At 50.4% G+C, this 142,104-nt stretch overlaps 1 protein-coding gene and 1 long non-coding RNA gene across 4 annotated transcripts; one reads left to right on the top strand and one right to left on the bottom strand.

Annotated features, from left to right (window-relative positions):
• Positions 1 to 22,012: 22,012 nt before the first annotated feature.
• CACNG2 (calcium voltage-gated channel auxiliary subunit gamma 2) lies at positions 22,013 to 131,634 on the bottom strand. The gene is made up of 4 exons (XM_044226765.1): positions 130,896 to 131,634; positions 36,331 to 36,414; positions 23,765 to 23,905; positions 22,013 to 22,743 (listed from the first exon to the last, which is right to left on the bottom strand). The coding sequence occupies exons 1-4, from the start codon at positions 131,104 to 131,106 to the stop codon at positions 22,208 to 22,210; spliced, it is 972 nt and encodes a 323-aa protein (XP_044082700.1). The 5' UTR covers positions 131,107 to 131,634; the 3' UTR covers positions 22,013 to 22,207.
• Positions 131,635 to 132,360: 726 nt separating this feature from the next.
• On the top strand, positions 132,361 to 140,486 carry LOC122891579. 3 transcript variants are annotated; one of them, XR_006381293.1, is made up of 5 exons: positions 132,361 to 132,502; positions 133,438 to 133,539; positions 135,309 to 135,418; positions 136,881 to 137,033; positions 140,397 to 140,486. It is a non-coding gene; the product is annotated as an uncharacterized LOC122891579 (long non-coding RNA). The 3 variants fall into 3 exon arrangements; XR_006381294.1 differs by lacking the exon at positions 140,397 to 140,486 and adding an exon at positions 138,840 to 139,092; XR_006381295.1 differs by lacking the exon at positions 136,881 to 137,033.
• The last annotated feature ends 1,618 nt before the right edge of the window (positions 140,487 to 142,104 follow it).

The following is a 142,104-nucleotide window of genomic DNA, read 5'->3' as shown; positions in this document are numbered from 1 at the left end:
CACCTCTGACCTCTCTGGCACTATCCGGGCACCCTCATCTCCTTGGAGTCTGCTCAGTGCCCGGGTAGATGAGCTCCTTCCCAGCGGCTGGCTCGGGCATCTTCACTGAGCTTGACTGGCCCACATTCTTTCCAGTGCCCAGATTCCTCCATTCCTTCTTCCCCGGGGTCTCCCCCAAAGCTGTTGCCTCTGCTTGGAAGGCATCTCTGTTCTTTGACGAGTTTTCAGCTCCTGGCCAAATGTCACTTCTTTGGGAACACCTTCCTTCCTGCTCCCTGTGCTTTCCCTTCTGAACACTTAGGGCAGTGGTAATTAAATGATTATGTGTGTACGTATTTGATCCATGTGTCTCTTCATTCACATGGAGCACTTTGAAAAGGTGGGGATAGGGCTTGTATTCCCAGTGGCTAGAACAGTGCTTGACATCAAATAAGGTGCCCAATTAGTATTGGTTGACTAAGTCAATGGATTAAAGGGTCAGACCTGGTCTGTGATCATTCCTTCAATGGGTATCACTGAAAGGCATCCCTTTGCAGCAGGATTCTGTGTATATAATGATTGGTTGTGAGATTCTTGTCTTCAAATAGCTTCCGGTCCCGCTGAGTTAGTGACTGGCAAAGCAATTCCTAAACTGGAAAAGGGAGAGCTGTAGGTGACCGGCAGACCCCCCCCCAGACACCCCCTCATGTCATGTATAGAAGGGGGAGGCACCCTTATTCCTTTTTTCGGACCAGCCTCTTGTGCTAGTCTGTCCTGGCCTGTCCCTGCCAGGTAAGGCAAAGTCATTTGCTAATAGAAACCTCCAATACCTTCAAAAGGGAAGTAGCATTTTTGAGTGCTTACTATGTACCAGGCAATGGGTTCGTGCTTTGTATCATTAATCATCTCTTTGATTCCCCCTGGGAGCTTTCTGAGACAGGCATCCACCCTGGCATTGATGTGGGTGGGGAGAAGCAAGCTCGGGCCCGTTGGGTCGTTGGCCCAGTGAGAATCAGCCGAGCCAGGATTTGAGAACACTTTTGTGGACTCAAAAGCTTCCATTCCTTACAGGGTGGTGGGGAAGGCCTTTCCTGAGGCTTGGAAGCTTCTCTTTCTCACTCCCCCCCTCTGTCTCTTGCCTCTGCCATCTCCAGTTTACTCAGACCCTTCCTATTTTGAATCTTGGTGGTAGCTCTGGAATTTTCCCATGGGAGGGGCTCAGTGACAGGAATCTGGAGGAAAGGGGGGAGCCCTGGGCTTGTCTTGAAGCTGCGTTTGCTAGCAGATCCCCTCTTTTCCATGAAGCCCATTTATTGGGCGGGGGAAGGCACTCTGGAGCTTGTAGGGGGCTGTTCCTGAAGACATCCCTTGGCCAAGCCTTCAGATAGAACAAAGCGGGGACAAGGGGAAGGGTCAAGAAAGCAAGCATCAATTTCTCGAGGGCTGCCTACACATGAGGCGTCTCTCGTATTTGGATTATTCTAGACTGTGAGGTGAAGAGTTGTCAGGATCTGTGGTATGCTTGAGAGCTTGACCAGACCATATCATTTGGTGTCCATATGGGGGCTCTTTTGAGAGACAAAGGGGTCCCGATCAAAAACTATACCAGACAAAAGGTATGCATTGGGACAGTTCCAGGCAAACCGGGAGTTTGGTGACCCTAGGCAGGAGGGAAGTAAAATGGCCCCGTGTTCTGGTTGTCTGCTGCTGTGACACACAACACGCAGCTTAAAACAACAGTAGTCCTTTCGTTATCTCTGTTGGTTTCTGCGAGTCAGGAGTTTGGGAGGGGGTTGGCTGGTTCTAGCCTGGGGTCTCCTAGGCTGTGTTAGTTGGATGCATGTGGAGCTGGAGTCACTGGGGGGTGATTAGAACCTTCTCTTTCTCTCCATCTCTGCTTAGTGTTGGGGTCTCCCATGTGGCAAGTCCATGCAGAGAGCTGGGCTTTCTTTCTTTCTTTCTTTCTTTTTTTTTTTTTTAAAGATTTTATTTATTTATTTTACAGAGAGAGAGAGAGAGAGAGAGAGAGATCGATCACAAATAGGCAGAGAGCATTGGTGGTTCAGTGGTAGAATTCTCGCCTGCCACAAATAGGCAGAGAGGCAGACAGGGAGAGAAGGCGAAGCAGGCTCCTCGCCGAGCAAAGAGCCCGTTGTGGGGCTCGATCCCAGGACCCTGAGATCATGACCTAAGCTGAAGGCAGAGGCTTAACCCACTGAGCCACCCAGGCGCCCCGAGAGCTGGGCTTTTTCACGAAGTGACAGCCTCAGGGCAGTCAGCCCAGGTACACGGGGCTGAAGATTTCTAGAGCAAGAGCCCTGGCTAATGAGCCCAGTCTCAGATGTCAGGCAGCATCGGTCCTGTTGGTTACCAGCGAGTCACAGGCCTGCCCAGAGCCAAGGCATAAGGTTCTGGACGAACGTGTGGAATGATACCATCGGCACCATCTGAGGAACTTAAAATCCACCACTGATGTAAACTGGCCTTTTCTTTTTGTAAGATTTATGTATTTATTTATTTATTTAGAGAGAGAGAGAGAGAGAGAGAGAGACAGCGCTCAGTGAGGAGGGGCAGGGGGAGAGGGCGAGACAGAGTCCCAAGCAGATTCCACGTGGAATGCGGAGCCCAACATGGGGCTCGATCCCATGACCCTGAGATCATCACCGGAGCGAAAGCCGAGAGTCGGATGCTCAACCAAGTGTGCCTCCCAGGCGGCCCAAACTGGCCTTTTCTGAGTCGCCGGTTGGTCTTCAGCAAACGTGTGACTAGAGAGTTTCTGATGAAATCTGGCTGGGAGGAGGCACAGAAATGGAGAGTCACAGAGCCGGGGGCTGGCCTTGTCTGGGGAGGGGGTTCTTGGCCGCACCGGCTGGGACAGCACCCCCGTTTCCCGGGCCGGGCTGTCCCCTCAAGCTGCCTCTGCTGAGAAACGTTTCTTCAGAATAATGCTATTCCTTGTTCTGCCTCCCTCCTGCCCCGAGGCCCCCGGGAGATGTGAATCCTCCCAGAGCTTTTACTGGGGGTGGCAGGGGGATGCTGGGCAGCCTAACAAAAGCGCCCTGTCCTGCTAGTGGTTGCATTTCTTGAGCTCTCTGTTAATAGATGGATCCTCTGTTTACCCGGCGGCCTCAAGAGATTGGTGAAAGGGAGTCGGCCCCTGCCTTGTGTGCAAAGAGACCCCAAACTATTCTGTTGGATCCCCCCAGGTCTCCTGGTGGTGATCCGCCAGCATGGCCGGCGACCTGCCCCTCCTTGTGTGTCTTGCATGAACCTCCACAGGGATTACTGCCCCATTTTCTAGGTGAGAAAATAGAGACTCAGTGACGAGGCAGTCAGCTGGGAGAGTTGTAATTGGAATGAGAATCCAGCTGGGCCTGAAACCAAAGCGGGCACTCAAACACAATCCCCAAACCCCCACAAGCTCGGAAAACCAGAATCTTTCTCATGAGGTTGGGGCAGGCCCTGGTTGGCCGACCGGACGTGAACTGGACAGGATGTCACTTACAACCTCTATCTTATCCCACCCAGTATGACCATTTTTACATTTTTGCTGCATAAAAGTGAAAGAGTTTATGGAGTACCCATGGTCCCTTAAAACGTCCCGGAGCTCACTGGGCATATTCCATAATAGAGACTCACCATATGCATTTTTGAATGCAAAGAGTATTTTTGCAAAATGCATTTTTGAATGCAAACACCAAGGGTTTCAGATGAGAAATTGGGGACTCACACTAACCTTTTCTGTCTCAGTGAGAATATAGAGACCACTGCCCCATCTTACAGATGAGAAAGACGGAGGGTGGGGACCATGGTGCCCTAGGCCGTCTCCATAGAACCACAGCATTTTACCATCTGTCGGAGCGGGTGCCGGGAGGAAGGGAAGCCTTTGAGTCACCATCTCACCCCGGCCTCCGAAGAGCCTTGTTGCCCCAGCAAATTTTTAAAAATAGAAAACCTGGAGGGATGAAAGCCCCAAAGGACGCTTCAAGTCCCCCCCCCCCCACCGCAGGAAGAAAGGGAGGCTTACTGCATGTCCAATGGTCTGCATTCAAATTTATTTTTTATCTCAGCGGGGGATACACTCTCGCATCACAGCATCAGCTGTCAGAACGGAGAACTACCTGTTGAACCAGCCACCCCACTTCCTGCCTCGTGCGGGCATCTCTCCAAGTGCTGAGCCATCCGCTTCTCCGCCGGGGCCTGAGATATATCAGGATTTGCTGCTCTGGTGACAGGAGACAAAATAGACTCCCATTTCCTTCGGAACCATTTAGCTGGTTTCGGGACGGCTTGATCGTTTCACTGGGGTGAGCAATAACCAGGCCTCTCCCTGGCTCCTTCTCTCTGCCCTATACTTGTTCTTCAAATGGAAGCTGGGATGCGGTGTCCTGGGGACAAAGGCAAACACCGATTTTGGGCTCAGTGTGGCTGTTGAGCTAATAGGTACCCCTCTCTGAACCACAGGCCCACTTTCCACGGCACAGACGTTGCTCTCTTCCTCTGTTTGTGCTACCTGCCCTGGCTACCTGCAGCTTTAGGACTAGAAACCGTGCCTGGTGGGTGCCTGGAGAGACTTGTTGGGGCCAAGTGACTGCAGGGGGTTACCTGAAGGAGGTCTCCTAGGGCGATACAGTATCATGGCAATGAAAACAGGCATCCGTGGAGACAGACTGTCTGCATCTGAACCCAGGTTACCACTAGCTGCGTGGCCGTGGGCAGGTCATGTAGCCCTTTGAGTCTCAGCTTCCTCATCTGTAAGATGGGTGGGATTATAGTAAGTAGTTAGTGAGAATTAAGTCAGATGAGGTGGAAAGTGCTTAAAGCAGTGCCTAGTATGCAAATAAACTCTTAATCCATGCCAGTCCAATTAGCATGGTTACCAGAAGCCTGTGGCGGCTTTGATGGAGGCAAGATCTTGCAGCATTCCAAAAGCAATCTTTGGTCACTTGTAGGGGATCCACGCCCCAAGCTGGCCACTCAGAGTTCAGAGAAAGAACCAGTATGCTCCGAAGCAGCTCAAAGTCTAGTGGGAAAGCGGGTGTGGCCGTTTCAGGGAGTACAATACCTATAAAGTGCTTAATGAAATATTTTCAGTCTACATTTCAAAAGCAGATTTCACATAAACACCCAGATTTGGGGCTTCTTTTATGATCTAGCAACAGCAGGTTGGCTTTCGTGCGTGATGGTAAGAAGCTGGAGCAGCACAGGTACTGCTGTCCAGGCTGGGGTCTCTCTACGTTGCCTCACTCCTCACTCTTCCCTATTGCGTTCTACCTGCCCATCTTCATGTTCATGTTCAAGCCTGCAGCCTGGCCTTTTGGGAATTTGCAGGTAAATTACAACGCGATGCTGTGAGTACATTGGGAGTACAACAAGGGGTAATAACTCAGCTGTGAGCGGCCAGGAAAAGCTTCCCAGGGGAGGCCACGTCCCAGCTGCTTCTCTACTTGTGAATGCTGCTGAACACCCTTGTCTTTATGGCTCAAGGATATGAACAGAGGACACCAAGTCCTCTGAGCTGATGGGGATCTCTGCCATAAAGCAACCAAGGCTCAGTGGCTTGTGTGATGACACAGCCAGCTGATGGCACACCCAGCTTAGAACCAGGACCAGAAATTTCCACCAGAAATAGCCATGGGTCTTGGGAGTGTGCAGTTTGTACTCGGGAATCTTGATCCTGTCTCTGCCACTTACCTGCAGTGTGGGTTTCCTTAAGCTGGGTTTCCTTGCCTGTGGAGTAGGGCTAAGGATTCTGACCTCAAGGGAGTGTTCTGGGGGCGAGATAATGAGAAAATGGATAGGGGGACACTCATAAGTTCAGAAGGACTCTAGACCTGTGAGGGGCATCGGGACTGTTAAGATATAGCCACTTTCCTCCAACAGATTTGGCACATCTGTTCAGCAGACAACTTGAAGGGTCCCCCTTCAGACACCTGTCCCCCTAGCCCCTTCCTTTGCCACGCCCATGCCCACTCCTTTGCATGTGGGAACATGAAAGGGTTTTTCCAGGCATGGACCCGGGAGGAATGTTTAGGGATTCTCTGACCTTGACTGTGAATGGGATCCCAGGTGCAGAGCCTAAGGGTTCCCCTCTTTCAGGAGGCTCCAAGGTCAAAGGAGATGCTGAGATTGGGATGAGAATGAAGCCAAATTCCCTGGGGAAAAGAGAAATGTCAATAAGTATTTTCTTTAAGACATCTACCATTGCATATCGGGGGCCACTGTTATTTTGTTTGTTTGTTTGTTTATGAGGGAACAAGCATGAGCAGGGGTGAAGGGTAGAGGGAGAGGGAAAGGAAAAGAATCTCAAGCAGACATCCCCCCTGCTGCGGGGCTTGATCTCATGACCCTGAGATCATGATCTGAGCAGAAATTAAGAGTTGGACACTTACTTGACCAAGCCACCCAGGCACCCCTATTTATTTTTTATCTTTTATTTTTTAAAATAAGCTCAGTGCCCAGTGTGGGGCTTGGATTCATTGCTCTACCAGACTGAGCCAGCCAAGCGCCCCCAGGGGCTATCTTTAAATCCCTGTTCAGTGGCTTAAACTATTGACACAACATAGCATTGTGGTTGAATACCTTGATCTGGGGGTTCCACTGTCCTGAGTTCAAATATTGACTTTCCTCCTTGTTAGCTGAGTGTGCTTTTGAACACAATTTTAAACTTCTCTAAACCTCAGTGCCTTCATCTGCAAAATGGGCTTCCTCAAAGTACCTCTTTTGTAGGGCTTTGTGGGAAGTAAGTGAAATTATATGGTGAAGGGCTTGGCATAGTGAGTGGCTCCATAAGTGCCAAATATTATTATTGAAATAGTCATAAAAACCACACATCGTGTTTGTGCAGCATTTAAGCATTTATGAACTGGTTGTGCCTTTCTTATCCCATTCGACCCTCACAACTCTTTGTACAGGGATTATGACCTCGTTGCACAGATGAGAACACTGGAGCCCAGAGAGGGTAGCAGTCTGCTCCTGGTCACACAGCGCGTGAATGGGAGAGCCAGTTCAAGTCTTCTCAGATGAAGGGTGTGCAGTGTCATCTACAAGGCTAGGCCAGACCACCTTCTTGTGTATTTGGGCAGCTCCTTGGCCACTCTGGTTCTTCTAAAGACCCCTTTATGGAAAAATAATCTGGAGCATTGCTTCAAATCCTTATTATACCTATATTTATACTCTGAGCCTATGCCACCTCTGGGTGTGTGTGTTTGTGTGTGTGTGTGTGTGTGTGTGTGTAGAAACTTCTCCTTGTGCTGTAGTGTCAGACTGACTTTTCCTGGCCTGTGTCCTAGAACCACCTGGGGAGGGGTCCCAGCAGCCCCCTCCCAGCCTGATCCCGTTTACCAGAAGGTGCATGTGTTTCGAGTTCTGGCCACAGGGTGGCGCTGCTCCCCAAGCCATGAAAAGTCCAGCCCCTCACCAGGACGGCATTTCAAAGGCTCAGATATCAGTTAAGCACCTACTGGGTGCCAAGTCATCGCGGTCGCTGAGAAGACGGCTTCTGTTAGTCACTATTGTCTTATTAAGATACACGAACAACAACAACAACAACAACAAAACCAGTGCTGCCGGAACACAGATTACCTGGTTCCATTCGCTAAATAACCCTGATATATCGGCTGTGGAGAGTCTTTCCAACCACGTCCGAGGAGGAAACTGAGGCTCAGAGAGGTGCCAGGGCTTGCGTAAAGGCTTAGAGTAAAGAGACACGCTGGGGACTCAATGAGTCATAGGTGGTAGCCTGAACGGGGGAGACCAAACACGTCTCCCTTGCCAGTCTAGGTCTGTGAGGACGGGGCTGCCGTATTGGGCTCTCTGTCCGCATCCATCCCTGTTCCGCTTGCCGAGGGCATCAGCAGGCGTCTGTAGCAGGGAGAGGAGAGGCAGGCGGGCTCCCTCAGGCCACTCGGGCTCCCTGAAGCTGCAGAGCCCAACAGCGCGCCAGCTGCAGCTTCCAGGCCAGGCCTGGAAGGCTCTCCGGATGCTCAGGCTGAGAGGTACAGCGTCTGGGTTGGAGCCTGTGAGGAGATCGCAAGGAGAGGTCACCGCTTTCACCACGAGGCATGGGCAGCGTGTGAGTGACTCACCATAATTTGGCCCCCGAAGGCTGCCAGGTGACCGAGTGGTGGGGAATGATTCATTCATTTGTTCACACATTTATTCATTCAACAAACCCTCCCTAAGAGCCCATTATGTGCCCACCACGAGGGACACAGAGATGCAAAACACAGCCCCTGTCCTCCTGGGACTTTCAGAGCAGTGGGGCAGAGGGAGGGCAAATAGTGAACAATAGAGTTTGGCTGGTGTGGCTTGGAGGTCTGTTCTAAGTTCATGCGGGGGTCTAGGACCAGGCTGGGAACAGGCTACCCAGGGGATGGAGCCTTTCAAGGGATCTCGAAGGATGAGACACGTTTGCATATTAAACCTGCCAAAGGAGCCTGCAGGCAGAGGGAAGGGAGGATCAGGGACGATGCTGTGCATAGTACAGAAGCAAGAGTTGTCAAAGTCATCGTGTATTTGGGGACGAGGAGGAGATGCAGCCAGAAAGACTGGGGCAGCCACAGAGGGGCCTCAAAGCCATCCCAAGGGCAGCGGGTTGCCCTCTCATCGACGAAAGAAAACATTTCAAGACTTTTAACCATCACGTCAGGAGCCGTGCTGGACTTGAGACCCAGAGTTGAGCACTGTGGTTCTTGCCATCAGGAGCTCAGAACATCCTGGAGAACATGGACAAAGAGAAGACCCTGGCTCACCTTTACGGAGCGCCGCTGGTTTGCCGTGCGCGAAGCTAACTCCTTCCCGAGCGCTGGCTTGTTATTGACCTCACAAGGCGGGTGCTGTTATCCTTCCCATTTTTCAGATGAGTAATCGGAGGCTGGATACGCTTCAGCGACTTGTCTGAGGTCACAGAACTAGAGCCAGGACTTGCCTTTTTTTTTTTTTGCTTTTCAACGGTCACTTTTACGAAAGCTAAGTAGTTAATTTTATATAGATTTTTCATGCGTATGTACAAAATTTAGAAGGTGCCCAGTGAAGGTGCTCTTGCTTACAACCCCTTCTAGCCTGCCCTCCCCAGAGAGGGACCACTCTTAATAGTTACTGGTGTTTTCTTTTAGAGATGTTCTACCCAGGCTGAAGCCCGAAGGGTAAGAAAAGCCAAGTGCATGCTATTCACACACCTGGGCTCTGGGAGCAGCCCATGGGGGATTGAATCCTGACTTTTTCAGGTGATTGTGAAGAGTCTTATCCCTAAATTAGGGTTTGAGCAAGGGGCAGGAGGGCTTGGAGGGAGAGGGGCAGGTGGCAAGATGTATCTGTGTGTGTGTGTGTGTGTGTGTGAGAGAGAGAGAGAGAGAGAGGTCAGAGGGCGGGCTTGGGGGGAAGGGACGACACAGTGACAGGACGGAGGAGAGGGAATGAGGACCAGCGGGGCCCAAAGAGGGACTGCGGAGGGGGGCAGATTGTGGCGGGGTGCCACAAAAGGCAGCTGGCTAGCAGGGCTGGAGGGGCGCTTCAAGGGAGACCGGTGACCCATGGGGGGCGGGGACAGTCCCTCATCATGACTCTGGAGCAGTTTCAGCTCATCTGACACACACCAGAGCTGAGCTGCTGGCCCTGGGCTGATGGCAAGGCCATGGACTCAGGAGTTCGAGAGGTCCAGCCCGAGTGGCTTGCAGGGAATTCTGTACAAGCTGCTTCCCTCCCCGAGCTTCAGGGCTGGTTAGCGCTTCCCAGAGGTTCATTACCTGGTCATTCTTCACCGTGGTGGGGAGCGGAAGGGCTCGAGAGAGACCCTGGGCTTGAAGGGGCTGAGGGCACGGGACCCTTCTCTGGACCTTTCCAGGCTGCCTCTGAGCAAGTGTTCCCAGCTGCAGGGCTCTCCTAGGGAGGGTGGGAGCCTCTGTGTCGACACACTATTCCACATTACATCTAATATGTGCATAATGCAGGAATCATATGTACCATATACATTATTTTGTTGGACTGTCTCCTCCTCCTGGGATGAAACCAGTTTTCAAAATAACATGCTGGTCTCTCTGGTGTCCTCCCCTTCTCCATGCTGAGATGGTCTCCTCTGTGGCTCCTGGGAGCCCCTTCAAGCTGACGCTGAGGCTTGTGACCCAGCCTGCGTCATCTTTGATAACTTCCTGGCTTTCTGGAAAAACATCTTGTGCCTTCCCTTCCCAAGTCCTGGAATCGGCCATCACTCTCAGGAGCCCTGGGTCCCTTCCATGAGAAACGCCAGTCGGAGGCCACACTCTGGGCTGGGGAGACGGAGAGAAGCAGCAAGTTCTGGGCGAGGAGCCCACAGTCTGGCAGCCCCTTCCACCTCCCCTGGGGGTGGGGGACTGGAGGTCTGGTTAGGGCCTTTCCAGACTCATCTGAAGTCGAGGACAAAGACATGGGGAATATTCCAACTATGTACCCCTGGGCTGCCATGGACCTGGATTCCCCAGCAGCTCTGCTGCTGTGTGTCTGAGTGTCTCCGGGCATGTGACTTACCCTCTCTGAGCCTCAGGATCCTCATCTGTGAGATGGGCATAATAGCACTTACCTCTTGTTAGCATGAAAATGACAGGAGACAATGCGCTTCGATTTCTGACCCATCTCGCTTAGAGCAGGTGCTCAGTGAGTGTGAATTCCCTTCTCATCCCTCCTCGACCACGGGACTTCAACATCCTAGGAGGCCAGGACCCGATTACTGGATGGTTTGGGACAGGGGAAGGGAGGTGACTAGGGAAGAGGAAGAAACTGGGAAATAGATGTTTGTGGACAAATAAATGGGGGGGCAGGTAGTTCAAAATTGGGAAGATGATTTTAACAGTCAGATCTGTCCAACAAAGGAAAGTTCTGTTTGCTTAGGAAAGGTGGAGAGCCTCCTGTGGCTGGAAGTATGTAAGTAGAGGCAGAGGGACCATTGGTACAGATAGGTTTCTGTGAGGCCGGGAGGTTGATTTATTCACTCAGCAAACTTTTGAAATCCTCCTGGTCCTTTTGCCCAAACCGAGGATGAGAGAGGGGATGCCAAGGTGAATGGGATGCCGTTCCTAGCCCAGGGAGCACCCAGGGAATGAACTGATCTCCGAGGTCCCTTCTGCAGTTCTGTGCTTTCAAGTGTCCAGGCCCTGGAGGGAGTCGGCGGAGGATTTTCAGTGTGCCTTTTGGTATCGATCCACTGGAGCCGGACTGGCTGGGCAGCGGCAGGAGGAGGACGCCGCAGTGTTATTAGTGCGGAGGACACGCTGTAATCTGTCAGTGTCACCGTGGTCACCGGTGGTGGGGGAGCCATCCTGCTGTTAACTCCTCCCTTCCCAGCAGCCACGGAGCAGGTGACTTGTATATCACACCCTCCCCAGAACCTCTGTCTGTTCCTATAGGAGGGAGAATTTCTTTTTCTATTTCTCCCTGGCATGAGCTCTCTGCCCCTGCCATGCTGATTTATTCAGTGTTTCCAACCTCAGTACCATATTTTCCTACCTGCTACAGTCACTAAACCCACATCCATCTATCCATCCATCCATCATGTTAGCATCTAAAAATTCACCTGTTTTCCCATGTATCCAACCAACCGTTCATCTAAACACCATCCAATCATCCATCTGTCTGCCCTTCCGTCCAACCAACGACTGTCCACCTATCCATCTGTCCATCTCTGTACCCACTCACCCTCCATCCAGTCAGCCTTACAGTTCAGATGAGGCCAATCCAGTCCAACCCAACTAAGTTCACTTCAATCCCGTTCACCTTTATTCACTTCCTAAAATGATGAGGTCTTGCCGTGGGCCAAGCCGGAGACAAGTGAGTCGCGCGTCTGTGGTCAAGGAGCCCGTGAGAATCCTCTTCATCTTTCATGGTGAGCTTTGAGCCTTCCCTCTGTTAGCCCCTTGCCAGTGTGTTAGGCAGAAGCAATGGACTCTAAAGGACTGTCCTACGGAAACAAAAAAATGTAGTCTGGTTTTCAAGACTTCCATCGGGGAGAGTTAAGACAAGGAGAGAGGCAGAGCAACTCTGGGAGATGGGAGAGAGGGAGGTGAGTGTGAGGTGAGCCAATGGGCCAGGGGTTTTGTTTCTATCAAAAGTCAGCGGTTGAGGGGCGCCTGGGTGGCTCAGTGGGTTAAGCCGCTGCCTTCGGCTCAGGTCATGATCTCAGGGTCCTGGGATCGAGTCCCGCATCGGGCTCTCTGCTCAGCAGGGAGCCTGCTTCCCTCTCTCTCTCTGCCTGCCTCTCTGCCTACTTGTAATCTCTCTCTGTCAAATAAATAAATAAATAAAATCTTTAAAAAAAAAAAAAAGTCAGCGGTTGGGATGCCTGGGTGGGTCAGTGGGTAAGCCGCTGCCTTCAGCTCAGGTTATGATCTCAGGGTCCTGGGATCGAGTCCCGAATCGGGCACCTTGCTCGGCAGGGAGCCTGCTTCTCTCTCTGCCTCTGCCTGCCTCTCTACCTGCTTGTATGCTCTCTCCCTCTCCTTCTCTCTGACAAATAAGTAAAATCTTAAAAAAAAAAAAAAAGAAAAGTCAGCAGTAGGGAGTCTAGCAAGACTGAATGGGTATGTACTAGGGGATGAAGATAAAAAGGGGAACAAGTTAGAGACCCCTGTTAGAGAAGTGGGGTAGAATGGGAGTTAGAAGGGGGAGCCAATAGACTGCCTGGCTTACTGTCCCAGCTCCACCATATTCCTGCTGTGTGACTTTGGTCCTGTGTCCTAACCTCTGCCATGCTCATTTCCTCATTTGTGAAATGGGGCTAATAAGTAGGAACTATCTCACAGTTTTGCTGTTGGCATTAAAATGTAAAGTGTTTAAATTAATGCCCCGCACAAAGGGAAAGCCGGCTAGCTTCTGCCATGTTATTATGACACTTCATTGAGCCCCATCTAACATCTAGGCACTGTGCTAGGAGCTTTCACATTCAAGGTCTCCTGGGGGCATCCTGGCTGCTGATCCTATGGAGGGATTATAAAACCCATTCTGCGGAGGAGAAGATAAAGGCTCTGGGAGGCCGTCTCCTGCTTGCATCACAAAGGTGGTGAAGGGGCAAGCTGGGCCGCAAATACAGGCCTTTCTAACTCTCCTCCACATGCTTTCCCAGGTGCCCTTCCCTGCTGTTTTCAGACACCAAGGACGCTGAGATTTCCATCTTGGTTCTGCCTGAGCTGCTCTTCTGGCCTTTTTAACTTTTAGCTCCAAGTTGTTAATTGTCACTTCATGTGTGTTTCCTCTCTTCTTCAGAGAGCTCAAGGTCGAGAAACAATCTTTCTTCTCTGTAGCAACCAAAGTGTTGACTTTGACAATGAACGCTATGGAACTTGTGACGTTTCCCTTCTTGCTTTGCTTGCTGGGAAGCTTGTACTTTTTGTCCTATTGCTTCTTTTTCCTTTCCAGGGTGCATGGATTTAGGAAAGGGATGTACCTTCCTTCTCTCTGCCTCCTTACATTGTCTAGCCCTGGCTTGGTGAATTTCACGTAGAAAGCTCAGTGGTGATTTTCCCCATCATGCCTGGGTCAGGAGCTCTCCTTGTGCTTAGAATAAAATCCAAAGTCCTGTCCTGTGAGGACTGATCCCTGCCCACCTCTTTCTATTCATCCCATGTCACTTGTCCCTTGTTCATCAGGATAATCACCTGGGTCATCTTTTACGTCTACCCACAGGCCAGATTCTTTCTGCCTTAGGAAAAGGAGCTTTGCCCATGCTGTTCCCTCCTCTCCCATCTCCCGTTTTTGCCTGGCTCACCCTCCTTACCCTGCCAATTGCAGCTGAAAGTATCCTCAAGAGGCTTTACTGACTGTTCTATCTATAGGGGTCCCAGTGTCTAACCTTCGGAGGTGGAGCCTGATGGCTCGGTTTCTCCTCCCCCCCCCTCCCCACCCTGAATTGGCCTGGAGACTTGCTTTGACTGACAGAATGTAGCAGAGGTGACTTGCTGAGATTTCTGAGGCTGGGCCCTTGGATGACCATAGCCCCCCCTCCACCCCCGTCGTCATCCTGGGGCACAGAAGAACCATGGGATTGTGAGGAATAAAAAAATGGCTATTGCGGTTTTAAGCCACTAAGTTTCAGGTGACCAAAGGCGAGGTCAACCCCTGCTATTTTTTTAGATCATTTCCTCAGTGCACGTACTATGTAGCCCTCATGAAAATTTGTGATTCTACGATTATTTGATTCTTAACTTGCTAATTTTCCTGCTTCCCTCTGGAATGGGACTTACAGGAGGCTGGGACCCGGTCTGTCTTCATGGTCATGATGGGAGGTGATGGGAGCTGAATGAATGAATGAATAAACGAACAAATGAATGAAAAGCATCAGAGCAGTCCTGTTCTGTCTCTGAGAATCAGGCCAGGGCAGCACCAGGAAGGGGGTGCACAGATGAGTCTGTGGGCACCTGCTCTGGTCACCCATGCCCTGGAGGAGTTCCCACACCCCTCCCCGCCCTGGTGTGGCTTGATCCCACTTCTTTTCTTTTTTTTAAAGATTTTATTTTTATTTATTTGACAGAAAAATCACAAGTAGGCAGAGAGGCAGGCAGAGAGAAAGGAGGAAGCAGGCTCCCCGCCGAGTGGAGAGCCTGATGCGGGGCTCGATCCCAGGACTCTGGGATCATGACCTGAGCCAAAGGCAGAGGCTTTAACCCACTGAGCCAACCAGGCACCCCAGCTTGATCCCACTTCTCAGCAATCCTCTGTTTCCCTGTTCATGGCCCCGGTTCCTGCAGGACAGCTCATATCTTTGTCATGTCTGTACACTTGGGACCAAGATCAAGGCCTAGGAAGAGGGGATGTGGTCAGTAAAGATGATGGACTGAAGGAATATGTTTGTGTCAGGGGGTCAAACTCCAGAAGTGCATGCGCGCGTGTGTGTAAGTGTGAACACGCATAAAAATATGTAAGTGAGCACACACACAGGCACACACACCGTGGCGGGGGTATGGATATATCTGGAAGGTGTGTCCAAGGGAACCTATATGCACGCACTGTATCTACGGTTTTATGTAATGGCGTGCAGGTAAATGTTTGATAATCTGCTCTTTATTTAAAGAAAGGTCCCTGGTTTATAGCATTTGCCCCTTTCTGTGGTGCAAATACTCTGTTTGTAGCTGTTTATGAGGTTCCACCACGTGGCATCTTGGACACAGAGTTGGGGGGAACGCAGGGTTGGCTCCCCTGAGCCTGTAGGAGGCAGTCCCACCACACGGTTGGATGGACGCTGGAGCCAGCCCGTGGTCAAATTCCTCCGACCCCCAGAGAAGCAAGCTGGCCAGAGGCACATCTTCCCAGAGCCTGTGCCCCAGGGGAGCAGGCGGCTGTTGGCTACCAGCCAGTGTTCGCAGCGATTGGAGCAGCCAGTCCAAACTGATGCTGCTTGGTAGACAGGTCTACACACTCTGCGAGACAGCCGCCTTCCCTGCCTGGGCCTCCACCCCTCCTGCAGATGCTCCCAGTGCCTTCGGAGTTTGGGGAGGTTGGCACTACTGCGAGGAGGGATCTCTAAGCCTGGAGCACGAGTGCAGGAGAAGGAAAGGGATTCTTTAAACCTCTGTCCGAAGGGGTGGCTGGGGACAGCGGGGGTAGGGAGGCTGGGGCCTGAAGCCCTGCTGGGAGCCGGTTCACTGTGCCGGTGTGGACGTGTTGCTTGCCCTCTCTGGACTCCAGCGTGCGTTTTTGCCGAAGAGATAGGTCTTCTGAGCTCGGTGGCCTCTTGTCCTCAGGTCGTCAGAACCTTTGGGTGGGAGAGGCTGTGCTGACCCCAGACGTGGGCAAGAGGGACCCCTGCTTCGGGTATTGGGCTTTGGGGAATTTTGCTCAGGCCCTCCTTGGGCCACGCCCCTCTCCATGGGGGTGTGCTCACCCTGAGCTTCTCAGACTTCTCTCTGGTGCCTGCTCCTCGAGAACTTCTGCCCAGAGGATCGTGAGCCGGCCTCCAGGGTTGGCTACCACCTGTCCTCAGGCTGGGGCGGCTGGAGGTGTGGCCAAGCAGTGCTTGTTTGGGGCGGCTGGAGCTGGAGCGCAGATGAGCAGTGGGGGCGGGGCAGCCCCCTTGTGGGAGGGGCCTTGCTCCGGCTGGGTGGAGCTGGGGGTGGGAGGGGCAGGGGAACGGGCTGGGGGCTAGGAGCCGGGGTGGGTTTGCCCCACACGGCTTTTTGGGCACAGGATTCCGACGAGGTTGAGATTTCCGAATTCGCACGGAGCGTTTTAGGTCATCGTGAAGAAATGTTTGTCAGGAGGGAAGGATTAAACATTTGAATGTTTTGTTTGTTTGCTTTGTAGCTGTTAAATATTCAGATTTATGCTATGTGGGATCCGTTTGTGTTCCTACCCTGGGGCCTGCAAATATTAGGGGGGGAGTGTGGAGGAAGAGATGCTTGAGACTGTAGAGGGGCTTGGCGGTGTGGCCCGAGGCGGCTTGCGCGAAGAAGGGACTTCTGAATGTTGGCGGGTTCCAGAGCAGAATTTTCTGGAGTCTCCCGGTGTGGGATAGTCTTCTCTCCCACCTGTGTCACTTGGGTCTCCATTCTCTTGGGCCCCAAGGAGATGTGTACAATGACTTGTTGGGCTGGCGGAAAGGGCTACTTAAGATGGCGAAAGTTCCCGCTGCAAGACCTGAGCTCGGACAGGAGAACAAAGGCCCAAGCAGGAATCTGAGACCCCCACCCGGGCTCCAGTGGACCAATGGGACCCCAACAAGCAGGCGTGATATCCGAATAAGCGAAACTTGCCAAAAGACCCCTGAGCTCCCCTCCAGACCCTTAAAAGCCCCCTCCTCCCTGTCTTGGGCGGGACTTCAGCCACTCAGCTTTGCAGAGCCGAGGAACCTCACCCGAGGGTGCCCACCTCCTCCCGGCGCAACTTTCCTGGCTCCCCTTCTCCTGAGCCCTGAAACTTCGCCGGAGAGTGTTTTTAATAAATCTTGCCTTGCACCCACTTTGCCTGGTATTGTCTTTATCTCTCCGGAAAAACTTTACATGACTAAGCTTCCTCCCCACATTGTACACAGTGTCCCCCTCCCCCCAGGGACCCCCACCTTCCATAGCTCAAGAAGAAACCCGGGTCCATGTCAGGACAGGAGTTGTGACATCTGGGACCCTCCCCAGTGCCCATCACTGTGTGTTACCATGGCTGTTTCTAAGATCACACACAGGTTACTCTTCTGGCTTTCCAAATGAAAATACAAAAATAACCAGGCCAAAGAAGCCCAGCTATCATCATGAATGAGACCTCCAAGGTTTTTTGTTTTTTTTTTTTCGGTCCGTGATCGTGGATGTCAGTAGGACAGATGAAGCTCTTTTCTCTTTTCGGAACAACGTGTTTTCCTTTTAAACAAGCTTTGGTTAGCTTTCCATTTTTCTGTTTGTCACTTGCTCTGCACCTGACCTTCCTAGTTAATGATAATAAATTCGGGAAGGTGGTGATGGAAAGGTGGGCCCCAGGAAGCAATAGAAGAAGGAGGAAGGAAGCATTTTACAATTTGCCAACAGAGGAGTTCTTTTCTGTTTGCTTTTTAAATTTTGATTTGATTTTGAAATACCTTCTTTCCTCCCCTCCTCTCCAATGTGGCATTTTTTTTTTTTAAGTTAAAAGGAACTAGATTAAATGTATCTGATGGGTTTTCAGAGGAGTTCATAGCCATCTTTCAGAGAGCTGATGCTGGCAGTTGGAGCAGACCAGGGCAGGACATCAGCGGGCTGGCTGATGCAAATGGGGCCTTTCGACAGTGTCAATGTCAAGGGTCAGATTCTACTGTTGGCCTCCTGTGATGGGCTGAACGTTTGCAGCCCCCTGAAATACATATATTGAAGTTCTAGCCTCCAGTGTGAGGATATTTGGAGGTGGGGGTCTTTGGGAGATCATGGGTCAGATGAGGTCAGGAGGGTGGGGCTTCCACAATGGCATCAGTGACCCTATATGAAGAGGAAGAGAGCCCAGAGCTTGGTGCCCCATGAGCACAGGAGAGAAGGTGGCCATCTGTAAGTCAGGAAGAGAGTTCTTACCAGGAACTGAATCTGTCGGCTCCTTGATCCCGGACCTCCAGCTTCCAGAACTGTGAGAAGAAAATGTCAGCTGTTTCAGCCCCCCAGACTAGGGCGTGTTTGTTGTTATGGCAACCTGAGCAGACTAGGACACTGTCCCATTTTGCCTTTCCTAGCTCTCCAAGTTAGGAGAATCCCCAGGACTCTCTATTATGCCCTCCCCCATTTGTCTCCCAATCCACAGTCCTCTCCAGGGAGGAGCCCTGTGCAGGGAGCCCTCTGAGTACACCTGCAGGGTCATGTTCATTCCAGGCTGCACACTTTCATGGGAAAAACTGAAACCCTGGAGAGTTGCTGGGCTGTGGAGTGGAGCTGGTTTATTCTAAAACAGGAAACTCAAGGACGTCATGCTGGCGATCTTCAAATATCCGAAGGATGATTGTTTTGGAAAGGGAAGGCATTCGTTCAGTGTTGCTGGATTCAAAGGAGGACGTGGATTGAAATTCATCTTGTGGAGGAGACTCTGTTGAATAAACACTGCCCAGCCCAGGCAGGGCTGCTTATTGTGGGGGGTGAGCTCCCTGTCACTGGAGGTGTGCAAACATCCCTAAGGGATATTATCTCCTAAGAGGAGATTCGTGATCGGGGGAGTGGGGACACTCGACTGCATGGCTTCTAAGCCTCCCATCCCCCAGCTCTCAGAATCTGCGGCTTTAGGATTGTGTTAAATGGGGATGCCAGGATTGGGAAAGCAATGAAAGAAATCCACTGACGTGAGGACCAAGCTATAAAAAAAATCTTTATTTCATGTACCAGGATTTTTTTTCTTTTTTTTTTTCTTTTTTAAGTTTTCTGCTTTTTAAAATTTTTTTTTTTTCTGTTAACAGTCTGAAAAAAAAAAAGGACCCACCAAGAAAATAAAACGGAGGTTGGTTTCTTGAACTGGTTTGAGCTGGACGTGAGCAATCGTCCCCCGGCAAGCAGCGCCCTTTGCATCCCGCTACCCGCTCCTTCCCTCGGTGGGGGGGCCCCCTAGCCCTTTCTTAGCAGTGCTGGCTGCACTCCACACCCAGATGGCCTTCTTCAGGCAGCCCCGGGACCCCGGGCTTCAGCCTGGAAAGAAGCCCCGCTCGCCATCCCAAACCCTCTGCCACAACTGGGGCCAATTTTGCTCTTGGAACGGCACCCGCTTGTTTACTGTCTCCTCGGGGGCCTCTCCATCCCTCTAGTCCTTCATCTTTTCCGGTTTGGGTTTGGGAGCTGGTGGGGCAAGGGAGGGAGAGACTGAGATTTCTGCCCAGAGTGACCGGTGCTGGGTCGCCACCGCACCAGCCTTGGCCGCCAGTGCTCTGTCTGGAGCCTGTGTGGCCTTCGGTGCACTTGGGGGCTGGGCGGGCAGATGCTCTGCCTTGTGGCTCAGGCTGAGTTTGGGGTTCCCGCTGCAGCTGAATTGAAAACAGAGCTCTCGTTTCCCCCACAAAACATGGGAAGGGGGGCTAGGAGTGTGCCAGCGCCCACAAAGCCTCCAGAACCACTCCCTGCTTTAGAACTTCAGGCCGGGCCAGGGTCAGGGAAGAGGCAAAGGGCGAGACCTGCCGATGGGTCTGGTGGGGGGGCCCCCTCCTGCGGCAGAGTAGCCGGCAGGCCGGGCTGAAAGCTGTTGGGTTTCTCTGTCTGAACTGGGCCTTGTTGGTCTGGGAAGAATGGGGAGCAACACGGGGTGCCCCAGACTTTGTCTGAGGCATCAACTTTATTTTGGGGGTTGGTCCTCAACCGGCGACCAGACTCTGTAAAGCCATCTCCTCCATCCCCTTGACCTTAACCCCTCCCAGCCAACCCCAGAGGATCCTCTTTTTCTCTGACGCCCAGAGAGAGCGGGGAAGGCCTGGCAGCTGATCTCTTCTCTCGAAGAAGCCCCCTTCACTCTCTGTGACTGGGTTATGGCACTAAAGAAAGCGGACACAAAATGAAGAGTGACTTTGGGGACCTCTGGTGGCTTTCCCCTTCTCTGAATGGCAGGATACGTTTGCTCATACGTATGTATTTTTGCTCTGACATCTGATGTGGGGGCAGGGGTTTGGGAGCACAGTGAGGAGGCATATGGGGTGTGTGTGTGTGTGTTTGTGTGTGTGTGTGGCTGAGAGGCTGACTGATGATTTGGGAATGTTCTCGATGTCTGGGGGCTGGATGGCTGCTATTTCGGTCATCCCTGGCATCTTCCTCTGGGCAGGTGGCAGATTTTAAAGTCCTCAACACCAAGAATAAGAATAGGCCTTTGGAGCTCATCTAGGTCAATCCATATGCTTACATATGGGGGAAACTGAGGCCCAGAGAGGCCACCGCAGCAAGGGATTCCAGAATCCAGAGCTGGGTTTTTGATTGGGGTCCTTTCCATGCACGCCAGTGAGGTGTGTATGTGTGCGTGTGTGTGTGTGCACACACGCACGCGTGTGTGTCAGTGGTGTTACTGTTGTCAATGGCTTTGGAGGGCAGGAGTCAGTGTTCTCTGAACACTACTTCTGACTGTGTTATGGGGAGGGAAAGGTTTAGACTGTGTATCCCGGTGGACTGGATGAGCGTGGGGCCTGGAGGACTGTGAGTGTGTGTGTGTGTGTGTGTGTGTGAGTGGGTGTGCGATCTCCTTCTTATAGACCTGGTTCTCCGTCGTGATTCTCTCTCTCTTCTGTATTAGCAGCACCTTCCTGGTATAAGGAAGAGATCTCTGTCTTATGACTTCCCTGCCACTCCCCCGGGGGCCTTCCTCCTGGGCCTCCCCCTTGAGCCCAGCCCTGATCTCTCCCAGCAGGTGTTTTTTTTTTTTTCTTTTTTTAATGGAATTGTATATTTGTTTTCTGTTTTCTCTTTACAAGTTCCCTGCTAAATTTTAAGTCCCCCACCCCACCCCATTGTTTTGTTTCACAGTTTAAAGCTGGAAAAGAATTAAAAGAAAAATACTATCTGATTTTCTTGCAAGTAAATCCACTTATTATATATTTACATTTATTTATAGTCTGTGGTTTTTTTATTAAAAAAATCACCACTTGTTTTTCCTTTTTCTTTTGTAAAAAGAAACCTTTTTGCAGTGTCGTTGTTGGACCCGCTGGGCCCCAGGGGGGCTTCAGTGAGTCCAAGGACCCCCAAAGGGTCAATAAGCCCCCTTCCCAGGGAGGCCGGGGTGGGGGGACCTATGAGTCTGGGGGTCCACCATCGCCCCAGGGTCATCAGGTGGCCCTGAGGTGAGAGGTGAGGAGGGAGAGCTGCTTTATATCCCCCCCGGGGAGTGAGCATCTTCTGCTTAAGGGCAGGAGCTTGGGGTGGTGACCCCAAGAAGCTCACCCTGAGGATTCCAGGGTTCCGGCATCTCGCAAGCCTACGGCAGCCATCCCCTCTCCTTCCCCTCCCTCAAGGCCTAGGAAGTCATCACAGTGGGTTAAGGACCATTAAGGACTGGGAACTTGGGGGCTGGACAGGCCCCAAGTGCACCCCCCTCCAGGCACCTTTCGGACAGGAGGGACCAAGGACTCTGGGGTCACCTGGAGGCCTACAATTGCCCCAACGATGCTGGGTGGAGTCGGCTTGCAAGCCTCGGAGCTTGCCCAGCGTTCCTGGGGCACCCATCCAGAGGCTCCAGGGACCTGGCAGTGACCGAGGGGCTCACCTGGCCCCGGGGCCCCTGAGTCTCCACCCCCCACTCGCCCAGGGAGGCAGAGCCCGCTTGGGGTTAAAGAGAACAGAAAAGTAACTCACCCGCATTAAAACAAAAAGGAACATAAACCCCTGATAAGTGCAGAGAACATTCCCCCTTCCTTTCTGCTCTTCATTTTTTGCTTTAATGTTATCTTGGTTCCCTTTTATTTTTTTCATTTAAATTGGTTTTTATTAAATGTTAAAATAATGGTACATGGGAATTCATGCATTTTCTTTTAGATTTATTTTCTATTTTTAATTTTTTAAACCTCTCTCGCTTTTTTTTTTTTAAAGTTTGTTTTTCTTTCCCTCGGTTAATATTTTTTTTTTCACATTTCCTGTCGTTTTGCTTCTTTGTTCCTCTTATAGTTTGTTCTTTTTTTTTTTTTTAATTTACTTGTTATGTTTTTCTCTTTTTTTGTTTTTTTGTTTTTTTTGCTTTTGGAAGGTTCCCCCCCCAATGGATGGTTGGGTTCCCGACCCCCTACCCCTGCCCCCCGCCCAACCTTGGGGGGCCCACGCGAGAGGGGAGGGCCACGCGCCCCTCCTGCAGGCGCGCTCCAGGCCCCCCGCGGGCTTCATACGGGGGTGGTCCGGCGGTTGGCTGTGTTGGAGTGGAGAGAGTCTTTGTTCTCCTTCTGGATACAGTTGTGGACTTGGAGGAAGCTGTTATCCCTGTCGGAGTTGTAGGTGGCGGTGGGCGTGGTGGCGGCCTTCAGGGGGTCCCTGCTGAGGGTGTACATGGAGATCTCCGTGGACGGCAGGGTGTTGAAGCCCTTGATGCCCACGGGGGAGGCGTCCCTGGAGTGTGAGGGCTCGGTGGAGCGGGAGCTGGAGCGGCTGCGGCGCTGGTAGCGGTAGCGGTAGCTGGGGATGCGGGTGATGGCGGAGGCCTGGAGGTAGTCCGTGGCGCGGGCCGTGGCCCGCAGCTGTTTGTGCCGGTCGATGAACATGTGCACGGCCAGCACCCCGACCATCTCGGCGATGATGAAGGACAGGGCCCCGAAGTAGAAGGACCAGCCGTACGAGTAACTATTCTTTTTGGAGTCGCTCTTGGAGGGGTCCCCGGCATTGGCGGATATGTACACTATGATGCCAATGATGTTACTTAGACCTGCGGGGCACACACGGAGTGAGCGGGCGGGGACGGGGGCGGGGTGGGGGGGATCGGAGAGAGGGTTGGTTAGTTCCCGGCACGTGTCAGACCAGGGGCAGCCACAGGGGCCTTACTGGCTCTAGGGATTTTGTGGCCAGTGTCGGAGAGGGCTAGTGGCAAGCGTGGCCTTAATATTGGATCGTGCCATTGGAGAGAGCCATGGAGGGGAGGGCTGATGGAAACGAAGCTAGGGGAGGGCTGAGGCGTTCTACCACCACAGTGCGGAGTAACCAGGAGAGCTGCTGTTTATTGAGTGTCTGCTATCTGACTTCGCTGTGCTCTGCGTGTCTGGGAGGTTGCGAATGAGGAAATGGATCGGAGAGAGGTTAAGTAACTTGCTCTAAAGACTGCCCAGAGGTTTGACTGGTAGAGCAGGGGCTTGGGACTGGCTCCTGGAGCCAGTTACCTGGATTCAAAGCCTTTGGCAAAGTGACCTGAGTCAGAATTTGCAGATGTGTAAAGTTGGGGGCGGGGAGGTGATAGGACTCCCTGGGCCATGTAGAAGATTAAGCGAATTAGCACATGTGAAGCTGTTTGGGGCTAGGGTATAGTAAGTAGGGCCACGGACTTTTTCTGGCATCTGAAGCAATGTGACTTGTCCTGTAACAGGGCTGAGGCCAGTGGTTTTAGGTATTTGCCTGCTCCCCGGGGGGCGGGACAGTGAGGGGACAGGGCAGTGAGGATAGGCCCAGTATTCTGAGAAGGACCTGGGGTTTGGGCGTTTTTCTAAAAACTGGAAGGGAGATGGGCCATGGAGCTGAGAGACAGGGTCTGGGGGTGCTCCTAGGGGACTCCACAGGGGGCTTGGTCATTCCTGTGGGGCAGGAACCCCAGCACGGCCTATGACAGGACCCGTTGCAAGACCTCCCTCCCCTCCCCCCGTCTCTGTAAAGTCCTCCCAGCCGCCAAGCACCCACACCTCAGCCTGCTCCCCACAGGCCTGCCCGGGCTTTGGCCTGCCCAGCTCAGAGGCCATTACCTGCAGACACGAAGAAGATGCCAGCACTCAGGATGATGTTGTGTCGAGTCTTGTAGAACTCGCTGGCTGCAATGCAGAGCCCACCCATGAAGAGCAGAATCACACTCAGGATCGGGAAAATGCTCGAGGCCCTCACAGCCCCTATGGAACACGGTCAAGGAGAGAGAGAACCGCACAGCTGTGAGCCAGAGGGACGCATGGGGAAGAGAGTGGCCCATGGGGTGGGGGTTTTGTGGACTCGGGGCCACAGTCAAGTTTGCTTAGGGAGGGAGGGAGGAGGAACAATCCAGTGCCTACCTTACAGCCCTTCTGGCGCTCCCGTCTACCTACAGGACCAAACACCAGGGCCTCACGAGGCCCACGGGGCCCTCTGTGACATGGCCTTGGCCCTTCTCCAGCCTCATGCCTCCTGGTCCCCACTCTTAGTCCCCATGTCCTCTCTGGTCTAGACACAACAAACTTCCCATGTCTTGTCATTGCATGCTTTTGACTTTTGACATATTGACCTTTCTTACTAGAATGATTTTCCTGCTCTTTCTGACTCAGCAGATTCCAATCCACCCATCAAAACTCAACTCAAACTCACCTCCTCTGTCAAGCCTTCCCTGACTTCTTTAAGCAAAATGATCCATCCCTTTCTCTGTGCTGGGGCCCCTGGGGCAGTGTGTTATCGTGGTGAAGGAGCCACACGGCCTGGATCTGAATCTGGCTTTAACATACATTAGCTGTGTAGGGTGGGACGAATTGTCTCCCTGTGCCTCAGTTTTCTTATCTGTAAAATGGGATGGTCTTAGTGCTGAGCCTCCTCAGATTGCCATGAGGATTAAATAAACTGATGCTGATAAGGCACTTGGATAAGTCTCTGGGGACATGTAGTAAACGCCGGGTAAAGGATAGTTAGTATAGGAAAAACTTGTTTCTATATATGCTTCCATAAGCCGTGGGGTCCCATGAAGGCTAGAACTCTTTCTTTCTTTCTTTCTTTTTTTCCCCCCTAGTTCTCTCTTTTTAATCTCTCTGGCCCCGCAACCCCGGGTGGATGCTGGAGACAACTGTAGGTCCCCAGTGCAGGCTCACTGAGTGCATATTTGTGGGGAGGAAGTCCAGACAGAGAAAGAAGCAGACGTATTGCGGAGAAAAGGACAAGGGAAAAACAAAAAGAAAAAAAAAAAAAAACGCCTTCAGGATAAGGTGAGAAGGAAGGACCGACAAACAGGCACAAGAAAAGAACACCCTCGGGAACATTTTACTTCTGCGTGTGGGAGGACCGGGAGGGCAGAGGGACGCAGATGGCCGAGGGTGGAAGGGGGTGGGGCAGGCCAGGCCAGCAGGGGGCGGATGTGGGGCGCAGTGTCCCTATGGGGACTCAGAGGCTCCAGGTCTCCCACAAAGTGTCTCGGGAGAGTACAATAGTCTTTCTCTCCAGATTCAAATAAGGCGGCGCTGACCCCAGGACCTTGAGTCCCTTTCCTGTGAGCTGTGGGCCAGGCAGGAGGCAGTTGCTGGGAGGGAAAGGAAGTTTTCTTTATATGTTTGGGTTGTTTAAGTGGCTTCTGAGGAGGTTTAGGGCCCCTTGGCTCAACCCCCCTGGGGAGGGTGTTGGGGTTGGTTCGCTGGGGATGTGTTTTGGAGAGGAAGGGGAAGAGAGCCTCCCCTCGCTCCCCGCCCCCTTTGGTGGCATTGTGGCCCCAGAAATCTGTGGAGACCAGAGTTTTTCTGGTCTATATAGAGTTCTATATAGAATTTAAGGAATTTTTCCAAGAGAATTTTAGGCAGTTCGCTTTGATGTGTCATGTAAAACTCCTCCTCTCTCTTCCCCTGGCATCTTCAGGAAGTCTACACCGCTTTCTGATGCGGGGTGAATGGGTTATTTTAGGGGGCTTGAAGAAAGGTGAGCTTGAACTAGGGACTGAAGAATGAAGCGTGCAGGGGACGCAGCTGGGTTACTGGGCCATCCGGCTCCCCTCTCCTTCAGGCAGGGTTGGGCCGCCTCCCCCCAGATCTGCTTGGCCGTTCTCCACCTGCAACCCACTTTAAGACAACGGTTGTGTCCCCATCGTGATCCTCCTATACGCATACATGGTGCCTGGACGTGCACACTCCGTACTGTTCGAGTCTTCATCTTCATAAGCACATGGGGTTAGGAGAGTTTACTGAAGACTCAAGAGAGAAGAGAGAATCTTTGACAAGCACCTACTCTGTGTCGAGTCCTGAATGAGTACGTAACGTACATTCTCTAATTTAATCCTCATACCAGCCCTGGGGGGCTGTGGTTTTTTTTAGTCCTAGTTTACAGACAAGAAAGCCTAAGATCAGAGAGGCAAAGTTACTTGCCCAAGGCAGCCCAGCTCATGAATTCAAGCTCAGCTCAGTCCCAATTTTGGACCACCCTGTACTCTCCCTATGGGGTTTTCGAGGAGCCTGGGAAGGGTGCTACAGAGTCCAGAGATCTGGCTTTGGGGTCCCAGCTGTGCCACTCACTTGCTGTGTGGCTGAGGCAGGTACCTCGCCCTCTCTGGTTTCCCCATGTGTAAAAGTGGGTGTGGACCTTTAGATGATTTCTCATGCTTCTGCCCTCTCCGTGTGCCTGTGATTTCTGGCCAGCTGGGAATGGAGGGTGACGGCAGAAAGGAGGGAAGATGGGTTGGTGTGACTTCCGAGGGGCAGCAGCGGTGGTTCAGAGGAGCAGAGCGGAGGAGGAAGCTCTCCAGTCTTTCCCCTCTGAGAAAGCAGGCGCTTCCTGCCCACCGTATGCCCACATTTGGCAAACCCAGGCTGCACCCTCGGAGCCAATGCCTCCCAGGCAGCAGGGGCCTGATGGTGTTAGCTCAGCCTGCCGGCAGAGCCCGGATATCCCAACTTAGCCTTGCAGACGGCAGAAAGAGGGAGCGCCAGCTGTGGAGGGAGCTGGGACGCTGTGTGCGCAGCCGTGTGTATGGCGCATGCGCATGCACACGTGTGCAAAGACAAGATAAGAGGCTGGAGTGGGAGGTCCCCTGTGTTGTAACCAGTAGAGAGCAATGGGACCACTTCAGAAGGTCCCGGGCAGTTTACGATGTGTTCTAGGACAGGGTAGCCAGTGGGCCATATGGACAGTAGCCTCTCTGGCCCAGCAGGGCCACCCCGAACACCAGCCTCTCTTGGACGAGGTTTGCCCAGGATGAAGGTGACAGGGGACAGCCGGTAAATTGTGCCATGCCTAGGGAGACTATGTTTTCAGGACCCAGATTCAGGCTGGGCATGGAGGGACTTCAGAGCAAGCCGGGACTCCCACGTTAGAGAAGTTTCTCGAAGGTGGTCTTTCTGGCTGGGCAGCGTCCTAGGCAGAGTGAGGATGGGGGGTTAGTTACACGGGAGTTCTTGCCCTGGCTTTGTCACTGCCTCACAGCATGGCTGTAGGCAAGGGTCTTTACCTCTCTGGGTCTGTTTGTGCACACTGCAGAATGGGAAAAGGAACCCACCCATCCAGCAAAGGGGGATGTAAGGCCCCTTTGCTGCTTGAGGGGCAGTTGGAGGGCCAGCATCATGGGAAGCTTGTTAGAACTACAGAGTCTCAGGCCTCACTTAGCAGTCTAACAGCTGCTAACATTTAAGTCTAACATTTTAAGATCTTTATTTATTTATTTGAGAGAGAGAGATCACAAGTAGGCAGAGAGGCAGGCAGAGAGAGAGGGGGAAGCAGGCTCCCCGCTGAGCAGAGAGCCCGATTCGGGGCTCGAACCCAAGACCCTGGGATCATGACCGGAGTCGAAGGCAGAGGCTTAACCCACTGAGCCACCCAGGTGCTCCAGAATCTACATTTTAACAAAAGTGTGTAACCCAAGTCATATGCACATGAAAGTTTGACAAGCGCTGTTGTCAAGATCAAATTGGATCTTACCAGTCCTAGTTCTGTCCTGGAAAGTGTACAGTCAAAGGTGTGATATTCCTGACTTCTGTTGTTTCCCCCTCCTTCCTCCAGACCCTACTTCCCCATGAATCGTCTTGATTCCCACTGAAGCTGGTGTGGTTTTAGTGCTGAAATCTCTCATGAGGAGCAGAAGGTATCAGATTTATCTCATGAATAAATATTTATTGATCTCCTACGACTAAGCATATGGGACTACGCAGTACCTACCAACATTTACGGAGCTCTTCCTGTGTGCCAGACCCCATCCTGGCATGCGGACAAACCCACTGAAACCTCAGACAAAACCCACGAAGCCATGGCCTTGGCCTCATGGAGATGGCAAATACCTGAAGCAGGTATTGGCAAACTTTTTCTGGAAAAGGGCGGATGGTAGATATTTCTGGCTTTGCTGGCCATATGCTCTCTATTACAGCTACCCAACTCAGCTGTTGCAGCATGAAAACAGCCTTAGGCAATCTGTAAACAAATGAGTGCGGTTCTTTTCCAATAAAACTTTATTTGCAAAAACAGTTGGTGGGCCAGATTTGGCCTACTAGCTGCAGTGTGGCCCTTCCTGGCTGAAAATGTAGTATGGTGTCCCGGGGAAAGGCCGTGTGGTCCAGCGTGGGGAAGGTTTTGGCCTTTGACTAGCTGCGAGTTGCGTGAATCAATACAGACTGAGTGTCTACCATGGAACCGGGTTCCAGGCTGGGCGTGGGAGACCTAGGGGTTCACAGACAGGCCTGGTTCTTGTCCTTATGGGGGTTAGGTTCTTGTGAAGGAGATATATGTATGTCACCCGATAATAATCCAGTCTTTAATGTACATCAGGACTATTTTAGGCACTGTATATATATATATATATATATATATTTTTTTTTTTTTTTTTTTTTTTTTTTTTTACAGATTTTATTTATTTAGTTGACAGACAGAGATCACCAGTAGGCAGAGAGGCAGGCAGAGAGAGAGAGAGGGAAGCGGGCTCCCTCTGAGCAGAGAGCCCGATGCAGGGCTCGATCCCAGGACCCTGGGATCAAGACCTGAGCTGAAGGCAGCGGCTTTAACCCACTGAGCCACCCAGGCGCCCCAATATATTAATTCATCAGTTCTCATTACAGCTCTGCCAAGTAAGTATTGGAAATCCCCCCTCCTACAGCCGCTAAAACCGAGGCACAGAGAGGTTAAGCCAATCATCTAAGTCCACCCAGCGAGGAAGTGGGGAAGCTGCTTTGTGAACCCACACAGTCTGCCTCCAGGGTCTGGGTGTCTGACCACTGCACTCCCCTGCTCTCAGGCCTGTGCCTCCTGCCCTTTGGACCCTATTCTGAGCTCACAAGATCAAGGAGGGCTTCCTGGAGGGAGTGATGTTGGAGTTGGCATCTGATAGACAAGGAGAAGCTGACAGGGCAGAAGAGAGCCAGGGAAAGGAAACGGTGTGAGCAGGGCTGGAGGAAGGATCCTTGCTCAGGGAACTGGAAGGCACTGGGTCACAGAGAGTCCCTGGAGGGTTTGGGGAGCTCTAAAGGAAATGAGGCGGGCCAAGGCCAGGCCGGCGGGGGTTTGCGGGGGAGGTTGTGGTTCATGGGTGGACATGTGGGCTTGGGGCACAGAGGCACGGTCTGGGCTGAAGCTGCAAATGAAGGATCATAGACACAGAGGTGAGCACGGGAGACCCTGGCCATGGACGAGTGAGAGGGCTAGCTTTGGGGCTTGGGGGACTGCAGGGTTTAGAGACAGCTCAGGAAGAGCTTGTGCAAATCACGTGGGGGTGACTGGCTTCCACTTCCTTGTCTGGATTAGATGATTTCTAGGTGATGTCTGTTTCTGAGGGTCCTCTGCTCCCCAGACGTCCCCTCAGGGGCAACTTAGCCAGGCCAGGGCACTGTCTTATGTAGTCCCTGTGTCACTTGTGGCCTTTGATCAGAATGGTTGTCATTCCCAGGTGCATGGAGGGCGGGCTCCCTAGTTCCGGGGGCTAGTGCTCAACTCTTGAAGTTTGTTATTCCCCTGGGATTTGGATCACCCAGGAGTGGCCCAGGAGAACCTTCTACGCTCTTGGGCATCTCTCTGTCGTCGCTCCCCTCCGTGCTGTGCTGGAGGAGGTGGCCAGGACCGCAGATGTATGTGCGAGCATGCACATATGAATGTGTGAGAGGGGGAAGAGGGGGAGAGCGAGTGTTCCTGGCGGAGACCCTCCTTGGGGAAGGAGGGAGAGGAAGGACAAGACAGCGATTGAGGGAAGAGAGAGGAGTCGAGAGCGGTGGTTAAGGGTCTGGGCTCCACCTGTGGCCTCCTTGGGGCCCCATCCCCGTCCCCCCATGCCTCCCACTGGCAGTGTGGCCTCTGTGTCTTCCTTTTCTTGTCTGCGCAACGGAGACCCCAAGCAGACCTAGCTCCCAGGGTGTCGTGAAGGGGAACGCACACAATGTCTAAAGTAGTCAAGTGTGCTGTAGAGAATGACATTAGAAAAGAATTCTGGAAGCTCCGGGAGCTTCCCTCTATGCAGGCTCCAGAGGCTGCCACGTTCGCTATTGTCCCCAAGGTGGCTGATCAGCGGCACCAGCTCAGGATGGAGGCGGCCTGCGTGCCTCCCTTGACTATGCTGTCTGCCCTCTGAGCCTCGGTTGTCCCCCTGCTGTAGGGAGATCGTGAGCACACCCAGCTCATAGCTCACGATCAGGAATCAGGAATCAACACACTTTAAGCAATTATAACAGTGGTCTGTCTGGCCGAGTGCCAGCAAACGCTAGTTTTCATGATGGCAGAAGGGACCGGTGTAATTTCTTGAGGGGCACGGGGTTCTCTGGGCTGGTGGTTATCCCAGTGCAGGTTGTGAGTCAGGACGAGGTGCTGAAGTCAGCCCACCAGGTGTAACCGGCACTTAATGAAGTAAACCAGGACCGAATTGAGGGTGTCACCGTGTGTGGCATGTAGGAGGTCAGCCCTGTTTGGAGACCCGTTTGCTCTGGTTCTGTGGATGTGAGTGAGTGTGGGTGGCGGCTTCAGATGTTTCCAAATCACACTGTGACCGCGGAGAAATACACACACACACACACTCACACACACACACACCCTGCAGCGACCCACAGACACACTAGCAGACACAAGGACATAGGCACTTAGTTCAGACAGACGCTCACATGTGTGGACACACAGGTACCAGAAGACACAGAACACAGCAGACTCACCCCCTCATGCACAAAAACAGACACACAAGGGAAGTCACACCTGGGTCACCACAGCCTCTGTCTTCACCCACACTCCAGCTTTGGTAAGGAGGGATAAGGACGGGGAACACCAGCGAGGACACATCGGTGGCCCCCCAAAGCTTGCTGGGGAAAACAGGTCTGGTCATTTGTCTTGGGTAAACTAGTGACGGGTGGGTGAGGGGTGCACTGGCCCCACCTTTGTGGGGCCCAGATATCAGGAGGCCCATGCTGTGCTAGAAAGCCCCCAGACTCCGTGGTTCAGGACAAGCCGTGGAACTCCTCAAATACCTATAGGGGCATATGGAGGGGGTAAGAGCATTCATTCATTCATTCATTCATTCTATCAGATATTGATTAGGTGCCTTACTTCTGCCAGGTCTCTCAGGAGGCACCGGACAATATCCAAAGCCTGGCCTGATGGCTTGAGAGCAAGTGGGCCCCGCTTTCTTTGCCACCCCAGGAGATGAGCTCTGCATTCCTGACCAGCCATGTCCTTCTGGCATTCTCTCCTTCCCGCTCTGCTCTAGATCTTCAGTCCAGCCGGTGGAATGAGGATGGTAGGGATGACCCGGACCACCTGCTTGCCTCCTCCCTCAGCCTCCCTCCTCAGCCTCCTTCCCTGGGCCTTTCCCAGCTTTCTGGTCTCTGATCCTCGGCTTCCTGAGGCTCAGACCCTGCCCTCTTCTCTGCACCCCTGCCTTCGTCCATTCATCAAGTCTCCTGGCTTTAGATCTCATCCACCTGCTGACAACTGTGCACTCCCGTCGGGGCCAGACCTGTCCCCAGAGTCCCAGACTCTAGGGCATCTCCCCAGAGAGTCCCACAGGCCTCTCGGACTTAAGGCGGTCGACACTCAGCTTCCCAGTCTCCCCAAACCCAGCCTTGGGCTCAAACCCTGACTCCTTCTTCCCTGGTAAATACATACAGCCTTTCTGGAAATCCTCTCTGCAGGTCCTTGGGAATAGTTTACAGCTCTGACCCCTTCCCTCCTCCTTTCACTGCTTCTACCTTGGTTCAGGACACCTTTGCTTGTCTAAATTATCACCAGCAGGCTCCTAACTGTTCTGCCTGCTTCTGCCCTTGCCCTGTTTTAGTCTCCTGTGAGCGTAACAACCAGAGGGTCCTGTAGAACGTGAGATGGTGTTCACTGCTCTGCCTAGACCCTCCGATGGCTTTCTGCAATACCCAAGCCCTTTCCATGATTCCCAGGGGCCCCTGGGCCTCTCTGCATGGGCTTTTTCTTGGCCGCCCCTTGCTCACTCTGTTCTTGTCTTTCTGGCTTCAGACCCCTTCCTCAAACATTCTGGACATGCTTCCGTCTCAGGACCTTTGCACTTGCTCTTCCCTTTGCCTGGAACATTCTTCCCTTGGCTTTCTACATGGCTCCCTCTCACCTCCTTCAGATCTTTACTCAAACTTCACAAGAAGGATTTTATTAGCCCCCACCCCTACCCCAGAATTTCTTAACCCCCTTTCTTGCTGGATTTTCTCCATATCACTCCTCATGGTTTAACAGACTATATAATTAACTTGCTCCTTTCATTTATCATCGATTGCAAGTGCCACGAGGGCCAGGTCTTTATTTTGTCTGCAGCCAAAAAGGACCCACGGCCGCCGGGTGGCTCAGATCTTTTCTGGCATCTGGAGTACCAACCCCAGAGAGCTGAGCAGAAGACACTCAGAGGGTTTTTTGGGAACTGGCTCTGCCAGGCAAGGCCACAATCCCACATAGTCAGGCCTCTGTCCATTCTAGAAGGGGGCTGGCCCTGTGTCAGACTCTGAACAGATCCTGCCCTTTGGTTGAGCAGGGTCCGGAAGACTGTGTCCCTGACCTCCGTAGGAGCGGGAGCTCCAGCCGTCTTTCCGGAGTCCCCACTGCGTGCCCCACTGGCCCTCTGAGTCTGAAGCAGGCTGGGTGTGAACGGTCAAAGCCAGAGGGTCTCTCTTTGTTGAGCCCCTTTCCACCCTCTTAGGTCATCTGCCCCTACCCTATCCCTCCTCATGGTCCTCTGCTGTCCTTTGGAAACCCAGTAGGGTCCTGTCCGGGGCCCACCCCACGTGGCATGGCCACCCCACTCCTCTCAGCTTTGTCTTCCAAGCAGCCCCTCACTTTTCACCATCCCCACAGCTAAAAGTCTGGTCCAACAGCCATAGCTTCTCATCAGGATGTCCAGGATGTTTGCAAGAGCCCCCTGCTGGCCTCCTTGGCTCCCCAGCCAGCAGCCAGAATTAACTTTCCCAGATCAGTGTCCCCTCCTCATGGTTCCCATCACACTTAGAATGAGATCCGATTTTTCCCGACGTGACTGGGCTCTTCTTCTACCTGTCTGACCTCATGCTGTGGGATGCCCTCCATTCTTGCACGGTGCTCAGCCAGGCCAGCCGCCCTCCCAACCCCCACACACCCCTCCTCCGCCCTGCCTTCATAAGGCCTTTGCTCTTGCCAGTCTCTACTCAGGAGTGTGCTCCCCCCCCCCCCACCGGCCAATTCTCTTAGCTCCTTCCTTTTCTTCATTTAGAGAAGCTGTCCTACATCTAAGGAACACCCCCCTCCCACCCCGCTGCCCTCCACCGGCCCCCTCCCAGCTCTGAAACTGTCTCAGGGGGTTGGTTGTTTGTGCCTCTGCTCACTGCTTGCTTCCTCCCCCTGGAACATTCAGGCTCACAGAGGTGCCAACTTTGTTTTGTTTCATCCTTAAATCCCCTGTACCAAGACAACAGTGCCCTGGATGGAGTGAGTGCTTAGTGAATGTCTCATTAGTAAATGAGCCAATGCTGCTAGAGGCCAAGTCTCATGCCTTCTGGAATGATCTCTGGCTTGGGTTAGGAGCCAGGTTCCCTCAGCACCACATACTTCCCTCTAACCCTGTCTGTCATGGCATACATGCTACCTTCCTGGGCCAGTTTCTAGGCAGTGAGCCCCTCTTCTGCCCTCCCACGTGGCAGGCTGGCAATGAGCATGGGTGTAACAGACCCGAAGTGGCAGTGGGCTCAGGCCCCGCCCACCGGCGTCAGCCCCGCCCACCTCCAGGCACAGCCCCGCCCACCTCCCTAAGGGAGAAGCACTCCCACCTCTGGGAGAAATTCCATATACCTCCCTGGGCCTTAGCTCCTGCCACTTCAGTGGGGCTGCGGAGCCTTCTAGCTTCTCTAGGCAACCAGGTTAGAGCTTAGTAAAAATGAGAGTCTCTAGTTAGGATTAGAATCTGCTAGAGAATGATAGGAACTCACGTCTTGCAACTTTCAAAAATGACGTTTGTTGCTTGGCCTGAGATTAGCATATTATAGATCAGGGTCAGCAAACCATGCTAAATGCAGCCTGCTGTCTGTTTTTGTAAATACAGTTAGGTTTCCTTGGAGCATCTGTCTATACTCAAGGGCAGCCTTGAGTAGTTGGGACAGAGGCTTAAACGTACGTCCCACAAAGCCTAATATATTTACTGTCTGGCCCTTTATAGAAAAACTTTGCCAACTCTTCTTACAAATACTCAAAAAATATTGTTGGATTAAGTAGGCTTAAGTCAGAGCCTTGGAATCCTGCCTTGTTAACACCACCAGTTCCAGTCTTTTGTCCAGGGATGTCAAGTGAACCAAACACTCTGAGCTCTTCTCTCTTTAATAATAAAGAGATGGGGGCGCCTGGGTGGCTCAGTGGGTTAAGGACTTTGCCTTGGGCTCAGGTCGTGATCCCAGGGTCCTGGGATCTAGCCCTGCATCGGGCTCTCAGCTCGGCAGGGAGCCTGCTTCCTCCTCTCTCTCTGTCTGCTTCTCTGCCTACTTGTGATCTCTGTCAAATAAATAAATGAAATCTTTAAAAAAAATAATAATAAAGAGATGGAGGTATAGAATAGGTAGAAATAGTCACTGAGGAATCCTATATATGCCGGTTAGTTAACAGACAACATTTATGGAGTACCTGTTCTATTCTAGAAGCTCTTCGAGGCAGCCACGGAAGAGACAAAGTTCCCACCCCCAGCCCTTTGTGTCTAGCTGATTCAGTATTACATCCTCACAGTGGTCAACCATGAGGGCTTCCGGCGTGAGACTCAGCTCTGGCCCCCCACTTGAACCTGCATCAGCTGGCTACATCTGTGCCATGGCCTGTCTCCCAAGGCCAGCTGTTTCCCTGCCTGGGGCCCTGGACGGTGCGCCATTCTTTCCCCTCGATGTCCCCAGCCCTGAGCACGGGCTCTGGCCCAGAGTCAGTCTCAGGCTGTCTTTATGTCACCGTCCCCTGCCGCCCCCCTCCCCCGCCCCCGGCTCCTTCAAGAACCCCAGCACAGTAAGGGGGAAGGATGATCAAACGGTCTTTTAGGAATTCCATTTAAGAGCAGTGTCTCTTGGGAACTCATAAAAGGAAATGATGAGCATTGTAAGATATTTTTCTCCCTTTAAAAAGAAATCTATAAATTACATCGTGTTCCCTTCCTTTCTCCTCCTTGCTGCCCGGCTGACTTCATGTTCCGGGCGCTTTTCAATGAAACCAGGTTGATTCCAGGCTGACCCGGGAGTTGGCTTTGATGTGAGGAGTAGTTATTGAAAGAGACAGGGTGATCCATGTAATGAAATGCCTCCTACACTTTCCATAAAAGTGATTGGAGAGTGATGCTAGCCATTCTGCTGTGGGGGATGGGAGGGAGGCAGTAGTGGGCTCTGAGCTGCTGGGAAGGGCACTGGGGGCCGAAGGTGGGCACGCTCCTGGGAAGAGAGCAAACCTCTTCTAGAAGAGCCTCCTGAGAGCCCGGAGCCGAGCTTTCAACCACTTCTGCTCAGGTGGCTTTGCTGTCCCAGGCGTCAAGGACCATCAGCCCCTCTCCTGGAAATCCCTTTCTCAGGGAGCATTTTACCGTGTTAGTTTTTGCTGATTCTTGAGAAATTCTCTTTGGGACTCAATATGCCTCAGGTAGATTTAAGGTCACAGCTATTACTTCAGGATTTTGACTTGGTTGTTGGGGGAAAAAATAAATCTCACTTATTGTCTCAGAAGTTCCAATCAGACACTGGAAGACGAGTTTCTTCCTTCAGTTATTCAAGAAATATTTACTGAGCGCTCATTATGTGTGGGGCCCAAGATAAGGAGGGGGGGCGCATGGCCTCACAGAATCAGCAGGACTGCCAGGGAGATGTTTACACAAATAGACAAGGACCCCACAGCATGACAAAGGTGCTGTGCTCTGGGAACCCATTCAAGGGCACGGAGGGCTTCCTGTAGGAGGTGGTGTTTCAGCCTGTGACCTGGAGGGTGGGTAGTTGTTTTTCAGACAAAGGGGGTGGGACTAGTGTTGTAGGCAGAGGAAACAGCATACATGAAGTTTTGGTCTCTGGACAGGAGGAAAGGAGGGAGGCTCAGCTTTTTCCTGCCTTCTGCTGAGACAGGGATCTCTAGATAATCCTGGCCTTCAGTGCTCCTGGAAGTTGGGATGGACAGGACCCACCCCCAGAAGGGAGAAAAAATTGCGTGCACTCACGAAGGAAATATTCTGCTGTGTCAGCTTCGTAATCTGCATCCTCTGGGAAGTGATCGATTTGCTTGCAGAGACCTTTGAAGTTCCCTGGAAAACAAGAGGAGAGAGGACACTTGAAACATCAGAGTTTCCAGGGGCTCAGCGCCCACTGGCCTCGTGCTGACTTCTCGCTCTTCTGAAGCTGGCTCAGCCCTCTCCCAGGCCCCTGAAGGAAGGTATCGCTTTGTCTGTTTGGACATCTGCCTGGTGAATCAAAACACACACACCCGCGGTGCTGTGGAGAGGATCTAAGGCCTAAGACTTCAAAACCCAGCCTTCCATCGCTGCACTGAGGCTTCTGAAGATTAGCGGAAGCTTGACGGGCAGCAGAGGTTTGGCTCGGGGCTGGGGACTGCCGCCGAGGAGGCTGATGAACGGGTCAGTCCACCCACCTCTGTGCCCCTGCTCGGCTGGGAGTCACCTTGCATTTTGCATGCCAGACAGCAGATCGCTCTGCAAAGAAGGCAGACCCCACATGGAGGATGGCAAACGTTCCCACGGCCCTTCAGTGAGTTTGCAGAAGCGCCTTCCCATCAGCAGTGACTGGGATGCTCTGTGCCCAGCCCCCAGGTGCGCTGAAATGCTCCAGGGGTGGGGGCAGGGAGGAGGTGGAGCCGCCCTGGGGGCTGGGACCTCAGCCAGGCCCTTGAACTATATAACTCAGCTGGGATCTGCTGCAGGCCTGTGAGTGGGGTATTCTCTCCTGCATTGTACAGATGAAGAAACTGAGGCTCATGGAGGCTCCTTGGTGGGAGTAAGTGCTTGTGGCCAGGAAATGATGGAAGCAGGGCTCAAATGATGCTCAGAGGAAGGCCTGTGGACTCTAAATCTTTCCTGGGGTGCCGGCTGAGAAGGTGAACAGCGGCCAGGTAAAAACACAAGGTCACAGCTACCCACCCCCCCCCACTGCCTCCCACCAGCGACCAAAAGTCAGCGAGCCAACCATTGAATGCAATGCCATCTTCTTAAGGACAGATGCGTGGAATAGAGCTTGCGAACGAGAGGGTCCGTTTAGGGACAGCAGAAACTTCCATCTGTTTCACACACCGTTGTACCCCGGTACCAGCCCAGCTACAGCCCATGTCGGCGAACTTTCTTGCAAATAACCGACCTGTGGCAGCAACCGCAGCTGGGCTGCCTGGGTCTAGCTCGGCATCACAGATACCCCTGTTCCCTCATCTGAAAGGTGGAGATCAGAGTTCTCCCTTCGCCTGTCATGGGGATTAAAGAGTGAACGTCGGGAAAGCGCTCAGTGCAGTGGCTGGCACGTCGGGAAAAGTGCTTGGGGGCATCCTTGTGAGGGACACTTGGACACCGACTATATTTAGCCACTGACATTTGGGATTGTTCTGTGACAGGAGCTAATATAACCTAATTAATACAGTCCTCGGTATGTGTTAGCAATTTAATTTCCCGTAGAGTCCTAAGCCTTCAGATCCTGTAAAGTAGGTTTCCTTGTGTCCTAAAGATCTTATTTAGGAATTTTAAGGCATTCTTATATATATGCACCTGCTTATATAGGATACAGGTGTACTCATAAAGATAGGCGTTTGAGACATTTCTAGCTATTACATGTTACAGAGAAGTTGGTTGACTCCCCATTCACTGTCTCTGCACCAAATTCACCTCCTTTCCTGACTTCTGCAAGAGAAAACCAGTCCTCAGAGCTCATGGGGACTTTCTGAAGCTTCGTGGGTCTCAGGAGCCTAGGGGTTCACTTGAAACGCTCCCCTGGGGCTTGCCTCCTGTCCAAGAGTTCTGGGGGAATCCTCAGGAATTCACAAGAGGTCGGGGCTCCCTCTAGGACTTCTTCCCTAGGTACCCACCACACACCCTTCTCTCCTGAGAAGTCTTTGTATCCGCTGCTAAGAGGATCAAATATCCTCCCTATTGTTCAAATTACAAATCGGTGTATTTGCGAAGCACTTTTATTTTCTCGCAATTCAATCTGACAAATATTTCATCAGTGCCCACCCAGTGCCGGGCATCTTTCGAGATTGCGGTGCTCAGGTGCCCCGAGGCTCCTCACTAGTCAGGGATGGGGGGGCTCGTGAATAGTCCCTCCACTCCTCTCCACTTCTCTCTCCCACACCCATACCCACTCCCCTGCACCCTGCCTGCTTATTTGTGTGAACGATGCCCCATCATTCTTAGACACTGGGCTTTCAGTGGGGGGCCCAAGACAGAGGAAGGACCCAAGACACGCTATGGGGAGGCTGTGCAAAGTCACCAGCAGCCTTGGTATCCACCTGCCTCTCTGATGCGTCCTGGTAGATGTGTTACAGGTACTGTATATTCAGCACGTCTAGATCTGAACTCGGGATCTTTCTCCCTCAAGCCTGGCCTTCTGGAGGCACCAACCAGCTCAGGGAATGCCTCTCCTTTGCTGCCTGTGCCAGCCTGAGCCCAGTTGTCACCACCGACATCTCTTCCTCCTCACTACAGGCTCCATCCCTCAGGACGGCTTGTCTGCATTAGCGCTCAGTAGCTCTCAAAACAGTCAGTTCAGTTTCTCTCCCTTGGCAGCAACACCCACGGCCGGGCCACCGTCCTGGCTTCCCTACATGACGGCTATGGCCTCCCCACTGGTCATTTTACACCCACTCCTATCCATCCTTACAGAGTAATCATAGTGATCCTTTGAAAATGCAAATCTGATCAAGCCATTTCTAGCTTGAAACACTCAGCAATTTCCTAGGGCTCCAGGGAAAGCTCTGTGTCTTTAAGAGACCTGACCCTGACCTCTCTCTGGCCTTATTTCCCACCTACCTCCCTGTCGGCACACATGCCATCTCGGTGGGCCTGCATGGATGCTCCCACCTGCCACAGGACCTTTGCACATGCTGGTCCGGCTGCCTGAGCTTCCACCACATCCTTCATCATCTCCTTTCCTCAACCTTCCTCTGCCCCCCTTGCACTGTGCTAGTGGGGCTGTTCTGCTGTCCTTTCTGTGTTGGGGGGAAATGTTAAGGTGGGTGATGCTGGTGGGAATGTTCTAGTAGAGAGGCAAGATGTGATGGCCTGAGAGAGGAGGGAGTGATGCAGGAGCAATGAGAGAGGGGATGAGGTCCAGGACACAGGGGCAAGGATGGCATCATATGGGGTAGATGGTGGTGTGTCTGCTGTAGCAGAAGGGAAGGCGCCACCTGTGGGAGCATCTGCTGGGATGAGTAGACGTGAGAACCCTGACACTTCTCTTCTGGTTGTTTCCATTTTCCATTTCCCATCCATGAGATGGGAAGCAGGATCATTACTGGAGCACAAGGAAGGGAAGTCAGGGTTGGAGATTTGAGAATGGAGGAAAGGAGTGCGTTTTTTCCCCATGAGACGGGGAGAGAGAATGGACCACGCCCAAGGCATGAAGCATGTGTGTCTGGCCTTGAAGGTCCCTTTCAGATTCTGTGGTTTTTTCAGGCTACATTTAGGGTGTGGCTGAGTCTGGCTGGAGGGTGGCCTTTAACCAGCGTGGGGGTCTGTGGGATGAGCACGAGAGCAGGGGTGGGGGGAGGTAGCGGTTATGAAGATGGGCCAGGCTCTAAGGTGGGGAAGGGGACAGGGGAGAGTGCTGGGGTCAATGCATTAGAAGCCTGGGTGGGAGGTCAAGGAACTGTGGAAGCGGGAGGCTCATGGGAATGAGTTGGAAGGCTGGGGCGTGGGAGTCGGAAAGTGGATGCTGAGGACTGAGACTGTAGAGGGGTGTGGTGATTGGTCATGTCAGGGTCAAGGATAAGTCCATGAACTAACTGGGTTGGCTCAGGAGGTAGGGATGACAGTCAAAGGATCTAGCAACTGGGAAGTTCATCCCCGTTAACACAGAAGAGAAAACTTAACATTCACCTTTACTTTCTATATGCAGTCAAGTACGTATTAGGAACCTGCTTACCCTGTTAAAGTTGATATGCGAAGGATTCATCACATTATTCTGATAGCCCCCAAATCATTAGTTGGTTTTTAGAAACTATTGGTGTGAGGCTCCTTCAAGCTGAATGATGGTCTTGTCCGGATCATGATTTGACACAGGGAACCATGCCAGAAGCTTCCCTTCCAGCACTTCTCTGTTAGAGTAAGACTTGCTTCATGTCAGTGAGTACAGAATTCTCTTCTATCCTGTCCCATGCCGTACGCTTCTCCCAGAAGGTAGCCCTCCATCCTGGGCAACCCTGGAGGTGGGGAGGGATTCTCCTGGGGGTGGCAGAGTGGGGACGGGGAGGAGAAGAGCGGGGACCACAAAGGTAGTTCTCTCATGGGTGCTGGTGTGCGCCCAGCCTGGCCCGGCTGCTCTGGCTGCAGGAAGGTTCTGTGCTCCTGGGGCCCTGACTCACCTCCGCAGAGGCAGGTGTGGCTGGGCTGGGCCTACAGCTTGGAGAGCTGCAGGGCCTGGGGCTCAGAGGAGATGGGGTCGCAATGCCGCCCCTCCCTGCTCTGTCTGCCCCAGCCGGGAGCCACCCCTCAAGGGACAGCTGGCTTTCTGTCAGAGTGAGCAGAAAAGAGGAGAGGGCACCTGGGTGACTCAGGTGATTGGGCGACTATGTTCTGCTTAGGTCATGATGCTGGAGTCCCAGAAACGAGTCCTGCATCGGGCTCCCTGCTCAGTGGGGAGCCTGCTTCTCTCTCTGACCCTCCTTCCTCTCGTGTTCTCTCTTCTCATTCTCTCTCTCAAAGAAATAAATAAAATCTTAAAAAAAGAAAAGAAAAGAGGTTAGGAACATGGGGAGTTTGCTGACATCCAGACAAAATGCCGGGGAGCCCAGGGCCAGGGTTTGGAAGGTTGGGGGAGTTGGAGATTGGGTCAGACGGGGAGGTGAGCAGAGCCCCGAAGGACAGATGACTGGTAGGGAGGAATAACGGAGGTAAACCGGGGTCATGATGGGATTGGTCCCATAGTCCCTGCGGCTGATGGTGGTAGTGTGGTGGGAAGGATGGGCTGGAGACATAAGGGGTCTCCAGGAGCCCTTGGATCTCTGTGGCCATGGGCTCATGGTCCAATTAAAGTGGTGCCGAGGTTCATGAAGGGGAGGTGGTTCCAGCAGCATTTAATCACTTTTCCTGGAGTTTAAATTTGGTAGAACATCTGTGGGACACCCCATTAGTCGGTGAAGAGTGTGTAATCTTGCTTTCCTGATGCTAGCCTAGAGATCTGTTGTGTTTCTACATGGTTGGTGGTCATCAAGCCCAGCGGCTCATATGGCTTCAGGTACAGATGGATCTAGGTGCTCAAAAATCTGGTATCTCTCGGGGCACCTGGGTGGCTCAGTGGGTTAAAGCCTCTGCCTTCAGCTCAGGTCATGATCCCAGGGTCCTGAGATCAAGCCCCGCATCGGGCTTTCTGCTCAGCAGGAAGCCTGCTTCCCTTCCTCTCTCTCTGCCTGCCTCTCTGCCTACTTGTGATCTCTGTCTGTCAAATAAATAAATAAAAATCTTTAAAAAAAATCTGTTATTTCTCTCCATCTCTGGTTTTCCTCTCCATTGGCTTCATCCTTAGGCAGGCTTCCTTCCCCCAGGTAGGGACTAAGGGTTGCCCAAGTGCCTGGCACTGGGGTGGGTGGAGGGAAATCTAACCTGATCCCTGTCCTTCGGGGGCTCACAGTCTGGGGGAGGGGGAGAAGACAACACAGAATTTACTAGAATGTAATCACACTATCTTAGAGAATCCACAAGGCCTTATGGGAGCCGAGTTGTTCAGCTAACATTTGTGTGGCACCAACTGTATGCCATGTTCTGTGCAACCTGCTAAGGACACAGAGGAAAAAATATACCTTCTGTCCCCAAGGGCCTAGCAGTGTGTGGTGGGAGATGGATGACACGTGCTGTGGCGAAGCAGAGCATGTCTGGGAGCACGCAGGAGGGGTGCACGTCCAGGTGTGTGAGTGCTTGTGCGCGCGTGTGCATGTGAGTGCATACGTGCGTGTGTGTGTATGTGTGTGCGCGTGTGTGTCTCAGGGCATGATGAGGAGGTAGTGGGTGGTGAGAAGAGATTTCTAGGAATGGGATCAGCAAAAGGAAAGGCAGGGAAGTGCTGGGCACACGAGAGGGAACAGACTATCTCAGGGGCTCAGGGAAGGGCCCCCAGAGCAGAGTTGGGATACAAGGAAGCCAGCAGGCTTGCTCCAGCTCCCGGGATCTGCTTGTTAGCGCCTCTTCGTAACTCACAGGAGCAGCTGGAAACCAGCCACAGTGGGAGGATGTGCACTGCGAGAACTGGCATGTACTGTAAATCGATGTCCCCTTTCCCTGCTCAGAGAGCCAGTTGTTAAATATTTGTGAGCACACCACTGCAAGAAGGGCCACCTGCGAGAGGGGCTGGCTGGTGCAGATCCACAAATTCCAAGTGGGACTGGAGAGTTCCAAGAAGATGGGTCCTGTGTAGAGGCTCCCTGGGCAAGGGTGAGGGAGGGAGATGGCTGGCCAGGTCCCCAGGGGCTTGGGGGCCAGGCTGAATGGAAGAGGGGGCGTCTCACCCCCCATTCCCCAGAAAGACATTGGCTTTGAGCTATTAAGGATGAGGCTGTAGGGGGGACTCTCCCACCCTTGAACTGTAAAGCATTATTCCACCAAGGGGATCATGAAATCTCTACTGCACTCCACCCCAAAGGACAGCAGTGCTCCGCCGACCCCAAAGCCAAAGGACTGAAGGCCAAGTCGAGACAGAAAAGCCAAGGGCTGTGCCTCGGGCTGCTGCAGCTCTGCCTCCAGGAATTTGCCCTCAGACTGGAAATTTCAGCTTGCAGGTATTAAGTAGTTTAAAGGAGGTTTCATCAGCTTTGTAAAAAACGCATTAATATCTCACAACACCAACTGCTGTCTCATTTCTTTGAGATACAATAAGCTCTTCATAAACCTGGTCATTAGGGGCTGAACAGACGCTGTTTTATTTCCCACATATTCATGAGAAGCTGAGGGAGCTGAGCAGAGCTGGGCGGGTGCACAGAGGGAGGGGGTGAGGCAGCGGCAGGAGGCTGGCTGGCTAAGTAATTTTTTAAGTGAAGCAAATGAAGGGTTTGGTGGGAGCTGCTTTCTCTGTTTTAAACCTTTGCTGCTCCTGGCTTTTTGCTTTGCTGGCAGGGCCCTCCCTGCCGGCGGGGATTTGGGAGACCTCAGGGTGGGTGGGCAGTGCCGGGCTCCTCCCCGGCTGGAACCCCAGCCCCCTGGCACAGCGCCGGTGACAGCTGGTGCTGGAGGGTTTGAAGCCGCCTGTGTGGTTGTCCGTGAGTTTGCTCATGCGTCCATGTGTTCATTGGATTGTTTGTTATGCCTACTATGTGCTAGCTCCCGTGTAGTCACCGGGGAGGGTGAGTGTGTGGGGTAAAGTGTCTGGCTGCCCGCTGTCCTTCCCCGACTCTGCCCTTTCTGTTTGGTCTAAGTGCTCATCTCCCAGAGGTGCTGAGCCCAGCGAGAGTAGTTTTTCCTACAACCTCCAGGTGTGTCCTGTACTGATGCTTTCCCACAGCTACTTTGTAAGTTCTTTCCATCTGACGCAGGAGAAGCGGCTGGATTCCAGACTGAAAGATCTGCCTTCTAAGCCCGGTTCTGCTACCATTAGCAGCTAATTACGTGACTTCTCTGTGCCTGTTTCCTTAGCTGCAAAATACAGATATTCACCCCCGCCGCATGGGGTGATTCTAAGAATGCAATGAAATACTATAAGTGAAGTTCCCTAGTGTGGTTCCCAACCCAGAGCAGGCACTCACTGAATGTTTTTTTACTTTTTCAAATGACGTCTCCTTCAGGAAGCCTTTCTTGATTGCCCTTGACTCCTTCCCTTTCTGATGGGTCTTTGCTTGTTTCTCAGATTTTTTAAAAAAGATTTTATTTATTTATTTGACACACAGTGATCACAAGTAGGCAGAGGGGCAGTCAGAGAGAGCAGGGGAAGCAGGCTCCCTGCTGAGCAGGGAGCCTAATGCGGGGCTGCATCCCAGGACTCCAGGATCATGACCTGAGCCAAAGACAGAGGCTTTCACCTGCTGAGCCACCTGGACATCCCTGTTTCTCAGATTTTAATGGGTATGGGAATCATCTGGGGTTCGTGTTAAGCCAGATGCTAACTCAGTGGTCTGGGGTGGGGCCGGAGACTCCATTGCCCACAGCGTCCAGGTGGTACTGATGCTGCGGCATCCCCTGTGGACCACACTTGGGATTGGTAGCGAGACTTTCAAGCACTTTGAATCTGTTTTGATCAGAGTCAGTGTTCTGGTATCCTTGGGAATAAGTAGGCGCAAGTCTGTAAGATCCTAGGGGCAAAGTTTTGAGAGCTCCTTGAATATACCCTATTTCCCTTGGTTCTCAGATGCTCACATGCACATTCCAGTGTTTCTGAAATTGGAATGTGCCTTATAGTTCAGGGGTTCATTTACAGCAGTGTGTTTCTTTTCTCCTGAAGAATCATTATTACATTGATGGAGTGTCTTAAAATTAATGATAAGGGCTGCATGACAAATGTTTATTGAACAAATGGACAGATAAATCTGTGTGTATGTGTGTGTACGTGTGAACACACATGCCTGTGGGCAGGGAATGTACTCCACATTTCCATCCTCCTAAATGGGAGGAACACTATCCCAACTACTAGAACCCCTGGGGCACCCGCAGCTTTTGCACCTGTCTTATTAAAAGCCATACGGAAATTTGTGTGTATCCCACGACCCAGCGATTTCTCTTAGAAATTTGCCTTGGAGAAACCCTTGCATGTAGGCTCTGGGGAGGGGTGTGTGAGAATCTTCCCAACAGCCCAGCGGTAATAGCGAAACGCCGGCAGCAACCCACATTTCTACCGTCAGAAGAAGGATAACACCCTGGTATTGATCAGACGGGATATTACACAGCAGTGAGAATGAGTGGCTCACGGCCACTCAGCGAAACGCTGTAACAGCGAAACGCCGGCAGCAACCTACATTTCTACCGTCGAAAGAATGATTACACCTTGGAGTATATTGATCAGACGGGATATTATACAGCAGTGAAAATGAGTGGCTCACGGCTCTCCATGTCAACACTGGCGAATCCCACCCGCATCACCCTGAATGGAAAATCAAGCTGCAGAAGGGTATATAAAGTAGGATTCTATTTTCAAGAAGGTAAAAACTCGTCGAACCAGGCTGTATAGATTGTTGAGAAATATGCGTTTAGTGAAACCCAGGCAGGCAACGACATACGCAATTCAAGAGAGTGTGGACCCGAGGTGGAGGGTGTGGGGGCGGCCACAGGGAGGGCCCAGGATGGCCTCAGTGCCCGGAATGCTTTAGCTCCTGACCTAGAGCAGAGAATGCGGGCAGGGTGGGAGGGGGTTCATTTTATAGTTATTTTCTACGCCCGGCACCGACCACCGGTGCCAACTGTAAGTCTGGCCACGTTTTACCCCGGCAGACGGCTTCCTGGAACTTGCACGGTTCACGCGGAAGCAGGTGGCCACGTGACGGAGTTCTAACCAATGGGGTGTAAGCGGAAGTGGTGGGTGCGGCTTCCGGGAAAAGGGAAGCTGCGTGTGGGAAGGGCTCTTTGGTGGGAAACGTTCTTGGTGGGCTTGTGGGCTGGTAGCCGCCTTGCACCGTGAGACCACCTAGGGCATGGAGAGCTGCACACGGTGGAAGAAGCACGAGGCGCCTGGGTCACGCCGCCATGGAGCCGCACCAGCCCCGGGCATCTTACCTCCAGAGCTGAGTGATGAAGGAGAAGTAAACAACTCTTTATAATTTTAGTTTATCAAAGAAGCCCTGGGAGCCAAGCCTACTCCTAATGAACATAATGATACATGTTAAAATCGTCTTTTCTATGGCTTTGATACGAGACACAGTTTTAGAAGGCAGCTCGTTGAACAACCTCAGTGCTCGCATCCAGCAAGTGCTCACTACGTATCTATAGAGTAACTGAACGGATGAATGAGTGAAGAGGTGTCTCAGTGCTCCTCCCTGCGTCCTTGGTTGGTATGACCTTCGCTCGCGACAGTGCCAGCTGTGGTGGTGGGTGAGGGAAGGCATGGCATGGCTGTAAGCAGGCCTTGGACAAAGGGAGGGGGTAGTGGGGGGTGTGTTGCCCTTTGGCAGGAAGAATGTAACAGAGTCTGGTGAAGACCAGCAGGTCGGCTTAGAGACTGGGTTGGCGGATGATGCTGGAGGTGGTGGTCGTCAGGGCTACCCTGTGGACTGATACGGGCCTGACTTCACTAAGACAGGATGGGGGAGGATCTGGGTCCTAAACTTAAGCGCCCTCATCCCAACTTTGTCTCCCCCCCAACCCCATCTCTCCTTCCCACAGCGTTGACACTGGAGCAGGCCTTGGAGACAGGAAGACCTCGGAAATGCTGCACAATGTGATGGAGCCTGTTCTAGATGAGCTTAAGGACTCTGCTCACACGTAAGGAAACAACCTAAGCCATACTCTTTGAAGTAATAGACCTGTAGGCTTGGGTGTTGTCATAGGCCATGAAGGAATTTTCCCAAAATACAGTTCCATTAGTTCATTTCCTACTATTAGGGAGGCAGCGATGAAGGTCAGCGGTTAGCCTCAGAGTCTGGAGACGGGCTGGGTTTGTATCCCAGTTATGCCACTGGACCTCTTTGAACCTCAGTCTTATCTGTGAAATGAGGAGGCTGTGGGATCTGCCTGGTAGTGTTGTGAGAATTGCCCAAAGCACAGTATTGAGAGGGCTTAGCGCAGTGCCTCGTACCTAGTAGATGCTAGGTAAGTGGTAGGTGCGAGTGCCTTCGCTGGGCTCCATGCTGGGGGACACAGATGGATCACACGACAGTCCCTGCTCTCAGGAAGCTCGCAGTCTAGCCAGAGAGAGTGGTGATTACACCACCAAGATGTTAGGAGAGCTCCCTGGTGGAGGCATGTCCAGGCCGTATGGGAACCCAGTATGCATGGGTCCTATGAAACAGGGTTGTTCAGATGATTCTGTCAACCCCAGAGCCCCAGAGGCAGGTGAGTAATGAATAAATATTGTCATGTGTCAGTAGCTCTGCATTCGTCTTGAGAGGCCTTGTGGTGTGGTGGAAAGGTGGCCTTGCCACTTAGGGCAAGGCGGTTGGCTCCCTTTCTGTCATTTGTTAGTCATGTGAGGGCACTGGAGTTGGCTCTCTTTCTTGTCATTTGTTAGTCACGTGAGCTTGGGCAAGCTGTACATGTTTTGACTCAGTCCGTATGTCAACCAGTTCTCGAACTTTCACTGAGTGCCTGCCAGGTATGGTAGTTGAACTGGGCACACGATAGAGAGGAGATTGGTACAGCGGGATTCCCTATTCCCAACATCTGAGTCCAGGAGGCACCGGGACAAATAATTAACTTGCATGACTTGTTAAAGTTAGCACTTTACATTTAGTCCTCAAGAAACCCTTTTGTTTCCAATTTAAAGCTTATGGGAATGGAGGCATGGAGTTGGAGGAATGCATCTGAAGCTTCACTGCCAGTGTGAGCGAAGGAGCTGAGATCAGACTCCAGGCAGTGGGTTTCTAGGTGATTCCTGCGTGATATTGCTATAGCAGAGCGTGGGACGCTGGAGGGTGGGCAGAAGGGTGCGTGGCTCAGTCTGGGTGGTGATGGGTTGTCAGGAGGGCTTCCTGGAAGAAGCCCCATCTCAGATGAGCCATGAAGGATAAGTAGAAATTGGCAGATAAAAGGCAGAGCAGACAGATGCTAGGGAGAAGAGGAAGGGTTAAATAGAGACAGAGGATGGGATCCTGAGGCCAAGAGCCTTCGTCTTTCTGAAGGACAGATGGTTGCGCTGGATATAATCATGTGTGTGTGTATGTGTGTGTAACCAGTTGGGAGAGATAGTGGCTGCAGTCACATTACTCCAGGCCTAATAAGCCATTCAAAGTATGAGTTTTGGAGCCATGGGGTGCCATGGAAGGGTCTGAAGCCGGGAGTTCATGTGACTAGACTTGTGCATTAGGATGTTGGTGCTGGTGGCCAAGTGGGGACCAGGCAGGAGGGGTGAGACTGGAAACCACCAGCCCTGTCGGAGTCACCAGGGCCTCTTGCCTGGGTCACTGTGGCAGGTGTGCAGGGGAGAAAGGGAGGTGGCCCAGGCAGGGTGGGGACGGTGGGGCTGGGGAGAGGGATGAAGTCAGCTGAGATCTGTGTTTATCTGTCAAATGGGGACATGGCCCCGTCCTGCTTCCCTGATGGTGTAAGGGAATAAACGAAGTGAGAACTAATGAACCCACTTGGTAAATTGTAAACCCGGTGCCGAAATGCAGGCTGAGCTGCAGGGCATCCTGCAGTGAATGAAACGGCTCGACACGCACCTCTCCCCTCACAGACGCTCCCACTCCCTGGACACAGCGTTGTGCTGGAGCTCACTAGTTGTGCGACCTTGGGCAAACCAGCCACGCCTCTGCCTCCTCTGACACACGGGCTAAGGTTATTGTGAACACAAACGAGATCATGCCGGAAAGTGCTGGATGCCATGCCTGACGTGTAATAAATGCTGGAGAAGTACAGATCCCTGCAGGGAGAGCGTCTCTTCTGCTCCCCCATACACCAAGACCCTGGGGCCCGGCTGCCCGGACATGTCCCTCAGACATTTAGGTAGCTTTCCTGAAGGTCTCCAATATGTTGTCCAGATTCCTCCATGGAGTGAAAAATGTCAGAGTCCTCTCCTGCTTTGTATAATCCACCTTAAATTTCTGACAACAGTTTCCCCCAAGCCCCCTTCGGGTCGTTTTCACTGCTCAGGCACATTCAATTCCGTGACAGAGATCCAGGCCAGAGTGGTCAAACAGCATCTAAACCATTGACCCACGAGGATGTAAACGTTTTATGTGATGAAGAGCCGTAAGACTGGGGATACCCATCCACGCATGCTCTTGTTTCCGAGCCAAACACACTCCCTTACTTGGAAATCTGCAAGACTCCGGACGCCTGTGGCACAAAGGGCAGACATCTGGAGAACCAGACATTCCCAGCTATGTTCAGTGGGACCCAAAGCTTTTCACCTTCTCTGCTCACATACTCCTCTCCTAGCTACTCCCGTTTTGGGAACTCATTGGCCCTTGTCCCTTTGCTCACCTTTGCTTACAGCTTCTCTCCCAGCAGAATCAAGCTCTTTCCTCTTCTTCACCTAAAGCAATACCTGCTTTATTGCAGAGGGACGGCCAGGAGCCATGGGTGGGCATGCACAGGTAAGGTTCAAATCTAAGAGGCACTCACTTTTGGGGCTGAGGGGGTGCAGTGAGCACCTCCTTTAGTTTTGCACCTCAACCTTGCCTGGTCTTGTGTAGGGCAGGAGATGTCAGGTCAGTACCTGGTCGAGTGTGGTGGTTTTCAGAACTGCCTCCCAAGGTAGTGAGCTGCCTGTCACTGGAGGCACTCAAGCCAAAGGTAGCAGCTGCCTTTTAGGGATGCTGAAGAGGGCATTTCTTTAATAGCTGGGAGGTGGAATAGATGATTCTGAGTGGGGGTCTTCTACTCCCTGGAAGCTAGGATTTAAGGAGCCTTTCCTGATGGCACATCTCAGAGCTGCCTCTTTCCTTCCAACTCTGCTTTTACCTCCAAGACCACTCATGTGGCTGTCGGCCACAGGCTGCCTCCTGACAGCTCCTGTACAGCTGGCCTGTCTTGTTATTTCGGATTTCACAAGTTTGTGTGTCATTTTCCTAATAGCGTTCTGCACGCATCAAGGACAGGGATTGAACTGCACACTTTCCATTCTCCCGGTGGGTATAGGAGACTTTCTGCTATTCGCCGAGTGCCAATACTGCATGTCTCACCTGATTCAGTTTTATCAGCTGGTCGGGTAGGTTCTATTCACGAGCCCATGCTACAGGTGAGGACCTGGAGGCTTGCACAGCTTGGTAAGTGTGAGCTAGTGCATGAGTATTACCTAGTTTCATAGAAACTCAGGACTGATGCTGTCAGAATGGCTGGGTGTATAGCCTTGGGCAAGTTGCTTAACCACCTTGGGCCTCAGTTTCCTTTCCATAAAATGGGATAATAGACATTACCTATTCCAGAATTTCTTGTGTGGGCTAAATGCATTTATTGCACAGGTAAAGCTCTTAGGACAGTGTACGTTGTGAGCTGTAAGAACACGTGATCTATTACTACTGTTGTCAGAGGAGTGGTGGGTCTTGTCATGTCTGGAATGAGAACGGTCAGAACTCGAGCCTTAGTTTGGTAAGGTCACCCAGGTGGGAGCTTCTGATTCCTCAGAACTGTCTGCTCCCTATAAGAGAGAGAATTCTGCCCATGGGGGACATTTGTAGAAGAGGGAAGGTGGGTCTCCCAGGAGTCTACCCGGCAGGACTCAGTTCCCTAGAACTTGATCGCCTTTGGGAGAAGTGCGAAGAGAGCTCTCAAAACTACAAAGCTAAAGATGAGACTTGGTCTTTATTGAGCCGTTCATCAATTAAACGCATCGGCAGCCTTCTCCGTGCTAGGATGGCACTCGGCTAGGGAAGCAGGGAAGGATGAAAACACTGGAATCTGCTCCGAAGCCTTCAGAATCTGGGGGCGGGAGTGGGGATGGGGGGAGGACAAGGAGTAGACCCCGTGAGCCCCAGGCCCCTAGAGCCAGCCTGTGCACAGAGCGGGGGCAGCCAAGGCAGTGAGGGCCGCCTCCAGCCTCTCCACCGCAATCCCCGGGAGGAAAAGATTCTGGGGAGGGTGAGGAAAATTACCGAGAGGAGTTGCAGCTGATCCCGACAGCTCAGTGAGGCCTCGGGAGATCAGGAGGAAGGCAGGTGTGTCCAAGAGCCCGGGGCAAGCTAGGGGCAGGGGGACCACCAAGCCACTCCTCCTCCCCCCCTGCCAACCGCCAAGGCGGAGGGAGAGCAGGTTGCTGGTTGACTGCTAAGAGTAGGACTTCAGTTGCTGTGGGGGAGGCGCACGCTGTTTGCATTTCTGTCACTTAAAACAATGTGGTGTTGTGACACTCCAGAATCTGAAGATAAATGTTTAATAAAAGGATTCAATTTGAGATGATGTCAGAACTTAATTAGATCCACAATGCACAGAGGGCTTTGCAGGCCTTTTGGTTAGGAGCTCCTTCGGGGCCTGGTGTGTGTGGCACAGGCAAGGGGTTGTGTGGGCTGCGTGGGCTGTGTGGGCTGCACCGGCTGGCCCCTCCCTTGAGGCCTGTGGTCTGCAGGTCCCGGCGCAGAGTCCCTGCTTTTGGCTTCTCTGGGAGAGGGGCTGCAAGGTCCCGCCTCTTCTGGGCCGGGGAATCTGCATTTGTGGGATTGGGGCTATGGCTTGTGATCCGAGAAAGGGGTAGATGAACTTGACCTACCTCAGGCTCAAGGCCACGACCCTGGCTCAGGGGAGGACTCCTCAGAGGAGGCCAAACTTGCACGGGGGAACTGACTTGGAGCCCACACGGCCTTGAGTCCAGGGACATTGAAGGTCAAGGCTGCAGGAAACTGGTAACCAATCAGGTTTTTGGTCCCAGGCAGGGCTCACAGTCTTCACGTGTGTACTGATAACCCTACGCTGGATGTCAGATATCGGTCAGGAAAATGACTGCTGTCCAAGCACCCCCAAATTCCCCTTCTCCCTCTGCCCCGTGGCCATGCTGACCCCTCTTCCAGGACCTCCTGGACAACCCCGCTCCCAGCCCCCAGCAAATCAAGGGTTGGAGCCTGATGCATGGGTGTTTCCAGGATGCTGTCCTCCCATCAGATTTAGTGTCCGTATTCTGGCTGGTCCGGCTGCCAGACCTCCCTATGCTATCACCTCAGTTCCAGCCTGTAAAAATGACAGCAGTCTGGACAGCAAGATGTTAGAGTCCTAGTAGTCTGAGCTTTGGAGTCAGACCCTGGTCCCCCCGCCCCCCCATCAATTCAGGAGCCGCTAGGAGCTGGGCTAATAGTCCGAGCCTCCTCTGTAAATGGAGTTTATCACACGTACGTCAAAATGTCGTGAAGATTAAAGAACATAAACAATGTGGGTGTTTCCAGAGTATTGCGGTGGGCACTTTAGATCCACACTCCAGCGATCCAAGTTCAAGCATCAGTGGAATGTTTTTAAAGGGTCTAGAATGCAGAATTGCGAGAGTGAAATATCTGGAGTGGACTGTCTAGGTTCAAATCTCTGCTCTGACCCTGCTGGTCATGGCCTTGGGTGGGTGAGGAGTGTCGCCTCTGACCATCTCCTTTGATCTGTCTGGTCCATAAGCTAATAAATATTTCCTGGGTTGTTGGAAGGAGAAGTAAACTGACAGACTTAGGAAAGTATCTGGTGCAAAGAAGGAATTGAGTAAATGTTAGCCGTTGTTACGTCATTATTGTGTAGAGTTCCTGGCATATAGAAGGTGCTTAGTAAATGGTAGCAGGTGCAACCACTTGGAGTCTAGTCCTTATTGGGGTTCTTCCTGGCCTTCATCACCATGTTTCCCTTACTGTTTTTAGTTCCCCAGATCTCATAACTTCTTGGAGGAGAGAAGGCCACCCCATGGCAGTGTTTCTTCCTTATACTGCTACATGGTTTGGCATCTGCCTGGTTATTTGACTGGTCGTATTCTCTACAGGAGCACGCACATCCAAAGAACACCCTTCTTGTCCCCCAAATGTGCTACATCTGCCACCCTCTAGCTATGACGCTACCAAGTAGACATCTATGCATTCTAAATCAATGCATGAATGGGGTGGGGGAACCCAGCCCAAGGACTCTTTCTGTCACAAACTTGGGACAGGCTGCTTTTCACCAGTGGTTTACCAGCTGCAGAAATTTCATCAGTTACATGTGCCTTTTTCCATTAACACTGAAGTTTCCAAAGTGCGTTTTGCCAATGCCCACCCGAGAGACGCTCGGGGGGGATACACCATACTGGGGTTCTGTTGTCAAATAGGTTTGGGAAATGTTGGATGAAATGAGGTTAAACAGGTGTTTTTACCATTGGGCTTTTCAGAGCCTTGGCTCTGCAAATTGCATCGTCAAGCCCTGATGGGAGAATATAGTGCGTGGCCCTTCTAAGCCTGCATTCGCTACATACTGCGTGTGCGCATGTGCGGCTTCTGTCTCGCGGTGCTGGGTTCCTTGCATCATCTTTTGGGCAACACTGCACTGAATGAATCTTGGAATTTCTAGCTATGCTTTCATGGAGAGCAGAGGGTCGTGAAAAAGTAAGGGACAGACACTTCCAACACCTTTTAATCCTTTGCGTGCTAGCGTGGAAGGCTTTTTACACATTTTTGTGCCTCTGCTGAGTCCTGTTGGCATCATTTGACCCAGCCTAGCACTCTGGCCTCCCGATGTGCCCTTTTCCCAGGGCGCCTGAGATAGCCCTGTTGCTGTGTTTTTTCCTGCTAATTTCCATAGTCTTTCACAAACTCCCCTTCCTCTGATTATCTTTTAAATTTTGGTGTCCTTGGGACTCTCCCCTTGGCCCGTTCATGGCTCCCTCTATAAAAGTTCCTTGGAGCCCCTCATCTTGTGGCTTCAGTTTCCCTCTGCGCAGTGATGACCCGAGACTCTGTCTCCCTCCCAGACCTGTCTCTTAGCCCTGATTTCACGATGCACTGGTGTCCCCCCAGAAATACCCACAGTTACATGAGCCTTAGCCTTAACTCACTCCTTTCCCCATAGACCCCCTTCCCAGAGGCTCTTTCTTCATCCAGCTGGTTTCCCAAGCTGCAAATCTGGGAGTCATCCTTGATTTTGACCTCTCCATCTCCACTCTGGTCTAACCTCTAATCCTCTAATTCTTTAACAGGTCCCAGAATCACCCACGCCTTAGTCCAGCCCACCAGTGACTTTCCTTGCATTATTAGGGCAGCTCCACACCCCAGCTGACTTCTCTGCCTCGCTCATGCCCACTCCATTCCCCACCACACATCGGGCACACTCCTATCTCAGACTTTCTCGTTAGCCTTCCGCCTGGACTCCCTCACCTCTCCCTCCTCTGCACCCATTCCCTCCTTGCCTCCAGTTCAAGCTTCCGGTCTCAGTTGACACACAATTTCCTCTAGGAAGGCTTCCTTCAGGTTTGCTTTTCCCTCATGTTCCCAGAGAGCTGCCAGCCCCTCTTCTGTTTCGTGCAGCCCCTCACTGCACCCTGTGCTAGCCCATTCTGTAAAAGCCCCTGGTTGGCCAGTGTCCTTGCCAAGCCCCTCCGCGGGAGTGCAGCCTTTTCAAAATCTGTTGTGTTTACCATCACATCTAAGGGCAAAAGGTAGCCCGCCCACCTTCTGTGTCTCCAAACTTGCCTGTGCACCGTGTGACCCTTGCCAGAGAGCACGGAGGGCGGGAGCAGCAGGTAGTGGGGACGGGCGCATCGCAGTCAGTTTTGCTGGGCTCTCCTGAGTGCGGGCGGAGGGAAGAAGGTACAACTACTGACTCAGTGAAATTTGGGGCTTTTCTGTGGTTTTCGGAGATCCATTTGTCCCTCACCAGCTGTGCTGTGAAATTGGGAACATGGACATAAGGCCTGGACCTACTGCACAGGAAAGGGCGGGGGAGGTTTTGGATCCCGGAGGCAGAACCTGTTTCTCCTTCTCCAGCTTCTCTCGGGCCTCCCCTCACCCCTTGAGCAGTGTCAGACGGGCAGCAAGGACCTTTGTCACCAGGCACTGTGACTCGGTTTGCTTTCTGTCTCCCTTGCTAGAGGATGCCTGTCGTCGGAGCATTCCCGAGGTCTCCCTGCTGTCCAACAAGGGCGTTGGCTTACACCAAGCACTCAGCGAAGGTCTGGGGAATGAATGAAGGGAACAGCGTGCTCATAGCCCTGTGCCAACGACAGCACATAAACCCCCGTCTGACTGTCCAGGAGGGAAAGTGTTTGCCCAAGGTTGGCTGTGATTGGCTGGAGTCTCATGCTGAGAAGTCCTGGTGAGCAAACTGCATAGATTGGCACCCACTGTATACATTTTATGCATCTCATCGGTACCATGCTCACAGGGCCCAGCTGGCTTCGTGGGGACAGACTGCCGTCCTCTGCTGCCACTCTGTCCCATTCCCCTGGTTCCAGCCAAACTCCAGCCAGTTTGTCCTTAACTGTACCAAGCAGGCTTCCTCCACAGGGCCTTTGCACCTGGGGCTCCCTGCCTGCAATGTCTTTACCATGCGTCCACATGGCTGTCTCTCTTGCTTCATTCCGGTCTCTGAACAAAAACTGTCTGACTGTCATCCTCTACTCCCTTAGCTGGATTTCTTTTGCTTCTTATTTAATCACTAGTTGATGTCCGGTCGCCTTTTTATTGCTTAGGTGTTGACTCTCTGTCTCCCTCGTTAGATGGGAAGATCCACGAGCGTAGGGCTTTACTTGGTTCATTCTATAAAAGCTCCAGGGTTTAAAACAGTGCCTGGCACATAGCAGGTGCTCAGTAAATACTTGTGGATTACGTGAATAGATCTTGCGTGTGCTCTGATGTAGCCTTCTACTTTCTAAAGAAATAATGCCAGCCGAGAAATCAGTTAAAAAAGACTTTACTGGCACACTGCATTTAAAAGTAAGAAAATATTCGCCCCTCCTCCTGCCCCCATTTATTCTTCACCACTACCTAGGTGGCTGGTAGAGTTTTCATGTCCCATTGTCATAACCCAGGGCTCAGAAAAAGACTCCAAATGGGCTACTCCTGAATGACCATATCCTCGAATCATTTAAGTTCTTGTGGGGGCGCCTGGGTGGCTCAGTGGGTTAAGCCTCTGCCTTCAGCTCAGGTCATGATCTCAGGGTCCTGGGATCGAGTCCCACATCGGGCTCTCTGCTCAGCGGAGAGCCTGCTTCCTCCTCTCTCTCTCTCTCTGCCTGCCTCTCTGCCTACTTGTGATCTCTCTCTGTCTAATGGATAAATAAAATCTTTAAAAAAAAAAAAAGTTCTTGTGGCCCTGGTTTCCTCACATCTGATATAGAGATAAGAAAAGTATGTGCCTTCCAGTTTGCGGTGAAGGAGCTGATTTGGTCAAGTGCTCAGAGAAGAGGCTGACACATACGAAGAACTCTTTAAATGCAGTTATTGTTGGGTTATTCTCCTACTGAATTTTTATTGAAATTTCCCCATATTAGAATTCCATCCTTGAATTTCTGATGTATTTTTCATGCAGTTGCATTGGAGATTTATGTTAAAACAGTTGTCTTTTACTCTTGAGTTTATCCTGGTGAAGCTCTGCCACAGAAAGTAGGGCCTTATGATTCACTAGATTTTATTGTCTCCAGTTCATGCTACCCTGTCTTCCCGGTGAGTAATTCTCCAGAGGTGACAATGTCACTACTAGAGGGCTGGGTGAAGCATTAGGCCTTCTCTTTCTCATTTGGATCTGTGACCCATCAGAGATTGATTTTTTTATGTATGGTGTGAGGTAGGGACTGCCATTCACGTGGTCCCCATGTGCATATCCCGTTGGCACAGCGCCATGTGTCCCGCTAGTTTGGCCTCCTGGATTGTCATGTCCCCTCTCATGACCGGTTTGAGTCTCCCATGTTCTTCAAGGCACAACTAAAATCCCGTGTCCTTCGCGAAGTCTTTCCTAAGTCGTTATTCAGTTATTACATCAGGACTTACTTACTTTCTACTCTTCTTTATATATCGATACTCTTTTCAGGTGTCGTGCCAGGCCTTGGGGATGCTAAGCACTGAGGAGAGAGTGAATGAATCAGGGGCCATCCTTGCACTCAAGACATACCTAGGCTGGTGGGAGGGCAAGTTATGGCACATGTGGAGGGTACTGGGAAGAAAAAGTTCTAAGAATCTTGGAGATGAGTACCGAGGACCTGAACCAAGGTGGGCTTTCAGTGACTTTCTCCCTGAGGAAGCCGCACTGAGATAGGGATCTGAAGGATGACCAGGAACTAGCTACGCAGAGGACAAGGAAGTGGGGAGACCGGAGATTCCCCATCGCCTAGTCCTTCAGAGCACCAGAGTATTTACTAGTCTGTCTTTGTGTTGCATGTCTTACCTGTCTGTCTGGATGGTTATTCCCTGGGGACTAGGAACAGAAACAGTTTTTTAAAAAAATTATTAGAGCCTAGCATAGGGCTGGAAGCAACATAGGTACTCATTGTGAATTCCTTGATGGTAGGTAGAGTTATTACGCCAACCTAGTCGTGTTGAGAGTGCTGTAATCTGGGCAGTTGCACGAGGAGGGACTTGAGTGGGGGGCACTGCAAGGGCTTTGGAAAGCAGACAGACCTCATGAGAGAGAACCTTGGCTTTGTCACCAGCTAGTTCATGTTGAGCCGCTAACTGAGTCTTGGTTTCCTCCCCTGGAAAAGATGTCTAATCATATCGACCTTATGGGCTTATTGTGGAGATAAAAGGAAGAAATCGGTATAAAATCCCAGCCCTTGGTCCTGAGTAGGTGTTCAACAAAACACCAGTTTCTTTTCCCCTCTTAAATGCAAGTGTGCTGTGGAGGGAGGGATATGGGCTTGGGAATTGGACGGTCCAAGGACTGAGCTGTGCCTTCATCGCCCCTCTGTTCAACCTCTCTGAGCCTATTTGTTCACCTCTAGTTGGGATTATAGCTCCTGCTTTTGAGGATTTCTAAGGAGATTAGTTGAGATCACTTATGTTGAACACCTGCTGCCTTCTGGGGTCTAGTAGCTCTGTTAGCCATCAGTCTAAAATTTAGAAGCCTGGATGTTTCAGCCGCTTGCTTGGAGTGTGAGCACGAAAGCCTCGCGGTCTGTCTCTGGCCACAGCAGCTGACCGCTACACATGCGCTGCAAGACTGTCCCTGAGTTTTTGGTGGCCGGAAGCCATCCTCCGTGGAGGTGGAGGGCAGAGGGGAGGGACAGGTGGAGTGAATCCTGAACTGAGAGCTTGTGACACCTGGCGGCCCTTGGATGGGCTCCAGGACTCTGGGCCCAGGCCACTGCCGGCCTCTCCTCTGTGACTTTGCTCCCTTGGGTTTTGGAAGGGCCGACCTCCCCTTTCTTCCCGAAGAAGAGCCCGCTGCCATATGGCTGTGTCTTCAGCTGGGCTGGAACCTGGGTAGAACCCAGAGGAGAGCAGCCAAGTGTGCCTGCAGGGGCCCCTCGGAGGCAGCTGCTCCTCCGCTCCATCCCAGGCTGCAGAGGCTGCCCCGATTTGCTGCCAGGTCTGCTCCCTGCCCTCTCGCCAGTGACCGGCTTTCCCCTTCCTGGGGAGACAGGTGGCAGCTATTTGGGCTGCGTCTCCCTCCTCCTTGCTGCCTTCCCGATGGCCACTGGGACTTGCCTGCCCCTGGTGCTGGCTGACATTAAACCAGAGTTGTCACGGAGAGTGGATGTGGTTGCTGTTCCTGGTCTAGCCTCCGATTTTGAAAGAAAGAGAGAAGCAACAGAATGCCGTGCAGATAGGGAGAAAGCTTAGAGGAAAGAGCCGGAAATTCACCCTTAGGATCTACTACATGCCTGGCACTTTCCACAAAAGATCTTTTAAAAGTCTCATGACCAGTTTGAGGTGAGGAGCAGTGTTATTATTCCCATTCAGGTGGGGAAACGGAGTCCCAGAAAGGTTAATCACTCATTGGCCAAGATCATGCAGTGGCTGGGGCACAGCTAGGACTTCACCTCCGTTCGGTGAGGCCTCCAGATCTCTGCTCATTGCACTGCATTGGGGTTTTTCAAACTCCACTAGTGTAGGGCTGTAGCAAATGGACAGAAGTCTCAGGGTTCTGCAGGATGACAGGTTTTTAACAAGTCTGATGTTTGAACTGTAAAAGCATGTAATTGCCAGGTTGCAAATTTCTTACGCATGCAGCCCGAGTTTACAAGTCTTACACAATTGTAAAATGTAAACAAAAGTGCCAGGGAACTGCGGAGTTGCGGTACTGATCGAATTCAAATCAACAGCCCTGATTCAACATGTTGGAGGACGTTGTTTCGCCCAGGCCTCTCTTGAGCTCATTATGCCTTGGCTGGGACATGCCGAGTGATTACTCCATTGTCGACCAATGTTTTCACGGTGAATCATCTCAAGACCCTCCCCCATAAAGGCCCCCCATTCACCGGAGCCCGTCATCCACGTTTGCTTCTCCTCCTTTCTATTAGTCTGTGACAACAAAGGGGGTATATTTCCTCCCCAACGATATTATTATCGTGAGAGCCAAGTCTCAGGTCATCAGATAATTTCAGTGAAAGCAATATTCTGCAAACAGAATATTTCCATTGAACGGAAGAGAGAAGTTTATAATGGAGCCGATTTCAAGCTGAGAGCTGATCGCGGTCACTTGAAAGTCGGACCCGCCTGCCTCTGGAGGCTGGGTATGTTTATCAGCTGTTACAAATTAAATGGTATCACTTGGGGTCCTTGCTTTATACAAAGGCCGGCTCCTGTGCAGCGAGGGTGTTCAGAGGGGCCTCCGCAGATCCGCGTAAGCCAGTTATGCATAAGTGGATTTTAAAAGATTATCATCAACTAGAGAACACATACGTGTGTGTACACATGCCCAGTGCCTGGACCGCGAGTCTAGGAAGGGAAATCCTCCCCTGCCTTCTGTGACTTTGCTCAGATTAGAGCAGCAAAGAGAAGTAATTGGACACTTAGCTTTCAGTGCAAACCTTCCAAATCTGTTTGCAGAGGGCAAGCAGCTCGGAGAAGCATTCCCTTCCTGGCTTGATAACTTAAGGCAGGTGGTCCTCTGGGAGACAAATGAATGACTCTCAACCAAGTGATAGCAAACCCTGAGTCCGGAGTGAGGCTGACAGTGTGGGGAGAGATGTGTTCCCATGGGTACACTTGACGAAAAAAGATTCTGTGTTTTCTCCCTTTTCCTTGAATTAAACGCCCCCACCTAGAAAACCTCTCTGGTCCCTTCTGCCAGTTCGTTTGTTCTGTAGTGTGGAGTGTTTAAGAGCATAGACTTAGGAGGGAGGCACCCAGGATCCAAGAGCCAGCCACACCACTTACTGGCTGTGTGACCTTGGGCAGGTTACTTAACCTCTGTGATATTGTGATTGATGAAAAATATCTATTCGGTCCCTCAAATGACCAAAATATAGTTCTCCGAGGTATTTGGGCTTGTCCAGAGTTCCAGACTCACTCCTCAAACCCTTGGAATTGCCCATGTTAAGGGCCAGGAAAGCATCTTGTACTATGTTAATGAGGTGACCTTTGGAGAACCCTTAGGTAACCCGAGGAGGGGGTGGTGGTCTGGAGAACCAACCCTGTGATTAGAGGGTTGGAAGTTTTAGTCACCCCCTGACTACAGGGGACAGGAGAGGGGCGGGAGGCTGAATCAGCCAATGGTCAGGGACTTAGTCAATCAAGACGATGCAACGAAACCTCCATAAAACCCAGAAGGCCTAAGCATAGGGGCTCCATGGTTGAGGAACGCGTGGCGAAGTGGGGACCCTGGCTCTCCTGGAGAGGGCACGGGAGATCTACACCCTTTCCCTAGACCTGGCCCTATGCATCTCTTCATTGGGCTGTTGACGCAAATCCTTTATCGTATCTGTTAATATAGTAAACCTAAGGGAGTGTTTCCCTGAGTTCAGTGAGCTGCCCTAGCAAATTAAAAGACCCCAAAGAGGAGATGGTTGGAATCCCCTCTCTGTAGTGGGTGGGTCGGAACCACAGGTCCCTTGCAAGGGACTTGTGACTGGCTTTGAGGTGAGGTGTGGGCCTCCCCCTTTGGGATCTGGGGCTGTCTCTGGGTAGACAGTGTCAGAATTGACTTGAACTCTTTAACACCCTGCTGGAGTTAGAGAATTGCTGGGTGTTGTGGGCATTGGGGGACACCCCCCCCCACTGGAATTCGGTCTGGGAACCTAAAAGAACTCTGTTTTTTGTTTTTGTTTTGTTTTTTGCAAATCTGTAAACTGGTACTGGTGGTAATGTGTGGCCACCTACTGGATTTGTTGGGGGGAGCTCACAAGAAGGGTACATTTTAAACGTTCTGCATGGGACTTGCATCACTGAGACCCAGTACAAGATCACATTTGCATTATTCACCAACTTCTCTCTAGCATCTGGCCAGAGGCCAGTAGGAGCACCAAAAGGAAGGGATATTCAATAATTCAAGCCCTTATCCTTCAAGAAAGCCCACTAAGGATTGCATCTCCTCTGGGATGCCTTTCCTGCTTCCAGGAGCTCAGAGCGAGAGAGCTGCCTTCCCGAAGCGTACTCCTACTGTGGATTTGCCCCCAAGTCCAAGCCTGTCTGTTCTGACCACCTATTTTGTCTTTAAGAATTTTACATCTAATGGGAGTGAATTGAGGACAAAGAAGACTTGTTTTTGGATTACACTCAGTGCTTGGATGAATGAGTAATAATGATATTGCATAGATTTTGAGCTCATTCCTGAAACTGATAAAAGGGAAGCCAGGAGAACAGAATGCATTCCATCCCTAATGCCCGTATGTGCTTTATATTAAAAAAAAAAAAAAGATCAATGATTAAGTAGAGACTGTGTGCATTCACACACACACACATTCTCCAGGAGCCTCCCCTTTCTGCTCCATGCGCCCCCTAGGTACTGTGACACGTGCCTGTCCCTGGCCACCTCCCCACAGCATCGTTGCACTTATCTCCTGGGACAGTGTCTTACTCCTCCAGGCCTCACACTGCCATGGCAAGTAACAGACGCTCAGTGAGTATTTCTTGAATAGCTGAATTAAAAAGACAACTGGAGCTCCATCCATTTAAGGCAAACGTGTGTTTGCCACCGTGTTAAGTATGCACGTTGGTTCACGTACTTGCCTATGACAACAACAATTAAACAGCAGGTGACATTTACTGAGTACTCGCTGTCTGCTGTTCACTCTGTCAGTGCTCTGCATCTGCGATCTCGTTTAGCCCTCCAGACGTGATTGCGAACGGGCACTGTTGTCATTCTGTTTAGAAACCAGGAAACCGAATCACAGAGAAGGTGAGTGACTTGCCCAAGGTTGCTTAGCCAGTCGGTGGAGGGGCAGGACTCAGACCTGGCCTGTTGGCTCAACCTACTTTTCCTGAGTCCCCACTGGGCACTGAGCACCGACTAGGTGTCGCACAAAATCACTACATCTGTGCTTCTCACTTGTCAGCGTACCCCCGGCAAGTTTTGGAGGGCTTGTTGAGACAGACTGTTGGACCCCCGCCCCAGAGGTTCCAATTAAGAGAGCGTTGAGAGGAGCCAGAGTTCCTAGGGGCTGGTGGGCTGGGGACGCACTCTAAAACCTTAACTTCCTTTCCCTTAGAGCAGGAAGAGCGAGTTCCTCAAGGTATGTAGACACAGGCCATCTGTGAGTGGGGCTGGGTGCCCAGGACATGCTCAGTGAAAGCAGAAAAGTTAGCTCTGAAACTTCAGAGGGAAGAATGAACAAGTTTTAGGCTCCTCCTCTCTGCCAGCCCCACCCCAACACTAAATTACCTCAAAGGCAAGACATCTCCCTCAGTCTTCGGAATTTGGAGAAGTAACCGAGGCATGCTTTGGAGAAGGTTTCGAAGTGGCAAGAGTAGAGCATTTGGCATTTCAGTAAAAGTCATAGCCTTACGCCTTCCTGCAGGTATCATCTTGGGCACATGACTTCGTTGTCTTGTGCTTAGTTGGCCAATTTGGGGGTTGGGGTAACAGGAGTACCTCCCTTATAATGCTCGCTGGGACGGTTGAGTGAGTTAGAACAGCAAGGCCTGGCCCCCAGTTTGTCAGTGACTTTGTCAACAACACAAAGACTGAGTCTGAATGAATAAGGTTCAAGCCACTGAAAGGGAGATGGGCTGAGAGTCTGGGGAATTGCTTACAAATTGATGTTAATAATAATATTAATGATGATGGTCATAATAATAATAATAATAATAATAATAACTTCTATTAATGTTATTCATTGAGACATTTGTGGGCCAGTCATTGTGCAAAATTCTACTGAGTTCTTTTAGTAATCCCAGTTGTTAGCTCTGCTGTTGGGATGAAGAGACCGAGGGTCTATGGGGTTAATCCCTGGAACCGTGTTTGACCTTGGGCAAGTTGCCTAACTAACCTCTCTGGGCCTCCAGGATGGGATTGACCTTGATGTTCTCTAAGGGCTGTGCTGCTCCTGGGACTGCTCTCCCCAGTCATTAAGACGTTCATAAAGCCTTGGTGGTTCCCAGAGTGGGGAGCTCCTTTCCCTTGAGCTTCAGGTGTCAAAGGACTAGGTTCCCTGGAATTCGTGATTTGGAATTGTAGACACTTCATGAATCCTATCCACCATACAGCACCTTTGCACACTGGGCATCTGGGAGGGGGCAGGGTAGCCCCTAGTGAAGCTGTGAACTGGGAGGAGACTTCTTGGCACCATCTTGGCCCACCCTGACAGTGGGTGCAGCCGCTATCCTTTTTGCAGCACTGACTGCCTGCTGGGCACCGCATGTCGTCCCCCTGAGCTCCCTGAGCCCTGTAGTAAGCCATCCCTTTCACAGATGAGAAAACAGGCCCAAAGAGGTGAGGCTGCTCACCCAAAGTCACCCAGCTCAAGGGTCAGACTCAGGATTGGAATTTGGGCCCATCTGCCTCCTAAGCCCATGCCAGTGACCACCACTGTAAACTGTCTCTCTGGTCTCTTTCTTCCTCTTTCTGCTGATTCTGAGTCACCCCTTCATCCTGCACATCTGTCTCCGAACCTGCGCCTGGTACCCCAGGGAAGGTCTGATAAGCTCCTTCAAAGTACTAAGAAGCAGTAAAGACACCAACCCCCAGACCTTGATTTGGTAGGTCTGGGGTGATGTGGCCTCTTGATTATGAACCACAGGCCCAGATAGGTGATCCATGGGTGTTCCTTCTGGATCTAGAAGTCTTTGAGGCTAGGATCCTGAATGTGTTCAGAAAGGAACATCTAGAGCTCCATTAGCTTGGAGAAATCCGGGGGTACATTTCATACTTTCAACTCAAATCTGTACTTTACACAGAAGAAAGAACATTGGGTGTGGAATCTGCAAACACATTCTGGCTCTCCCCAAAACTTACTGTTTGACCTTGGACAAGTCCCTTCCTCTCTTTGGACCTCACGGATGAAAGGAACCTTCTGGGCTCTGTAATTTGGAGGTCACATTCTGCCTTCACACTGCCCAGAGGGCGGGGTCCTTTAAGGCAGGGCTCTGGTACCCCTCCTTTGCCTTGGTCAGGGTCCCCAAGTTCTAGACAGCACCTCTCACAAACTCTGTGTTCAATAAATACTGTAGAATGAATGACCGCATCTAGTAGGCAGCTCCAGTCTGCACATATCAGATCCAGATAATCACTAATGATAGTAGCTAATCCGGGGTCCTAAAAGAAACCATACTATATTTTGTCTGATTTGATAGAATAGCTCAGCTTTGGAGAAATCTTGTTTATCTTTAACTACAGTTTAGAAAAAAAATTTTTTAGCAAAACCTTCTGAAAATGATTTCACTTTGTGTTTTTTTTTTTTTTTTTTCTATCTCTAGTCGTTTTCTTGGAGGAAAGCAAAAAGTGAAAACAAGTGTTAGTAATAGGCAGTGCTCTTTGGGAATTTAAAGGCATAGACATGAGAAATCTAGCAGAGTGCCCTAGCTGCCCCTGAAAACCCAGTTATAAATTGGCATTGACATCTTTACCACTGGCGTCAATTGCAGACCAACAAAGAGCTCCCAATTCTAATCCTATTTCTGACCCTGACTTGTTTTAGTCTCTGAAATGAGTCACTTAAATGCCGGACCCAAGCTTGCTCCTCTGGCAAAGGATGACAGCATTGACCTACTTCATTCTTGCCTCTTGTTTGTTTCTTTTTTATTTGTCTTTTTAAATAATCATCTGATCCATATCACTCTTGCCCATTTTTATCCTCGTTTCTTCTGCCTTCTGCATCTTTACCCCCATCCCTCTTTCTTCTTAATTTTTAATTAGATGAAATGTGCGATTAGAAGAGGGAAACTATCAGGCTTTTGTTGGTCTGCTTCCCATTTTATCAATGAGGACAGTGTTTACAGAAGATCTTGTGGATTTCACTGCAAAGGCAAGCTAAGAATCATAACCAATCAGGAGAGAGCTTTTTTCTCAAGAGTCCGGTAATATTTTGGTTTTCATCTACTCACTGTTTTGCTTTTGAAACCAGATTCCCAGCCCTTTGCAAGAGTTTCCGGCTTCAATGTTAAAAGGTACCTCTTTGTGCAAACAGAAAAGTCCCAGCTGATTAAGAGTCTGCAGCTACAGCCAAGACATCTCGGCCTCGGCCTTGGCCAGAGGGAGGATTGGCAGTTCTGGGGAAGACTAAGGCCCCAAAGATAGTCAGTGAGCACATGGGGAAGGCATTTATCTGGTGCAAGCTTTTGTCAGATGACGTCATTTAGTCATGGTATCACCGTGCAGGGTTGTATCCTATCCTCCTCTTACAGAAGGGGATGCTGAGGTTCATAGAGGTTAGGTGACCTGGCCAGGGCCACACAGACAGGAAATGACCCAGTCCTTCTCACGTCATAAGCCTATTTCCATCAGAGTTTGTCTCCTTTCTGCTGAACATGCTGCCTCTTGGCATCAGGCTTGAGATGAGTGGCTTGTAGCCCAAAAGGAAAGGGCTGGGGATCAGGCAAAAGCCCTTCCTCCCCCAGCTGTCTCCCCAGGACAGGTGGGGATGGAGGCTCTGTACTTGGAAAAGTGGGAGGGGCGATGGGAAGTGGGCTCCGGGTGGGGCTCCCTTGGCGGGGTGGGTGTATAGACAGAGACAGAGAGGGAAAATGATAAAACCACAGTAATGTGTAATTAGGTGTTTGCTTCCAAAATGAAAATAGCATTATGATTTATTTCTGATTTTAAAAGCAAGGCATGCTCTGGTAACAAATATAGTCTGTACAGAAAGGAATAATAAAGGAAGTAAAAACAGCCCATAATTCCACAAACCAGAAAGAACTGTGACCCACAGCAGGGTTTTGAGTTCTGCATTGTTGGGCTTCGATACCTTAAATTCACCCTAGCCTTGCCTGTTGGCATGTTGCCATGGAGAATACCAAAAAGCAGTTAACATGAATAACTGATTTTCAAATTTTGGACTCACTTTGGAGGTAGCTGGGTTGTTGTCTCCAGTAACTTCTTTAGGGTTTATTTTGTCTAAGATGGATTTTAAAGCTAGTAAAATATTAGCCCATTAAAAGTCATGCTTTCCAAAACTTAACAATATGAGCAAAATTTTGATAGGATGTTTAGAGAACATAAAATTGTGTACCCAATATGATCTAAGCCTGGATTAAGATGTGTATCTATAGTCACAGGAAAAAAAGGCCAAGAATTTGCAGTACTTCTAAAATGTTATCAGTATGCATTTCTGGGTGAATTATTTTAATTGTCTTCTTTATATTTTTCTGTATTATCAAAGTTTTTATAATGTGCATGTTTTGCTTATACAGTCAAAGAATAATTTGCTATTTTTAAAAAAGGATAGATGTTTGAGGACGAGATGTTTTTGCAATACACAGTGACTATTATGTGCAGAGACCAAATAAAGCAGGGTATTAAGCAATTTCCTGTTGACCTTAATCAACATTCTAGCCTAGATGGATGTTGGAGAGAGAGGTGGGAGTAGGAGTAAATTGTTTGAGGGACTGCTCATTTGAGTTTCTGAAATAATTCATTTCTGGCACATCCTCTACTCTGCCCCATCTCCTATGGAAACACCAGTTAAAATGAGCAAGAGAAAGATTCTGTCTGTAGGAACCCCCGAAGTCCTCATTTATAGTTAGGTTTCTGCTTTCCCAGCGGAAACTGGTGGTTTTACCCATGGACATCTGCCAGAAATCAAACAACAGGGACAGGTAGGAGAAAATGGTCTGTAATTTAGGCTCTGTGGATGTTTGTCATATAGTACATTTCCTCAGCTTGCTGTGCGTTTCTGGTATGAAACTGTGAGGCATTTCTGTGAAAGTTCCCACTGTTTGGGGGCACCCGCAAGGAGAGTATAAGCCCCAAGATCCCTCCTGGGTGGACCTAACAAGCCTCTCCAGCCTCCCATTGCTCTGTCCTTTCCAAACGAGTGGTAAAGACAGCAATAAAAACCAAGAATCTTTAAATCTCAGGGGAGAATGGAGAGGTGAAGGAAGGTTGTTTTATGGCACACCTTCAATAAAAAAGATTTACAGGTAAGTCATTTTCTCTTCTTTCTAGGTGTTAGATTGAGAGGATCCAGTAAACTAAACCCCAGAGAGAGCTTGGTATAAATAAAAAAATCCGACAACTGTCAAAACAAATAGCAACCAATCAGAAATACAACGCTGAGGGAAGCTCCAGTTCCCAAATAATTTAGAGAAGTGTTAGCCTGTTACAGCAAGAGTAAAGACTTAAGGGGACCTTGGGAGGCAATTTAGGATGCCCCCCAAGTCCCAGACTTGGAGATTTGATTGAGAGAAATGGGCAATACAGCTCTAGTTTTATCTCTAAGGAATAATCAAAGCCCTAACTATCAGTGAAGAATACATTCATTCATTCATTCATTCACCAGGCAGTTGCTGAGTGCCTTCTCTGGGCAGGCTGAGAAGTTGAATGATGGAGCTGCAGGGGGGAGGACACAGACATGTCCCCACAGAACCCAGAACATGGGGGAAGGAGCCACAACTATAGTGCAGGGTGTTCCATACAGTGAAAGAGGTAAATGCTGTCTGTTACTGTTGGAGATAGAGGAGAGGCAACTCGTGTGTGTGTGTGTGCATGCGCATGTGCGCGTGCTGGCATGGGTACTGATGATCAGCAGAGCTGAATTTGAATGACGGGAAAAGTTAGGTAGGTAAAGGCGCCCAGGTAATAAGCATATAAGCGGAAGGACAGAATGGTCATTTGTTCATTCATTCATTTGACATATTATACTGAGCTCCTACTGTGTTCCAGGCACTAGCCCAAGAATCAAATGAACAATATCCTTGCCTTCAGAGAGCTTATATTTCTAGAGAGCCAGGCGATGAACAAGTAAGCAAACAAGTACACAAAAGGCTCAAATAGTGATGTGTTGTGAAGAATATAAGAAAGAATAATGTGGTTTGAGGATGTGGTGGGCCTGAAGGTGGCCAGGGACCAACGCAGACCTTCCACACTATGCCTTGAGTCAGCAAAGTTCCAGGGAAGAACATTCAAGGAGGTGGTGGGAACAGGAAGCATCAGGGCTTTTAGGTGGGAATGAGCTTTGGTGTCTTTAAGGATCAGAAGAGAAGGCAGTGAGTGAGGGAGGTACTAGGGAAGGGATTTGGTCAAAGAAGTAAGCAGGGACCGGATCTTGTAGGACTTGTGGCCCTTGGTGAGGTCTTTAAGAGTTGTTTGTAGGGGGCAGGAGTGAGTAGGTAGACCAGTTGGTCAGCTACTGCGACCTGGTGGGAAGCCGGGGTGGCCTGGGTAGAGGTGGTAGTTGTGAACGTGGTCACAAGATGAACGTGGTCAGAAGATGACAGTTTGGGAATATGTTCCGGAAGTTGAAGCAGCAGTGTCCATGGAAGGATTAGAAGTGATGGGAGAAGGAAAGAGGAATAAAGGATACCTTCTGGGATGCTTTTGCCTGAGCAGCAGGTAGATGATGGCCTTTTATAGAGGTGGGGGAAAGGGGTTTGGTTTTGTTTGAAGTGGGGGCTGGCAAGCTTAGCATAAACCCAAGTTTACAGACAGGGATAAGAGATGGCAGGGGGGACAGTCAGAGGTCAGGAAGGGTCCTGTTGGCCCCAGGAGAGTGCCAGACACAACACAGGCCTCAGGTAGCCCATGGAGACTTTTACAAAGGGGAGTAACACTATTAGCTTTTGTCTTTTGAGAGATGAACTTCCAGGTAGATGTTTGTTTGGAAGGATGTGGCAGGAAGCAGAGTTTAGTCAAGACGCTGTTGTAACTGCCCGGGTGGAGCTGGTAGCTGAAGTAAGAGGGGATGGCGAGAAGAGGAGAGGTTCGCGAGCTATTAGTGGGTGGAAGGTGCAGGACAGAGTACCTCACCAGACATGTGAGATGAGGTGGTGAACTCTCATTTTCTGGGTTCCATGAAGTTCAGGGGTGGGGTTTCCATTCACTGCAGGGCAGCGTAAAGCATGGGGAGAGTTGAGGAGGTAAAGAGTTACGTTATAGACTCCAGTGGAGCAGATACGATGTGTCTCTTCCCTAGTAGTAGCCATTTGACTCTCCTTTCTTCCCTACAGAACACAGATTTGTTCAAGTCACCTCCCTGCCCCTCCTCGCATGCAGTCCAGTCCTTTAAGGCAGGCTGACCCCGCCCCCTGCTGCAGGGATGGTCTTCCTGTCTAGGCAGCTATGCAGGCCCGGCCGATGATTAGTATGAGGATGGTCATGTGACTCACTTGGGCCAATGGGATGGGAGGAGAGGTTTCGGGGGCTTCTGGGAGAGCAGCTACGGTGCTTTACCCAAGAGCGCTTGGACGCGACTGTTTCTGGTCTTCTGGGTGCTGTTCCAGGCGGATGTGCAGCCCCAAATCCCTGCAGCTGTCTCGCCACCACCCTGGGGATAATGAGACCCAGGCTGGGCCTGCCCAGTTTAGGAGAGGAACCCGTTTCCGTGTTGTGGAACCAGTTTGCTTTCGTCTGACTAGCAGCCCAGTGCGTCTGAGGAGATGCAAGGACCGGTGCGAGTGGGGCACCAGGCGGGGATTTCCAGCAGGCACGTGGGCACTCTGCGGGGACCTGGAGCTCAGGTTAGGGTGTGAGCTGGACCAAGAACTCTAGCTCATGCTCCTCTGAGGAGGAAGGTTGGTATGGATTGTTTTCCTATTCAAATAAGACTTAGTTTTTTTTTTTAAATTTGTTTAAAGAGGAGAGAAGTAGAGTAGCGGAGGGAAGAACTTCCTTGAAGAGCACTCCGCCATGTGGTAGTGTAGGGGTGGATTATGGAAACCCTTTAATTAAACATCTAAAGGAGAGATGCTAATCATTAGAATGATTCAGACTGTTCAAAGAGAAGCTGAATGACCTATTTTCTGAGATTTTTTAAAAAGTGGAATTCATTTTGTGTTGGTTGCCCCAGGCGACCTCTAAGAGATGGGGACTAGTCCAGAGGAAAGAAGACGGCAGCTTTAGGCTCTGGCATCCATGAAGGTCAAGTCCAGCTTTCATACTTTCAGGAACTGTGTTATCTCCCTGAGCCTCTTTGTAAAATGCACCCCCCCAAGTCGGTTCTGTGAATTAAATTGAGAAACTCCTGGAGCTTCTGTGCCTGGAAAATAATGGAGGGGGGCATGGAGGGAGGGAGGAGATCCACCTTTACTTCCATTCTCTCTCCATCTCTCTCCCGTGAGGCTTTCATCTCCAGCATCCTCTACCGATGGACATGGTTATAGATGAGCTTTCCTTGTCAGATCTGTCAGTTAGTTCTTTGTCCCCATCTTGTTCAACCAATAAAAGTGGCATTTGAACTGGCGCATCACTCTCCTTGAATTTTCTCACATGAGTTTGGCATCCCCTTCCCCAGGCTTAGTTCTCTTCCTGCCCCTCTGGCTACTTCTTTTGCCTTTGCTGGCTCTCCTCATCTTCCAGACCCCAAGAGATGGAGTGTCCTGGGACACGATCCTCAAACCCCCTCCTCCAGCTATGCTCACCCCTTACGTGTCCCTCCTCTCAGCCCAAGCAGAAAGCCCAGTGCTCTTACTATGGGCTGTCAGGCTCTGCCATTCTGCTCCTCCCAGTCTCCTCTGTGGCCTCCTACCACCATCCTCGGGCTCACCTGATCTCCTTGCTGTTTCTGGAAAATGCCACGTGTACTCTCTGTTCTAGCCTCTACTATCCCCTCTACCTAGCATCTCACTACCTTTTTTCTCTAAGGTCTTTGTTCCAATGTCACCGTTTCGGAGAAGCCCTCCCCAGAGCTCTGGATAACCTACCATCAAGCTACATCTTCTGTCCTGAACCTGCTGCCATGGGGCTCAGCACTGCTCAATGCATTATATACTTATTCATGCATTTCCCGCATTAGAATGTCACCCCCGTGAGGTCAGGAATCTTGTTTTACACACAGAACCTCCAGTTTCTGTACCCGTGTTGGGCACATCATGGGGTCTCCATAAATTTTTGTTGAATGAATACATTCACGGAAGTCATTGCTATTGTTACTGACGTCATTATTTTTCTCAACTTTAAGATTCTATGGTATATGCATGCAAAGAGGGAGTGCCATTGACCTCCCAAGGTCCCTCTTGGTTTTCCAAGTCCAGCAGATGCTCTGTAAATTGCTTACATGGGAATGGAGCCAGACAGAATTACTGATGTTCAGGGGCCTCAGAACTACGCGCTGCTGGGCGTCCCGCACTTCCTAAAAAGCCACCCTACCGATATGGTTAGACAGCCATTTAGACACGTCTGCTTTGGAGGCAGTTTGACCTATGGTGAGAATGTCAAATGAGACAGAAGCATTCTGACATTTTAAGAGCTTTAATTTACTCACGATAAAAGCCATAGCATCTGAATATGTCAAGTTTACAAGGCCTAGACTTTTGAACAGGACTAAGCCTACCTAATGTGAGGATGTGTCAGCAAATTGATTGACTTGTTGAAGGAGGACACTGGGAGCATATTTGGAAGAAACAAGCTGTGTCTGTAAAACACATCTGAAACTTGGTTTTAGGGTGAACCTGCCACTCTCAACACGGTTTGAAGTTAGGTTATAAGTGAAATTAAACACTTGCCAAGGTGATTCAAGTAGGTGCAGTGCAGAGGCCCCAGAAGGATGGGTATAGTGGAAAAAGCACGGACTTGGGAGTTCAACGGAGCATGAATCCTAGCTCTGATCTGTCACTTTGGGAAAGTTACTTAACATCTCTGGGCTCTGGTGTTTCCTGTCGCAGAGCAGAGACAACTGTGAACCACCCAGTCTGTCTTCCTGCAGTCCAGCACTCAGGCCAAATGCCTTTCTCAGCCTTCCTTGCACTTGATTATGACATGACTGAGTTCTGGTCCGAGGAATGTGATCAATGTAATGTAGGCCACTTGCAAGCGAAGCCCATAAGAACCTCTCATGGGCTGTCCCTCCTGGTGTTTCCCCTTCTAGTTTGAGGCCAAAGAGCCTGGCTCCTTCAGAAGCCGCGTCCCTGGGATGGTGACACCACCAGATCAGAAGGCGTGGGTCTCCGAACCCGGACTTCTAGGAGAGCTGCCCGTTTGGGACTCAGAGTGCCTGAGAAACAAATGTCAGCGAGAAAGAAGGTTCTGGGTATTAAGCCCCTGGGATTTGGGGAGTTTTTAGGGAGAGCTGAAATGCATTTTGTGTTTGAAGCTCCCAAAACAGGTCTCGGTGAGCCGCAAGGGATTAACAGATCCTAGTTCTTATGATCCTCTTGCCTAGTGAGTTCATCTAGAATAGTCAGTACACGTCAAGGACTCTCAAGAAGGATGAAACACAGTCCCAGCTCTTGAGTACTAGGTGTGGACAATGGGGCCAACAATGACCCTTCCCGCATATCTGTAGTTGTCTGCCCTTAGGTGTGCTTTCGCTTTTTGTGGTTTCAGTGACCCTCTGGCAACTTTGGGCTGGCAAGAACATGCTCCTCCTGACACGTCATCTGGAGGTCACGGATAGCCTCACGTGGTGTCACAAGGCCTATGTCCTTCACCATACTTAATCTCATCATGCAGGGTTTTTTTTTTTGGAGAGAGAGCATGTGAGTGAGCTAGGAAGGGGAGGGGCAGAGGGATGAGAGAGAAAGAATCTCAGGCAGACTCTGAGCTGGGCACAGAGCCTGATGTGGGGCTCTGCCTGACTCATTTATTTAATTTTTTAAAGTAAGTTTTTATTTGCTTATTTCAAGTAACTTCTATGCCCAGTGTGGGGGCTTGAACTCATGACTTTGAGATTGAGAGTCCCATGCTCTTCCAAGAGCGAGCCGGGCACCCTTTACTGTGCCTAATTTATAAATTAAACTTTATCATAGGTATGTAGTACCTATAGGTACTAGGTCTAGGAAAAAACATCATATATAGAGGGTTCAGTACTGTCTATGGTTTCGGGGGTCTTCTGGGGGTCTTGGAATGTGTGTCTGCAGATAAGGGGACTTCCGTAGATCGTAAAATATCAGACCTCGAAGGACAAGAATGGAGTGTCTTTAGGATTAGCCATTAGAATTCAGAGGAAGACGTTTCCTTTGGTTGGGCCAGTTAGGGAAGATTTAATAAATCAGCAGGTATCAGAAGAGAGATGATAATGTTACATAGGCCACCACAGATAGTCTCCAACTAAAAAAGTTCTGTTTCATTTTGGACACATGATACATTTACACCGTGAGCAGTTGTGCATTACCAAACTTGTTAGCAAGGTAGGCCATTAGAAAAGTAACCTAGAATATGGAAAAGCTGTAAATTAGGACAAGGATGTTCATTACTAGGACACTTAAAACGGCAAATGAGCAGAAGTGACCCTAATGTCCAATAGTGGGAGAAGGCTTAGGTAGACCCAGGTGCATCCTTTTGATGTCCTCTGTCCCTGTAAAGTCCTGTCAAAGTGCACCGTGTACATTACTGCCTGCACGGATGGCTCCTGCATCCATGACTTTGGCCCTGACTGTTCCAAACTCCACTCCTGAATCGCCAGCTGCCTACGGGGTGTCTCCAAGACCTCTCAGACTCAGTGTTCCCAGCCAAAGCTTAGGAGTCCCTGCCCCTCCGCCAGACCCCTCCTCCGGCCTCTCCTGCCTTGCCATCTCCAACTGCAAGAGGGATCCTGGGCTCCTCTCTAGTCTGTTCCACATCATATCTGAGCATTTCACCCCTGCTGTTCTTCACCCTGCAACTCCTCAAAGACTGCCTGATGCTTCTAGAACAAAGACCCAGAGCCTTCCCCTGGCCCGCTCCTACCTCCTTGTCTGAGCCTTACCCATCTCTCCACCCTCTTGTCCTGCTGTTCCTCTCCGCCTCCTTCCGCACAGTCCAGCCGCACGTCATCGCTCAGCTGTTTTCTCTGCTCCGGATGCACTTTCCAAACCCGCTTCCCCACCTCTGAACACACCGTTGCGAGGCTCACGTCTCCATATCCTCTGGCTCCCCTGGACTCAGTCACCCCAAGGAAGCCCTCCATGGTTCTGCATCTAGGTCAGGTTCCTTGGGGACCTGCTTTGTGTCTTACCCACACAGACTGGACAACAGCAAAGATGGCGCGGGGCATTCTGGATGGTGAGGAGTCAGATGTTAAAAAAAATTTGTCCCTGCTAATGCAGAGTGGACATTCTGCACAACCAGGTGTGGAACCTGGGGCACCGTTCCGATACTGAATTTGATCCGGGCTGCTCATTTGTGCCAAAAATCTTTACCATGTGCCAGATCCTGTGCTCTTTCCCCTGTTCTCCAGGAGCTTATTTTTTATTTAACACATTTCAGAAATCTGGATATCAGGAGAGCAAATCTGTACTCAGGGAACTCCTGCAAGTGGGTTTTATTTCCTTGAGTAAGATGGTTAGTTTTCGGGGTCTCAGTTGCAATAACATTGCTTGCTGACCGCCCTGTGGTGCCTGGGGCTGGCGTTTCCTGCTGCTAAAATATTTGGGGGGTCTTCAGGCCTGGGATGTGAAGCAGAGGAGAAGTCAGGCTTTGAGTCTGAGCGGTGGAAAGTGCGACTTTTCCAGGACCCTTCCTTGAGCCCCCCAGAGGACATGTGCTATGAAGCAGGAGAGCAGAGCAGGTCCTGGCTGGCAGGGGTCCAGGGATTAATGTCCAGGGCGTTAACATCATAATTGCCCCGGCTGCGAAGGTGGCAACATCTGCTGTGTGAGCCCCTGGTGCCACAGCCCATGTTGCACCTCCTGGGTGGCCAGGACCCCTGTCTTGGAAGGCAGCCTGGGTGGCCTGCGCTTAGCACATCCTCGGTGGCTTACTGTCAGGTGTTGAAAAGCTCTCATTAGGACAAAGGCACTGACTTGTGTCCTGGTGTCTCAGGAAAACAATGGGGACCCAGGGGAGCTTGTGCCGGAAGGTGCCCAGGGACGGGTAATTGAATTACTGCTAAAGGGATGAGCCGTGACAAGTATTAGTGGCAGGAAGCTGGCGGGCCTTCCTGCACTTGGCCTTTGGCATGGAGTATATGGGGATTCGTTCTGTCTTTAAACATGTTGCTCGGGACTGGTGGAGCCCAGTATTACGGGTCCACTTGGGGAGTCAGGCCAAGGGTCTCTGGAGGTGGCAAAGGGGGAGGAAGGTCACCATGCTCTCTACACGGCTGTATGCATCGTCTCAGCGACAACTTTCCTGGAGGCTGGAGGCTCCTACGGGCTTCATGGCCCGCCTGAAACCACAGAGCATCAGACAGAGAGTGGGTTAGAATCTGTTTTCAAGCCCACTGTGCCCTTACTCCATTTGGGTGCCTTTGCGGACATGGCCGAGTTGGGTCAATCTTGTTTGCTTTGCTTTGTTTCCTGTCTCCAAACAAGATCTCAAATGCATCACTTCCCTACCACCCCTGGCCAGAGTATAGCCTCCGAGCCAGCCTGGCGGCCCCTTCGCCGCTTCCCACAGAGCAGAACCGGATTTCAGGAGGGCACTTCCATGTTTTGTACCCTTCCCAGCGTTGCCTTTGCCACGAGGCTGGAATCCAGGATATTTAACGAGGCCTCAAGGGCCTCCTGGGTCTTTTGCTCTGTCTCCTTCCATCTCCTGACTCTTGGCTCTACCCGCGTAGTCTTCCTGTGCTTTCTGGAAGGCTCCACACTCTTAGTCCTGCCTTGGGGCCCTCACATATGCCATTCCTTCTGCTGGAAACGCTTCCCCGACTTTTTCCTGGGTGACTTCTATTCAACCTTGAAAACGTTTCTTCCTCAGAGAATGTTCCTGTCCACCACAGCCCTCTCCTCAGTGTCCCCGCTCTCCCTTCCCTGCTTGTCAATTATTTGCAACCATTTCTTTCTTCTGTGACATTGCTGGCCGCTTGCTTTGGTCTTGGTCTTTTTTGCCTCTATTTTATGAGCTTTTTAAGGTTAGGCACCAAGACTGTTGCCCATAACCTCTGTGCATCAGACACACAGCCCGGCACTCAGCACATTTCCAATAAGTTGTGTTTTATCCATTGAATGAATAGACAGATCTCGCCCTCTGTGGGACTTCCTCTTCAGGAGGGAGCCTGCTTCTCCCTCTCCCTCTTCCTCTCCTGCTCCCCCGATTGTGCTATCTCACTCTTGCTCTCTCTCAAATAAATAAATAAGATCTTATAAAAAAAAAAAGGTTCTCAAAAACTGTTGGCATTGTCTCTGGCAGCGTAAGTGCCCGTGAGTGTGTTTATAGAGCTGGTTCATTCTCAGGCCCTTCTCGGCCGCATATTCAGCTGTGTGTCCTTTCCCTCAATTTTTACTAAGTGCCAACTGGATGCTGGATGCTGAGGGTGCAAAACCGAATGAGAAGAGCTGCCAGGCCTCCAGGAACTCAGTAACGGGTGGGGGGGGGGTGGTAGATGGAGGGCCGGACGGGTTGAGGGGGAGGCAGAGACAAAGCCTGAGTTTCTGAGTCAGGCTAGGGTCACTGACCTTCTAGCCTTTCAGAGTGTGACCTTGGCCAAGTCACTTCACTTCCTGAGTGGCTCCTCTGTGAAATGGAGATAAGGAGACTCATCTGGCAGGGCTATTCTGATGCTAAAACGGATGAGATGAAGTGTGTAAAAGCAAAACTCAACAGAGAGGAGATGTTATTTTTATTATTAGCTGGGTGGGGCCTAAAGGGGGAGGTAGGTCCTCTACTGGGGTGTGGGGGGGAGGCCTGAATACAGGATTAAGTGCCTTTGAGGCAGGGTAGATGGGGGTGGGTTGTGGTTGTGCGACAGCAGAGAGGGATTTCTGGGGGAATCTAGATTTTGGCATTTTGAGAATCACCATATCTCCATTTCTCCCTCCTTGGGGGGCATACACCCCTTCTCTTCTCAGAATAGTTCAGCTTATCTTTGGAAACCCCGCATTCACCCTGCCTCATCCATGCTCACCCCTGTTCCCATCCTGTTCCCCTCTCCCCAAGCTTGTACCTCTATTTCCCCTTTCCTCTCATAACTGGGAAGAATGGAGCATTGGAAACGTCTCTGTCATCCATCAGAGGGAATTAGGAGCTGATAGCTGTGGTTCTTCTCCCAGCCTCTGGGAGCTTTGTGCCCAGGATGGACAAGCCAGGGATGTGAGACTTCGCAACCACTTGGAGATGGGTGGGACCCATCTGGGTCACCTCATCTGCCTTCTGTCCTGGGTCGGAAGCCTTGACGGGGGACCTACTGGAGATCTCTGCTGCGCTCCGAGGTCATTTTGGGGTGGGGGTGGGGTCAGTTTCAACACGTATCAGTGATGTAAACGTCAGTCTCCAAGCCCAAAATTCGGTAGCAAAGTACTGAAAAGCAAACATCTTTTCAAGGAAGAAAGAGCGTTATGCTGAAGGCTTGGGGCCCCGGGAACCTCCCTGCCGGGATCCCCAGCCTGGCTCTGTCACCTTGGACTAGTTCACACAGCTGAGCCTCCATTTCCCAATCTGTAAAACAGGAACGATAATGGTAGTAGTCCCTTTGTGGCAGCTGTTGTGGGGAATGGTTGCGCTAACCCACGGGAAGCCCATAGAACACGGCCCTGTGCACAGCAATGGCTTGATGTGTGTTGACCCTTATCAGGAGACCTCAGTGGAACCCTGCCAAAGCAAGGGTCCAGAAAAATCCCCAGCCTCCCAAATCCCTCTTTCTGTTCTCTGAGGACTGAAATTCCTTCTTCACTGCCTTTCATCATATGGCAACAGAGAAAGGAGCTCAGGGCAGAGTGGAGAGAGCCAGGCCTCTGCCGCTGGCAGCCCGAAGGACTCTGTTTGGCTGTTCCCTACCCACCTGATGGTGGGGGATTATCTACCCCTTCTTTGCTTCTCTTTCTTCACTTGCCCGGATGGGGTAACCTCTCCAGGGGAAAGGGTGGGGCCTGCCCTTTCAGCATCAAATCCCCCAATCCACCCCCCCCCCCCCGCACCTTTCATTTCTATCCTATCCAGGCTGCCTTGGCTACTGGTTCTGCCAGCTGTCTCCTGACAGATCTCTGTGTCCACGTTGGTTCCCATGTAGGCTGGGCTCCACCCACCACCCAGAGCAAGCTTCTGAAAACCCAAGTCAACAAATGGGGACTGTTGCTCCTTTCCTTAGACCCTCTGATGGCTTCCAATATCCCTGAGTCCCTAAAGTCCTGACCTGTAAGCCCTTCCTGTCTCCCCCTTGTCTCCCCTGTTCACTCTGCTCTTGGAACACACAGGGCCTTTGCTCTTGCTGTTCCCCTGGTCCCTCAGCCTGGAACGCGTTTCCCCCAGATAGTGACATGGCTCATTCTCATTCGTTCTGCCCAACTGTCCCCTGCTCTGCAGAGAGTCCCTGCACACCGGCCACCCTCTTTCTCACAGCATTTCCTTGTGGGTGTTCCCTCTCCGCTTAGCCTGCTGGATCTTTCTGCACAGCCCCTCTCAGAGCCTGACAAACATTTATGCATCTGTTCCTTTACTGCTTCCTTCCTCTCATGGGGCTGCTGCGGAGCCCGGAGCCCGAGAGGGGAGGATCTGACTCTCTGATCTCTGCTGGATCTCGGGCACCCCGCACAGTTCCTGGCTCAGCGTAGATAGTGGTTTTTTGAGTGAACAATCGCAGAGTGTGCCCAAGGATTAACATTGTTTGTGGAAATGGGCCTGGTCCATTGTAGGTGTTTGATAAATGTGAGTTTTTAATCCCTTCATTATCAAACTAGAAAGGACATTTAAAAAGCAAATACCCTTGGGAGGGGCAACACGTTGATTTCAGTTCACACAGGGTTCCTGCCAAGGGGAGGACTGGGCTGCGGAGGGAGGTGAAGGAAGACAAGCCAAGGGCCCTGTAGATGCACTCCACTTGCTAAGCAGTTTTGCCTCTGGCCAGCTCTGTTTATGCCTGTGTTCCACGATTCTCCAGGCAATTGAATTGAATTACCCTTTTCATTCTAGTAATATGAACAGAATTCAGATGTGGTATTTGATGATGTCTTGTCTATTGAACGACTTCAGGACTGCCTGGCACGTTGCAGCAAATTACTGTCAACTTGAGGGCTGCCGTGCCTTCACCAAAGTGCCAATATTGCCGTGGAAAATCCCGGTCATTTACAGTTTATGTCTCAAAAATGAATTTTTATTTCATTGGCTTAATCTTTAGAGTTATCAGAAACGTGTGTTTATTCCCAGGGAGACTTCAAATGCGTGATTCTTATAACAAGACCAGAGCTGGAAGATTTCCTGAAGTGGGAGAAAGGAAAGCGCTCCCTGCCTGCTTGGAATTGCTGTGTGCACGATGCCCTGCAGAGAGAGAGAAGAGAGCAGGCTGGATGCCTTCCAGAAACCAGAAGGGAAGCTGATTCCTACTTGGGAGGGTGTTAAAAATCTGACGGGCAGGGCCGATAGACCGAGGGGAGAAAGTGGAAGAGAAAGAGAGACGTGTGAGCATCTTTTCCAATTTTTGTTGTTTTCTTACAGCCAAATGCCTGGAAATCTGCGGCATCAGCAATTCCCTGGCCCCGGCACATAGTAAGCGCTCAGGAAATGTACACTGAATTGGAGTTGAATTTGGCCGATGAGGCTTTGGAGGTTGTGTTAGCTGCTGTGATCTGATTCAACCACGTCTCACCGCCACCCCCCCCCGCCCTAACTCCCATCCTCGCTGGTGCATTCATATCACCTAATAATCTGTCACCAAGAGCAGCAGCGTTTGGCTGTGTCACAGGGAAGAATCCAGCCCTTCCCAGGGGATATCCCCAGCACAGGAGACTGTCCCGCTCCACCCACACACTGGGTCTCTGAGTCAGAAGGGCGTGTTTCTGCAACTAATTTTACTACTCTTGTTTCTACCTCCTTGGTAAAACTTCGCTAGCATTTTAGGGAAGGGGTCTGCACCAGCTGAGATCCCAAGAGTAGTTTATCCTGGTAAAGAGGAATTTCACTGATCACCTCCCATCCTGCTTCCTCATTTTCTGTCCTTAGACAACTCAGGGTGGTGGGGGGGAACAGACTGCACTGTAAACAGCATCGTCACAGAAACAGCTCCTGCAGCTCGTCTGCCTGGCAAGGACTCTTGGAATTATAGATAATTAGTGAAGTTGTAGCAGCCAGCTAACTCGGCACCAGCGCAAAGCTACTGGGTTAGTGAGTGGAGTATATCCAAGGAAAGGGATTATTCCAAGTCTCGGTTATGGGCAGACGCAGTTGCCTTGTACCTCCCAGGCTTTTGTGCGGACAGCAACAAACAAACCAGACTAAACTCTTTGCTCACTTGGGGCTTATATTCTAATGATCCATCTGTCTGTCCATCTTATGCAGTGACCTGAAATAACGCAGACAATAAAATTACATACCCACACACATCAGGATCAAAGGATATGTCAATGAGAAGGGAAGGTCAACATCAGAGAAGAAAAGAAATACCACGAGGCAATCCATAGGGTCCTACAGAGCTGCCAATGCTAAACCCATTGGGGGAGCCCCAGGGGCTACCTTGGACGGCCAAGGTAGAGAGGGCAAGTGTGTCACGCACATGAGTCTTACTGTTCAGAAAGGGATATCACCACTTTCCCTATTTTCTTTCATAATAAAATCTGTTATCTAATCCTAGGACCTTACTTAATAAGCCTTGGAACATCTTATGATTCAGTGGCCATTGTTATCCCCACTTTACAGATGGAAAACCTGGGTCTTTAAAAAAGTTGAGTGCCTTTTCCAAGGTCACTTGTGGAAAGTGGCAGAGCTGAAGTGAATTTTCAACAGTCCAAATTCGGAGGCAGTGTTCTTAACCAGATACAGTTGGCCCTTGAACTGTGCAGTAAAAAATCCAAATATAACTTTTGACTTCCCCAAAACTCAATTATTAATAGTCTACTGTTTCCTGGAAGCCTTACTGATAACATAAACAGATGATTTACACAGTTTCTAGGCTCTATGTATTCCATACAGTATCCTTACAATAATAGAAGCTAGAGAAAAGAAAATGTTAATAAAGTCCTAAGGAAGAGAAAATACATTTACAGTACTGTACTGTGTTGATATAAAAAAGATCTGCATGTAAGTGGACCCACGCAGTTCCAACCTGTGTTATTCAAGGGTCAGTGACTTCAGTGTCTGTCCCCCAGGGCAAACTGGAAAAGTACATGAATGGTCCTTGGGCAAAAGCCTAATTGCCCCAGGAGATGGTCTCCTGCCAGAGATCTGGGAGGGAAAAAAGGGGAGAGGCACATCTACATGAAGTGGGAAAATGATATTAAGTACTTAATTCATCAGCTTCCAGACCCAAGACATCCCAAGAATGGGGAAACCAGGGGTGTTAGGTCTCAGGCTTCAGATGGCCCCGACTAAACTAGTCTGATAATCTTGCACCCATCTCTTGTTGTCATAAAGGCAGAAGTAAGTGTAAAACAACTCCCCCTCCCACCCCCATTAGCTTGGCTCTGCCTCTTCTCAGGCTTCCTCCTCACAATGGAGCTTCTTAGGTTTGGAAGGGGTGCTGCAGTGCTTGGGAAAAACTGGGGTGGGGGGCGTTCTCCATGGTGCTGAAGCAAGTGGCGCTTACTTATTGGATTGGCTGCTTGCCTCTGAGTTACTACTTCTGGTAACCACATTGAGTGGGGAAAAAACAAAACAAAACAAAAAACCCCACTCCTCAAAATAGGAGACAAACTGCATGACCAAGCTGGGAAAATATACCAGTTTGTACCCATTCAAGTTTATTTATAGGTGATACCAACCCTGCGAGGTCACACAGGGTTAATAAAGCGTGTAGAATGGATTCTGGAGTTGGACTGCATTGGCTCAGCAGCTCAGAAGCTGGGAGACCTTGGGCAAATTCCTTAATGCCTTTTTTTTTTTTTTAAAGATTTTATTTATTTATCTGACAGATCACAAGTAGGCAGAGAGGCAGGCAGAGAGAGAGAGAGAGGAAGGAAGCAGGCTTCCTGCTGAGCAGAGAGCCCGATGTGGGGCTCGATCCCAGGATCCTGGGATCATGACCTGAGCCAAAGGCAGAGGCTTTAACCCACTGAACCACCCAGGCACCTCCTTAATGCCTTTTACCCCTCATTTCCTCACCTGTAAAATGGTGGCAGTAGTAAGAATGGTAATGATACTAACACTAATTCTAATACTGATCCCAAAAAGAGTTGCTGTGAGGGCCAACTGAGTTACAAGTTACTGAGCATTTTCAAAACTGCCTGGCAAATAATAAGTCCTATACGTGTGTGTTAAGAAAGTCTGTTACATTTCTTAGAGCAAAATGGTTTGGTAACAGGGTCATTTCTGGGACAATGAACCCAGCAGAGTAACTTCGTGCCATGGGGTAAATCTAGCTCCAGGGGATGCAGGGATGGTGGGTGATGTAGAAAACAGTGTCTTGTTCTCATCTCTATCACATTTGCATGACAAGGCAAAAAGCCTGCACCAGACGCAATTTTCTTTTACATCTTGGACTTCCGAGTCCAACAATTTTCTGAAATGTTGAATTCTGTTTGCTCTACATTTTTTAAACAACAGCTGTTGATCCACCCCAGGGGTGAGAGCGAGTCTGTGTTGGGGGAATGTTCAGCACGTACCCACATCCCTGGGCTCCTTGCGGGGATGTTAGGGGGTCTGATTAATTACTGTTCACAAAGCACTGAGAAATTCTCTAGTGAAAGTTGCTATAGAAATGCAGGTTGCTGTATTATTATTACATGTGCTTGTAATTGTTTTCAAAGTTTACTTATTGGGCCAGGAGAGAGGGAAAATATGGTTTTCTTTTCCTTGATGGCAGTGGAAAATGCTTTGTAAATTGGCATTTGTGGATGTCAAATCACTTTATGGAGATGTAGCTCTAGAGATACAGGAGTCTTATAGTGGGAAATGTACACGGAGCATTTCTTCTTTTGCTTTTGTACCTCCTCTCTCATTCAATTGTTATTTCCACAGTGAAACGCATGTGAAAAGAAACATTGTAAGAAGCAACCATGTGAGGGGCGCCTGGGTGGCTCAGTGGGTTAAAGCCTCTGCCTTCAGCTCAGGTCATGATCCCAGGTCGTGGGATCGAGCCCTGCATCAGGCTCTCTGCTCAGCCGGAGGCCTGCTTCTTCCTCTCTCTCTGCCTGCCTCTCTGCCTATTTGTGATCTCTGTCTGTCAAATAAACAAATAAAATCTTTAAAAAAAAAAAAAAAGAAGAAGAAGCAACCATGTGTATCCATATTTCTACATAAAACAGAATGGAATGCTTTTCCCGTAGATAGTGACATGGCTCATTCTCATTCATTCTGCCCAACTGTCCCCTGCTCTGCAGAGAGCCCCTGCACACTGGCCACCTTCGCTCTTCCAACATCCCCTTCCCGTTTGGGTGTTCCCCCTCCGCTTACCCTGCTGGAACTTTCTGTATAGCACCTATCAGAGCCTGACAGATTTTGCCTTTTGTGCTTCGGTTCCTCACCTGTAAATGGTGGCAGTAGTAAGAATGGTAATGATACTAACACTAATTCTAATACTGAACCCAAAAAGAGTTGCTGTGAGGGCCAACTGAGTTACAAGTTACTGAGTGTTTTCAAAACTGCCTGGCAAATAAGAAGTCCTATACACGTGTGTGTTAAGAAAGTTGGGCATGCAGGGACGCCTGGGTGGCTCAGTTGGTTGGACGACTGCCTTCGGCTCAGGGCGTGATCCTGGAGTCCCGGGATTGAGTCCCACATCAGGCTCCCAGCGCCATGGGGAGTCTGCTTCGCTCTCTGACCTTCTTCTCGCTCATGCTCTCTCTCACTGTCTCTCTCTCTCAAATAAATAAAATCTTTAAAAAAAAAAAAAAAAAAAAAAGAAAGTTGGGCATGCATATTTCTACATAAAATTTCCCACAGAGAATCAATTTTTTCTGTATAGAACACTCCTCCCATTAATTTATGCTAAAGGTTGGGCAACATTGGGTTGAAATAAAATTTTGAAGCAGAAACAAAGACAGGGATAGGTGTAAACTCTTAACAACTGAAATTTTTTATTGGGTTCCTCTAATTCTTGGCTTGGTTTGATGTATTAAAAAATTGTGTGAAATGACAAATAGCAAGATCCCACCTGAGAAATATCTTTCCATTGTTAGGTATGCATTTGTTTTTCCTTTGTTATCTATTTTCCCCTGTTTTATAAGGAAATACCTATTTTATGGGTATGGTTAGCCAATGACACCTACCAACCTTCCTCTGATGTATCTGATTCCTAACTGAAGTTTGAGATAGTGATACCGATCTTGGCGTACTAAAAAAAAAAAAAAAAAATTGACTAGAATGAGAATTTAGCACTACAGGAGACCTTGTTTGCGAGTCGTTTAAATGGTGATGAAGTCTGAATCAGATAAGAATGCCATCATTGCTGCCATTAGCTGGTTCTCTGCCAAGGTTTATCTGTAGCCTCACGCAAATTGATTTGCAATCAGTTATATTGGTTTTTAAAAATCCCATAAAATCTAAGAAGCCTATGTTAGTCTATAAAACAGAGCCAGTAATTGCCTCTTCTCTATGAATAAAGTGTAAAACCCATACCTGGACTAATGACCATTTTCTTATTCCTCAAGCAGGCACTTTGAGCTCAGGCCACACCACACACTTCCTGGCTGTTCTACTTTTATGCTCTTTGGTTTGGTTTGGAATTCTCATCAGCTCTCCCCACCGCTTTCTTCCCCCTGCCCTCCCTCTTACCAGCGCCAGGCACTGATGGTCTCTGCTCTGGGGCCCCCTAATATTTTGTGTGTCATGAGATGTCTCATACAGTAATCAATAAAGAAAAGAATGAATAAATGAGCATGGGCTTAATTCATGAGGGTGGGGACCCTTATTTTCTATTTGCTTCTGGGCCTTGGTATGGCAGTCTGATGGCCAAAAATACCATTATATTCAAACCATCCAGTGCCTGTCGGCTCACAACAGCTCCGGATGGCTTTTGTTCCTAGTGGATTAGCCATATTGCAAATGATCAATAAGTCAAACAATCCTGGCAGATCTTCATTTAAAATTCTTAGGGATGCTGTCACTTACTTAACCGCATTCAGTCCTATTGATTTACCTCTCACATCCTTCCACTCTTCTCCCTCTCTACTGACCGTCTTAGACCTGACCACCACCATCGCTCACCTGGACAGCTGCAGTGGCCTCCTCACAGGTCTGCCCTCAATCATTCCTTCTCCTTCTTATCTCTTCATCTGCTTTGTCACCAGTGAGCTCATTTAAATGCACATTCTATCACCTCCATGGTTTTCTTAAGACCCTTCAGTGGCTGTCAGGGCTTTAAGGACAAAAATAAACATCTGTCTTTGTTTCTCCTTCCACAAGTCTTGCTTTGCTATCTTTGCTGCAGCCACTTTACCTTCTTTCCTGGTTCTTAATGATCTCAATTTGCTTCCCTGCCTCAGGACATCTGCACATGCTGTTGCCTCTGCCTGGAACACTCTTCTTCCTCAACTTTCACCTAACCACCATGTCATCTCTTAAAGCCCAGCCTCCCCAGGCAGGCCAAACCTTTGCTTGTACACTCTCCTGACTCCCAGTGCTTTTTCCTTCACAGTACTTAGGATGGTTTGCAGGTGTGTGTGTTTAGGGGGTATATGTCTAAGCTCCATGGGAGCAAGAACTGGCTCTGCCATTTGCTCCCCACCTTTTCCCCTGGAACAAAGTAACAATTTAGGGAAAAAAATGTTGAATGAATGAGTAACTCTGGGATAAATTTAAGATCTTTGTCTAAAAAGGCAGGAGCCACAGGAGAAATTCATGTGCTCAGATGTCTGTTTCCCAGCTGCCAAGAAGGTGTTCATCATCCAGGTAACATTACCACCCATTCTACTATCAGCGAGTCCTCAACATCAACCTGCGAAATGATGCTATTTTTTTCCCAGTGTAAGTTCAGTCCTTTATAAAAGAATTCCAGCACATCCTGGCAAGTGTCTGGAGGCCCGTAATTAAATACAAATAAACAATTAAAAAAGAGCATATGATTTCCAAATCAAGCAACAGGATAAAATAATGCCATACAATTGTACAATGATGATTCTTTACCAGTAAAGTAAATAGCACAGAAACCACTATTTTGGAAACATCCCAGAGACCCAGTCCTCTGGGTAAGCTGAAATAAGTGTCCCTCCTTCACAAGGTTCCCACTGGCATGTCTAGCTTGTCTGGCCATCCGCTGTTCACACCTGCTCCAGCACGACCTTGCTCAGAGCACCCCAAACAAGTCCATGCCGGCAACGTGGTTCCTTCTGCTTCAAACTGCCTACCTTTCCCGTCACCTCCTTGCTCTTCCATCTCCAGGCCTCCGGGGCAAGCATCTACTCACTTTCCTGCCCAAGCAACAGCTCATCCAACAACATTTCCTTATCCAGCTGAAATTTTAATGTTTCCTTCCTGTTTGGGTAAATGACCCATTCACACCCTCCACTGGCTCATGGCAGTAACAGGGGAATCATCCTTGCTTTTTTCTGCTCCTCCCAATCCCAGGTGCATTGCATCCATCAGCAAGTCCTGCCCCAAATCTGGTCCTTTCCTGCAACCCCATTGTCCTGGTCGTAACCACCATCCTCCCTGCAAAGGTTTTACAGGGGTCCTCCCCTCCCTTCTTCCCCAGCAGCCAGTGTAGTCTTCTGAATGTACTTGACTCTTCTGGGAGTTCCCATTTTGCCAAGGAAGATATTCCAACCCATGACCTACAAAGCTCCACACGAGTTGGTTCTTGCCTTTCCCATTCTTGCTGTCCTCACTTGGGGGCCTTCCATGCAACATCTCCCCCTCTGGTGTCTCAAACTTGGCATGATCTCAGCTGAGCTCCCAACCCCCTTGGTCCCCAGTCTGTCCTTCCCCAGCTCCCTGCCTCTTAGGTGCACAGGCCAGAAAGCTCAGAGTCCCCCTTGCTTCTTCTAATTAACACCCTGTTTGCGATCAGCCGGCAGACCTTGTCAGCTCTGCTTTCAGAATGTGCCCCAGATCTGGCCACCCCTCACGGCTTCTCCTGTGACCACCCTGGTCCAGGGTGACCTGGACCACCACCAACTCCTGTCCAGGGCCGTGGTGACAGCCTCCTGGCTTTTCCGTTTCTGTACTTGTCCTCTGCCCCGTTGCCACCTGTCTCTCTTTGTTAACCCCCCATCCCAGCATCTGGAGTCCTGACGCTAAAACAGGTCAGGTTAGGTCACCCTTTTGCTCAAAACCCTCCAATGGCTCTCACCTCACTCAGAGTTAAAGATAACCTCCTCACAGTGGCTGCTAAGGCCTGATGAGATCTGCCCCCCCTTCACCTCAATACCTATTATTCTCATTGTCCACTCCCTTCTGCATTGCTTGCTTCATTTCCACCACTCTAGCCTCCCTGCTGTTCCTCCAACACAGCAGGCACACTACTGCCTCAGGACCTTTGCACTAGTTCTTTCCTCTACCAAAGACATCTTTCCCTAGATAGTTTTGATTTATTTATTGTTTCCTAGATATACTCCCTCATCTCCTTCAGGTAGTTTTTCAAACATTACCTTCCCACTAAGGCCTTCCTTGTCCACTCTATAAAAAATTGCAACTTCCTTGCCTCAGAAACACTCTAGGCTATGTCCCTAATGTATTTTTCTCCTTAGAACTTATCTCTGCGGTATGTAGGGCTTGTTTCGTGGGTGTGTGTGTGTGACCATGTGCAGCCACACAGACCCTGTGCTGACTATAAATTCATAAGATACCTTATTTAAACAGGGGACCCCACAAACTCATTTGGCCTTGATCCCAAAAATTATGTAGCTGATCCCAGCAACATGCTATATATTTGACTTATCTTGTTGCTTGCGTCTCTCCCTACATAAGAGTGAGCCACAAGGACAGAGCTCCTCACCTCTTCCTTCCATCGCTGTAACCCTAGACCTAGAACAGAGCTGCATATAGGGTAGCCGCTCAAGACAGATCTGTGAATAAGAAACAACAGGTATTGGGGAGGATGCGATAAAAGGGAAACATCTTGCCCTCTTGACGGGAATGCAAGCTGGTGCCGCCACTCTGGAGAACAGTATGGAGGTTCCTTAAAAAGTTAAAAATAGAGCTACCCTATGACCCAGCAATTGCACTGCTAGGCATTTACCCAAAGGATACAAACATACAGATTCAAAGGGGCACATACACCCCAGCATTATCAACAATAATGAAATTGTGGAAAGAGCCCAAATACCCATCAACTGATGAACAGATAAAGAAGATTTGGTGTATACACACACACACACACACACACGACTATTATTCAGCCATCAATGGAATGAAATCTTGCCATTTGCAATGATGTGGGTAGAGCTAGAGAGTATTATGCTAAGTGAAATAAATCAGAGAAAAGACAAATACCATATGATTTCACTCATGTGGAATTTAAGAAACAAAACAGATGAACATATGGGAGGGGGGAAAAGGGAAGGAAACAAACCATAAAAGACTCTTAGTGATTGAGAACAAATTGAGGGTTGATGGAGGGAGGCGCATGGGGCACGGGCTAGATGGGTGATGGGTACTACAGAGGCACTTGTGATGAGGACTGTGTGTTGTGTGTTAGTGATGCATCACTGAATTCTACATCTGAAACCAATATTGCATTGTATGTTAACTAAGTAGAATTTAAATAAAAAGAAAAGAGAAAAATATTTGGGAGTAACTGAGTCTTCCCAGTTCAACTAGCCAGAAATCTGGGAGTCACCCTTGATACTTATCAACCTCCCTAGGCCCCCACATTTGAGTTCCATCCATTCTGTTCCTTAAATATATTTTGGATCTGTCCATTCCTCTCCACCTCTGTACCACCGTCAGCCAAGCTACCTGGATGCCTCCTGATAACGTGCTTCTTAACTGGTCTCTACCATCCCCATATGTCCCCTCCATCCACTCCCCATAGTTACTGCCTTCTGCCCGTAAATCCCAGGATGAAGGTCAAAGTCCTTGCCTGATCCAGCCCTGTCACTTCTTCTGCCACATCCCACCCTCTCAGCGGTGTTGCCTCTCGGACCTCCTTTGGATCCTGCAAATATGCCTTTGTTTTTTGCATGCAAACCCTTCTCTCCCCTGTTTCCAGAACACCCTTCACTCCCTCTAATTCTTGGTCACCTTCATCCCTTTTCCTGAACCCCTGACCGGGGACCACACCTCTGAGATCTTTGCCCACGAGGCAGTCAGGGAGCACAGAGCAGGTGCTCGAAGCGCTTCTCGAGTGAATGAACGGGGGCTGGGTGGGAGCCCCTGCAGAGCAATTAATTTAGGTTGGGTTTTCAGTGGCTAGTTAGCTTTCAAGCCTGGGGGCATGTTAATGGTGTTAAAGCCTTAGAGCCAGTATGCCAAGTTGCCCTGGTGCTGGAGGGCCTGGGCTGTATGCAGAGATACTCTGTTTGGCCAGCACAGAGTTAGTCCACGCGGTATTTCTTTTTGTTTTTTGAAATTTTGTTGAGTTGCTAACCCTGAAAAATTGGCAGGTTTCACATAAGGATTGAATATTTGGCTTCTTTGGAAAAGTTGAAAGATCCTGTAATCTTGGGTCTGCAGTGTGGCAGTTGGCGGGAGCTAACCTGGGCTGCCTTGGCTGGGACCTGTGTGTGGGACCTGCCCGCAGTCCTTGCTTGGTCGGGTGGGGGAAGGTTTCTCCATTAGGCTACCTGCCTAGCCTCTCTGTGGTGTCAGCCTTGGCTCTCGGAGAAAACAGAGCTGGATTATATGAAATTAAAAGGGCTCCAAGGGCTACCAGAGGTCAAGGAGAGCCAACCTGGGAAGCCAGAGGTGTTTGCAGACTCTAAAGGCTCTGGGCTCTGTAGGGGACCCAGGCACTAGGCTCCCAGACTGGGCTGGTCCCCTGGGTCCAAGTTTGTGGCAGCCATGGAGCTGCCCACCTTCAGGATGGGGTGGACATGGATGAAGAAATGGCTTGGAAATGACAGGCCCTTGCTTACAGGCTCTGGACAGTGTCTGGCCTAAAGGTTTCTTACAAGATAATAGGGAGAGAAAGAGGCATCTCAAGAACACAACAAATTTCAGATGTGTGTGTGTGGGGGGGGGTGGGGGGGTACTTTCAGAGTCAGAGAACTAAGTCATTCTAGAACAAAGTTGTTCTAGAACAAAGTAATGCAGCTTTCTCACATACAAGAGCTGTGGTCCAAACTCACATGTGCCTCATATGAGTGATATTTCCTATATTCTTAAAAGAGTGTCAACCTTCCTCTTTGAGGAACACTTTTCTTTCCTTCCTCAACTGGTTTGTATTAAGTGACTTTGGGCTTTCTCCCACACGTTTCCCTTTCTTCTTGTAGTTTTGAAAGCTATACTTACAAGAAGACCATGATAACACTGCTCGTTACACATATTTGGAGAGCCTACGGAGAACGCCATACCTTTGAAAACCTCAAGCCCAAACCAGCTATACCGATCCATTAAGAAGGGCCGTCTTCACTTCAACCTTACAAAAATGTTCCAACCCAATTCAGGCTTGTTACGGTGTCAGAGTGATCTTCATTTACAAGAATTTCAAAAGAATCTCTTAGAACTTGAAGGGACTGTGTTTCTTGTCCTCGTTGGGCGGTCTAGTTGTCAAGGGCAGGATCTCCGATTTCTTACACAAATGTGGTGGGACACATTCTCTACCCCAACTTAGCCTTTGCCCAACTGGTGTCAGGAGCTCTGTTGTGCGGGATCAGGAAAAGTTGAGAGAAGCAGGGAGGCAGGCAGAAAGGGGACCCGAGGATCAAGGAGCAAGGAAGCCCAAATTTATCCAAACTAAAGGCAGGTGGGGGAGGGGCGAGAACAGAAAGCTGGGGCCTGGGCCGGAGAATTCTGGGTTTGGTGTAGGAGGCTCTGGACGTGAGAGCTATCTCTGTGGGTTGGAAATTGGGTCCTCTTTCATGTTCTTTAGGCATCAGGAGTAGACATTGGATTAGAATTCTTTCAATTACTCTTTGGCTCACGTGTGACATTGCAGAGCTGAGCCACTTGGAGCTCTATTATTTTTTTAGGATTCCATACATTTAGGCTCTACTGGATTTATGATATAATAGTTCCTGCAAGGAGAATGTCAACTTTTCTACCCAAGGCCTTAGTTAAGCAATTCGAGTCTGGATCCATGGAAGACTTCCTCCATCTTTCAGCGATTAGCTAGCTCCTTGACGTCTGGCCACCAATGTGGTTATGGCTCTGTCCTAGTGTTCATACCCACCCCACCCACCTCGATACGGTAATTCATCAGTTTATGTGTTTGTATCTTTTCCTTGGCCAGGAGGCTCTGGAGAATAGGGACCAACTCATCTTATTGCTCTTTACAGTTTCAGCCATCGCTAAGACCTTACTTACTTGCTGGCACACACTAGGTCATCAGTAAATGTGTTTTGAGTGAGTGTATGAGGCTACCAATGGCTGTGATTCACTTAAGACTTCCAAATCTCTCTTTAATTAAGTCCTGGAAACATTCAGGCAGTATAGGAAGGAACAGTCTAATAGATTCTAACTTGTTGCCTCTGGGAACTGATCTAACTTAGGAAATGCATGTAACACCAGGAAATGGTCTTGAGCTCTTGTAGTCAACTTTCTTATAGATGATTCGGGGACTGGAAAGATGGTGCATTGGTAAATTTTCAGATGATTCTAAGCTGCCCCCCAAACTTAGATTCATCCTCAACTCCTGTTGTTCTCTTGTCACCCACATTCAATCCATAGCAAATCCTGTTGGCTTTATCTTCAACACATGGCCCCAACCCCACCCCTTCTCACCACCATCCCTGTCCCGGCTCCAATCCAAGCCACGACCTGGCTCACCAGGACTGTTGTAATGGCCTCCCAACTGGTCTTCCTACTTCCACCCTGGCCCCTGTAGTCTGTTCCCCACCCGCCAACCAGATCATGACCTTCCTCCACCCTAAGCCCTCTGATGGCTTCCATTATGCTCAGAGCAAAAGCCAAAGAAAGTTCTTTCAATCTGGCCCCTGCTGCCTCCCTAACCTCCCCCAGCTCCAGGAACACTGGCCTCCTCACCCTTCCTCAAATGCGTGGAGCATATTCTTATTTCTCCTGCCATGCAAGGCTCTGCCCCAGATATCTGTGTGGTTTTTTCCCCTCACCTTCTTTATGTTCTTCCCACTGAAGCCTCCCTTCTCCGGCCTCCCCAGTGCAGACTGCGGCTCCTCTGCCTGGCCCGCCCCGGCCTCCTTCCCTATTGAATTCTCCAGAGCACTTACTTCCATCTGACCTATATTTTGCTTTTTTATTTGTTTCTTGTCTATCTCTGAGCATGAGGTTGTGTCATGAGGGGGAGGACTTTTGTTGGCTCTGCCCACCATTGCATCCCAGCACCTGGCACAGGGAAGTTCTTGACGGTGATGAGGGAATAAATATCAAGAGGTCTCACAGGCAATAGGCAATGGGTGGGTCACTCCTTATAGTCCGAGCCTTAGTTTCTGACGTTCACAATGATGGTGGCAAGATGATCATCTATATGTGTGGAATGTCTGCAGCCTAAGTGTGGAGGATTCATGTGGAATTCTTGCCTGGTTGCCTTCTTTAAGGGAGATCGAGTAGCTCTGGGCATATGGAAGGGCAGCTGAGCAAAAGAGAACCCAGGCCTCCACGTCTGGAGTGCCAACAGTGGTTGGAAACCAAAGGAAGTTATGCTTTGTGCTTAGACCTTGGAATACACAGAACCTCAGAGGAGAGGTCCTGGTCGCTGAGGACACATTTGGCTCATGTGTCGAGGATAGAGGAGCTTGGCTGGGACTTGGGAAGCCTCTGCCTGGGAGGAGAGGGGTGTGGAGGCTGCTCCAGAAGTCAGGCTGGGGGACACTGGGCTGGAATTTCCTGCACTTGGATGAGGTTCCCTGGATTGAGGAGCTTATCTTCGCAAGATGTTGTTTCCTAAATTGGATGGGACTGGACCCTGGATTTATATTCTGTGCTTATAATTTTTTTTAACTTGTACAGAGCTTTCATTTTAATTGAACTAGATGATAAGATTGGCCCGGGGAGGGTAGTGCCGCGACAAGGAAGGATATCCTGAGGTTGGTGGTTTTCTTCTGCCATGACCCAGAGAATAGAAACTTCGGATTCCAGAATTTCAAGTTGGTGCAGAGTTATCTGGGACCCTAGTGAACCAGGCAGATGGCAAAATCCTGGTATGGTTCTGGTGCCCAGAGGCACAATGCGTTTCTCAAATTCTTGTCTAACTGCTCTGAGTGCCCAAGGCCCCACAGAGGTTCAGTGAGACCGAGGACTGGCATGGACTTTGTGCCCATGGGGATGAGCCTACAGACTGTCATTTCTAGGGGCCATCCCAATGTCCCTCTCGGGTTGTCGTCTGTAAGTGTGTTCTGCTAGAGTATTATAGCATGTCCTGGTTTGCAGTGGGTTGCCAGCTTGGTCCCTGGGAATCCTGACAGAAGAAGCGCAGCAAATAAGAACAAAGGCTTCGCAAAGCCATGGGAGTGAACAAAAAAAAATGGCCCATGAACTTGAGTGCGAGCAGGTGTAAAGGGAAAATACTCTGACCCTTGTTGGGAAGAAGATGAGCCCTGGACTGTGAATTTCAAACCAGGACAAGAACCAAGGTCATGGCAGATTCCTCCCTTAACTTTAGGGGGCCTGGTGCCCTTGCCAGAAAGCAGGGGAGAGATGGGCACCCTCTTGGACAGACTGTTGGAGACTGTGATGGGACCGGGAGGGAGGCCATGCAGAAAGGAGTACCCAACACATACCAGACATTTCATGTCTGAGAGCATCGTTATTGTTGCCACTTTACAGACCAGGATAATGAAGCTCAGAAGTAGATCATTACTATCTCTTTTGAGTGTTGGAATGGAGCTCAGACCAAAGGCTGACTTCCTCACCCATCTCTTATTCAGTCCCTTCCTTTCTTCAGCACATACGGATCGAGGGCCCACCTGGTGTCAGGCCCTGCTTAGGTGCTAGATACCCGGCCATTGCCAAAGCAGGAATGCTCCTGCCCTCACGGAGCTTCCGATCTCCAGGGGATGTTGTAATGGGCAAAGCAGAACCAATCGTCATGGCTGTGGTAGCACCACAGAGGGGCAATCAAGGTGCAGTCATGGGAAGAGAATGGAGTGGGCTGTCCTCAGGTTTTGGGGTCAGGGACAGAGATAAGGTCGAGCCCTGCACGGGAAGGAAGGGCCGGGTGTGGGTTGCATCTGGCCTGGGGAAGCAGCAGCGATGTCGGGGCAGGGAAGGGGTTATGCATGTCACAGGAGTGAGCAGAAGGGAGAGGAAGTCAGAGGGTGTGTCTCCAAAGTGTATGCCCTCTCGGCCCTTGTACGTGGGCTTCGCCAGAAGGGAACTCCAGTCAGAAAAGGAAATACAGCCCTGCCCAGTGGGTAGGAAATTTCTGGTCTTTGGAAGTCAAAGAGATGATGGGGTCTGGAAAATACCAACAGCTTCCCGACAGGTGTGGAGACAGTTCCATGGAGAGATTCCGAACGCATCATTAAGGCAAACAGAAGGCGGGGCTGTATCCTTTCTATGGGAGGCTGTGGGACATCTTTTCTATGGGACAACAGGCTGTCTTTCCACAGCACGAGCTCTGATCCCAGATCAGAAAAGAGGCTGGGGTGGAGCCCTCTGGGAGTGCAGGTGGGTGGGGACCCGTGTGGGTGGGAGCCCACCTACCGTGGAGATCCCTACGGCATTTCTCACCAAGGAGGAAAGGAAAGGAGGGATGGAGGTAACCTTGATCAGATGCCTTCTCTGCCGAGAACTGTGTGTCAACCATTCCCCTGCCTCACTTCCTAGAGGTCTCCCAGGTCTCCAAGGGGGAAACTGAGGCACAAAGAGGTTAAAGTAACTTGCCCAAGGTCAGTCTGTTAGTAAGGGTGTGCTGCGCTTTCCTGACTCCAAAACCCACGTTCTTTCCTGTGAACTAGGCTCAGTGGCAGCAGACCAGCCAGGCTAGGAGAGGAGCAGGACCAAAGGAGCAGGACTGAGGGGTCATTCTGGGGGAGGGAAGTGATGGTGGGGAGACGAGGATGGTGAGAGGACAAGGGGACACAGGTGGGACTCTGGTGTACTGGGCTGGGCTTTGAGTTCTGGATGGACTGACTTGGGTTCAACTCCCCCCTGTCCCAGTTGCTAAAATCCAGCAGGCAGAGAGAACGTCTTGAATATCCCCATTCTCCATGCTGCCCCTCCCCCAGCCTGCCACCCAGAGAGGAGGCCCCCCTGGCTCCTCTTGCCTCTGGCTGCCTGAGTAAGCAGTCCCCCAGAAGAGCCTGACTCATTCACCTTGGCTCCCTGCCACCCGAGCGGCAGGGAGGACAGTAGCCCAGTGGCCCCATACCTTCTAGCTTGGTCCGACTGCCCAGCCCCCTCCGGGGGCCAGAATGGGACAATCCCACCGGGACTCTGCGGGTGCTACGTGCAGAAGCCTCCGCCTGTCCCTCACCACCCAGCACACACCTGTGCTGCCGTACTGTACATGGTTGCGTGTCAATGTGTCACCGTCCCACACTAGACTGCGAACTCTTGCAGGGCAGGGATGAGCCTGAGTCATCTCCCGTCCCCGGTGCCCATGACAGGATCTGGCACAACACAGGGGCTGCTCAGCAAGTATTTGTTGAATTCCCTTCCTAATCGAATGGGAAATTTCCCCACCCTAGCCTTGGGATGGTCCCTGGTGGAGACAGAGCCCTGTGGCCCCAGCTGGTACTAGCAAGGCTCACCCCATCCCAGCAGCCCTGGGATGCAAGGTGCGCGAGGCACCTGCCACATTTCGGCATTGTTTCCTCCCGATGCTTTCATTCCAGCCCATTCTCACTTTCTGTCTTGGAAAATCACAAGGAAACTCCACGCTGCTCCTGGAATTCTTGCCAACGTGATTCAAGCAGAATTGAGCACATGGCACTGGGTTCCCACACAAACAAAGACATTGCCACTTTCAGCTGGAGGGCTTCCTCCCTTCTGCCAGCCTGGGCCCCCCACCCAGGCAAGAGGGGCAGCCTATGTGCCTGGCTGGCCGCATTGTCACCCACTGGGTGCCCCCATGGCAGATGCACCCAGGTTTGGGTGGTGGGTCGTGAACTAGACAGAGGCAGCTCCTCAGGGAACAACCTGGACACTCACCGTGTTCCCATCCCTATTCACTCGCCACTCACCCAGGGCTTCCTGCATCAGGCCTCTTTCTAGTTTCTCACTTAGCTGTGCTACTTGGAGTAAACTATCTACTTTCTCTGTGCCTTGGTGTCCTCCTCTGGGACATGGAGAAGGTCACAGCCCTGGCACCCCATTGTGGGGATTCAAGGAGACACAAAGCGAATGCCGTGTAAGCTTGGTATACAGTAAGCACTCAGTAAGTCTTGGCGATGACGCTGACGTCCTGCGTCGGCATTAGCACCTGTTCCCAGAGCTCAGGCCTTCGCAGGGTGGTACGTTCCTCGACTCTAAGCCCCTTTACTGGGAAAACCATCCCTTCCAAACTTGGACCCTCCCAGGCGCACCGTGGGAGAGCAGGTCTGGATGAAGGCTCCATCCAAATCCAGTGTCGAGAAATGGAACAAGGAGCTGGGCTGACATGTCTATTAGACACATTACTAGCCTAATGGTGGCTCTCTCCAGTCCCTCCCTGCAGGCTGGCGAGCAAAATTTAAATGCTGGGTTCCTGAGAACCCATTTTAGGCTGAAACAGCGCTGCTCCTTTGTTGGGAGATCATAAAGTCTCCAGGGAGGAAAAACGTGTGGCATTCGCCACTTGGGAGCTGAGTGACTTGGGATAGATGACTCTCGTCCCGTGCCTGTGCCCCTGTCTGTGCATGGAGTTGGTAACTGCACTCCACGAAGGGTCTCGGGGAGACTCGGGGCGGTATGGGTGTCAGGGGCTTGGCGGGCTCTGTTCCCAAGAGCGGCCACCATACCAGTGATGCTGTTGTCCCAAAGCCTCTGGGGTTTGCTTGGAGCTCCCCTTTGCAAAGGGCTGTGTTATCCCTGCTGGAAGGCAGGGCTGGAAGGAAGGAAATAGCCCCACTGCATGTCACTAAGTGAAAGGGACACCACAACTGATGGTTCCCTAGGTGGGGGGACCTGGTCTAGAACTTGTCACAGCACAAAGTTTCTGGGATTAGATGCAAAGTGGCCTAACAGGCTGGGGACTTGGAGTGGCTGGATTTGAATGGTTTCTCCACACCCACTCCCAGGGGAGCCTTGGCAACTTTTTAAGTTTTCCTGAGCCTCAGTTTCTTCACCTGAAAAATGGGTGTGATAATACCCCTCTTTGTGAGACTAGAGAATTAATTATATTCTAAGGCACTATTGTAAGTCACCCTGTGATGTACTTATGACTATTATAGCCTCATTTGGCAGTTGGGGAAACTGAGGCACAGAGAGTTCTGTAACTTGCTCAGGGTCACTCATTCGTCCCATTTCCTGACCTGGTTCCTGCTCCCTCCTCTGCTCTCATCTCCTACTCCCCTGTACATGGGAATCATGACTGACTTGCTCAGGTTACCCGTAACTCTCCAGGCTAACCCACGCCTCTCTGCCTTTGTGTTCCTTCTGCCTGAATTGGCTGTCTCCTTACCTCCACCTGACTCAGTCTTGCCTATCCTTCAAGGCTCACCCCAGGTGTCTCCTCCTCCAGGAAGCACTCCGGTGGAGGCATTAGAGGTAGGCATTCCTTTAGCTTGGCCTCCCCTAGATGCAGGCTCTCACCACTTGCAGGGGACTAAATGGATTCGATTTCCTTGGCACTTTCTTTCTCCTGGGCCTGTGCGAGGCTGTTTGTGCCCCTCCTCAGTGGAGGTGCCCTTTTCTCCATTTCATGGTTGAGGAGACAGGATTTGAACACAGGGTAGTTCTCCCGGAGGCAGCTGGGTACGCGTTCCCTTTAACTTGTCTCTTTTGCTGGACCCTGGCTTATTTATGTCTCTGCCTCCTGGGGCCCTACACCATATAGGGATTCAAACAATAGTTTTTGAATGAATCCTGAGCACTATGAGGTATTTCTAGAATAATAATAGTTTTAAAAAAAAGAACAGACCTCAGTCAAGTGCCCCAGGTTTCCATTCTTCGGGCTGGTTGAAAATGAGGGCTCATCAGGACAGAAGGCCCGTGAGCACAGACCCATGCCAGCATCTGTCCCCACGGGCCCACTCCAGGGCCTGCCGTAGGAAGCGCTCAGACTATACGGACGTGTCTCCCCGTTGCGGGTAACATCTCGGACAGCCCTGCTCTCTGTGATCCCAGTCTGCTTGGGGACCCCCGAATCCAAAGGTCTTTGGTTTAAGCCGGAGAGGTATTTAGATCTCTGCTCTCCCCGAATCAGAGAAATTGGAGGTCCGATGAGTACCGCACGCACCCGTGAGACATGACAAAGCAATACAGAAGCGAAAGCCCTCAGAACACCCATCTTCTCCAGCATCCTGAGTTTTTTTCCTTTTTAGAGCAAAGCCCTATAATATTAATAAACGGCAGCGAGAAGGGTAGAAAGTGACTCTTTCCCTTTGACATGGCGAAGATCACAGGGACTGGAGGGACCTTTAATCTTTATTAATGTGTCTCCGGGGGGACTCTCCCCACGAGCTGTGGGAAGCAGACATGCAAAGAGCTTGTTTGCTCGCGGTCCTCAGCCTCCCCGGGCGCCTCAGATGACTGCCTGATACCGTTCAGAGTCCAGCAAAGCCACGTCACGGGGACCTGCTGTGTCCCGGGCAAGAACAAGGCAGCCCTAACCCAGCTCCCATCTGTGGGGGACTGGATGACAAGGGAAATTCAGGACACGGGCCTCGGTCACATGGGCCCGCTTCTAACCAAGGGCACCGATGCCCTGAAGAGGCTCAGAAGGAACCAGGCTGTCTGTTGCAGGGACGAGCACAAATCATGCCTGGGGGGGAGGGGCACACCTGAGTTCATTAAGGAGCACAGACACTAATCAACACCCTGGGTCCCGAGGACGTTCCTCTGCACGGCCTGGCTGAGCGCTTCTCCACGCCTCTCCTTTCCTATAGCCGCGCTTGCGCCCGAGCACGCTACAGACAGGGAAAGGTCTGTAACTGGATACCATGCAGACCTAATTCCATGGACTGAGTGAGTCAGGAATCGCAAGACAGGTTCAGGCGTGCGCGAGGGAATTGTAAAGTTTTCTAGTAAGGATAGGAGAGCCGAGAAAGTTGCAGGGTCTCACACACACTCACACACACACACATACACACACACACGCATGCACACGCACACACATGCGCGTATGCATGCTGAGAAACGGAGAGGTATATTTTGACATTCATTCTTTCAATAATACGGAAAACCCCTCGGGGCTAAGCACTGTCCTGGGCACGGGGGATGCAGGGGTGGATGGGACCGCTGAAGCTCTTGTGCCGCCAGAGCTTATGTTCATCCCAGTGTTCTTCGGGGAGTTTCTCCAGGAGCCAGGATGGCACAGGTTAATCTCACTAAAGCCCAGTGCAATGCAAAATGGGCACTCCCACTTTCTGCCCCAGGGAGCTAAGCTCAGGGAGGTCAGCCTGTTGGAGGCGGCATGCTAGGCTGGGGACCAGCTAGGCTGGGGACCAGGATCGGAGCCTGGTTTCCAGGCCTCTTCCTTTTCTGCTCACTGCTCAGAGGCGACAGAGAACTCCGAGCTGGGGGTGCTGGTGCAATCCTGGAGGAAGAACCCGGGTGAAGTGTGCTCAAATAAAACATCACCTAATTCGATTATGTTCGCTAGACTGCAGTATAATAAAACGGAGTTCCTCATAAGCATCATCTTCTAATGTTTACAGAACAAGAAAGCAGAATTAAGAGAGGAATTTCCAGGGAGAAAAGCATGTGTTGTAGGCTGAAACGTAAAGAGAATAGACCCAGAAGAAATCGATTCCTGATTTTACAACCCAGCTCTGACGACGGGATGCCTGGTGCACCGGGCAGCTGACTCCTTGGGGGCGCTGCTGGGGGTGGGAGGTCCCACTTGGAAGGACCCCAGGATGGGGTATAGGAGCCCTTGGGAGACTCGTTAGAGGGAAGGTTTGAGGGTCCTGCTGGATTTATTCCAAACACTTCCTTGCTGATCTCTAATTTTCAGCTTCTCCTCTCGGTGTCCACCCTCAAATGTAGCCAGAGTGATTTTTCTAGCAAGAGTAGAGCCTGGTGATTAGCACCGTGGATTCTGGGGCCAAGCCTCCTCAGTCTGAAGCCTGGTGTGCTCCTTCCCAAGCTGTGTGACCATGGGAAGCTTCCTTACCCGTTCTGGACATCCAGTGCCTCATCTCGAAGTGAAGGTTGAGGTTGGGCCAGACTCGAGGTTGTCAATGAGGCTAGAATGAGCCAGTGTGCCTGAAGCACTTAGAGGGAGCCTGGCGCATAGTAGATGCTCAGTAAGCATGAACTGCCTTCATTATTTTAAATCTGCATCTAGCACTCCCCTTTCTAAAGCCCATGAGTGAAGGCTGTTCATTGCCCTCCAAGGAAAACCACACAACCCCAAGAAAAACCCACACCTTTGTGATCTGGCCTCTGTTGGCCCTTCTAGAAGTTTTCTGTATCCTGTGTGGCTCCATCCTTGTATGTGTCCCGCTGGACCCAGGGACCAGCATCCCCTGGCAGCACCTTGTTCTTTCCCTCTGCTGGGCCTTGCTGGTACTTCTTCCTCTGTGAGGATCCCCCGCCCCTGCCCATATGCAACATGAAATTAGCTTTCAGACTCAGCTCCTGCCCTGGGGAGAACTTGAAGGACCCCTTCATCTACCCTAGAACTCACCCATCCCTCTTCTAAGTGCCTCTACCAAGCCCCCTGCAGAGTGTGGCCTCGGGTCCCCTCATGACTTCATTGTCCTGACCTGCTCACATGGCTGTTGTCCCCCACTCGACAGTTAGGGTCTGGGCCTTGTTTCTGAGCTCCCAGTGCTGTCCAGGACGTAGCACTTTGCCTCAGTCAGTGGCTGCTGAGTCAATATGCCCATTTAACAAGGAGAAAGTGTAGGTCAGAGGGGGCATTTGCAAACCAGTTATTATTATAAAGTAAGAACATGCCCAGTGAGGGGGAAATTTTAAGTCCGTGCAGAACCCTGAGAGGCTGTTCAGATGATTTCCCTGGTTAAAAACCCTTTGAGACAAAGAGCCGGGGAGGGAATGCTGCATTTTGCCATCACATCGCCTCTGGATCAAGGAGGAATAAAGCGAGGGTTCATGTTTCTCCTTCGAGAAATTAGGTCACTGGGTGTTGTTAAGTATGCCTTACAGAGCTATGCTAATCAGTTCTTTTCTGGCCTAAATATCTGGTAATTATCTTGGTTTTTTTGCTTTGCCAGTCTTGGCTTCCTAAAGCAGTTCACCCATGCTGTTACTTCTCAAGCTCTTCAAGGGTCACGTTCACCATCACCACCAAACGGTGAGCACGTCCAGCTCCTGCCTGGTGCCTGGTGCTGGTCTAAGCGGTTTGGGCACTCGGACGGCTCAGATTTCCGCGCAATCAGGAGGCAGGGGATACTATTGGTCAATGCTTCTGGGGCCTTTGCCACCTTTGCTGAGCTCCCGGCCCTCTCTTCCCCCTCGCCGCTGTTTCCCAGTCCCTGCTCCACTCTGCATCCTGGCCACATGGAGCACGTGGCTTCCCAGGCACAAGCCAGAGCTCCACGGTCTGGGCTTCCTACCTCCTGGGTACTCTTGCCCACTCACCCTCGGATGTCCACCTGCCTCGGGTCTCTATCCTCCATGCAGCTTCTGAGGTCTGGCTTGAGTTAGGACTGCCAGAAAGTTCTATCTGAACTCACATTGCACTCAGAGTCCAAACCACCTGCTTTAATCTTTGGCAGTCCACTGCTTGTGTGCGCACATGTGTGCATGTGGATATATGAACACGTGTGCATATGTGCACAAGCGTGCGCGTGTATGAGCAGGCGTCAATGAGTGGCATGTATGAACACGCGTGCATCCATGAACATGTGCGTGCATGTGTGCACGAATACACGCATGTACGAACACGTGCACATGAGTATGTGTGTATGAATACAAGTATGCATGCATGTATGAACTTGTGTGTATACAAGTGCCTGCATGTGCATGTACGAATACGAGTGTGCATGAGTGTGGATGTATGAACATTGTGTGAGTATGTGCACGTACATGTTTGGACACGTATGTACGGACAGGTATGTGCATGCACGAACACGTGTGCACAAGTATGTACGTGCATGGATGAACATGTGTATGAGTGTGTGCGTGAACAGGTGTGTGCATGCATGTGCGTGCTTCTGTGATCACTCTCTTTCCATATTTAGATTATACACTGTTTGAAGACAGGGATCAAGTCTCCCTGTGTCTCTCAGTTCCCGTAGAACAGTGATCTAACTAGAAGATTCCCCTCACAGACTTCGCTCATTCAAAAAAATCAATTAACAAGCCTGTATTACACATCCATTGTGCACCAGACACCATGACCTGCACTGGGGTGTTGGGCTGGACCATGACTGATTGTTCATGAGAAGGCAAACATGAAGAAAGAATTAAGGAAAAACCCATAGATTGGGGAGCAGTTCATCTTCTGAAGCTCAAAACTCCACAACCCAACTTTTGCTCTAACGTATCAAATTAGGTCACTTACAGATAACATTGAACATGAAATGTAAATACAGATTCTATTGCTTGCGTCTTCTGACTAGTTGGCTTGTTTGGAGGGATCTATTTTTTTTTAAAGATTTATTTATTGGACAGAGAGAGGTCACAAGTAGGCAGAGAGAGAGAGAGAGAGGGAAGCAGTCTCCCTGCCCAGCAGAGAGCCCAATGTGGGGCTCGATCCCAGGACCCCGAGCCCATGACCTGAGCTGAAGGCAGACGCTTAACCCACTGAGCCACCCAGGCGCCCTGGAGGGATCTATTTTTTAAGTTTGTAACTTTATAACCTGATGATCTTGCTGGGCTATTACAGAAAGATTGATTATCTTTAAATAGGCTCTACCCACAGTGCGGTCAGTGTCCAGAACACCCTCAGGGCAGGCCTTCTCATACCTGTTTCTCTGAAGGAGAAACTGAGGCTCAGTGTTTAAGTCATTTGCCCAAAGCACAGGCCGGGCTGCTGGAATTGCCAGCCGGGTCCAAAGAGTCTGTTCTTTACTCTACTGGTGTCCGTGCCTACGTTTCTGAAGTTCTAAAATTATAGAGAAAGAAAGAAATGTTTTGACCTTGTGCTAATACATTTTCTATAAGGTCAGAAATAAATAAGTGAAAATTAATCTGACAATCTGCAAGCAGGCTGAAAAATACCACTCTACTTTCCCCTTGGATTCGACCCCCATAATTGGGCCACTCATTGACAGCTGATTGGTTTAAATAATTCATACCCTTTCGTGGGGCCTATTGCTTGGAATTGGCATTTGCTTGATGAGGTCTGTGACTGACAGGCGATTATAGGCTGACATGCAGAGACAGGCTCAGACCTGCCACCTTCCCCAGCGTCGTAAGGTAACTCTCTGTGTCAGGACTTCAGTAACTCATGGACTGGTCAACAGACAATAGCTTGGATATTCAGAACACATACGCCTTCCCAGCCTTCCTGTCGACCAAAGGGAGAGGGCTGGCTGTGTTTCCTGGGACATCCGCGGTGCTGGTGCTCTAAGTTACAGATGTGACTGGATCCGTGTGCTCCCAGGGCTTGCCTGGAGCCCCTCCCCCCACGTTCTGCAGGACAAAGCTCCCATCTCCTTCCCAGGCCATCAGGAACCCAGAGCTTCTGCTATGGAGGTGGGACTCCAGTTTCTCCCAGCCTTTCCCCCAGGAAAGATGTTTCTACTAGTGGAAAAATTGGCAAGCCTTTTTGAAGAGAAGAGAGGTATATTCAGAGATAAGAGGGCAGGGATGGGAGAGGGGCTCAGAGGGGGCAGAACGGTGGTAACCCCAACAAAAGGCAAGGAAGAAGGGGGCTAAGGAGTGGTGGCAAGAAGGAGACAGATGCAATTCATAAAGAGGCTAAAAATCTTTCCTTGGGCCCAAGGTAGAAGAGATGAGAGGAACAGAGAACTTACTTAGAGCCACAGCTGCTGGAAGCGTGTGGAGGGGAGGCCAGGAAGGAGCCCAGGGAGGGGCAACCTCTGGAACAGATGGAAAGGGGATGGGGAACAGGAGGCTGAGATACCTCAAGCACAGAGGCGTCCTCTGCCAGGCTGGCTTCAGTGTGGCTCCGCGCAGGTAGAGAGCAGCGACGCTAGTTAGCTGGGTCTTAGGATATCAGATTCCCCCAGCTTGTTGGGATGACCTTGAACCCGGGAGCGGTTTCCATTCCCTTCCAGCTCTCACTTCACATGGTCAGTCCTCCTTCCCCAGGCTCCCAGCAGACATGCTACCTCCCACATCATCACCACCATTAAACTTCACTGGATTCCCCCCTTTTACACGTGGGTTCCCCATAACCGTGGCCCACCCAGACCCCCTGAATCTGAATCTGTGTTTTAACCAGACCCTGGGGTGGGGGTGGGGCTTGTGCACATTGAAGTTTGAGAAGCAAACCCAAGGACTGTAGGCTGTGTGGGCTAATAGGGCTGGACACATCTTTAACAGATCCGTGTTGAGGGAGTGAAGTAATGAATGTTTGCAGAGGCAAAGACAGTGGAGTCGGGACGGGGCCCAGTGACGGGAAGAAAGGTGATCCATCACGCTGAATAGGCAGCAAGGATTAGGAGAAGGTAGAAAAGCCTGGAAGTCGAATTCTCTGAACGCCAATAATGGCAGGACTATTGGTAAACCTTTTATGGGGACAGTCGCCTATGAAGAAAGTGTCTTGCAGAAGGCACACTGATCTCTTTTACAAATTCTTAAATGCAGTAGAAACAGCATCTGTATGGAGGGGTCATTCTGCTGGAAAGAAGAGGCAAGAACACTGTGGGTGGAGGGAGGGGGGAGGCGAGGGGAGACCTGAAGAAGGAGGGGTGGCCCCAAGAGCTGGGAGAAAGCAGAGAGGGCTGGCACCCTGCTGCTGCGCTGTTGCTAGAGGAAGCGGAGTAGGTGAGCTCAGGTAGGGGAGGAAGGGCGTTGGACTCTGCCCAGTGGTTCCAGCCTCCATGCCAACCCCCACCTGGGCAGCGCACTTTACAGCTGATGAAGTACTAGAGTTCTAACCTATGTCATCTCTGCTTGTCATTCTAGGAACTGACAATGCTCAGGGGAGTGGGAGAGGTGGCAGCGAGCGTCTGGAAGGGAGAGTGCAGTGAGTGAGGGGACGGGGTAAACTGGTAATGGGCCATGTGACTCTCTTGCTGCCCTTGATTGCTGGTGATTGCTTCCTTAGGATCAAGAAAGGCCTGGCAGTGCCCGAGCTTGGGCAAGGCAGCCCTGGAGACCAAGGAGATCGGCTGGCTGGGCCCCCACCCTGCAGTGGACAGCTGTGAACTGATGTTGGTCCATGGGCGATGGTGCCACGGGGCTGGGCCACCATCTTGGCTCTACCGCCTCTGAGCAGGGGGAGGGGTGACCACGGGAAAGCGACGTCATCTCTTCCTCAGCGAGGAAGCCAAGGCCTTGGGCAGCCACCGAAACAGTTGGATTGAATGCAGGCAGTTTGAGTCCCTAAACCTTGCTCAGACCCATGGTGCCCGACTCAAGTTGCAGGGGTTCAAAGTGGGCACCCCGGAGCGAGATTTGTAACCGGCTCCCTGCTGATTGGCTGTGTGACTCTCCCGCAGCCTTCTTCCTCATGTGTTTAATCAGGGGAACATCTCCAAGGGTTGCTGGTAATCAGGATTAAAGTGAAATAATACAAGCCAGTCATTTTGAACAGCGCCCCGCACATAGTAGGTGCTCAGTGAATTCTGGTTTTTGGTACTTGTCGGCCTGGGGGAGCGTGGAATACGGTAACTGAAGGAGGTGAGGGATTGAAAAGTATCGGGCTTTTCCCCTCTTCTCCTTCTCTGACCCAACAGGTGCACTTCGGAGAGCTCCTGAAGCCAGGGGGGAGTGAATGCCGCCCTGTGACACGGGTTCTTCTGGATGTTGACTTTTTTCAGAGAGCTGGGAGTACATCCAAGATGGCAAGTCTCATTTGTATGGATAACGGTCCTAGGAATTACGTCCCATCAAAAAACCACGGGCCTGCTGGGCGACATTAAGCTTCTGATGTCACCCTGCCAGCTGAAGACACGGCTGTCACTGTGGTGTCAGGGGCTCCAAAGGACCCGGCTCCCTGCTCCTTCCCTTTCCGTAGGGAGGTATTTGAGACAGAGAGAGACGGAGGGAGAGAAAGGCTGATCTGAATCTTCTGAGCTACCACTGACAACAGAGACAAGACAGCAGTGACAGCTGCCATCCTTGCGGACCACGCTCTGCACTGTTGGGCTGCACCCTCGCAGCGACCCCAGGAGCCAGGCATGCCCCCCTTCCCTCATTCTAAGGAGGCACTGAGAGGGAAGCCGATTTGGAGGCGGTGGGTGCCTACCAGTCACACAGGACCTGCAGGGGTGTCCAGGCCTCCCTTGCAGCCCTCCCCCAGCCCCCGGGGGGGAAGCTCGCCTCACGCCTCTCCTGAGGAAGTCAGACATGCGGTATGTACAGCCGGCCGCACAGATGCAGCTGATCTCGTGCTCCCTGTCGCTGTCACCGCACTGCACTTGGACCTCCCTTAATTACTATGGTCTTGATGTCCCTCCAAACCTGACTCTCTAGTGGGAGCCGCAGATCCTTCCCTGGTTGGGACCATGGCCCTCTCTTTAGGAGAAGAGAATTTGCTGCCTGTGACTAAGGCAAATTGCTACCACTCATGGTGTACCTGCCGTGTATCAGGCACGTGTCCCCAGTCACTGCAATAGCGGCATTGCTCGTCTTGATGAGAATCACGAGGCTCAGAGAGGTGAAGCCACTGGCCTCAGGTCACCAGCTGACTCCCTATATTAAGTCACTATAGTCTCAGATCTACCCTGCGAAGCCCGACCTTGCCAACACCCCATTCCAGCAAGACTGCTCGGAGGAGGGCGCTCTGCGAGAGGATCCTTGGTGCGCTGTGGCTCCCTACTGAGGTGTTAGGAATTACCTACATTATCTGTTTTCCAGAGGGGCAGACAGCCTCGGAGGGGGAAGAAAGGGCTTCTGTCAAGGTCACACCACCCAGAAGTGGAAAAGCAGACAGCCTCTAGCCCAGATCTTCGACCTCCACATCTGGTGCCATTTCCCCTACCCCTGCTGCTTGGGAACATCTGCCGGCCAGCCTCGGCGAGCACCCTGGAAAAATGGCAGGGACCTCATTTCCCTCAGCTGCCGATCGGAAGACTCGTCTCTCTTTCTGCCTCTTGTAATATGAAGTGTGTGTGTGCACGCACGTGTAAAATACATTGTGTGTATTTTAACAATCTTTTGTCAGCACCAAATTCATCTGATATTGCAGCAGGAATAATACTTCAGTGTCCTCTTTACGCTCTTTGGTTCTAACAATCTTGCGGTATCAAACGGCCTGCGCTTCAGAGGAAAAATAATAATGAATGACTTAAAATAACTCTGCGGCGGAAAATGAAGGTTTGATTTGAATTGCAGAGGGAATGGCTCTCTTTCAGTCCTTCTCTCTCTGCTTCCTGGTGAAGGCTTTCAGACTCTGTGAGATCCTTCTACATTCAAAGATTCCAAGAGACAGGAAAATCAGAGTCAACGTATTTGATCTAAACGTATATTTGTCAGGGATCCATCCCCGTAACTCCAAAATACCCCTAGTATCCCCTTAAGAATAGAAAGCACTGGTGCTTGGATGTCTCATGTCTTAAACATTGTATGGGGCACAGGGAATAATGTGGTTTCCCTATCACTGTACTGTCTCCACGGGCATCTTTCTCCAGGATGCACCAGAGTGGGCTACACACCACTGAAGTCTATGTCATTAATCACTACGATTCATCTCAATACAAGGGAATTCTCAGAAGAAGCCGAAATGCAGATTTAACCAATGAGGTCCTATCTGGGCAGATTCATTAGAACTCCTTACTTAGGTCCCAGGAGGACCTGGCAGGTCAGGGTGGGTACCGTCCGTTTTAATAGAAACCCTGCTTAACCCACATGGGCATAAATGAAGCTGAAATTACTGGAGAAGTTTATACTGGCGTGTGCTGACCCTGTGGCTCTGTTCAATCGTAATAAAGTTCTGTGGATTTAATACATTTTCTCCGTTGCGTGTCACCACGGACAGAGTTGTGAACAGCACATTCTGTTTTTGCCTTGAGAATGGTTCTATTCAACCAAGTGGCCAATAGGAGCTCAGTTAATTAATAAAAGTACTTTCCTTTTAAGTATGGTTTTGAGTACTGTCGTGGCTCGGCTGCCCCTGATTGCACATACTTGAACAAAGCCAGTTTGGAGGTCGCTAACATGAACTTATTACTCAGCTGTTATTTACAAAATGTACTTTGAGGCTCCGAGTCATGAGGTCAGGCAACAACGCCAGCGGGTAGAAAGAAGCGAGAATTGGTGTTGGGTCTGTTGATACGCTGAAGCTCAAAGGGAGGGTGGCTGTTCACCAGGCTCACATCCCAGGTAAAATGAGGCCACACCAAGTTATGGAATTGTTACCTGCCCAAATGCCAATTGGGGTTGGCTTGCAAAGCGCTGAAGAATGAATCACACCCTGTCCTGGCTGAGCTTAATGACACACAATTTGGGGTAGGAGGAGGAAAGCCTGACTTTGTCCAACGTTACGTGAGGGGAGCCAGCAAGTCCACAGAACTGGGGAAAAAGGACCATCAGTCAGAAGCTCAATTTTTAACCCTTGTGTGCATCAAAGGTTCTTCCTCATCCCCTTCCCCTCTGATCTTAGAGAATCAGCCCACTCTCTCTATCACCTTCTACTACCCTCTTTCCATACGCATTCACATTTGACCCAATTCCCCCTTCTATCCAAAGACGCGACCCAATTCTCGAGCGTTCTCCCCCACAGTTCTGACCCAATTCTCTCATCATTTCCACAAAGACATGACCCAATTTGGCTCCATCCTTCCCTATGCACATGCGATAACATTCCCCCTACGCCTCCCCACACTACAGATCTGACCTAATTTCCACCTCCATGCTAGTCATTCACACCTGTTCCCCTCCCCCACCCTGGTGGACCAGAGCCAGACGTTTACCTTCCCTTTTTACAGGTGACACCAGTCCCTTCTTTCAGGGCTGAAGACACAGCTCTACCTTTGGCGGCAATCTTTTCTTTCCCCAGGTACGTTTACAGGGATTTGACCTGATTCTCCCACTCTTCAAACTTTACTCAGGTCATCAATGTCATCACACCCCCCCTTCCCAAAGACACGTGGTTGGTGTTATTGCTGGAACGTCCAGCCCTTTGACACAGCCAACATTCCCAAAGTTTTCAGCACAACCCAGGGCAGACAATTGTTTTGGCACCTGGCATGACCAGAGGAAACCGCACAGCTGCCCGTGCCTTAATCTGATGTTCTGTTAGTAGCTTTTTTTTGAAGACATCATTTTGTTGGCAGCATATCCATCAGCATTTTGAATTTTCTTTATAAAAAAATATGATGTGCGAACGGTTCTGGTGGTGTTGTGGACAGCTCGGGGCTGAAGGTCTTTATAGGAAAATGTGGAAGAGAGCAAAGGCACAAGCCACCAAATGCCCCCCTCACCATGTCAATGGGACTCCTTAAGAGGTTATAGGAGATCGCTCTCCACGGACTCCTCATTCTCGGTTGCTACCTAATTAAAAAGTAAATATGTTTTAATTATCACAGATTATTTTTATTTAGCCACTAGGAACCAGACCACCATCATTTTTGCATTTCATAAAAGCTCCTAAGCAGCTCTCAGGTGACAAGGACATCACATACTATCAATTTTGGGGACTGATTTGGGTGAATGACCTTAGGCTGGGGCAGGTGGTTGAGGGAGGGCACAAGAGGGCTTTCAGAGCCTCGTCCTCCCTTCTGTAACTGTTTTGTGTTTGATTCAGGAAGAGCCTGTTGCTCTCCTTGCTTTTCTCTGAACTTGGCTGAGCTGGGTGACACTCGAGGTGGAACTAGAATTAGAGATAGTCGTTGTTTTGATAAATCCAACATATTGGTATGAACAGAATTTCTCTTCTAAAATGAAGTAACATGAGTTAAAAGGCTTTGGAAGCTATGAAGACTGTTCCAAATGTTCTTAAGATGACAATCCCTGTAGTCATTAATGTCATTACCATCTCGATCATTACCACCTTCATTACTACCTCTCATCACCATCACCACCACTGCCACCATCACCACTGCCTCCACCACCATCACCACCACCACGATCACCACCATTACCACCACCATCACCACTACCTCCATCATCACCATCATCAATAGCATCATCACCACCACCATCAACACCATCACACCAACACCACCACTACCATCACCACCATGGTGATGGTGATGGACACCGCTATGGTGTCCATTTTTGGCACAGATAAAGGATGCCACCATCACCACCACCACCATCATGCCCTCACCACCACCACCACTATCACCACTACTCTCTCCACCACCATCACCACCACCACCACTACAACCATCATCACTACCGTCAGTACTACCATCACCACCTACATCACCACCACTATTACCACTACTCCTACCACCATCACTACTATCCTTACCACCACCACCATTATCATCATCATTGCCACTACCACCACCATCACCTTCTTCACCAGTACCTTTATTTTTACCAGCACACCACATCTTACAGCTCTGAATCTGTCCTGCACTCTTTTATTCTTTTTTCCTGTCAACCTTTTTATAAATTTATTTTTTGAAAATTTTAGGATTAATTTTATTTATTTATTTGAGAGGGCGAGAAAGAGAGAGCAGAGGCTGGGGCAGGGGCAGAGGGAGAGGACCCTACTCAGACTCCTTGTTGAGCATGGAGCCCAGTGCAGAGCTCATCTTATGACCCTGAGATTAAAACCTGAGACAAAACCAAGAATTGGTTGCTCAACCGACTGAGTCACTCAGCACCCCATAAATTTATTTTTTTAATAAAGAATAGGAATGAAAAATAGAAATATAATGTCTTATGTTTTATTTAAAAATTTTTATCTGCTTTCTTTATAAGTTAGAAACCCAAGATCTGCCTATCTTATCAATTGATTGATCAATCTATCTATCCATCTATTTATCTATCAAACTATCCATCGTCTGTCTACCTGTCATCTTCTTCTTTCTCTTTTGGGTTGCATTTCAGTGACTTTTCCCTTTTTCTTTTTCTTCAGACCTCCACTCTCACTTGCAGTTGGTTTGGAGCTCAAAGCCTAAAGCGAACTAATGCAGCAACCTAGCACATAGAGAATGCTTCCAAACGCCCTAGTACAGAGACCAGAACTTTCTTATTTGGAAACAGCACAGTGAAGGGCAACTCAATTATTTTATCTTTTTGTGGGGAAAAGAGTACATCTTTTTATTCAGCATCAAAAGCTTCTAAAATGGAAGAAGGCAGTAAATCCAAACCTTTGGATGGCTCCTGGTGCTTTAGGGACATGATGGGCACATTGTTGACAACCAGTGAGTGCTTGCTGAATTGGACTTGAGTGTCAGCTTTCAGGCAGGAGAGGACCTAAACCCATAGTCCCTTGGGCAGCCACCATTATTCTTAGTCTCTTTCGGACCACATCCTTAATCTCTCCCACTCCTTCCTTTTGTCCTTTATGGAAATTCATGACCCTGATGCTGAAGTAAAATTGATTACTAATGTTTAGAATCCATTGGGTATCTAGGATTTAAATTCCAACTCCACCAGCAACTAACCTGAAAAGGTCATTTTTCTTTTGGTCTCAGTTCTCTCATCTGTGCAATGGGAATTACTGCCATGCAGGAAACATGGTAGAGATTGAATGAAAGAAAGTCTATACAGTGGTAGCTCCCAAAGTACCCAGCCCATGGTAGACATGTACTTGGTACATGTATATTTCCTATGGACCATCACTTCCTCCTGCGCTATGGTGTCCATTTTGGGCACAGTTAAAGGATGCCTGGGCTGCATGGTCTTGGGGGTCAGCAATCCCTCTACCATCAGGTTATCTTTACAATGTTCAGCCATTAGGAGAATCAGTTCATTGAATTAAGGAAGTGTAACATAGGCAGACCTGGAGGTAGAATTCCCCTGTGGATTTGCTGCCTTTAACCTCTGGATAGCCCATCTTCATGGACAGGGATGGTTCTCACAGCATGGTAATGCCTGGAGAAGGAGTTACAGGGTGGGAAGCACCTTGCTGGAGTGAAGAGGGTGAAGAGGGAGCCCTGAAACTGGCTCCCACCTCTGCACCTGTTAGCTGTGCCACTTTGGATGAATTACTTATTCTCTTATCTCCTTAGTCTCCTCCCTGCTACACGAGACCCTAAGACAGATGCTACATGTGGTTCTGAGGATACAATGAAAGCCCTCAGCACTAGGGGGGTTGCTCAGCAGATTTTTTCTTCTCTTCCTTCCCTCTCTAGCCTCTCTTTCTTTTTGAATGCCTCCTTTTTTTTTTTTTTTTTTTTTTTAATTTCCTCCTCTTACTAGGCTTTGTGGTACAAGATGCTGGCTGCTCACTGGTGGCTTGTGTGGAACCTGCAGTTGCTAGGAGGATGCCCACTAAAAAATCCGATAAGCAATAAATGTTTGATTGTATAAATAAGAAGAGCAACAACACAATTATTTGGGATCGTTATTGTGAAATCAAATGAGGCCAAAGTGATAATAATTGCATTGAAAGTCAGTGGACATCTACACCCTCTAATTTGTTGTAAAATACTACCCTACTTTATTATTGATGCTTAATCATGCAATTATTAAAAAAAAGACCTCCAAACTGACAATACTAATAATGGTGATAAATCTTCCCGACACGGAGGGCTCTCACTTTGTTTTAATTGAAGGAAAGCTATGGAAGTGTTTTCCCTCATTTGAAAAAAAATCTTCCCTTTTTTCTCAGGCCATCTGTCTGGCTATTAAAATCCCATCAGCTTCATTGCGAGAACGCTTACTTCCCCCACGCCTGTCATCCCAAAGGGGGCTCTTAGAGCCAACTAGTTCATGACAGCTCAGGCCCCTCCAAAGGGAAAGAACACTGCTCTCAATTCTTTCTTTGAGGCATCCTTTCTTTCTTTCCTGAGCCTCTCCGTTCATGGCCACATAGAGTGATTTATTTCTAGGCCCCCATGTTAATACCCCGCAATTAGTTTATACCTTTAATAATGTGTTGATTTGTTCAACTGCTTAAGAAATAACTGTCTCTTCTCAGCGGTCTAGGCTGTAACAAGACAGTGCTGGATCTCCAGGAAAAACATGTTTAGGGTGACGTTCTGAGCTACAATTTCAAGAGCATGCTCTACAGAAGAGCCTGGAAACCAAGTGGTTGTGTCAGGACCCAAGGTAGAAAAGGACGTACCTGTGTTCCTCTGCTCTGACCCAACACCTGGAGTCCTAACCCACGTTACTGTGAACTTGTCCCAGACCGTCCAAGTCCTTTCTGCCATTACTGTCATGCTAGATGGTCATTACTATTCCTACAAGGCTGGTCTCACTCCCAAGGATAATCGTTACTGAGAGATTTCACAGCACTTCTTCACACTAGGGGCAAATCCCTCGATGTTTGAGAGACTCTAGAGTAGAGAAGGATATCCCTTTACTTCCAGCAGATGCAGAGGAAAGAGTGAATTCCTCTCACTTAGGTGGTCTTGCGAGGGGGCATCTCCTGACCCTCTTCAGGTTCTTGAAGACCCTATGGGAAAACAGAGGGCAAGTCCTCCAGCTCAAGCCCATCTGTCAGCAAGGGAGATAGGCTCATGACCTCTCTTTGCACTATCGTCCACACCTTTGTCCTTCCAGAGATGGAAACATGGGTCAAATTTTAACCAAGAGCTGAGTGTTCCCTATGCCACAGAAAGGCTCTTGGAGTTCAAGCAATTTCTGTGGATTGGCCTCTGACTTTCTCTTTGCTTTCCACGCCAGTGACTCCCTGCCACTAAAGAAGAAAGTCAGTGAGTAATGACGATGAAGGGACGCCAGTCTCTCCATCTTCTTCAAACCTGGTGGATGGTTTATAAGTCAGAATGGTGCTTGTGCCAAGTGAATGTTGGGCTGTTGTGGTATCTGGGATGAATTTAGTTGGTAGAGGGATGAACATTTCAACCAATCTAAGTGGAGAATTTTTAACGTGTGTTAGAATTTTCACTTGTGCATCAAGCCAGTGATTCCTTGCCTGTTATTGCTTAGGATGAGGCTAAAACAGGGCCAGTTAAAGAGAACTGTTCAATTAATAACAATATAGGTGGTACCTGGATACAGCAAACGTAAAGAAGGGGGTACCCAAATGACGGAAGGCTGAGAAATCTCGATTCGCAACATCGATGATTTTTTGAACCCCTATTCTGTGTACAAGTGCTTTATAGAGATTATTTTAAATTTTATAACACACTCTGTGGTACGCATTATAATTCCCATGTTCTGTGGCAGATGAGAGATGGCAGAGAATAACCCCCCTCCCCGGGTTGCGGAGCTGGTCGGGGTTCAAACCCACGTCCGTCTGATGCCCTAAAGAAAGAGCTCATTCTGTTGGATCGTGCTGCTTAATCAATCAGGGAAGAAACTAGGGCGGGATGTGGTTGGGTTCTAGGGAAAATCTATGGTGACAGGCTGCTCTGGTGTGTGGTCCTCTCACCTGGCCTGTAATTTTAGCCCAAATCCTGGCCACAGGCTTTGTGGCTTCCTCCCTCAGTCCACGAACATTCGTCGCCTGCCTGGTGGTTCTCTGCACTCTCTGGGTCTGGGTGAATTCTCCTCCTGCAGTGTTTTTGGGGCTGGAAAGGGGTGTCTGTCCCTGCCTGGGATGAGACCCCTCTTGGAGTTCTGCTGCTGCATCTCCTCTCTCCGACCAACTGTCACGGACCCTGTGGCTCTGCTGCTCCATCTGCTCCGAGAGGGGCTGGCCCCCGTGCCGGGCTGTCTTCCCTCCCTCCCAGCGGCCTCTGCCCATCCTCTGCAGGCTCTCCCCGCAGCACCAACCTCATTTTGCTGAGTTTCTGCTTCCTGTTTTTTCCTTGGTCCCGCCTCCTGCACTCCTGGGCTCTCCCTTTTTAAGCCACTGTCTTAGACACGGAGCTGGGGGTGGGGAGGTGTCCTCTCCCCCTTCACTACTCTTTCCCTCGCATGCATCTGTCACCCCACCTATTCTGCCTCTGGCCAGGTTCGTGGAACCCTGGTGCCAGGCGCCGTGGCCACCGAGGCCCCCTGGGAAGCCCGAAAGGCACAGTGTTCTCAAGCTGGAGAGGAGGCCCTTTGAAACAGATCTTCCGGGCCAGGTTCTTCTGTTCTCCTGTGAACTCAGTCCTGGGGGAAGGAATTCTGCTCTTGCAGGGCGGAGGCCGGGAGAGCAGCCTGTTCTCCAAGCCGCTGCTTCCACAGCAAGCCAAGACTCAAGCCAATTGATCCCTCCCTTCCTTCATCATCTTTTCATCTTTCCCTCCTTTCCTCCTTTTATCTCTTCTTTCCTTAGAACAGTTTACCGAGAGCCTACTATGTGCCAGATGCTGGCACGGCTATTTCATTCTGACTGATCGTCCAGTCCCATGTTTATGGGCCAAGTGTTCATGTGCCAGGCACCCCACCAGGCAATGGGGCACACAGGCAGATCTGACAGTCCCCTGTCCAAGGACCTTATTACCTGCTTGAGGAGACAGAGGCTTGAAAACAGAAAAGCCTGAGAAAGTATAAGGTCTTTGCGCACATCTGAACTTGCAGGGGCAGCAGACACTTAACCTTTGGCTTTTGCAGCCCGTGGGAAGATGGGTAGCTGCCTGGCTTTGGGCTTTGATCAGTCTCTATCCCCCACTTCACCATGTTGGCGTGAACACTGCCACTGAAGAATGCCAGACAGTTTTTGGCCACCCCTACCTCCCAGACATAAAGCCCAGTCTCCAAGCAGATGTCCCCATCCCTCTGTGTCTCAGTGCTCTCTGAAGGCTCCCTTTGGCCAGATTCTGCTGCCCTTCCATGTGACTTCATGGGACAGGTAGAGAAGCCTGGAGCTCACCCAAGGATGCACAGAGGTGTCAGTGGGAGCAACGGGATAGAGATCCAGGAGCACAGGCAGCCCTGCCCAGAGAGAGGGGGATTGTTTGGTGTTGCAGGATGGCAAAAGTCCTTTAGTCCCACAACTATTACTGAGCTCCTACTATGTCCTGAGTGCCCTGCTGGGTGCTGGAGGCTCTGCACTAAATGCCGGGAAGGAGCAGGATGTACAGGTCCTGGAGTGTTGTTGGCTGGCTTGATGGCATTGGTGGGGTCCCCTCCCTCTCTGGGCCTCAAGTTCTTTGGCCACAAGATCTGGACTAGATGAGCTCCCTGGCTGTACTGGTAGATATTTTCCCTCAACCTGGAATAAAGATGCTCTTTTCTAGACTTCCTTAGAAGGAATGTATGGTCAGGTGACACTTCTGGCCAATGACCAAAGCAAAAATGTTATGTGATATCTTTTAGGAAACTCGCTTAAGAACCATGTGACAGGTGCCCTCTGCCTGTGTCTCTTTGTGCCATTCTCCACCTTGATGCCTGGAACGTGAGGACAGTGGCTGGAGCTCTGGCAGCCATTATAGACTGTGAGATTGAAGGCCACACCAGAGGGATGGTGGAGCAGGGAGCTGGTAGGCGCTTGCATGGCTAACCTCTGTGTGGCACCTGTACACCAAGCTTGTACTACATGTCTCCTTGGTTTACTTAAGAGAGGATAAACTTTTGTCTTATTTAAGCCTCTGTTCATTTTGTTTTTGTTACTTGTCAAGTCTAATCCTTCCTGATACAAGCTCTAAAATACCCTCCAGGAGTACCATTCTGAGGTTGTGACATTAGGGGATCTTTAAACACTCACTTCCTGTTTTGGGCAGAGTGATGGCCTGCTGAAGGTGCCCACATCTCAATTCCTGTAACCCACAAATATGTTCCACTGCATGGCAAGGGGGAATTAAGGTTGCTAATCGGCTGATCTTAAGAGAGGGAGATTATCCTGGATTATCCAGGCAGGCCCGATGTAATCACAAGGGTCCTCAAATGTGGAGGAAGGAGGCAGAAGAGTCAAGAGTCAGAGGGGGGCAACATGAGAAGGACTGTGCCTGGCACTTGCCAACTTTGAAGATGGAGGAAGCCCTTCTGCCCCAATAGAACGAGGGCCATCTCTAGAAACTGGAAAAGGCCAGGAAACAGATTTATCCCCTAGAGCCTCCAGAAGGAACACAGCCCCGTTGACACCTTGATTTCAGACCAGAGAGACCAATTCCAGACTCCTGAGCTCCTGAACTCTAAGGGTGATAAGTTGGTATTATTTTAAGTTATTAAGCTTGGGGTGATTTGCTATAGCAGTCATAGGAGGTGAATACGCTCCCTTTGTTTCCTACTGGGAAGATAAAAATCATGACCCCCACGTCACAGAGTGCTCTGTGGCCTAAGCTAGGTGACATGCATGTGGTCCTTAGGACACGGCCCAACACACAGGAGATCCTCAAACACCATCAGCTCTCAGGGAAAACCATCCATTCCTGTCACACCTGTGGGCACCACCTTTAACCCTAAATAATCACATTAGCGGAAACATGCTGATGGGAGGGGCCAGGGACTGAACTAATGGCTTCACCCAACTCAGGTGTTCCGAACTTATTCAGTGCTTGGGAGGAAGGCCACTATCTTCATTCCAGAGGTGAGCAAAAACAGGCCCAGTTGGCTGGTGGCACAGTCAGGATTTAGATCCGTGTCCTTTGGCCATGCTCCAAAACCTTGTTTCTCAAAGCATGGCCTGCAGACCTGTGACATCACCCTCACCTGGGAGCTAGAAACAGCGTCTCAGCCCCTGCATGGACCCCCTCTGAATCACCACCAGCTGGTCAGTAAGACTTCCAGGGGCTTAGTGTTTCCATCAGTGTTTGAAAATGCTGCTCTCGAATAGGCCCCCTGCTCTCTCCTTGGCCCCACCCATATGGGGCATCCTCAGGTAGTGTCATGTCCTTCTTTGTGCCGTTCTCTTCAGATCTACTTGGCAAACTCCTATTCATGCTTCAAAACCCATCGCAGAGGGCATTTCCTAAGAATCCCTTTCCTGACCTCCCCAAATAGATCTGCTGTCTCGTCCCGCCCATACCCACAACTTTATCCGTGTGGGAGCTCCCTGGCAATGCTTCTCACACGGATCTGTCTCTTCTGCAAGGCCTCCATCTCTTTCAGAGCAGGCCCATGTATTTTGTCATCCAACAAACCTTTACTAAGTACCTACTATGTGCCAGACACTGATCTCAGTCCTGGGGCTATGGTAGTAAATAGGACAGACAAAGGACCCTGGTCCCCCAGGGTTTCTGTTCTGGTTGGGAGAGAAATAATATACACTGTGCACAAATTCAGGGGGTGGGAAGTATGAAGAAGACAACGAAGTAGGGAGGAGAGGCTGGGAAGAGGACGGGTGATGTCAGCAGCAGGGAGCAGGGCAGAACCCCTTCCCCAGGTTTCTGAACCCCACGAATCAGCACAGAACCTGGCACACCAAGCATCCGACATGTGTCAGCCGGGATCAGATGTGAGCATCCCCTGGATCCAACTGCACGGCTTCACGTTCATATCCTATCCGTCCAGAGCAATGGCTGGGCACCTCCTGCCTCCCGGCAAACTGCCCCCCCCCACCCCCGCCAAAGACTCCGGAAATTTCCCTCTTCTCTCTGAAGCTTCCTGAGGCAACCACGGAAAGCAGAGACTCCCCCGTGCCTCCGCGCTCCATCAACACCCCCGCCCTCTCTCCTCAGCTGGGGCGACAGTGTGGGCTGTCTCCCCGGAGCCTGCCGTTTAGTTATTGAATAAAGCTCACCACGTGGTCTGCACGACAGGGTGCGCTTCCCCGAACTGGGGTCAAGGTCACAAAATGTCAACCTCTGAGCAAGAAGCTATGGGGGTGGCATAAAATGGGTGAGAGCCTCTGTTTACAAGCAGCAAGTTACTGTAGAGATGCTTTGCGAAAGGGGGCCAGTGAGGCTGGCTTCCCTCTCCCCCTAATCAATCTCGTCAGCAGCTGCTGCCAGGGGACATTGGCTCCCCGTGCGTTTGTTTCCAGAGGCACAGCTTCCCTCATTCCGTTAGTGGCTCTGCCCTGCCTGGGCTGCTCTTGGTTGACTTACATTTCCAGCACTGGGGGCCATCAGAAGACAAAGACTCCGTCTACAAACTGCCATTGGCATCAGATGAACTGGGTATTTGAGGCGGGCAGCCAGGGAAGATGCTTGGGAGCAGAGGGGACTTTGGGGGGAACCGCAGAGCCCCTGCCACACCTGGAGGGACAGCTGCTGCCTGCTGCGCCCCTGCCAATTGTGGCCAGATAGGAAAAGGGGGCCCGCGCTTACAAAAACTAGATTGTTTTTCTCAAGAGAAGCTGAAAATAGGGATTTTTGTGGGCAAATTCTTCATTTGTGGAAGATTTAAGGGCTACACCCAACTCATGCACAGGTCACCGTTTGCAACCCCTGGCTAGGTAAGGAGGTGTGATCCGTAACAAGCCCCCGATGGATAAGCGCGCCCATGGGATTCAATAAGCGCGCGCACTCTGAGCTAGCCTGTTGCTAAACACTTGACGTGGAACATCTTACTAAAAATGTCATAGCCAGCTCAGGAGTGAGATACAACTTTCCCCATTTACCCTTGAGGAAATCAAGTCAGTGAGGTGACATTCCTTGCCCAAGGTCACCTAGCTGGTAAGGGACAGGGTCGAGATTTGAACCCAGGTCTGCCTGGAGTATCCTTTGATTATGATTGTGCTGGAGAAAATCTGACATTAATATGTATCCTGATCTTGGGATGCAAAGCTACGTTCTATGCCTTTTTCTTCATTCATTCATTCAACACAACACTCACCGAACTCCTACTACGTGCCTGGCCCTGGGCGAGGCCTCAGGGGGACACAGGTATGGAATTCCTCTATCCAAGACGAAAGGTCCCAACTTCTCCCTGCAAGTTTCTCTTCTTTGCCCCATCTCGGACAAGGTCACTCACGGTCACATCTTACTCAACAACAGTCCCCAGGTCCTATGGATCCTCTGGGGTCAGCCCTCTGCCCTGGGTCGGCTGCTTCATCACTTGCCAGACTGCGCAGTCCTCTCCTTCCCGGAATCCCTTCTCTGTCCTCCTCCTCCCAGCCCTACTTCTCGAACCATCCTCCCAAGGGAGCAGTTTGGCAGAGTCGTTCCCTTCTTGACAATCTCCTCTCTGGTCTCTTTGCACAGCGTAGCCGTCCCTCCACGATGTGGGCTCTGTCCAGTTTTGTTCCTTGGTACTAATACCTTCCCCTCCCACCACTCTGAGCAATACCAGAAACCTTGTGTGGTCCCTTGAAAACTCCATGCTCTCTCATACCTCTTCCTGGAGCAGGGTCCCCACCCCGAGTGTGCTTGCTTGTGTCCCTACATCCCTCACTAAAGCAAAAGCTCCTGGAGGGCGGGGCTACATCCTCTCACCCTTTTTAAACCAGAGCCTAAGTGGTACTTGACACGGAGGAACAAAATGAATTTTGTTGATGAAGTGGCTAAGGGAACTTTTGGTCTAGAAGTGGAGACAGAGCCAGAAACGAGAAAAGGGAAGGTGGATGATGTGTTAGAGGCATGTGTGGACATTGTGGAAGGAAAGAGGGATGGGATGTCACCTATGTGGGGGGCAGCTGAGGTGTTGGGGAAGTGGCAATTTAGCCGAATCCTGGAGACAAGCAGAATGTGGTTGGGAACAGGCCCTCTGGGCAGAGGGTTGGGGAGAGGGTGTCTATCTATCTATCTATATATCTGTAGATTACAGAGAAAAGGATGTCTGTGCATTTTGAGGCATTCTTCTGTTTTCAAAGCAATAAGAAACAACTCGCAGCCCCCCCCCCCCCGTCCCCACTCTGACCTGGGTAAGGAGCCTATCCGACTGAAGCGTCACAGCTTTGAAGACTTCATCATGTGCGGAGTGCACATGACAATTTCTGCTCGGTCTTGCCTTCAACTTCTTCTAGAAATTTATCTATATATCTGGGGGCTAGGGGAAAATTGTAAATACACTTAGCGTAACAGAAGTATGTGCACACGTTTTAGGGATGGACGGGCTTGGGCTGGAATCCCAGCCCTACCAGCTCTGCTGTGTGACCTTGGCTGAGTTACTTCTCTGAGCCTCTTAAGATGGAGATAATGGGCATCGCTGCACATACCTTCAGAATCATAAAGGTTAAATAAGAGCTAACCTCTGGAAAGCCTCTAAATAGTGCTTAGCACCAAGAAAGAACTCAGTGAGTGATTAGCTGTTACTATTAGAGTTACTGTGAGTTTCGAAGTGATGCCGGGGTTGCCTTCTTTGCAAAAGATATCGGAGGAAAACTGGGGAGAAGGGTTTCCAACCTTAGGATCAATTCAAGGAAGACGAAGGATCAGAGGTGCGGGGAGGGAAGTGACAGAAAAGAATGCATGATCCTTTGTGCAGAGAAAGCAAGAGAGGGGAGCAATAGGGCAAGACTAGAATAAAGGTTTCGGGGTCAGCAGCAGCCTGTCTCACCAGCAGTCACTCGTGAATGTTGCCCCATAGCCAGGCCAGAGAGAGGCTGGCGCTGGGGGACTTAAATGGCCTGTCGCTGGTGTAGCAAAGCAAGGTGCTGATTCCCCGCCCAACGACACCGCAGCAACCATGCACCTGGGATCGCACACCTAATCCTCAGCATTCTTGTTAGCAGCTGGAAGACTACCCAAGGTCAAGGAAGTTCGGGGAAGAGGGAATAAAGACTCTTGGCTCCTCAGAGCAGACCGAGCGCTGCTAAGTCAGTGCCTCTGGGCCAGGTGATAATGAACAAGGATTTAGATCGCAAGAAAAGGTGACTGCTTCCCCGGAGGGAGCTGGCGCTGGAGGGCTTATCAGCTTCCGGAGGCTTTATGCCAAAGCTGTGGCCAGGAGGCACCCCTCGCCCCGCCCCAGAGAGCCTCCAGGGGTGCAGGATGCAAGTGGGAACACCTGCCTATTCTCGAGTCTTTCACTGTGTGGTTCCAGCCAAGCCAAGCCTAGGAGAAAAGACTGGTCAGGAGGATGCTGGGAGTTTTTGTCGGAGCCTGTCTGTCCCCTCCCTCGATGGGAGCTCCCTGAGGGCTGGAGCGGTTTCTTTAGTCATTCATCCAACGTGGGGCTCCTTAGCACTCTCTCTCTCTCTTTCCGGGCTACGGCAGACATGGCACCCACCTTCATGGAGCATACAGTCTTAGAGAGGGGCACAGATCACAGACAAGTAAATGCTAGGAAGGGAAAAGTCAATGTTAAAGGTTGAAGAGGGAAAGAAAAGAGGGTGACAGGACTAGGGGCTTCTTTAGAATAGGGTGGTCAGGAAGTCTCCTCGAGAAGGTGACATCTGAGCAGAGATTTCCTGCATCTTTGCAACCGTGGCAGGTGGCGGGGGGTGGGGGGTGAGGCGTTATACCGGGACGTCAGAAGAGAAGGGAGGACCTTGATGCACCTGTTTTGTGCATCCCTTATAATCTTCTATCTTCCCTCTGTTTACTATAACCAGCTCTGCAGAAGTCACTTGCTCACTGCAACAACCTGCACGTCGTGCCTCACCCCTTCCCAGTAAAGCTCACCAGCTCCGGCCAAGCCCTGATGCCCTCCGAGACAGCCTTCACATTCAGTGAGCTCGCTGATGGGCAAAGCCGCTGGCTGCCCTTGCTTGCGCCTTACTGGGCCTCCGTTTCTCCCATGCTGAAACACATACTGCCTTGTGAGCCGTTCTGTTCCTTTGGGAGCACATCCGCACGGCCTCCCACGCTCACTCCTCCCTGCCTTCTCTCTTCCAGCAGCGCGGGACCCTCGCATGGCGGCTTGGGCATCTGTTTCGGCCCTTCCTTCAGTCTGAGGTGCTCTTCCTCTCCCTACCTTGCTCACCCCTATGCATCCTTCAGGACCTGGTCTCCTGCGGCATCCACTACCCCCCTAGTCTCTGTGCTCCCAGAATCCCCTGCGCTCATGTTTCGTGCGGTGCTGTTGTTGTCTTCTCACTGGTGTGTCTCCTGTGCTCGATGAGAAGTCCCTCTTGCCCGAGGGCAGGGACAGAGCCTTTGACTCCGTCCTAGACCCTCGCACAGTACCTGCTAGTGCTCAGGGAATGGCTGTTGGACAGAGATCCACTATCACCCTATACCTTGTCAAGAAAGGTGCTGGTGGGACCACATTCTTCTGTCCTCTGCTGCTCCCTGAGTCACGGGACAGGCACCAGCTGTGTGCTGGCGAAATCCTCGGGCTCTCTCAGTACCCTGCCTGCATTTCCCTCTGCCAGCAAGATAGCTTACCATCTTCCTTTCCTTCTAAGGCACATATTTTAGGTTCCAAGGTTTCTGAACCTTGAGCATGTTTTACAATTGATGTGTCCATTAAATCCGTTCTCCCCTCCGCCAAAAGCTGTTTCAGTTGATAGTTCACCTTATAACTGATCGTGCCTTGGAACCAAGGGGAGAACGGAAGTGGGAGAAGAAGGCCCTCTCGTACCCGGGAGAGAGGACCAGGATATCGTGAGACCCACACAGCTCACCGATGATCTCACAATGGTTGACATGCATTCCTTTGCATCGGGGATGAGCATCTCTCCTCTCTCATTCCTATTTTCAAATAGTCTGCTGGATATAATTGAGCCTCATTCAAATTCCAGCTCAAATCCTTGATGATCCTAACCGATTGGGAGAGATGCCAGGAATCTCTCTGAATTTGTGGGAGGGGGAGTGGAGGTGGCAACAGGCTACCTCAAATGTCTGGTATGGACTGAGATGCCTGCTTTTCGGTATCCCCGGTGGGGACTGGCATGGACGGTTCTCAGGCCGGTGGGGGCCTGCTCCCCACTGCCTTCCCATGTTAGCTCAGGGCTGGCATCTGCCGTCAACCCTTCCACTGAGCTGATTTTGAATTTTGTTAGATTGGAGTTGAGCCGATCTATTCCCTCTCTTCTCTGTACTGTCAGGGGAAGTTGGGAGGCCAGAGAGACCAGGATGATTAGATTGGGATGGAAGTAGGAGGAGCATGACAAGAAGAACAGGGAGTGGGGCTTGAATCCTCACAATGACCCAAAGGGTGGTCACTGTCGTCTCCACTAAACGGATGGCACAAAGGAGGCACAGAGATGGGATTAACTAATCCAGGGTCACACAGCTTATAAGCAAGAAGCCAGAAGTCAAAGAGCAAAACCTTTTAACAAGATTAACACACCTTTGGGACTTAACTACTTCTGCACCCCCATCCCCACACCATCCAGCACTGTCCCCCCCGCCCTATACCCCACCCCCCAGCCACCAGCCTTCACTCAGGCCTTGTCTTCCTCTTCCTCACTGATCTCTGCACTCATTGCCCTCTGACCCAGAATGGTCTTTCTTCCTCTCTTTACCCAATTAACTCCTACTCCTTCAAATATTCATTCTCATGTCCCCTCCTCCGGGAAGTCTTCTCTGATTAGATATAATCTTGATATTATGAACTTGCAGTCCCATGCGACCTCCCTTGAGAGCCCTTATCATGGTTGTAATTTACATGTATGTGTGTATGTCTATTCTTTGAATTAGGGCCTATCTCTCCCAGTGGGCTGTAAAGACTGAGGGCAGTGACCCCAAAAGGAGCCACTTCCCATCCTGACTTCCACCTGGCATTTTGCAGAACTTCATCCAAGATTTAACAAGTAAATGAGCAAAGGAATGGCCTGATCCGTACCTGTAAACTGACCAAGAAACTGAAAATGCATGTATCATTTGAATACAGGTCTTGTGACCTAAATACTTATAGTTGAGGCTAGACGGAACCATCGAATTTTGAACAGGTTAAAAATCTTTTGCATTATTCGTCCGGGATCTTCTCCTCCCCCGACCCCCCAACCTGAAAGCGAACACTCAGGGGAAGCTGTCCCCGAGCATCCCCGTGCCAGCCACCGTGAGGGATGTGGAGGCAGGAAAGCGTGGCCAGGATCTATTTAGAGGACGCTCATCCCCCCCAGCACTTCCTTCTCAGGCATTTATTTTTTCTCCACTTTCCTTTTTGTTATCTTTCCTTATTCTTATCCTTTGTGTGTTGAGCACCACCTCCCTCTCTCTCTTGCTCTCTCTCTTTCTCTTCCCTGCCCTAACCACCCCCCTACCCCCCCGCCGCCCAACCCACCTCCCCTGCCAGCTCTCCTCTGTGTCAAGTTCACTATTTTCTGGAATGTCAAAAAAAAAAAAAAAAAGGATGCTTTTGCCACCACCGATCGCTGTGTATCACTGAAAGAACAGCCCTGGGATGGTGTGAAGGGACCGCCATTTCTGAATCCCCACCTGTCCTACGTTTCCTGCCCTGACAAAGGCGGGTTGGTGGCTTGCAACGTCCCAGTTGCCATGGTTACAGCAACATGCAAAAACAGATCCTAGTCCCTGCCCTCCTGGAGCACACAGTCCGGGGGTGGAGAAAGACACCAAATATCACGAGGAGACCAGGTACTGTGCTAGAAGGTGGTAAGAAGACAGAGTCAGGAGGACTGTAGGAGGGGTGCAGATTGGGGTGCTTGATTGCAACCGCAGGCAAGTCCGTCAGAGAAACCACCCCATGAGAACGCTATTTCGGAGAAGGAAACCGGCTTGGAGAGGAGAAAGAGCCTGTCCGGGATCTCCCAGGCTGCAGTGCTTGGAATGAACCCAGGCCCGTGCGGCTGCGAAATTCTTTCAACCACCCCACACGCCATGAAGCTTTCTCTGAAGACTTCCATGACTTCCAGGGGACCAAAATTTGCTGTTTCCTGAAAAATGTTTGCAAACATAAAACCAATGGGAAGTTGACATTGAGGACACTTCCGAAAATGAAAGGGCAAAACCCAAAGAGGCGCTTGGTGGGTCTGACCTGAAGTTCAGTGTTGCATTCCCTCGGCCTCGCAGGAATGAGGGGGTTTACGGCAAGACGGTCACTCCGCAAGGCGCACGGCAGCTGGAGTGAGTGGCATTTGGAGAGTCAGGCATGTCAGAACCCAGATTTCCTGGCAAGCTCAGGCTGGGTCCTCGATGGGGGACACTTAATGGGACACAGAATAAAATCCAGGGCTAACAGTGACTATGAGCACAGGGCCACAGTAGGCCAGGGTATGTGCATAGAGCCCTCTAAAGGGTGGAAGCAAGGGGCTTGGATTCAAGTTCTGAATGGCTCCGCCTATGTGGCCTTCATATGTGATGTCACTTCTGTGTGCCTAGTTCTGCTCAGCTGTAAGGGGCGGCTGTGGGTGGGGGGTGGCGGCGGGAAGGGCAGTGTGAGTGGGCAAGGACTCATAGAGTTTGTTCCTCAGTAAAGGGTTCAAGTTTGCCTTCCCAGGTGAGGATGCTTAGGAATGTGGGGCTTGGCTCTTTGGAAAACCGCTGGTCAGAACCTAAGACCTTAGGGACTATTCTCAGGGTCCTGGGTGCTGGGTGGGGGAGGTTTGCTAGAGAATAGAAAGTTCTGGAGTACCAAAATGGGGATGGTCCATAATGGCTGCTCTCTACCCGAAGTGTCTATTCTGGTGACTATTACAATCCAACTGGACTTTGGTGTACTTTCAAAGCAGAAAAGGGGAGAAAATCGATCGGTTATTTTTTCCTTGCTTGCAGAGAGTCTGCTGATAATTTTCCACTAGCCAATTAGGAGCTGCACAACCCTAATGACGGACTCCTTCTGAACTGAATTAATGAATCTTGTGACTCGTTATTATTCTTTAAAAAAGAAGCACCAGGAGGAACAAACCAACCATCCTGACTTCCTCACCCCTTGTCCCTCTCTTGATCACTCGCTTGTCACATGTCCTTATGGTGTATGAATTCACCTAAATAATTTGAAGAATTTCAAAATCCATCCCTTGATAAATATTTTTATGCACCTATTGTGTGCACAGTGCCTACAAAGAATCAGATTATCTTGGGGATTCTCGGGTAATATTTGCATCAAGCGATGGCCCATTAGGAACTTCCATACTCAGCACCTCCACACTTAAAAGACAACATAATCTGGGAAGCTGTTGTCATCCCTAAAATAAAAGATGGATGTTTTCCTTCTGGAGAACCAGAGAGCCAGGGCCAGACCGAGCGTGGAGCACTCGCCACCCCGCAGGCCAAGCAAAGGGTATGCAACTCTCAACTTGGCAAAGACAGTTCAAGAAGATGCAGACACTTCTTGCTCGAAGGGAGTGGGGAGGTACAACGGTGAGCAAGCAGCACCCGGAAGCCAAGACGGGAGAAGCCGTGGATGAAAGAGGAGCTCAGAAATCCAACAGAGAGAATGGAACAGTGGAGACAGAGAGGAAGATTTCTGCGCTGCCTCACGGCAAGGAAAGGGGCGAGAGAGGGAGGGCGGTTTCTGCTATAGACCACGTTGTACTGCCGTTGGCTCCTCCTCTGCAGGGCTGGAAATCCTCTGGGGGAGACTTGGAGCCAGGGCAGAGGGGAGGGAGGCGAAGGAGAGAACAAACACAGAGTGAATTTCTTGCTGTCTCTGGAGACGATGATTCCTTTAGGTGACAACAGAGGTTAATATCCTGAGCAGCAAGGCCCAGAGATGCCTCGCTCAGAAATGATGTTTTCGGGTCCTGTTGTGGATTTTATTGAACGGTTCCCTGAAAGGGCTAACTCATCTCTCCATTCGGAGGCACTTAGCACAGCTTTCCTGAAAAGTTCAAGGACTTCTCCCAGGCTCCACCTACCTGTATCTTCTCGCAGCCCGTCCCACACCGTCAGTCCCACTAAGGAGTCCGCTAGAGAGCTCAAGCTCACACACAGAGACGCTGCTGTTCACTATGCAGAGGAAAACATAATAAAGGTTGTTGGTTCCTCTCCTCTCCTGCTGGGTGTCAACCACAAACAGGTGGTCCCGGCCCTCCTCATTCTTCAGCAGACTGATTCACTTCAGAAGGAGCGACAGAGGCAGGGAACTATTTCCTGATTTTTATTTTCACCAAGAAGTGAATGGAAGAAAACGCATCTCAGGCGACAAAAAGCCCGAGTGAAAGCCAGAAAGCAGAAGAGATCAGAAGCAGACAGGGTTGTTTTTCATCTGGAGTTATCAGTAGCATCTTGGGGGCGATTTGAGGTCTGTTCACAACTTTTTTGGGGGGTATGGGCAGGAAACACAATAAAGAGGTGATGGGGGAATCTTTTTTGAAAGTCCAAGTTCTCACACAAAAAACATAGATTGGGGGACGGGTGAAATGCTGACAACATGATCTCCGTAAGGGCTGACCCTATTTTGAATGCTCTAGAAAGGAAGGAGAGGAACACCCCAAGAGAACCGTCTATGCCAATCTTCAGAAATAAATGCTCTTAACAGTCTTCGGAAATCAGTGCAGTCTGTGAAAATAAGTGGCTTAAAATCTTTAAACCATTTCCTAAGGGGCCAAAGCCCAACTTCCGAAGGCGGTCCCAACCCACAGAGCCCCATAGAGATAGATGCTTTGGAAATTGAAGGCCAAGTTGAATGGGGGTCTCCAAGCACCCACCCTTCCTGCCTGGGCTTTGGCTGCAAGTGGAAAGGGAATAGAGTCCTGAAGGGAGCTTGGCCCAGCCCTGCCCTCACTGCCTGAAAACCCCAGACCTGGGAGAGGGGCCAAACCCACAGTTCCTGCTGAGCATCACACAACCCTTGGGAAAGTGTTGTAATGCTAACCCTTTTACGGATAGTTCAGGGTGAGGAGAGGTAGGGGTGGAGGGTGACAGGAGGTGCAGCATGGAGAGAAAGTTAAAGGGGATGGGCAGCAAATTTGGGGACATAGGCACCAAACAGATGGAATTTAAAAGAAAATACTTCAGCTTTTTAATACACAAGTGATCCAAAGCCACCTCTAGTCCTCTTGCCTTCTGGGAATTATAAACTGTTTCAGAGAACACAGTCTGAAGAATTTGCAAGTAAAACCCTGATAACAAAGTATATTTATGCTAACTTACCAATTTCTGAGTATATTTCTCTTAAAATAATGTCTCGTCTTTCCTCTAATTTCTTGGCTGCCTATCTCCATCCCTCTAACTAAAATCCAAGGAAGGCAAATTGCTACTACGATCATTTCCCTAAAGCAACTCTCATTCACTTTGCTTTTCTTCTCTTTGGGAAGAGAAGTCTGCCATAAATGTTTAATTAAATGGAAGCCTTTCCACTGCTAATGACAAGCTACTTGAAAGGCTTTTCATTTTTTAAGGACGGGCGTGTTTAAAACAGTCCCTATTAATTTTCTGATATTGATTCTCTGGCTGGGGAAGAGCACAGAGCACTCAGCATAGAGCTCCTCTGCAGACTATGTTCAAGGCAGCGGTTTGGATTGAGAAAGGGCACAAAATGCAGTATGCGTCAAACAGACCATCGCTCAATGAAGTCACTTAGCTATTCAAAACATGTTCAGCCATCACTCAACCGTTTGCACCAAGAATGTGGGGAGGGGGGCACAAAACGGTGCTCTTTCCCAGACACAACCATTTCCCAAAGAGCGGCTTTTGCACAGTTTGGGTTAGACCCTGGGGCCACATCAGTTTCTCCCTCTCCAATCCATTTCCCTCTCTTCTCCCCCATCTCCTGGCTTCGAGTGCCTGCATCGCTATCCCATGTTGAGCTTAACAAACAATCCTGCAGTCCCCGCTTCCCAGCGCTGCCTCAAACAGCCTCCGGCACTGGTTCATGTCAGAAGCAAAGCACATAAGCCCTTCTCTCCACACAAACATGTAGCTCTCTGTTCACGTCCTTCTATGGGTAGCTGTAGCTTGTACATACAGATACGGATATATATATATACATAGCCGTTCGAATGCAGTCCCTCATATTCAAGTCTGTTGCTAAATGCAGGTTGTATGACCTGCAGGAGTTTTTTTTTCTTTTTTCTTTTTTTCTGTGCTTGTTAATGTATCTCAGAAACACATGCCTTCATCTGTACCCTGAGCTCCCAGGCTTTACACCGCGGGGACCCCTTGGCCCACAGCACATGCACAGATACACACGTCTCAGTGACCCTGCAAAATCAAGGCAAACAGCTGATACCCCCAGTCCACTGCCCCCCCCTTCCCCCTTTCAGGCTCCCCAAGCCCTCGCCTCGCTCCTGGCCTCCCTGCACAATGTCTGATGCTCAAGCTGGCTGCAATGCTGCTGTCCCTTCTGGATAACAGACATGTCACTCTGCGTGTAAGTGAATTGGTTCTCAGCCGAACCCTCAAGTGAATTGCTGTTTATTAGAACTTGGGCTTGTTTCCTGCGAGAGACGTATGTATTTATAGACTTTGTAAACGTTAAAACACACACATACACACACGCATTCAGTCACCCCGAAAGATATGTGTGGCTCATAGACATTACGAAATGCTCTTGAACTCAGCTTGAGATCCTGGAATAATTAGGATTTACCAAATACGGATTCTTAGAAACAACAGATTTTTTTTTTTTAAAGGAGATTTGCAGATGATGATGTGTCTGGGACTTTTGGGGAGTAAGGGGTGGAGGAGGGGGAAAGGAAGAGCATTTTCGAATTCTTCATTACGAAAAGAGGAGCAGTGTTGAGAGAAGCAATTATTTTCCCCCCTTGTAAATGGCAATGCTACACCAAATGGCAAATCCTAATGATTCCAAAGCAGGCAGAGCTCATTCGACTTTTAAAGACAATCTCTGATTGTTTTCATCATATCACAGATGATTCCAATGAAGAGGTTGAAGGGAAGGGGGTGGTGGAGGTTTGAGAGTTGAGTATGGTTTTTGCTTATTGATTTTCTTTCCTCTGAAACTAACCCAGCCAACCTTGATCTGCGGTGGAAAGAGTGAAGTAAGAAAATGGTGGAATGTAAAGGGGACTTATTTGGAGGAGGGTGGGGAGGGGGAGTGAGAAGGGGAGGGGTGAGGTGGAGAGGGGGAGGAGATGGGAAATCAAATACCTTCTAGGCAGCAGGTTCTCCATAATCCAGAATGGGTCATAACTTCCTCGTTCTTTTTGCTGGTTTCATTCTCACTGACACTTTTGGTCTTGCAAACCCCTCTGGAGTAGAGCCAATAGTCGGTTCCCACAGCTATGGTCATCAGACTGAAGGCAGCGAAAGCACCAACGGTGGTTAAAAGCATTTGAACACCTCGATCAAACAGCCCCATAATTCTTCATTATATAAACACCCAACCGACTTCTGGTTCTCGGGAGAGTGTGTGTGAGAGTACAAGTACTAAAGCAAAAAAAAAAATTAAATAAATAAAAATAATTTCACTACTAATATAATGGATATATGTGTGAATAGAGACTATGGAGAGATATAAAAACAGGGAGGTAAGAAAGCTCACGGAAAAGAGTGTAAATTATAAAGATCACACGGGAAGAGAGGCTTGCCTTTTGAGATCAGAAACTGTTCCAGTTGCAGTATTTTTTTTTAAAAAAAGAAAAAAATAAAAAGACACCCCCCACCCCCCCAAGTGAGATGCCTTAATCTCTTTTCCTAAAATTCTGGTCTCCAGTTTCCATATGTGATAGCTAATTTGGAGATGGCTTCCACAGTGAACCAGGGAACAGCCGCATTCTCAACACAATCTCTCATGGTCGGGACCTAGACAGTTAGAGATTGTAAAAGCCGGGAGGCAACCTTCGGTCTTCGTGCTCGGCTCTGCGGCCTGCGCCATGAAAATCCTTTGCTTCGCCAGTTCTCTTCCTTGGGGGGGTCTCGGGCGCTTTCGTTTCAGACCAGACTTCCCAGTATTCTGTAAGCCCTTGATCTCAGCTGAACAGGTGCGGGGGTCTCGCCTTCCATGGTTTTGCCCCGGCAGCGGCAGCGGCAGCGGCGGCGGCGGCGGCGGCGGCAGCAGGGCGGGCAGGCACGGCGGCGGCGGCGGCGGCGGCGGCGGCGGCGGCAGGACGAGCAGCGGCGGCGGTTATTGTTGTTGGTGGCAGGGGTAGTGTTGGCGAAGTGGGGGAGGGAAGGGGTTTCTCCTGGAGAATCGAGGCGGGTTTCCCTCCCCCTATCTGCAAAGCTCCTGGAAACAAGGGAGCCGGCGTCTTGCTGCAGGATGGGCCGCCCGCCTGCCCCCCCACTCGCTGCCGGCTCGGCCCCCGGCGGAGGCGCTCCCACCTACTGCATTACCGGGTGGTGCTGAACTGGACAGCTCCCTGCGCCGCCTGCTCCGCGCGCTCCCCGGCTCGCTGGGCGGCCCGCCAGGAGGGGGGCGCGGGGCTGGAGTCCTCCCTCCCTTCGGGGGTGGCAAGGCCAGGGCAGAGAGGGGGGCTGCCTTTCCTCTTTTCACCCTTCTCCCCAGTCCTAAAATGAGCGCTCTCCTGGGCTCCCGGAGCTCAGAGGAAGGCGTAGCTAGAGATAGCTCTCTCTCTCTCTCTCACTCTCTCTCCCCGGCCCTCCCCCCTTGGTGTTTCTTCCAGCTCAGCCTCCTTCTCATTCCATCTCTACGTGCCCAGAGCTTCAAATACAACCCTCCCATCACAGTCAGATGGGCACAAAACTTCAACCCGCCGTTTCTCTGCCTGGAAGCAGTGAAAATATAGCCTGGATGGGTAACTACAAACACCGTCTATATGTGTTTTCACTTTGCTGTTTTGGGGGATTTGTTTCGTTTTATTTTATTGGCATGTTGGCCGCGTCTCCTTTTGGTGGTTCCTCTCTCCTCTCTTTGTCTCTTCCGGCTCACAGTGGGTGTACAGTGCCTTGTGTGTGTCTCTCTAGTTCTCTGTGAGATTCTGAATCTGCTCCTACTAGCAGACATTTTGGAAAGATTATTCATGGAAAAAAGGGGTGCGAAAGGGTGACTGGTGGCTAGGGCTTGGGCAACAATTTCCATTGCAGGGATGAACATGTTTGCAGGGGAAGTGGGAGAGATGTGAATCCCTCTAACTTTCGGTGTCATTCATAAACTGGATTGGAGGAGATATAAATCTCCCTGCTATGAACCCTGAGACACATCACAACCCTCCCCTCTTCCTCAGCAGAATGCTATCCTGGGTTAATTACAGCGCTACTTCTTTCTGCATGTGCAACTTTTCCTTAATGTGACTCCTGGAGAAAGAAGCCCATCAGATTCGTACTGCTATTGATTACAATTTTCTCTGATCAGTTTCGCAGTTAAGTGAGTAGAAGAACATGAGGCGTGATAGGTGCAGTTTTTCATTTTGGGGGGGAGGAGCCTACAGAGAGGTGTGTGAGTCTGGTGGGTTCTTTGGGGGTTACAGATGTTTTAATCACAAAACTCAGTTATTCCATATTTTCTTCTCTTTCCCTCCATTTTTGTCTCAAGATCACAATTTCTCAATGATTTGGTGATTATCAAAGAGTATGTGATAGATGATCGAATTAAAAACAGACTTTTTTTGGTGTTGTCTGTCTTCCTTCCCTTAGCCAAGAGTTGGTCTGCAGGTATAACCGGTGTAGAAACCCAACCTGTTTCTCCATCCTGCAGAAAACTTCCTTTTCTCATGCTCCATTTCTTTCTCAGAAGGGCAGGCCTCTTACGAGGGGCAATTGCTGTGCTCTGGCATATGGGAGACGGTGCTGTTGTCTGGAGAACAAAAGGACAATTTCAACAACTTCTGCTAAGGTACCTTTAGGATAGAGCAAGACATTTGCAGACTGAGGATTTCTCCAGTTTTGTTTCTTATCCTTTGAGGACAGGGATGGGAATTGGGGTAGAAGGGGGGCTAATGTGCTGATCCACTGAGCAGGGAACTTAGCAGGTTCAGCCCGTGGTTCGAGTGGGTGATTTTCTTGGCTCTGGTCTGTAGGGAGGAAGTGAAGGACAAGCAGGAAGGCCTCTTAGATGCGTTAGGCCTTATGGCGGGGGTTGGGGGGTAGTGGAGAGATGCTTGGCTAAAGCCACACAGGACTGAACAGCTTGCTTTCTCCTATGCTTGTCACCTTGATAGCCTCTGACCTGTCCACAAAGTCCATTCAGACTAGAGATAGAGTCCTCCTTATCCGCCCATCCCATTACAGACCAACCCCTGAATCTTTTGCTCAAAGGGAATCAGTAGCAGAGGCTCAGGAACTTCAGTTTGCCCACAGAAGCTGGTAACACCTTAGCCACTGATGGTAGCTACAGCTTTAGCAGCATTGATTAATCTCCTGGTCAGATCATCATTGAGAGGAGAAAAGGGGTTGGGGGGAATGTAACAGCTTTGGGTTGTCAGTACGGACAGAGCAGACTTCTGGAGACAGAACAGGCCTGAGGCCACAGGTTAACCTCTGCAGCTTAAATGCATGACTGCAAATAAGTTGGCTTCCTAGAGCCTCAGGTCTACCATACATAAAACAAAAGCATTGGTACTGCTTCCTCCTCCTTTCTGGAATGGTTCCTAGTTACTCCCTGCTTTTCACCGCTGCCACCGCCACCACCGTGCTTAGGCCTCTACCATCCCATTTCCAACACTTCACTGTGCAGGCATCATCTCTCTCACTGACTTGTGAGCCCTTATGTCCTGTTCATCATGACGTCTTGGGGACCTCGCGCCAGGCTTGAGACAGCCGATGCTTGATAGCAATGGCTGAATGATTATAGTATGAGTTGGGTGATGTGCCTGGCACACAGTAGGCACTCAATCAATGTGGCTTGCCTCTCATTTCTTCTCCCCACTTTTACACCAGTTTGGTCTCCAGTGTCCTTCGCTCTAACTCCTGTTCTGCGCCCCCTTCCCCCTCACTGACCTGCCCTTTGCCTCAGGTCCCTTCGGCAGACCCAACAAGGCTGCCTGGGAAGAGCTGGCTCGGTGTGAGCCCCATTACATGGTTTGGGTCCACCAGGCACACAGACTTAGCAGCTGCTGAATGGGTGCTCTTAGGGGAGCAGCTTTGTGTGCCTGCGGTTGGTTACTTGGGAAAGGCTTAGAGGAAATTAGCTGAAATGCCACAGGCCTATTTTGAGCTCCTTCTTTGATGGAGTGGAAATAACATAGGATTTGGGTGCAGCAGACCTGGCCTTGAAGCATTTTTGACCTTGGACAGTCTCTTAACCTCTCTGGGAACCCCTCTTCATCTATCAAGGAGGACCAGGGGAGGAATATTACAGTGTGGATGTCAGTATCACATGTTAATAGCAGTAACAGAAGCAAACAGACCAGGCACATATCTGGGCTGAATCCCACTACAACCCTATGAGACATGTATGATCATGATTCGCATTTTACAGATGAGGAAACCAAGGCACGTCATGGTTTAAGTATCTGGCCCGAGGCTGCCCAGTTAGCGAGTGACAGAGCTGAGATTCTAGTCCGGCAGCCGAGCCTGAGGGCCTATGTCTTAACTGTTGCCTTGACCCAAGACACAAACTGTCTGAATGAGGGTGTTCCATTTGGTTTTACTTCTCATCCACAGACTTGGCAAGAATTTAGGGAGTGACTTCTAAGTGCCGGGTGTTTTCACAGAGATGCTTACACCTACCTTTCCAACAACCTTGTCAATGCAGATTACATCTCATGCTGCAGGTGAGTAAGCAGAAGCTCATGTATCAAGTTGACTGGAAGAATGGGAATTGGAATATTTCGGGTTGCTTTAAGTTCTGCTAGCTCCAAACCCCGCAGTTCATTTATTGGTTCAAAAAATCAACCATGTACTATGTGTCCAACGTCATGTTACTCCCTGGGCATGTTGAGCAGGACAGATGTGGTTCCTTCCTCCAAGGACCCGAAGACAAGTAGGAGGAGCAGACAGCTAAGGAAAGGCCACACTGAGGCGAGAAGAATGGTAGGCGATGGAGACCAAACCCAACCTAGGTCATTCCTTGCCCCTGGAGGAATGTCCTTAAACTGAGATGTAGGAATGAGAAAGAGCTAGGCCAGGATGCAGGTGAGAGGGTGAAGAGGAACTGAGAAGAGGAAGAATGTTCTAGGCTGAGGGAACAGCATGGGCCAGGGTTTAAAAGGATGCACAGACGGGAAAAGGCGATTGGCCGGTTTTAGGGAAATCATGCTAAATATGGCTGATCTAAAGACAGTGACGGGAAATGTTTTAGGCTTAGAACGTGGAGGCCGTGGAAGGGAGGTGGGAGGGTAAGAAGCAACCCAGAGGAGCCTGGGGGGACAGGGCATGGGAGAAGCAAACAGGGAAGCAGAGAGCTAGTAGGGCAGCTGTGACGGGGCTCCCGGGAATACAGAGTGGTGCCCTGGACCAGTAGTGGCAATGGGATGGAAAGAAGTGGAGGTTTGGGGAGGGTGTTGGGGAGAAAATTAATCCATACTGGCGCATGTCACCGAGATAGCCATTCTGAGAAAGAAAGCCATTCTGAGAAAGAAGCCATTCTGGAGAGGGGTGGATGTGGGGTGCGGGGAGACTGAGAATTCTGCTTTGGTCCTGAGTGTGGTTCTGGTACATTCTACTGCCTCTCCACTTCCTGCTCCCATTCTTCCTCTTCTCCGCATGTTTATTCATTAATTAGGACTATCAGTCCTTCATTCAATTACATTCTATTCCCAACTCCATTCCCAGAGCAAAACCTTGCAGAGGCAGGGATTTTGATCTGTCGTGTTTGTACTATATTTCCAACACCTGGAATCCAGCACATAGTAGGTGCTCTATAAAAACGAATTACCTTATTGGTACAAAAATCTAAATGCACGTGTCTAAATGCACTTCTGCTCTGGGTCAGGCCATGGGCTGAGGTGCAAAGGAAGCAGATGAGATTAAAATACCCAAATCAGGGAGATTGGCAAGCAGACGGCTAATTCCTGGGGCAGTGTGACCCCACCCAAGGAAGGTCTGGGGTGTATGTGGCATTCTTCACCATGTGCTCCCACAGCCCTCTGGGGAGTATCCTCTTGTGGTACTTCTCTCCAGATTTGGAATTTCTGTTTAACGGCTGACACATAGTAGGTCCACAATACATTTTTGCCGAACCAATGAATGAATGAATGAATGAAGTTCAGAAGGACGCATTTCTTTCTCTCTTAGAGTATCTCAGAAGATTTTGCTTTGCTAAGGAGCTCACTCTCAAAGGCCAGGAGAAAAGGTCATATGGGTCAAGGAAGAGAGGAGGGCATTTGGAGCAGAGAAACAGCACATACAAATGCAAAGGGATCTGAAGCAGTGTGAGGACCTCAGGAGGTTGGTATGGCTGATGGGAATGGAAGGAAGACTGGGGTTGACTCCAGAGAGACTGCTGTGCCCAGGGTGATGGGTCACCCATTGGGGTGGCGGGGCAATGGGCACCCATTGGGGTCACTGTCCGTGTGGCCCTTGCCTGGGCAGAAGCATTGAAGTGGGAAGAGGACAGGCCAGGGAGTCAGACAGAGTTGAGTTTGAATCCTCTTTCTGTCACTTCCTGGCAGAAACTGGCCTGTGCCTCAGCTTATCTCATCTGTAAGTGGGGCTAATAGGTGCCTAGTTTTTTCCTACCTTAAGTCCTTTGCACTTACTGTTCCTTCTTTTGGAATGTTTTCCTCCCTGCACACTGGATCTCCAGCTCATCATTAAGGTCTTAGCTGAAAGATCACCTCCAGAAAGTCATTGCTGGTCGCACAACTTAACATGCCATTCTATTTGCCATTGGCCTGTTTTTGTTTTTGTTTTTTAAGATTTTATTTATCTGAAAGAGAGAGATACAGTGAGAGAGGGAACACAAGCAGGGGCAGAGGGAGAGGGAGAAGCAGGCTTCCTGCTGAGCAGGGAGCTGGATGCGGGACTCGATCCCAGGACCCTGGGATCATGACCCAGGCCGAGGGCAGACTTAATGCCTGAGCCACCCAGGTGCCCCAATCAGCCTGTTTTTGTTCACATCATAGTGTTTCTTACAACTTGACATTTCTTGTTTATTATCTGAAGTCTCTCCCTAGCCACCTGCCTCCCCCAGGATGTCAGGTCACACTGGTCCTGTTCACTACAGTATCCCCAATGCCTTGAAAGTGCTGGATATATTTTGGTGCTCAGAGAATATTTTTTGAATGAAGGAATAAGGTCAAGGTTGTAAGGAGTAAACAGTAGGGACCAGATACAAGCATTTGGAAGAGAGTAGGAGCAGGCCTCTAGAAACTCCTGACACTCGGTGGGTGGGGTGGGGAGAGGGAGGTGTGGGTGGCCCCCCGATGCTGTGGGAAGACCGGAAGCACGTGGCTGGGAGGCCGGCGCTGGCCTGGCTTCTCTGCGCTGCCCCTCGTGGGCCTGCTCTGCTCTCTTAACCCAAGCATAGGCCACCATGGATGAAAGACTTCTCGCGTGGATGGCTGTTCAGCCTCATGCTGGAACAGGCACTGCAGGGAGGCCCTGTGGGGCTGGGAGGAAGGATGATGCTAGGAGACAAGGCGGGTTTCATGCCTTGCAGAGCTGAGGGCCGTGGAGAGAGCCTCAGGGAGACCCAAGTGTTTACTGCCAGAAAGGGCTGGAAGAGTGGGACCAGCCCATCTCGTAAAGGAGTACATGATTTTAGTCCTGAGCCTGGGGAGAACCAGAAGCTGAACATCCACACATGGACATGGCCATGAGTCCCGCAGAGAAGAGACTTTCCCACTTGGGACTTGCAGCCCCAGTCTGAGCTCGGAATCTCCAAAGTGCTGCCCCCCACCTGGGTCCCCCGGCCAGTGTGCAGTTTCACCAGGAACTGAGCCATGGTAGAGAATAGGATGATAGAAAATCAATCAGAAAGTTACAGAGTAGAAAAAAATAACACAATAAAGAGGATCCATAAAGATGCAGAGGTGAAGCAAGAGACAGTAGGGCAGAAGGGCAGGGAGAAAAGGCGATTTCCAGTGACTCTTTGGGGAAACCAGTGGTGGAGGAAGTGAGAGGGAGGCCTTGTGTGTGGACAGGCAGGTTTGGGAGGGGACAGAGAATGCGTCCTGGGTGTCCCTCATGACCAGGCTCAGCCACCTCGAAGTCCTTCCTCTGCCACTTCCCTCCCTCTCTCCTCTCTTCCAGTCAATCCAGACTCCATGCCTGGATCCCACGGCCCCACATCCGCCGCAGGGCTTTTGCATCACAGTTTTGGTGCCTGGGATGCCGGTCCCCTGGCAGCTGATTCAGTCTCTCCTTCTCACAGTTGTCTGTTCAGAGACCCCCAACCGACCACCGGAGAGAGAAACCCCCCTGCCCCTCCTCTATCATCGTTCATTCTCTACCTGCTGAAAATTTCCCCTTAAGCCTTAGCAGCACCCCTGCACCACACACCTTATGTATACATCTATCCTCTGAGTTCTAGTGTAAGGGCAAGGGTCTGGTCGTGTTATTATCATCCTCCCTGCCCCCCCCACAGTGTTGGCCCCACAGTGTCTGGCACATGGCAGGTGCTCACCAAATACTTGTGTATTGCTCGAGAAAGCCCCTGGGCTAGTAGGAAGAGAATCAGAGGCTCTAGCGGGCAAGAGGAGGCAGGAAATCAGAATGGCCTGGTTGGAACATCCCGGGAGAGTTGGCCTGGAACTCTGCACAGGGAAGCCAACAGTGTCTTCAGAAGGTGCTGGAGGTTTCTGGGAGGAAGGGGGAGGGGGCGCTTCCAACGTCTCCTGGCAAAGCGGAACTTGGAAATGTGACAAGCAGCAAAGAGAAGGGAGGGCACTCTTCTTTCTGTAGATTTTGGGCAGATCAAGAGGAGGGGCTGCTGAGTGGCGGGGCAGGACCACACAAGAGCCGAAGGATGGGGATCAGATGTTCCCTAGCCTGTGGCTTTGGGCAAGCGACCAGACCATTCCCAAGTCTTAGCTGGCCTGTCTGAAAAATGGAGCAGTGTCATTGGCCTCGAGGTGTTATGCTGACAATTAAATGAAACAAAAAAGTACTTCCAGTGCCTCCTTCATGGTAAGCCCTAAATAAATATTAGCTACATGTTGAGCTCCTATTGGATGTTACGTGCTTTGAACAAAATACAAAGACGAAAAAAGATGTGGTCCCTGCTCAGAGGCAATCAGTCAAGTGGAGAGAGACCTGCTGGTGGCAGTCAGTATGATGTGGACGGAGGGCGGAGGGAGACAGGCGGACACGGCGAGGAAGGCAGGGCATTGGCACCTGGGTATTCAGCACGGGGCTTCTGGGACTTCGTGGCTGCGGGGCTGGGTCTGGAAGGATGAAGAGGAGACAGGGACAGAGAAGGCCAGGCACCGTTTAACAGGCAGAAGGAAGAGTAGTTGAAAAGACAGGGGAGGTGAAACATTCCCGCAACAAGAATCTGATAGAAAATAAATACTTGAAAAAAAAAAGATTTAGAAAATCAATCTTTTAATTATTTCTAACCCAAGAGGTGTTTGTGATTTTTGCAAACCATTTGTTAAAAATAAAATCTTTATCCTCTAACTTTTTTTGTGTGTGTTGAGCACCTGCTATGTGCCAAGGCACATAGTGAGTGAGACTGGGGTGGTCCCAGCCCCCGGGATCACACATGCCCACGAGGCAGACCTTGAGTAATTGATTACAAATTGATTGTTTAATTGCCATCATGTGTGTGTGTGGGGGGGATGCTGCAGGTAATTCTGTTTTGCTAAGGTGCCAGGAGGGACCGGCGGAGATCACGCTGGCCGGGGAGGTCTTGAATCAAGAGCAGTGCTAGCTGGGTGAGAGCTCTGTGCGGAGAACACAAAGGTGAGCAAAACTAAGGCCATCACTGGCAGGAACCAATGCCCGAAGATGGAGTGGTGGAGGGCAGTCCACAGCGTGACAGGAGGACAGCCCAGAAAACAACAGGGGGGAGGACTTCATGGAGGAGGTGACCTTTGCCTCTTTCTCCAGTGGACTAGCAGTCCCAAAGCCAACGGTCCTGCCTTTTAGTGATGGGCTTCCATACCTTAAAGGGGCTTAAAGTGTCATTAATCACACCCAAGAATGGCTCAAGAACGAAGAGTTCTGAGCCTGGCAGAGTACTCTCTCTAGGCCTTGGGTATAAGGGAAGGAGGAGCTGGTACCATATTGAGCTATTGACCCAAAGACCAGAACGTGGGGAACCTGGGGGGTGCTAGGGCCAAGGGCTAGAAATCCTGATTCACGTCTGCCCCACTAGCTAGATGAGCTTGAGACAGGTTCTTCCCCCTCTCTGCCTCTGTCTGCTTATCTGTAAAATGGGCGTCATGGTGACTTTATGGGGCTGTTGTCATCATCGAGTGTGTGTCTCGCCCTTGGAAGTTTTCAGTACGAACGGTTGGTTGTTATGCTCTACCAAGTTCATCGTCGATTCTATAAGTGAGCTGACCTGGCTCCTTGTAGGAGGGGTCGAGATGGCGAAGGGTGCTCTGTGGTGGGCGGGAAGGATAGCCAGGTCCAAAGCCTACCGGATGTGGCCCAGCACCCGTTGTCCCGGCCTGATGGGGACAATCGGTGGTGGCAGGTAGAGAAGACCCCGCCTCCTGACCTCAGTGAGTTTTGCAGGGTGTCAAGTTCGTCTTTCCCTGATGTAGCGTTCTCTTCAACAACCCCTGTGCACCTGTGCGCGCCCCCGTGGGTGTCAGCGGAGTCTCTTGCACACCCTGAGCTTCCTTCCCTGGGGCCTCATTTCCCTGTGCTGCAAACACTGTTCCTCGTCTTTCCTGGTCAGTCCTGGGTCCCAAGAGGCTGCACTCCTGTCCTCGTGAGCATTGCTCTGTCCTTTCCATCCTGCGCACAGTTGGGCACAAAACAGGATCTCGGTACATGTTGGTTGATAAATGGTGGGGGGGGGGCTGCGGGGAAGGAGAGAGACGCGGAGCGAAAGTGATATAGGAGCACATTTTCTTCAATGACGGGGGTCCTGTTGACCACCCAGCTCCCGCATTGGTTGAGCGTGGCCTGTGCACCAGGTCTGTTTCAGGGCACGTGAACTCCCGTGACCCTCACAGCAAGTCCTCCAGGGGAGGTCTGTCATAGTTCTCATTCAACAGATGGGGAATCCAAGGCACAGAGAGGGTAAGCAACTTGCCCAAGGTTACACAGCCAGGAAGTGAGAGAGTCAAGATGCCAGCCCTCATGTTCTTGCACTGTAGGGTCTCGTATTTGCTGACTGCCTAGTGTGTGCCAGCCTCGTCGTCCTTTAATAGTACAGAAAACCTGGGGAAACTGAGGCTCAGGGAGGGGAACATGCCAAGTCAAGCAGCAAATGGCAGATTCATGAAGGTTTGCCCACAGCTCTGCCCATGTAGAGTTTCTGCCCCAGAGGGGAGAGAGGTCCTGCGGGACACCTTTCCTTCCCCTTCCTCGAGTCAGTGACAGGTGGGCAACTACTGAG

This window comes from Neovison vison, chromosome 12 (genome assembly GCF_020171115.1).
Source record: "Neovison vison isolate M4711 chromosome 12, ASM_NN_V1, whole genome shotgun sequence".
Taxonomy (NCBI): domain Eukaryota; kingdom Metazoa; phylum Chordata; class Mammalia; order Carnivora; family Mustelidae; genus Neogale; species Neogale vison.
Note: the sequence above shows the minus strand (reverse complement) of the source record. Positions and strands in the feature narration are given on the sequence as shown.

Coding starts and splice junctions, on each gene's coding strand:
- CACNG2 (XM_044226765.1), bottom strand. CDS start 131,106: ATGGGGCTGTTTGATCGAGGTGTTCAAATGCTTTTAACCACCGTTGGT. Junction 36,415..130,895: donor GAGAACCTGCTGCCTAGAAG/GTATTTGATTTC, acceptor CTTGTTTTCCAG/GGAACTTCAAAGGTCTCTGC. Junction 22,744..23,764: donor CATCTTCTTCGTGTCTGCAG/GTAATGGCCTCT, acceptor TGTGCCCCGCAG/GTCTAAGTAACATCATTGGC.